Source organism: Protopterus annectens, chromosome 5.part0 (genome assembly GCF_019279795.1).
Source record: "Protopterus annectens isolate FY-2018-M chromosome 5.part0, PAN1.0, whole genome shotgun sequence".
Classification (NCBI taxonomy): domain Eukaryota; kingdom Metazoa; phylum Chordata; order Ceratodontiformes; family Protopteridae; genus Protopterus; species Protopterus annectens.
Window position 1 is genome coordinate 307,466,015 of NC_056735.1, and position 144,179 is coordinate 307,610,193.

Consider the following 144,179-nt stretch of genomic DNA (forward strand, 5'->3'; position numbering starts at 1 on the left):
ACAACCCATTGTCCATCCCAAGAGTGGTACTACAGGGATATGCATCTAATGCGCATTCCATAGGCATAGTAGGGTGATGCATTGTCATGCCTCTCCTATGGGCAGCAACATCACTATCTGTAATACTGTGTGGCAATGCATATTGTAATAGGAGTATGTGGCCTGAGAATGCTGTATCCTACAGATATACACACATACACACACTTGCCAGAACTCAGTGGGTATCCCATGCCTATCAACCCATTTGTACAACAGTATTGTGCTGGTACTGCAAGGCTCAGGTAGCCTTTAGGGAAAGGAGCATAACAATGTACATGTAATGTCTGGAACAGCAGCAGCCACATCTAACTATGGCAATGGGTGTTGCAGAGGGTGTGAAGGGCCTCAGGTATTCCCAACTACAGGTGTACTAACACACAGACACTGATATTCTCAGTAATGCACACGTACACATTTGTTAGTACTGGGGTGCATCACTGAAGGTGGTCATAGGTGTGTACCTGGCTATTGTCCATGGAGAGATGGGAAGTGTAGTGGATGTGTGTACAGTGGTATCATGCCACCTGCCATGTGCCAGCAGGCAGTCTTTCTACAGACACCACTGGGGTGACCATCAGGGTGAGAGTGACATGCATCAGCCAATCCTATGGGTACCTCCTGCAAATGGATGATGAGGTGCTCCAGTTGACATGTATGCAACATGTATTACAAAATATAATGTCTGTGCTGGAGACCTGTACCCAAGCATATTCTATTGACTGTGGTAGTGTAGTGGAGGTACCCATGGCATGTGGTATGTACAGTGTGTTGTGTCCTATCTGTGCCAGTTATAACACAACTGGGCAGACCTGTCAGTGTCAGTCAGGCATAGGTTGCCTGTACATATCCAAGCTGGATACCTGACATCTGCATATCTGTACAGGGACTGACATACATCAGCTTGTCAACTAGCTATGCAGTAGGATGAATGTGTTGACAGACAGATGTCTGACTCCAATAGGTAAGCCATTACTACATGTTGGCAGCCCTCACTGACATGTGCTATACAGACAGTAGTCTACAGTTAATTTCCACATGTTAGAGCATTATCAAGTAGAAAATATATAATGTGACACAGATCACACACCAGGAACATGACAGTGAGGACCCAGAGTCTATATATGCATGCAGTGGTGTTTGTTGCTGGTACTACAATTAGCAATCTACTCTTACATGGGAAAGCACTGTCAACAGTAGTAACGTCATGATACACTACATGCCAGTGTGACTACACATAACCTGGGATACTACCCTTGTATTTAACACATTCACATAGATAAGTGTGTTGTACAGGTCATATATACTCAAGTGTCCCAGACATGAGACTCTCACCCCTTGCTACTGTACTGAGAGCACATAGGCACATGTTATGTACATGGCATTACATACACCTATTACAGATGTCATTACCCTGCTATGTTATCAGACTGGGATGTGAGCACAGGTTACCAGAGCTGAGCCATGCTTAGCAGGTGTCAGCATTGCTGCAATATAACAAATAAGCAGATTTGCACACTGGTAAGCGAAGCCTACACAGTGTATGAGCCCATCCATTTAACCATACATTAGTACCGCTTAGCTTCACGCAAACTCATGCAAACATGCTTAAAGCTGCACAAAACTACCTTAACCACTCTGTATCCAACAGCCCTTGTTCTGCCCAGCAACAAACTATACAGCACATGCAAGACTTGAACCCAGGAACCTGCACACTATAGTCACAGCAGTTAACCACTACACCATGACAGCTGTGAAGACAGGTGTTGTATTTCCAATACATCTGTCAGTAGACATATTGAATAGTATTGAACAATTGCTGTAACTTCTACAATTGTATAGTATATGTTAGTGATATTACTGTTGCATCACATATGTTGTTATATCTAAATATACACATATCAGATATGTACGGTGTGATACATCTGGGAAGGTATACACAACAGTAACATTTACACATGACAAGGAACTGGATATATACACATACATAAGTAGATATATGTTTACATGTACATACACATATATATTCATATATATGTATTTATACACATCTGTATACACAGAGATCTATAAATGGCCATATATATGATGCACTATACAGATGTGTATAAATACATATATATATATATATTCATATATATGTATTTATACCCATCTGTATAGTGCATCATATATATGGCCATTTATAGATCTCTGTGTATAAATATATATATATATATATATATATATATATATATATATATATATATATTATATATGCACAGATATATCTATGTCGATATATATGCAGATATCTGTAACTATATGTGCATATATATCTATATCGCTGTATATGTGTAGACATATATAGATGTGTATATATATATATATATATATATATATATATATATATATATATATGTGTGTGTGTGTGTGTGTGTGTGTGTGTGTGTGTGTGTGTGTTTGTATATGTATATATATATATATATATATATATATATATATATATATATCCGTATATATGTCTATATATCTATATAGATATATGTATATACATATATATGCACATATATGTTTACCATATGTCCAGAACATGGAGTGGAGTCCTACCTCAGCACCAATAGTCTCAACCTCTTAGTGCAAGGGGATGTTATGTATGTATTGCAGGTATATATGTAGACTGTTGCTACTGTAACAGGGGTTGTCTTAACAGACATGCTGTGTGTGGGAGGTCACATCTGCTATTGACATGTACGCTATCGGTTATTAACAGACATCCTAAGGACATCATAGTACAGTACCCCTGATAGCACAGTAATGATCTTGTGGAATCCAGCAGAGATATGACCAATATATGTGGACAGTCTGGCACTCTCTGGTCAGTCCAGAGGTATACACAGAACCCCTTAGTGTGAGACATGTGGAGCAACCCTGACAATGTGGATGGTAACAGCCATGTACATGGGTATATCACGTAAATACTGGACTACATATGCCCACACATGTTATGCATTCACACACTCCTGTCTGCCCTGAAACATAACTGCTGGTGCAGAGGTCACATGGCCACATACTACCCAGTAGTTAGTGACATACATATGTACAGAATCCCACTGCTTTGTCAGAAATACACAACAGTTATGGTGGCCCCGCAGCAGTACTTCTTGTAAATATCTGGACATAAAATCACACTGGGCAATTACACTAAGCTGCTAGGCATGTAACAAAGCACTGTGAAAACTATAGGCAGACTGGCCTACATTTGATATGGGGGAATACACATGTACCTGCAAATATAGCAGGCTCTACAAGTATGTCACAGCACAGAGTAACAGACACCTGTGTGAAAGTGCTTACCTACAAACAATGTGAACACAGCTACATATGGTACACAAGCTTAATATTACACTATATGGACTGTCTGATCAACACCATCCTCATATGTGCCACTCACACACTAACCCAATATATATTGGGTCACGACACAGTGTGGTCCAATGCCTGTCTGTGGTATGGGACACATGTGTGTTTGGCCCTACAAACATGTGAGCCAATAGGGTACCATACACTGGAGCAGCATGTAACATCAGATGGAACAGGACCAAGAACAATGACATCTACCACAGTCTGTACACAGGCCAACGTATGTATTTGCAATACACATATTGTCGACAATCACCATACATACATGGACCCCACTATTGTACACACAACCATAGAATGCCCAGGTTATGTCCTTAGAAATAACCCTTACTATACATAACATGTATATCAGTCTGATATCTGACTGTCTTGTTATCAGGTATGATGTCAATAAATAATGGTGTACAGAACATATGCATCTCTTACTGCATGACATATGTACAAAGGTTGACAGACTTGTGGCTGGAGCCACAAACACTGGGCCAATATTAGCATGTTGCTGTGATACCCTCATGCATTGGGGTTTGTTGTGACATATGTCCTATGAGGGATATGAAGTCAGTAACTCTCATGGCTTTCACCATGTACTGACTGCAATCCTCAGACTATGCTACTGCAGTTCGAAGATAGGTGATCTGTGAGTTACACAAGAAACATAAGACTCCAAACCCTGCCCAGTCTGCAGATAACCCTACAGGTGGGAGTTTGCTCAAACACATGACACTGTCATGACAGGTATTAAATCATGTAGACACAAACCCTGTTAAACCAACATTACTCTAAATGCAGAAGAGCAATGCTTACATTCTGTAGTCATGTCTGGAACATTCCCCTCTTGTTTGTTGGCCTGTCTCCACAGTGTATGTTGCTAGAGGTATATCCCACTACCAACTGTGATGCTGTTTGCCAAACACCGACATGAGGTCCTGCTCACAGTGAATGAAAAGGCCCAACATCCACATGATGTTCCTAGGTATAGGAGTGTGTTTCCATGCAATTGGCTATGGGAATGTTAACACAGCTGTTCCACATGCAATCAGCTAGTGGGGGACTGCAATTTGTGCAGAGGCCATCAGCTGATCATGAGCATCATTTAAAAAACACAAGCTGCTGCCTAGGCAAAGCATGTGTACTTCTCCACATCCACCAGAGACAAAGTAAGACATAGAGGGAGTAGGAGAGTAAAACCTATGCATGTTTGCATCACACACTTACCAGTGTTTCAAACCCCTGTCAGACTATGTATTATTATCACATGTCTATTCAGTCATTGCATGCACCACAGAGCTTACATGTTAGGGAGTTGTTCAAAGGCATATTTGGTAGTGAGTGACATCTGCAACAGTGATAAAGGAGGGATAAGGTAGGTGTAGTACATGTGCCTGTCCACATGAGCAGGTGTCAACATCGACACAGCCACACTCTCTCAGGGACTCACACACATTATTACAGTTGGCAGGCTCAGGATTACACTTTCTAACTAGCTAGTTTGATACAAATACAGTAATATGAAGGTATCACATGCACCACAGGGGTTATCAGGATTATATATGGACAAAGGGTATGTGAAGGTGTCTGACATCAGAAGGCATGCTTTAGTAGGCCAATGGGAGGTGTAGTGAATGAGAATGGTGTTCAAATCATTATACTCCACATACACACAGACACAGGTTGCCAGTACTGGCATGCGTGGGTGCATTGCTTCACAGGTGTGTAGTGGTTGACTGTGCCAGAAGGCTGTACAAGGCTAGGTAAAGAGTATACCTTGGCATCAGGCCACATGAAAATGGTCTTCAGTGTGGCTTAGGGGTGCAGTGTCTGGATTGCCCACACAGGTGGGTATTGTAGTCACCATCCAGTCATCTGGGTTATTATTGTAGGTGGCCAGTGCTGTGCAGTGCTTGCCATGTATGTGTTCTATATTCCATGACATGGACGGTGTCTAGGATATGTGCACATCCCACATGCATGTTCTGTGACATGTGGAAGTATAGCTGGGGTGTCTGGGGCATGTTTTGTACACAGATTTTTATCATCAGATGTGCCATTCCTGGCGTCATGTGGTGAGAATTGGCAATGGACACCAGGTTGACCCTGCACTTACATTGACAGCATGATACAGGTATTCCCTGGTGTCAGTGGCATCTGTCCATACAGGGCATGTGTATAAGGCATGGTATGTCCTTTATGGGTTACATTTGCTGGCACTACAGTTGTTGTAGGTGTCCAGTGGGGAACATAGTGAAGGAGCACTGTATGCAATTATATGCCTATTGTAGTGATGGGACAGCGTGCCGTGCCCTCTGTAGTCCACTGCAATCACACCATGGTTACTATCTGTGGGCAATATGCAGAGGACTACCAACATAGTGGTTGTTGCTTAGTCAAGTGTGTTTGTGTATGCGACATGGGTAGAGAGTGTTCTCTGGGTAATACAAGGGTTGCCTAAATTGTCCGCCAGGCCTTGATGTCACATGTAGGGGTATGAACTGTCAACCCCAGCCTCTCTGTTGTTTGACATCTGTTATCCTTGTAAGATGGACATTGTGACATATAATAGACCCACCATATAAGAAATTTGCAAAACCCACTCCACAATGAGTCCAGTTGTTACACACTCACAGCCACCTCCACACAGGATATGAATGACAAACACACACAGCAAGTCTCACAGTTGCCAGTTGCCATGTCTGGAATTGGAATTCCTACCTAACTAGTACATCGCACTACATCATTATACAGTTATAGCATGCACCACGGAGATTACTGGGATATTCTTTCCCCAAAGGTGTATTTCAAAGTGAATAACATCAGCAAGCTTGCCAAAGAGGGGCAATGGTGGTTGTAGTGACTGTGAATGGCCTCAAAAGCATTGCTCCCTACACAGACAAACAAACACACACACAAACATCCACACTTGTCATGTCTGGGAATACAACTCCTACCTAACTAATATATTACACTACAGCATTACGCAGTTATAGCACACACCATGGAGATTACTGGGCTATCCTTTCCCCAAAGGTGTATTTCAAAGTGACTGACATCAGCAGGATTGCCAAAGAAGGGCAATGGAGGTTGTAGTGACTCTGAATGGCCTCAAAAGCATTACTCCCTACACAGACAAACAAACATACACACTTGTCATGTCTGGGAATACAACTCTGACCTAACAAAGATATTACACTACAGCATTACACAGTTATAGGATTCACCACAGAGATTACTGGATTACATCCTACCCAAAGGTGTATTTCAAAGTGAATGACATCAGCAGGCTTGCCAAAGAAGGGCAAATGCAGTGACTGTGAATGGTCTCAAAAGTATTGCTCCCTACACAGACAAACATCCACACCTGCTATAGCTGGCAATATAACTCCTTCCTAACTCATATATCATACTACAGCATTATGCAGTTATAGGATGCACCACATAGATCACTGGGCTACTCTTTCCCCGAAGGTGTATTTCAAAGTGGATGACATCAGCAACCTTGCCCAGTTTGGGCAATGGAAAGTGTAGTTCATAGGTTCATAGGGTCATACATTGATATTAGGCTATCGACCCTAGGGACTATACATGCCTAGACATGACAATTCCCTGGCTATGATTTCCCACAATATTTACTTCTCTGCACCCCTGTCTATCAGGGCAGTTGGCATGATCCCGGGGTACATTTCCTATCTCCCATCCAATTGTCCAGGTTCCTTTTGATGAAGGCCAAAGTGGCATTCTGCTTGACATATATGGGCAGTCTATTCCAGAGTCTGGGGAGTCTCTGTGTTAGGAACACATCCCTCCTGCATGTATTGTTCATTGTGATGACAGGATTTGGATCCCTGGAGTATGTGGCTGTGAGGGTTTGGAATTTTCTAAGTGTATCATGTCCAACAGCTGTGAGTTCGACATGGCATGATATTTTAAGCAGAGATCGCCTCTGAGATCACAATATGTGACAGAGTATAGCTGGATGATTTTCAGATGGTCAGCATAGGGCATCTGGTTTAGGCCTGTGGTCATTTCGTGATGTATGTCTGCAGCCTCCCTACTTGTTGCAGATGTCTTGTGAGGTACATACATAATGGGCCATTGTAGTCTGTTCTGGATCTACTGAGAGATGACTACAGTGGGACTGGATCTACTGAGAGATAACTACAGTGGGACAATGGCCTCCTTTTCTTGGATGCAAAGCCCTTAGTGGGAGGTGTGCCACATAGGTGGGTTTCCTGACTGTTGTGGTGATGTGGTTATTATAGGTGAGACCACTGTCCACCTGTGTCCCTAAGTCTGTTATCACACTTTAGATATTTAGTGTATTGCCACCTATGTGGTACCTCACAGGTACATGTCCCTTCTCAATGGGAATAGCTATATATGTCTTGGCATTGATCTTGAGGTCATGGCTCAGACACCAAGCATGTCTTTCTTTAAGGCCCTTCTGTAGAATATCCACATCATGTGGGGATTCAGTATTGGCTCCCGGTGTGCAGTCATCTGCGACCTTTGTTTGCAGGTGTCCCTTAATATTGGACTGTACTTCAGAGCAGTAGCTGCCAAACAAGGGAGGTGCCAGGACTGAACCTTAAGGTACTCCAACTGTCACTTCTCTGGGGCTCGGGTTGGTGTCGCCTACATTTACAGTGTGGGTTCTGTCAGTACAGCAGTTGGCAGCCCATCAAGTGACATTGGGATTAATGGCCAGCTTGATACATTTGTATATGTTTCCAGACTGGGGGATGGTGTCGAAGGGCTTGGTGAGGTCCAGATAGGTGGTGTGAACCACCTTACCCTCATCCACAGCTCTGGAGATGGATTCACAGTTGTCATTCTGGTTGAGGTGACATGAGCACCCCTTCACAAACCCAACCTGGTTAGGGTCCAGTATTGCAGGTTGCCAATGCCTTTGTTTTAATTTCCATGATAATAAATTCCATAGTCTTACAGATCAGGCATGTCATACTGCTGGAGCTGTAATTGACAGGATCCAAGTTGGATCCCCCTTGTGGACTGGGATAACTGTAGCTGTGAGCCACACAGTGGGCATGAAGCCTGAAGTATGGCTATGATTAGACATGGCACGTAGGTGAGGTGCCAGTTCAGTTTGTAGCTCATGTTGTACACAGCCCGGGATGTTGACTGGTCCCAAGGCTGCTGTTGTCATAGTTCTGTATAATGTGATTTTTACCTATGTGGCCGTTATTACCATAATATGGCAATCTATTCATGTTGAGATGGGCCCTTTGGTGGTTGGGAGGGGGTGCAGTTGGCACTGAATCGATCTGCCAGGATATTGGCAATATCCCTGGGAGCAGTAAATTTAATACCATCCTGTTGTAGCTCACAGCAGTTGTGAGCATTGCCATTTAGATTCCTCACATAGCTATGGAATGGCTTGCATTGTCTTTGGCATCTTTTGCTATATTATGTTCATAACTAGCTTTGGTGGATGTTATGAGGAATCTCTGCCTCTTACTGTAGCTGGTAATGGAGTATTTTGCATCCTGGAAATTCCCCCATTTCTGCAACAGTTTCCTCCTTTTGTTGTACAGTATGCTTATGGCAGGGGGCCACCACATTGGCTTCTTGGTGGGGAGAGTCTTGGTTCAACATTGGATGGCACAATTCATGCATGAGTGGATGTGCTCATACAGTGCCTTCATGTATGATTCAGCAGTCATCCTCTCAGTTCCCATCTGCATGGGTGTCATGATGATAGTCACATCTGACATGTGCAGCATGACATTGGCTTTGGAGATGTGTGTTACAGAGGTTTCCTTACTGGGGTGTAGGGGAGGTATGTTGATGTTAAGGATGATTAGCTCATGGGCATATCTGACCACCGACGGGATGACCATAGGTGTGGAACATTGATTTTCCATGTTGGTAATGACCAGGTCTAGGATATTTGAGCTCCTGGTGGGACTATGGGTTACTTGATTCAGGGCATTGGGAATTATGACTTCCAAGAACCGTTGGGCACACATGTTGGTACACAAGTACTTTTCCCAGTTGATGGCAGGGTAGTGTAAGTCACCCAATATTAGGGTGTTTGCTTGTATCATAATATTTCACAGTATGTTTCAAAAGCTGCAATGGGTATCATGGGGCATGGTAGGGGATCTGTAGCAAGCTATACAATTTGGAATGCAGTGTAACCTACTGTTAGTTGCACCAGGGGTATTTCAGACACATTCTGTTGGGCAAGAAGCTGGGTGGTGTGAATATCCATGGTGAATATGGACACTCCTCCACCTTTATTATTTTGGTCCTGATTTGGTGGCCAAGATGTGTGGTAAGAGCTGTACCTGGTATTGCAGGGGTGCTCTCTGAAGGCTTGGATCAGGTCTCTGTTATTGCATAGTTATCAATGTTCTTCATTTGTAGGTGTGCGTAGTGTCTGTGAATGGCCAAAAAACATTGATCTCTACACACAAAGGGTTTCACAGTTGCTATGGCTGGGAATAGAACTCCTACCTAACTAGTATATCACACTACAGCATTACACAGCTATAGGACAAGCAACAGTGATTACTGGGTTACTCCTTCCCCAAAGGTGTATTTCAAAGTGAATGACATCAGCAGGCTTGCCAAAGAAGGGCAGTGGAGGTTATAGTGACTGTGAATGGCCTCAAAGGCATTGCTCCCTACACAGACAAACAAGCACACAAACTTGCCATGTCTGGGAATAGAACTCCTACCTAATTAGTATATCACATTACAACATTACGCAGTTATATGACACACCACAGAAATTACCAGGTTACTTTTTCCCCAAAGGTGTATTTCAAAGTGAATTACATCAGCAGGCTTTCCAAAGAAGGGCAATGGAGGTTGTAGTGACTGTGAATGGCCTCAAAAGCATTGCTACCTACACAGGCAAACAAACACACATCCACATTTGCCATGTCTGGGAATAGAACTCCTACCTAACTAGTTTATCACACTACAGCATTATGCAATGACAGAACATGCCACAGAGATTATTGGGCTACTCTTTCCCCAAAGGTGTATTTAAACGTGAATTACATCAGCAGCCCTGCCAAAGTAGGGCATTTGAAATTGTAGTGAGTGAGACTGTCCTAAAAAGCATTGATCCCTACACACACAAACACACACACAGTTACCATGTCTGGGATTAGAACTCCTATCTAACTAGTACATCACACTGCATTACACAGTTATAGGACGCACCATGGAGATTACTGGGCTACTATTTCCCCAAAGGTGTATTTCAAGGTGAAGACATCAGCAGGCTTGCCACAGTAGGACAATGGGGAGTGTAGTGTGTGTGCATGGGCCATCACCCATTCATCTAGAGGCAGACACAACATTCAGGCACACACAGGTTTATATTCCACAGTTACGTGTATACAACTGCTAGATGACTACAGTCATGTTGAACAGTTAGCACAAGCACCACAGAACTATAATGCTGAGGGATACCAGAGGCAAATGTCTATGGTGATTGATATTTGCACATCATGTGATTTTACTCAGTTGGATGTGTGCTGGGTGGGACAGGCCTCATGATGGGAGGCTCTTTGTCACTGTCACTCTCTTCCACACATCTATGTATGTATGTGTATTTTTGGCCTATTATAGTGTGTTGTTCTTGGATATATGTGTGTATTCCTATCCAATGTGTGTGCAAAGCATGACTGGTGTGTACTGAGGAGTGTATGCACTAACATCTGCAACTGTCAGATATGTATGGTCCACTGTTGTTGCCAGACATGGGCTTCATTTCATTAAGTGTGTGAGCATGCCCAGTATGACCTTTCAGTATTTTGTTGTCTGACATGGCCTTCATTTCTCTAAGTGTGGGAGCATGCCCAGTATGACCTTCTGTATTGAATGTGTGAATCCATTCCAGGTAGATTGTACTCCAGTGCAGACTTTTGTGTTCTACACCTACAGCCAGCAAACGGTTTCTGCAGGATATCTGTAGATCGGTTGACAATATGGGGTCAAAATGGGCAAAGGATAGTGGGTTACTGTAGGTAATTGTGTCTATGCTGCTTCTGCTACATGGTCCTGGTGTTAGCAGAGATATTCAGACATATGTACTGTTATACACTGTGAGGATCCCATGCTTGTACATCCATTGACGTGGCAGTATGGCTATATGCTGCTGTGGCCAGACCTCACAGCTATACAGATTCACACAGGTTACCCAGAGGCAAGGGTCATAATTCTGGACATTACTTATTCACATTGTAGTTTATGAGCAGGTTTGTATCCACCCATTCTTGTGTTTGCAGCCAGGGATAGTATGTGCACACGGCTGAGATTCAGACCTCACACACTCCATGCCGCCCATGCTCCCACCCCCCCCTATTATTCTATCCTCTTCCATATATTATGCAAACATTATCTGATATGTTCCCTATAGTTGTCACCTTATCCCAGCAGTAATTTGGTGTTGGTCCACAGTTCATGCAGTAGGACATGGTGGACATGTTACTGTGATTTGTCCACATGGCCTTGCATTTGGTTCTGTGGACTGTGTCATGTTGTTATTTGGGAGTCCATGACATAACATACATTGGCAGTACGGGTGAGACACAGGCCTTAGGCAGAGGACTGTAGGCCATTTGGTAGTGATGCATGCCAGCTGTAGCAGGCCATTGCATTCTGTCACTCCTACAGTCCCAGACTGCAATACACTATATTTTCCTGGGGTGACAGGGTAGGTGTGCAAGGTGTTCATGCCAATGCTTTCTGTCATTATTGATCCAGTTGTGTGGATGCTGGCATTATGCTACTTACAGCTAGGGACACACCTGCATGAGACACCTGTTCTGCATGCTGCATTCTTTTGCTATTGTCATACAGAGGTGGGGGTCATAAAGTACTCATTCCCAACAGCAGGGATAAGACTGGAGAGGTACCTGTGGGTGGTGGTGGGGTGAGCTGGGTGCATGAGTGCTATGGACACTACTTGCATCTGACTCACAGATATACATGGGGCATTCTACTTATGTTGGCTTGTGCAGGGACATCAGCTGTTTCTCAATACTTCATTCCTATGACCTTTGAGGTCTGCCAGTGTTTGGGCAGACGACATTGGTATTCCCTACTACAAGCCCAAATAATGTGCTGCAAACCTGTATGTACAATTCCAAAGGTGTGTCAATTTGACAGTTACATATTATACACTGTCTGTCGTTGGTACTTCCCCCTGTGTATTGCTTGTATATCTGGGCTGACATTCATGCCATGTCCATCTTTCAGATGGTGACACATATTACTTCCAAACATTTAGTATGGCTTTCTGCTGGAATGTGTCTTGCTGGGAAGCATTATGTCTGGCACTGCAGTTGTGAGAACTTGGCTCTGTCATCAGCAGTACTGGGCAATGGCCACCAGGACAAACCTCACCATGCATACATACAGACCACTCTCACACAATATACAACACACAAAACCTAAAATACACAGACCTGCATATTGTACACATGCTACAATCTATCCTGCTACCTTGGCCACTTCAGATAATCTGTGCTCCACTGTTATTATACCTACACATAGATGTTACTACATTTCTACATAGGCTCGGGGGGGCACACCTGACTGTTACTACATTTCTACATAAGACTGGGGGGGGCACACCTGACTGTTACTACATTTCTGCATATGATTGGGGGGGCACACCTGATTGTTACTACATTTCTACATAGGATTGGGGGGCACACCTGACTGTTACTACATTTCTACATAGGATTGGGGGGGGGCACACCTGACTGTTACTACATTTCTACATAGGATTGGGGGGGTGCACCTGACACTTGTACACCTTTACTATGACTGTACTGGTATTTCAGGTACTCCATTTCATGCTGAGTAAAGGCATATCAGTGTACTACAGGTCTTAGGTTTGATTGACATACATTTCAGTTTCTGACTTCTTACCCTTCAGAACTTACATCCCACTGCCTGACCTGTTGTACTCTGTCTGTGTAGGTTGGGGGGGTGTTCTCCATAGCCATCAATCAGAGGCCTTAGCACAGCCTTTGTTTCTGTTTGTCTACACCTGTCCTGCTGGCTGAGACTGTTGTTGGGTATGTGAGCCTCCCTGACTGGCATGTGTGTGTCCTATGGACACACATGTGGCCCAGCACATTTCCTGCTGTGAGTTTTGTCATCTAGTACTAGCTACTATGGTGACCCCAGTATTTGTTACAGATCTCATGCTGCCACTATAGGTGTCTACTATCTGCTGGCATCCCATTCAGCCACCCGATTCCCTTGCATGCTCACATCCATACCATAGATACAGGTAACAACACATACTACACCATTCGGCAATTGGTAGGAAAAGTGACTTGCCTTGTGGCTGTGCTAGTATTGAGGATGGTGCTTGAGGGCTGACTATTTTGGATGCACATAGTACACTCCTTATACATGGTTAAGCACAGGTAGTGTCATGTTTGCCATCCCTTTCACTGTATGTGCGAGTCAGAGAGAGGTGTCATTCCCTGGGTCCCTACCATGTCAATGTATGTGCTATGTGTTGCCTCTTTGCCAAGGCATGGGCATACTGGGCATGCCTCCTTCTGCCTACTGGGGCAGGCTCAGGTTGTTCCTCCTTCAAGTCATTCTGCGCCTGTGCCGGCCTTGGCAATGGTGGGGGGCTGTGTGGCTCTGCCTCATGCTGTTCCTACTGCAGCTGTTTCTGCAGTATCATATTGTGTAGCATGGCACATACAATGACAATTTGGGTACATGTAGCTGGTGAGTACTGCAAGGGTCCACCAAATGTGTCCAGGCACCAGAACCATGACTTGAGCATCCCAAACACACACTCTATTATGATTCTGGTCTGTGTGTGTGTGTGTGCCTCATTTTGGAGTTTTTGTTCGGGTGTGTGTGCATTTCTGATGGGTGTCATCAGACACAGCTCCAGTGTGTAACCAGTATCCACCACTAGGTGACCATAAGGGATGCCCCCATTGGCAAATCTCTGGTACAGCTATAACAGATGCCAGATGTGGGAGTCATGATAGCTTTCAGGGCAGCCAGCACACACATTCATTATAATGCCCTGGGCATTGCACACAACCTGGCAGTTGGAGGGGAAGCCCTTGCAGTTGATGTAGACCCTACCCCGCTCACCAGATGGTGCTTTGATGTGTATGTGTGTGCAGTCTATAGCATCCACTAACTCAGGGTATTCTGCTACTTGGTGGAAGAGATGCATATTGCTGGCCAATGCCTCACAGGTGTTGGGGAAAGATACGTGCTCACCGGCATGTGCTGACATGGCATCCAGGAACTGGTGGAGTACCCTGGATGCTGATGCCTGTGAGATCACCATGATATCCCCAGTTGGCCTTTGGAAGGTACCTGTGGCTAGTATTCTTAGGCCTACACATACCTTGGTGTCCACTGGGGTGGGTTCCCCTCGGTTAGTTCTCTGTGTAAGGTGTGGCCAGCACAGCTCAACAATTTGCTGTAGGAGGTCTCTGTCCACCCTATAGCTTTCCACTCTCTCCAGCTCATGTAGCCCCTGGTAGGTTACCCTGGGTCTGTACACTCTTCTCCTTCTCCTCACTGTGGGTTGATTGACAGCATTCTCATCCTCACCCCCTTCAGCCTCTTCCACATGTTGATTTATGATAGCTGCTGCAGCCCCTATCATTTTGTTGCTTTTGTTAGGTAAACTTTCCCTGTTTGTTTACACCGGTGGTGTAGAGTTTGTGGGAAAAAACAGAGGGAAAGGTGTTTGCATAGTTTATAGTACTGTGCTGGACTGGGCTGGGCTGCTGCCTGTGTAATTGGCTGATTCTGATACATTTCACCTGCCAGCTATGCTAGCGCTCCTTGATTACTTTCCTACTGCTGTTTTCCCTTCCAATTGCCATCCTGCTGAAGGCCAGGGGCGTGTATTTCCTGGTTTACTTTTTTTTTTCCTTTAAAACCCAGTGTGTGGCATGCACACCTGCTTAGGCAATGTAAAGAGTGTTAGAGAGCCTCAGACACACCCCCTTACTTAGCTCTGCTAAGCTAAGGGCAAACCCGAGCCACAGGGCTCCAATAAGCTTACAGTATGCCTGACACACACCCTTATTATGTCGACTAACTCTTAGGCTTGCACCATGGTATTCCCTCACTTACACGGTTGGGTGCTGGCTAGCAATGAGGGGAAATCTGGGCTTCAGTATTATTCCCCTCATTTGCATAGGATTGCCTGCTAATGCATAGTTACAAGTCCTACATTGAGCCTTCCCCATTAGTAACCACTATTCACTGGTCATGTTGTCTTCTGCCTGCCATTGAGTATAATGGCAAAATAGTGATTTTGGATATAATGCTTATTTCAGTTTTTTTTTTTTTTATTTTCAGCCCGATCCTGTTTGCACGCACCCGGTACCTTATGCTTAAACAGCCGAAATCGGCTAAAAAAATAAAAGTTATTTTTTTATTTTGGCAATTGTTTTCCATGCCAGTGGCCATATATTTGGCCATTGGCATGCTTTACACATAATATACACCCTTTATTTGTAGCTGTCATGGCTCCGTTTTGTAGTTTGCAGAAATGCAATCGTTACTAGCTGAGTACATTTCTGCACACTACACTAGTCCTGCACGGCTGGCTGATAGCTTCCTGGATCACAAATTCACCTCATTTGCATGGTTTTCTCCTGCAAATGGGGTAATTTGCATACAGGAGCTGTGTCCATGCAGGAATAGTGCAGGAGCGCTCGTGCATGTCCCTAGAGCTTATTCCTGGATCGCATGGTGGCCATGTTGCCTCCAGCAGCTCCTGCACTATTCCTGCATGCTGTGCAGAGCTTGCTGAATCCGGGGGTATATTTTCAGAGTAAGCCATGTTCCACAAATGCTCGCATTAAGCCACAATTCACAAATGGCTACAATATCCAAGTTATGTTGCAGTTCCAATGTATGAACATGGTCCTATTTGTCATTTATATGTAAAACATGTAAGTATCCAAATTTACAGTAATATTGATTATGCTGAGAGAGTTTGAGTCTGTAATAATGGAATATATTGTGTTTGGGAATTTCATTATTAGGTTTGGGTTATATTTAATATCATCACAGATTAGCAGAAGTAATCTGAAAGCTGTAATAAGGTATTTTTGCAATATGAGTTTACCAGTCATCAATAACATACAAATTGTTTTGCCTTACATTAGCTGAGGTGAATGTATGTGGAATATTTGAAGGAAAAATAATAAAGAGTGGGTGTGCTATAATTGCAGGAAGAAATGCCAGATTGTTAAATTAACAGTGAGTGACTGGTTAGGTGGTGCAGGATATAATCAGGACAGATAGATCATTAAGTAGCAAGGAAATGCCTAGTGTAAATGAGAGTGTTTACTTAGTTGTCTGCATGAGTATATTCTCTTTTCCTTTTTTTCTGCTTTTCCCTTTTCTTCTCTATCTTTTTTATCTTTTTTCTTGCTTCTTCCTTTTATGTTGAATTAGTTGAGAAATCAGTTTATGAGGTTGGATTTGTGTTACTGCTTCATTCAAAAAAATAAAACAACCCTGCAGGATCAACCCCAAAGGTTCAATGCACAAAAATCTAAAAAGCATAAAAAAAATCCTTCTAACAATATTTAGGGGGAGGCTCCCCACTATTAATTATATACACCAATTCTGAAACCATACTATAGTGGGGAAGGGGCTAAAACCCATTCACTGTTGCAGTGTGGTCTTGGACAAAAAGCTACACGCATTTGTCCAAATTCTGAGATTTTCAACTAAACTTGCCGGGAATGCATGCAATTTACATTCTGAGTAGTAGATGCAATGAATATCACCAATAAGGCTTTAGTTTTAGTCTCGAACAGAATAAAATCTGAAAATATATTCAATGATTCAAATGACCTGAATAGTGATGCTGGTGCTAGTTTTCTAATTATAAATAATGTTACTTTATAATCCATATTGCTTGCATATTTAGAATAATGGGAACTAAAGTGCATGTAAATAATAAAGAATTAAAGTAATTAAATGAAATGGAGGATGAGGTATTTAAATGCGTGATGACATATTGATGGCATTGGTGTGGGTACTGTTAAGTGCCCCACCTTTGTGCATAGCAAAAATAGTCAGTGGACATATATGCATGTCCAGTAGGATACAATGAAAACAGGTCCTAAGATTAAGGTCAATAGCTGTGAGAAGAAGCCAAAGTATAACGTTCATCTGCTTTATGCATTCAAACCTTCTGTCCATTAGCAGTGAGAGGAAGAGTGATAGGCAAGAAGATGTGGGCTGACCCTTGACAGTCTAAATGTTAGTGACATCCCTACAAAGAGTAATGATACTGGGTTGTGTGACAGGATGCTTTTTAGTTTTTTTGTAGGGTTGGTGTCCCAGCAATATAACTGGCTTAAAAAGGCTTGCAAAATATGTGCAATTTTAAAGCATTTTATATAGATCAGGCCAGTCTGTACAAACAAGCAAACTGGTTACAAGTAAATAAACAAGTGAAATTTTAAAATGAAATTAACATGGAAGTAAAATGTCACAGAAAATGGAATAAAGGGACAGATCCTAGATAGCCAACTGAAAGCAGCAACTTTTCAGAGCTCTGCAGTCTTCTTTAAATTGCACAGGAAACAAATAATTTTGGAAAAAAAATTCCTTAACGCATGTCTTCATATACCTTCAATTCAAGAAATTATAAAAATTCATGAAATTACCTCAACATTTTCCTGTCAAAATTCTCTGGAGATTTATCACCATATGGTTAAGAATAAACAACTCAAAGAATTCCCATGCAGACTCCTCACTAAAGAAAGACCTGCAACAAGTCATGACTATACTTCAAGAATTATCTCTGGAAATGGATGGATTTCAAGAGAATTGGGGAAAAAAGAGAAAACAGTCTAAAACAAACTGATGTTTTTAAAGAAATGATTCAGTAGTAACAAGTGAAAATTACAGATATAGATACTGCCTTAATTGACATGGAGGAAAGGTTTAAAGAAGAAGAAACACACAGACCTATTATTGAAATAATGACTAAAAATTAGATGCCTTGTAGAATATAAAAAAAAAGGTGTAACATAAGGATTTTTGGATTAAGGGAAAAAACAAAAGGAGGAGATATTCTCTCCTTTCTTTCCACATGAATCCCTAAATTCTTAAGTTTACAAGAAGGACTTTCATACGGTATTGAGAGAGCTCATGCAGCTATAGGCAAACCCATACCCAATAATTCATTAGCTCCACTAAGATCAATAGTAATAAAAATCCCTTTCATTTTTTGACAAAGAATTGGTTTTAAAATCTGCATGGGAATAAGAACCTTTAAAATATGGCCAGCATATTATACAATTTGACAATGACTATTCAACAAAAAACATGGAAATGAGAAGAAAATGTTGCCCTCTAGTTAAGTTTCTCAAACAAAACAATGTAAACACTCAAATAATATTTCCTGCAAAAATCAAGATTTATCTTGCCAATGATCCGGAATTTTTTAAGAACCTTGATGAAGCATCTTCCTCTGTAAAGCACAATAATGTGGTCTTCTTCACTAAAGTCATGGACTGGTCTTCTCCTTCCTTTAACAGAACTTCAGGAAAAAGTAATTGGACAATATAAAGAAGAAAAAAAAACAGAAAATAGAGCAGCCTTCAAAGTCTACATAAAAATCTTTTAAATTTTAAACAGTCCTTTTAAAGATTAACTGTAACTTGGAGTAAGAGTCTAAACATAATCACTTTACTCAAATTCCCAGGTAGAATTCTGTTAAACTTCATTAAGTATATAATATTCAGCTTATTTTACTATTAAACATTCATTAAACAATGTTTAGATGCTAGTGCAAACTTTGTTTTAATACTGAAAAGTGAAGGAGAAGAGAGAGGGGAGTTTTAGCTTTGTAATTATATACACTAGTTCCTAGACTTTGAAACCTCTTTCAATATGTGATTTTTACAAGGGGAGTTATTACAGTGTTTATTTTTTAATATAATGTCCAAGGTAGGATTCACTAGCAGTGACTTAATGATTCAGCTGCCTGATTAAGATTATATTGTTATATGGTTTATATGTAACTGTTGTGTTTTCCTATTTTTAACTTTTGAAAGGAGAGACACTGCTGCACGGCTTCATGTGCGCTACACAAACATTTGAACCACTTATTGGACCAATTTGTTAATGCATGAATTGGCTGAGATATGGTTTATATGCATGCTTCTTGTTGTCTGATGAGAGGCTTGGTGAGGTACAAAAGAAAAAGTGATTTCTATTTAGTTAACACTTGACCACTGAATGTTTATCTTTTCTTTTAGCATTGACAATATACTAAGCAGCTCACAGATTCATTGAAGACATGTTTCTCCCACTCTCATTTTCTGTGAGTGTCTTAAATAATGCTGAAGTTGCTTTGACTTCAGACACCATCATAGATTTATGACATTGAATCATTATCACAGAGAATTGCTATGATTTTCTGAATGAAACCTTAAAGTATACTGAAGACCCAGGTACCTTTATATTAACTTTCACTAAATACTTACACATTCAACATACTCTATACTTAAGGCCTTGTTATGTAAAGTTTACTTACTAAGTGCTATCATTGTCATAGTGATATGATGGGGAAAGTAGAGAAAGTTTGTTTTTGTGACTGTCTTCATTGTTTTGTTTTGTTTTTGTTTTTTTAACAAGAAACATAGCCACTATTTGATTCTATTTGGAGAGTTATTGTGATATTTTGTCTTGGTGGTAATATTTGGTAGTGGAAGCTTGTGGTGGTGATTTCTTGTTGCAAGTGTATTCTCTGTGAGACCCTTGCTTTTCTTATGTGCATTGTGAACATTTGAGCTGTTTGTCAGGCTCTCTTGCCGGTATACTGTTTAGTTGAGATTGGTCCTTTGAGCATGGATCCTATTGTGTGTTGTAAGACTTCATGAACTTGGTGGAGATGATTTGGAGACATTGTGATCTCACTGAGAGAATGTTTCCCTCTTCTTTACTTTCCTGATAATGATATGTTCACAACAGTAGACGTGTTTTTTTGGGAAAAGCGTTACTCTCTCTTTAGATTTATGGGAATTTTACAGACCTTGTTATAATTGTAGAGAATCATTCTAATTTTTGTGTGCTTATCTGAATATTTCATGTATGTAACTTGAAAGGTATAACTCCACTAAGAATGATCATGTTATATTAAAGAAACTTTTAGATACTGTAGGGATCTTGCATGTAACCCTTGTCATCTATGTTTACTTAATATCAAACCATGTGTTTTTGTTATGTTAAATGTGCATGTTGGCAGAGTAGAGGCAAGTTACTATCATCTGACCCAGTGTCTACGTACTTACTATATAACTATATACTAATAACATAAGTCTCATAATAAAATGACTGGCACAATCTTCATCAAATTATAAAGGTGATAGCTATAACTTTTGTACAGGATAGTAAACAGATAGACGTATGTGGGCTATTTACTATATACAGGATGTTTTCATTTCATATTACAGTGAATGTTGTATTTTATTGCAAATGTTAATGCTCATGTTTCATAGTGATTATTTTACAATGTCTTCATATAAACACTTACAGATTCTTAAGAAAATGGGTATAATTATCAGTGTAGAACCATAACTTTTTTTGTTAAAATTCATTTTCTTGGATGTATTACTCCAAGCTATTTGAGGAAAGTTAGAATTCCTACATTAAAATATCACATAAAAAATTCCCCTGAATATCTATAACATATCAAGATCTTATTTATAATAAACTGTGCTATGGTATCATATGTGTTAAAGTAACAGAATTTGAGAAATTCCTTTCTTCAATTCCAGGATTTTATTATTTCTTAGAGTACTTAACATGAACTTCTGTATGTTTGTTATTCACAATTTACAAGACTGGAATTCTAAACATACGTAATGCTGCAGACATACACATTTTAACTCTCAATCTCTATATGACTTTGTTACGAGATTATCAAAGTTGAATTTACTTGTTCAGACAATGCTGATCATATTATTAGTAATGAATCACAAAATAAGCTATTTAATTAATATAAGCAGTTCATCTGCAACAAATTACTCTCATCAAATTAATTTATCCATATAATTTGTGAAGAATATGTTTGATTATGCACTTTTCTTATGTACAATAGTGTACCTATTATTACATTTAATAATGTATTAATGATACATTTATAAGTATTGCCTTACACATATTGCTTAGATTTCAAATTGAAATAGTATTAAACAAGATAATGAGTTTAGTTAATTTAAATGTAATAAGAATAAATTCAGTCAATGCTTACATGTTATAAATAAATTAGATGTAATGTTTGTTACAATAAAATAACATATGTACGCTGTTATTTCTAAAAAGTAAAACTATAGAATAGACAATAAAGACAATAAGGGATAGTGGGAAGGGAAAGTAAAAAAGAAAGAAGGACAGAGAGAATAGGAAAAAGAAAAGAGAAGAAAAACAGTAATAAAAAGTGGAAAACAGGGAAGGGAAATGAATAAGAAGAAAGAAAAAAATAAAGACAAATACAAGAAACACAGAGAGAGAGAGAAAGAAGAAAAAATTAAAGAAACAGGAAGAAAAAGCAAAAAAGAAATTAAAGTTGTGAAATAATAATTATGAAATAAGATACAGAGAATAAAAATAACGGACATCTCCAGATAAGAAATTACTGACTGCATAACTTTGATATCTTTACATGTTAACCTGTATATTTAGCTGTAGGTCAGTTAGGTACAGAAGGATAGTCTAGTAAGTTCTCTTTACCTCTAGACTAGAAGTTTGTACAATTCCATGTTTTAGTTCTATTACAATTAATTAGTAAGATTCTTTGTTTTAGTTTATTAGTCATGCCTGGATTGATTTTCTATATATTGTCAAAAATCTTGAGGTGTCATATATTATTAAACTTATATACATATATATATATATATATATATATATATATATATATATATATATATATATATAGATAGATAGATATAGATAGATATGCCATGTAATTACCTATCATTAAATGATAATGAAATAGTGGAATAAAGAATCCAAAAAAGGGCAAACCTGCTAGAATATCTAATAAATCAAAAGCTATATTTCTTCAAGTAACACATTTTAAAAACTCAGATGAACCATCTAGAATCCAAATAACTATACGTTAGCTCAATCTACTTTTAAAATTAGATGAAGTGGAGTCATGATACTTTGGAAAAATAGTATTCTAGTACCTCAAGTTATATGTAAATTTGAAGAACTGGATGGTTTCCTTTCACTGGGATGGATGTTAATTAAATATGTTAATTAAATTAGTAAAAACCACATATATATCATTACTAGCAATGCTAGTGGTATTCTAATAATAGGAGGTGACTTCAGTTGCATACTGAAAAAGTTCAGTTCTAGTGCCAACAGTAACCTGAGGCTAACCTCTACAGCTAAAGTGCTAAAAACTGGATAAAATCCTTAAACCTAAAAGACACATTTAATATTTGAAGCAATAATTCATTATCTTACTCTCACTATTTGTTTGATTATGGCACTCAAACTAGAATTAATTGAGTACTAATTTCCATTGATACAGTTTCAAAAACACTAAATTTTAACATTATCCCTTGTCCTATCTCAGATCACAATGCCCTTATTATGAAAATAAAAACAGATTTAAAAAAAAATCTTTTATAAATAGGAGCCACACTCATATAGTCAGTCTAAAAGAATTTAAATATTGGCTACTTTTAGAAGTCAATCTTTCTATGATTATTAATAACACAGTGAATACCAATAAAATGATGGTTTGAAATTCTTTAAAAGGATATATTTACAGGAAATTCTTATCCTGGTATAAAAAACTATGATATTATGATAAAGAATTATTAAATATCTAACTTGAGCTTGAATCTATGCAAGAACTAATTAAAAAAAAACTCTGATCCCCTTGCACATAAGAAGTCAATGGGTCTAGAAAAATCAAAAATTTCCTCTTATGCTATATCATCAAAACACATGTACAACAATTAAAAGAGAGAGATTGCAATTTAGATCCAATCATATTTTACAAATAAAAAATAAAAACAATATAACACATACTGATATTGAAGAAATCTTTGATATATTTAAAGAGGAATATTCAAAGTTAAATCAAGGATCAAAACAGGTTTACAATCAAATTGTTGAAAGTCAGTTACATGACAGCCACGAAAAGAAGACTTCGTGACAGGATCTACAACCATTGCTATGACATCAAGAAAGGCAATGATAGTAGTGCCTTGGCCAAACATGTTTTGGAGTTTAACACACACAGGTTTAAATTTATGGTCCTGGAACTGATGGCAATCAATTTTAGGGAAGGAGACAACATGAACCAGTTGGCCCTTAGGGAGCTTAAGTGGATTTTCACTTTGAAAGCACACTTATATCCAGGTATCAACCAATATGTTTCTGTTAAACCTGTTCTGAATATGAGGAAGTGAAGGCACGAGTTCATTAGTTCTGTTGTTTGGCCTTTTGGTTAGTGCGTCTCAATTTTGTTTCACACCTCTAGAGAGCTTTCCATGCTTTTTATAGGCCTACCCTTCTCAGATAAGTTTCTATGCTCTATATGCTATATAATTTTTTCATATACTATTTCCTTTGCCAGGTTGTCTTAGGTTCCTCCACAACTTCACATATTGGTTTGTTGGTCATCCAGAATGTGTATTCTGTTAAGGCCTTTAAGTGGCATGAGTGAATAATGGGCAGATTTCTTATAATACTTTTATAACATTTTCATTTCATCCTTCATTACATTCCTTGCAGTTGTGGTTTTTGTTTAGTCTATGAATGTTACATTGGAATGCATTTGTTCATGATTTAGCCCCATTTTTCGTTAAGTCAAGTTATGTAGTTATACCTATTCAATATTCCCTGACTTCGTATCCTGCAGCAAAGTGCCTATGGCGTACTGTTGCTTGATATACATGTGACTTTTGGTACAATGAATAATTGGGTAATATTATGGTTATTATTAACCTACAGCTGGCTTTGAACTTTATTGCAAAAAAATTTTTTTGAGTTCTCCTTCGTTGGTTTTCAGTTTATTATGTTCAATTTGTTTCATTGTTAATATTTGCATTCTACTTTAGTTTTATACAAATATGCTTTGGTTAGATCTTTTTGGTCTTTTTAATTTTTTATTTGGGTGTTTATGTTGTCACAGTTTGTGTCTGCAACCATACAAGTGTTAACCCTCCAACCAGTATTTCGGCAGATTTCTGGAAGTCAGATGTTATTTTTATTTTTATTTTTACTAAGCAACCTATCTGTATGATATCAACAGTTGGTTGTTGTTGCCAGCATTTCCAGTTCTTAATAGTTTTGGCAATGTTCGCTACTCAGACATTCAGGTTCATATCTTTTGAAGGTGAGTTCTTCACTCTTTAGTTTGACAGTTGTTGTTGTCAGTGGGATGGTTTTCATTGTCGGACCAGTCCTTGATGTTCTGACTGTTCCTATATCATCTTTTTTGTATAGAACACAAAAGCGATCCTGATCTGATTGTGACCGCTAGCGATGGGTATCATTTTGATTATCTGAATGGTAACGCTGTTTATGTTAGTTGAGGATATTTTGCAGTCGCGGTTTAGGCTAGCATTCTTTGATGTTTTGCCGCTGTGATGGTTGCACTAATTTGTTTGTGATAATCGCTATGTCATGTACTCTTTAATAGTTACAATATATTGCTGTTGTTCTGATGTACAGTCATTGTATTGGACATTCTGTTTGATAGTGATGCCTGGCATTATCATCTGTTTTCATACAACACCACACTATATACATATGGTGTTGTTTGATGCATTTGTTTTGTTTATCAACTACATGCCTCATGGCTAGTAGCACAGTATGATCTCAGCTTAGCGACTCTAATAATAAAGTAATTATGCACATTTCACCTCTATCAGTGATATCGCTGTGTTATACACTTTTGCTCTGAAAATATTCTGGCTCGTGGGTTAAAGTCTGTATCTTGATCACGGGCACTCATTGCTCTGCTTTACAGCAACCTTGGATTGCCAGCAGGCGTTTACTGTCAGCTTTGCAGTTGAGGCTGCCGTTTTTCTGTTGTTGTACAATTTATTTAAGGCGCTTTATGCGCGTTTTATGCCAATTGTGTCAATTCATATCATTTTAAACATTTTAAATGTCTTCAATGACTTTTTATTTGTTTTGCTTGAATTTGTTAATGTTGTTCCTTTAAACCAGCCTAGTATGAATGTTTTAATTATTCAATTAGGGTTTCAATTAGATAGTTTTGAGCGCCAAAAGTTTTTGTATAAATGGGTGTTTAAATTTATGTCTTATTACACCTGAAGAAGCGTAGTGTAACTACGTGAAAGCGCTTGTGTGTTCCTGTTTCCAATAAAGAAGCTTCCTACAACAGTGGTCATCTCTGTGTGGTGTATCCAGTGGATTTGGTGTGTTCCACATTTAATAATGTATTAATGATACATTTATAAGTATTGCCTTACACATATTGCTTAGATTTCAAATCGAAATAGTATTAAACAAGATAACGAGTTTAGTTAATTTAAATGTAATAAGAATAAATTCAGTCAATGCTTACATGTTATAAATAAATTAGATGTAATGTTTGTTACAATAAAATAACATATGTACGCTGTTATTTCTAAAAAGTAAAACTATAGAATAGACAATAAAGACAATAAGGGATAGTGGGAAGGGAAAGTAAAAAAGAAAGAAGGACAGAGAGAATAGGAAAAAGAAAAGAGAAGAAAAACAGTAATAAAAAGTGGAAAACAGGGAAGGGAAATGAATAAGAAGAAAGAAAAAAATAAAGACAAATACAAGAAACACAGAGAGAGAGAGAAAGAAGAAAAAATTAAAGAAACAGGAAGAAAAAGCAAAAAAGAAATTAAAGTTGTGAAATAATAATTATGAAATAAGATACAGAGAATAAAAATAACGGACATCTCCAGATAAGAAATTACTGACTGCATAACTTTGATATCTTTACATGTTAACCTGTATATTTAGCTGTAGGTCAGTTAGGTACAGAAGGATAGTCTAGTAAGTTCTCTTTACCTCTAGACTAGAAGTTTGTACAATTCCATGTTTTAGTTCTATTACAATTAATTAGTAAGATTCTTTGTTTTAGTTTATTAGTCATGCCTGGATTGATTTTCTATATATTGTCAAAAATCTTGAGGTGTCATATATTATTAAACTTATATACATATATATATATATATATATATATATATATATATATATATATATATAGATATAGATAGATATGCCATGTAATTACCTATCATTAAATGATAATGAAATAGTGGAATAAAGAATCCAAAAAAGGGCAAACCTGCTAGAATATCTAATAAATCAAAAGCTATATTTCTTCAAGTAACACATTTTAAAAACTCAGATGAACCATCTAGAATCCAAATAACTATACGTTAGCTCAATCTACTTTTAAAATTAGATGAAGTGGAGTCATGATACTTTGGAAAAATAGTATTCTAGTACCTCAAGTTATATGTAAATTTGAAGAACTGGATGGTTTCCTTTCACTGGGATGGATGTTAATTAAATATGTTAATTAAATTAGTAAAAACCACATATATATCATTACTAGCAATGCTAGTGGTATTCTAATAATAGGAGGTGACTTCAATTGCATACTGAAAAAGTTCAGTTCTAGTGCCAACAGTAACCTGAGGCTAACCTCTACAGCTAAAGTGCTAAAAACTGGATAAAATCCTTAAACCTAAAAGACACATTTAATATTTGAAGCAATAATTCATTATCTTACTCTCACTATTTGTTTGATTATGGTACTCAAACTAGAATTAATTGAGTACTAATTTCCATTGATACAGTTTCAAAAACACTAAATTTTAACATTATCCCTTGTCCTATCTCAGATCACAATGCCCTTATTATGAAAATAAAAACAGATTTAAAAAAAATCTTTTATAAATAGGAGCCACACTCATATAGTCAGTCTAAAAGAATTTAAATATTGGCTACTTTTAGAAGTCAATCTTTCTATGATTATTAATAACACAGTGAATACCAATAAAATGATGGTTTGAAATTCTTTAAAAGGATATATTTACAGGAAATTCTTATCCTGGTATAAAAAACTATGATATTATGATAAAGAATTATTAAATATCTAACTTGAGCTTGAATCTATGCAAGAACTAATTAAAAAAAAACTCTGATCCCCTTGCACATAAGAAGTCAATGGGTCTAGAAAAATCAAAAATTTCCTCTTATGCTATATCATCAAAACACATGTACAACAATTAAAAGAGAGAGATTGCAATTTAGATCCAATCATATTTTACAAATAAAAAATAAAAACAATATAACACATACTGATATTGAAGAAATCTTTGATATATTTAAAGAGGAATATTCAAAGTTAAATCAAGGATCAAAACAGGTTTACAATCAAATTGTTGAAAGTCAGTTACATGACAGCCACCTCCTCGAAGATGGTAGGAGTGACTGTCAGAATATCGAGGTTCACGTGCCCGTCAGTTAATAATGATGTGCACAAGGCAGGGACGTGAAGCATGGTTGGCAATGGCAGTTGTCAACATTAATATTGACAGAACGTTGCTAATGTTGCTGCATTGACTTTTGGACGTACTTAGTATTTATGAATCAAGCATATGCGGGTCTATATTATATGTCTGACACTTTCTAACTTCGAACACCATATGATCAACACCATATGGTCGAAGTTAGAAAACTTTGAGCATACATAAAAAAAAAAAAAAAAAACTAACTGTTTAGGCAGCAACCCCCACACCCCCCACTTTTTAAATCTACCAACTCCGAGATTGCACTACAGTGTGGTAAAGAGAAATGTCCCTTTACCACACTGTAGTGCAGTTTCAGAGTTGCTAGATTTAAAGAGTGGGGGTGTGGGGCTGCAGGGGGCTGCAGGGGGCTTGCCCCCCTGATTTAACCCATTACTTTTTTTTTTTATGTTTTATTTTTTTTTATATGTTCGAAGTTTTCTAACTTCGACCATATGGTGTTGATCATATGGTGTTCGAAGTTAGAAATCTTCAGACATATAATATAGACTCGCATATGTGTCATGTAAACCAATGCTCGAGGTTATAAGTCTTAAGCTTTTGATAGTAATCCATCCAAGCAATCAATAAATGTTAATACTTTATATCTTAGTTATCCATCCTTAAAAAATTCTCATCCGAACTTAAAAAAAAATACTTAAACCTATCACTTTTACAGAAGTAACTAACACAATTAAGCAACTTAAATCTAACCAATCCCCTCGTATAGGTAGAATAATAGCTGAAATCTTTAAGATTCTTCCACAAACTACAATTCATTTATTTCATAAAATTCTTATAGAAATTAAAAAAATGAATAAATCCCCCTTTGTGGAAGTATTCATTAATTTCCTCAGTAGTTAAGTAGAATAAAAAATGTTCCTCTTATAGACCAATTTTGCTTTTGAACACTTATTATAAAATATAGAAGAATAATCATACTTGTAGGGATTTTAAACATTAAAAAGAAGTTTTGTTTATTACCTTAGACATTGAATAAAACTTTGATTCTCTTAATGGGGATAATCTATTCAAAACCTTAGAATTATCTGATTTTCTTTCACTGTTTGTTTCGGTCATTAAAACATTTATTAATAATGAAGTATATGTTAAATTAGTCTCATTTCCTTCAGAAACTATTCTCATTTCCAGGGGAATTAAGCAAGGAATCCTTTATCCCAAACTTATTTGCCTTAGCTATAGAAACTCTGGCAATATCAATCAGAACTGACTCTAAAATAAAAAGGCATAGAAACTGACAAAATTATAATTCTAAAACCATGTTATGTAGATGACTATCCATAAAAAAAATTCTCAAGAGTCACTAGCATATATAACCCATATAATTCAGCAATATCAAAAATACTGGGTCTAAATTTAACATGCAGTCAAATTACATATGTTGAAATAAAAAAGAAAGTTATAACAAAACAATAATATTATTGGTAAAGAAACTTTTTTAAAATATCTAGGTATCGATATAGCAAAGTCACTAGAAGATGCAACATTTTTTAATCTATGAGAAAATTCTAGAAGCCATAATAAACTTAATTCTCAAATACTAATGACAATAACATGTATCATTTCTTATTGTTCTTCTTATGTAGTTATGCTCAGATTGGAATTCCTACTCCTTTTCAATCTAATTATATCAAGGCAATTAAAAACTTAAAAATGTAATACTAAGTAACTTAAATATGAGACTTTTGTTTGACACACTTATTCCTTTTAAAATAACAAAAGATTTTTTGGGAAAAAAATAACTCCTTTCTAGAAGTATGGAAAACTAAAAACTTTATCTGTTGGAATCATTGCCTTCATTATTTAAACGTAAGAAAAGTTCAGACACATTTCAGAATATGATCTAAACACAGAGGATTGGATCTTTATATAAAACATCAGATTACATGCACAAGATAAAGTTTTTCATCTTGCTCATTCCCAATACAAAGAAATTCCAAAAACAATTCAACTTATACATGAAATTCTATATAATAAAACTGAGATTAATAACATAGTTTCAAATACCCACTAATCTCTTATTAAAAATCGTAATAATTTAAATGACAAATTTTGCAATCATATTACTCTAGGCATAGCTCACCAATAACTAAATTAATCCCAAAGATTGAAATCTATAAGAAATACATCATGGAGTCATTACAGGCATATTTTCACATGGAAATTCTTGCTTAGAGCATTCTTAAAACCCAATAAGCTAATACAGTTTAACAAAAATAAAAGTAAAACTATTGAGTGCTGGCGATGTAATCAAATATGTATATTAGATTAGGCACACATATTTTATGATTGTTCATCTAATAAATAGCACTGGAGCAATATTCAAGATTTCCTAAAAGCCATATACTTTGATTCTTTCTCAGTTACAAAAATGTTGGTGTTATTCAACATAATAGAGAATTATAGTTTCAGCAAAGAAAATTATTTGTTATGGACAATCTTAGCTGTGGCAAGGAAGACTATAAAAAGAAAATGAAAAAAAGTCAACACCACCTCAATTCAAAGAATTTCTGTCATCTCTCCAAGAAGCAGCTATAAGAGAAATCAAAATAAAGTAAAGCAGGATACACCCTAAACCATTCATCAAAAATCCAAGGAGAAAAGTTTTATCTTTAATTGAAAATTTATAGCACAATCACACCTTTATAGGATGATTGAACCTTTATATGATAAAACAATATAAAGTTTTATGGTCTATAAATCATATTTGCAATTAGAACATTTACCATGTATGTTCTAATAACCACATCTTTATTCCAGGTACAATGTACATAGATTATGTTGATGCAGTTACTATTTGTTTACTTAAAACATGTTTGTTTTAAAATTGTGCTTTTTGCTAAGATATATGTAATTCTTTAAATAATTTCAATAACATTTTGAGGAAAAAGAAAATGGAATAAAACCAACTTAAAAGGATAAAAGCATCCCTACATAAATGGATAAACAAAGAAAGGTATCATAAATTATGACAAAATGAAAAGTATAAAATTGAATTTAAGAGATAAATGAAAAATATTTTAGTAGAAGTGCAACACAGCAGCAAGTACTAGCAGGGACCAGTAAACTGCTACACCAACTAACAGCCACAAGCTGTTAATTAAAGGTAGTTTACAAATCCCCAGTTTAGAATAACAGTCATCAGTTAACAGACCTGCCCTGTTAACTGACAAAATGTTAAGCCAACCAGAGCATGGACAGAAATCCATTTTTAATATATTTGTAAAAGAATGGAATGACCTTTTGTGTAGCATATACTTTTAAGTAACACTGATATAGCCCTTATGGATTAGCTCCTTTATCAGATGTTTCTGGATACATGTTCTTGCCTCTTTTTAAAAATTATCACAACCAGTGACTTATTTTTTAACTCTTAAAAGTTCATTATCTTGCAAGGAGTAAAGTAAGGTTTTAGAATGAAGGGCTAAATTCTTGTATGAAATTATTACGTCTAGTAAGTTTATTATACAGTTTGGTATGATTTGCACATCCACAATACAAGTCAGAGAAACAGCTTAGAAAACTATTGTTTATTTGTGATTGTTTAATGAGAATTCTAAACTACATCTGATGCCTTGTAGCTTTTTCAAATAATGTTCTGTATCACCTTGGCAAATTAATAAAAGGCTGTCAATAGAATGTGTACAGCATCCTACATATTTATGAAAGTTAGTTCCAGATATATATACTTATTCTCACATGGCTGCATGATGATGCTAGCATATGAGGGAACCCAAATGCTGCCTCCCAACTACAGCATTGAGTGAAGATCCCTTTGCTGTACTATAGCATTGGATGAAGAATATTAAATATTAATGATAAATGTATAAATATTTATACTTTAACTATTAATACCAAAGGGTTCTGGCTGACTATATTTGCAGATGACTGCAAGTTAGGAGCAGTCATTAAATCCCCAAATGACTTAGCCATCCTGCAGGAAGGTTTGCCCCAATTAAATAACTGGTGCACAAATCCTGGATTGAAATGAATTCCGAAAAAATGCATTATTGTCTCTTTTGGAAAGTCAGGTACCCCAAGAAACTACCACAGTCACAAAACACCCCTAAGAGTTGAACCAGTTGTTCAGGATTTGGGAACTCGTGTACAGTGACCTAACTTTTGACCAACACGTGTCTATTGTTGTAAGAAAGTCCATCTATATTGCACACTTTATTAACAAAGGGATTCTGTCTACATCTAGGATACCATTCTCCCCTTTAGGCCAGTCATTGAATATAATGGCCCCTTCAGCATATATCTGTCTAGCCACATGCAACAACTGGAACATCTGCAGAGATAACTTTCTAAAAGGATACAAGGCCTAAACAATATGCCCTACATGGACCAACACAAAGCCCTGCCACTATAATCAGTATCCTATAGACTGCTAAGAGGTGTCCTGTGTCTGAAATACAAGACATTCTCCAACCCATTACTGATGGACTTACCACTTATCAGCAAGTCAAATGGCATCAGAAATATTCAGTCAATGTATCTAAACCTCTTCTACAGCATCAATAGAATCGATTGGATGGACTAATCTTGCAGTGGATACTACTGCTGGGAACATGCTCCCAATTCACACAAAAAAAAGTTCAACCCTGTCCATATTCAACCACAACTTGGATCTGTGGATGAAGAAACAGGAAATTTACTCCAGGGCTGCCTCATATGCTATTAATGGACAGAGGAGAGGTAGCTCCTAAATGTTTTATCCCAAGCATGAGTCTCCTCAAACTATGTTATGATCCCAATTATTTTCATTAGGGTTAATATATAATTATTGACCATAGGATGGATAAGGTTATTTTGAGCACAAAAGGGAAATTGGCTAGGCTTAAAATGAACCAGAAGGACAGCTAACTTTTTATGAAGCTATGAACTATTAAAAAAATAATAATGTACATACTGATTCTGGAGACTGCTTGAGAATAGTATGTACTATGCCAGAAAGTTATAAAGTTTTTTAGACAAAACTGATATATTGTAGTACAAGATCATTTTTTAAGGATCTCAGTATTTGTGAGTGGTCTTTTCTGTGAGAAAAACTTGGAAACTGCATTACACAAGTTATTAACCACCCCAAAAAAGCATGAAGACACAACTTTCTGGACCCTTTTAAGTAAATGTCCCTATACGTCTTACTCATGCAAAATTTTCAAGAATATTGAAACTCGGTACTGTTGTTCATTTGAAGAGCAAAACATTTTATGCCACAATCTGCAACCTGTGTAACTGAAAGAGTCATTTATAATAAATGTTACTCATTCCATTTGTATTACATAGGAAATATTTAATTTAATTTAAATTCTACATTCAAAAGCAGTTGAGGAATGATTATGACAAAGAATTACTAAATGCAGTAGCAAAGTGCTTTAATGAAATGCATAAAATTAACATTACTGGATTAAAATGTAGCTCACATTTACAGCAAACAAGAAAAGGTAAAGCACAAACCAAAATAAAAGTACTGGGAAAACTTTAGAAACACTTTTTATTGCACTTTTTATTACTAAATAAAATACATTGTACTCACAAGGATGAAGTCATATTTCCTTTAAAGACAATGCTTTAAAATAACTGAAGATTAATGTGTGTCATTAACAATTATTAAGCACTTTCATGTCACATAATTTTAAGCAACCTGTGTGTAAATAAAGTAACTGCATATTGTTATTGATTTCCTTGAAGGCATGTCAGCCAAGGCACCAAAATATCAAAATGAAGATAAGTACAAGATGGCTTACTAAGCACACAGACTTGTTAAAGTAAAATGCTTAGAACTACTTTTAAACCTAAAAAAGGATATTCTCCCCTGTTTTGTTAAGGAACATTGCCACTGTCATTTGCCCTGACCTTCCATTTGTTATTTGCTTAAGCTTCCATACCAATGAGAATTCTCAATTTGCACTGCACAGGTATGTACTCTGTACCATTCCCAGTACCATTGATTTTACATCCTATTTTTGTATAAGTTTACAGAAAATACAATGCAAAATCTTTTAACGATCTATTTGTAAATATTTGTATGTATATATATATATATATATATATATATATATATATATATATATATATATATATATATATATATATATATATGTGTGTGTGTGTGTGCCTGCATATTTGGGCTTGTGTACTTATCTCTCCCTCTCTCTCTCTCTCTCTATATATATATATATATATATATATATATATATATATATATATATATATATATATATATATATATATATATATATATGTATGGGATCCGTACAGATCCCTGAAAACATTTTTCACCAAATGATTATCAGTGGGGCATATTTACGCGAAAGTGCTTTTCACCGAAAAAGCACTTTCACGTAAGTATGCCTGTTCTGGAGATCATACTACGGTGCATGGGTAAAGGAAAATTCCCTTTTCCCCACTGTAGTGTGATCTCGGAGTGAGAATATTAAAGTAAGGGGGTGTGGGGGGCACAGTGGAGCTTGCCCCCTGCATAAACGTAGATTCGTTTTTTTTTGTTTGTTTTTTAACGCACTTTAACAAAAGCGCTTTTTTAGTGAAAAGCGCTTTCATTAAAGTGTGTTCGATGATAACGGATTCAAGCTTTTGCACTTTCATGCAGAAGTCCTAGATCCATATATATATATATATATATATATATATATATATATATATATATGTATATATATATGTCTATGGTTTGAAAACCTGGAAACTGCATCAGTTGACCAGCATGTGGTCGAAGTGCAGTTTTCAAGTCGGTTGAACCAAAGTGTATCGACTACACTACAACGAACGGGTAGTGTGGTTCAAGTATTTGGGTTTTCCTCACTGTAGTGCGATCTTGGAGTTGGTATATTTAATGTGCAGGGGATGTGGGGGGCTCAGGGCGGTGTAGCCTCCCTGCAAAATAATAGAATGAATGCACTGTTGACTTTAGAGTGTAATGGTACGCTAATTTGCATAGCAGGAGGTGAGTGATGTCACCTCCTGCTATGTTGAATATATCAAACCAGGGTTGTCGATGTATTCATTTTCACCTTGGTTTACTTTTCATCATTCCAGATTCAGAATTTTGGATTGACATTCTAAATGGTTGACCGAAGCGGATTTGAAATGCCGAAAGTAAATATATATATATATATATATATATATATATATATATATATATATATATATATATATATGTGTGTGTGTGTGTGTGTGTGTGTGTGTGTGTGTGTGTGTGTGTGTGTGTGTGTGTGTGTATATGTGCATATAAATAAATACACTCACACACAAGCATGAACATACACTCATATATGCATATTATCTGGAATATATACTTTCTTATGCAATTGAACTAATTCTGCATGCTCTCCAAACATTTCAGAACTGGTTAATAGTTGTACCTCTCTTTCAATAGTACTAGAGTCTGTAAGTGATAATCTGCTAGATAGCCTTTTTGAATTTGTACTCTGAGGTGGACTATGAAATAATTTCCTTGATAATCCTTTTGCTGCTATTTTACATAAATTTATGGTCTGGGTCTATATTAGAACATCGAAGTTTCTGGTCTCCGAATGTTCTAATATCAGCACCTAGTAACCGAAAACTGGTAAGACTGAAAATTTAGAACATCAAATTTTTTCCTAGGGAAAAAATTTGCTGTTCAAAAGCACATACACACAACACAAACACACCAAACTGCAATCCACACACATACACCTAAAATCTTACATCTAAACCTACACTAAACTGTACATGCACCACTATCTACCCACCTACCTTAACCCAAACCCTAACCCTAAGTTCCGTCACTATCGCACACACACCTCACCCGTGCCCTAACCCTAACTCACCTATCCCACCCTAACCCTCACATCCAAACATTCGCACACTTACCTGACCCGCGCCCTAACCCTAACTCACCTATCCCACCCTAACCCTCACGTCCACACAATCGCACACTTACCTGAACACCCGACTGTAACTTTCCACTGCAGAGCTGAAAATAGCGAAGCGACAATAACAGATAACCAAATTCTTTCCCTAGGAAAGAATTTGGTTATCTAAAAATTTGTTATTTTCAGCATTTGGTTACTAGGTGTCGATATTAGAACATTCGAAGACCTGACACTTCGATGTTCTAATATAGACCCTTTATGGTCCTAATACATATACAAAGGTAGCTATTTTTGTTATCCCTGTTTAATGGATTGCATTAATAAAAATGGGCACATTCTAATGAAATTTACAAGAAACAATATGAAATTGCCAAGATATAACATTCCCTAAGCTTGTATTCATAACATCATATAAAGGAAGTAGCTGCATTTGTATTTTTAATTGAAAAACATCATTTGTATGTCATATCCAGACCGTAAAGATTATCAGTTCACTTAAATACATAATGAATTAAGTCAGTATTTGTAATAGTACAATGTAATTGTATTTTAGATTTTGGTTTGGTTACCACAGATAAAACAGACAGCTACTTTTTTTTAATTTAATGTTTGAGAAATGTTGAACTTTGGATCATAGGATCATAGGATCATAGGAAGTTACTAGGCTAATGGTCCTAGGGCCCTTACAAGCCTAGCCAAGTTCTTACCCTTACTTTCATGATCAGCACCTATTGGCCCTGTCCAAGTGAAACACAGGTGGAACTCCCAGGGTGAATTTATGGTCATCCAGCCAATCGTCCAGATTGCATTTGAAGAGGGCCAAAGAAGTGTTCTGTTTGACATGAAGTGGGAGTCTGTTCCAAAGGTGTGGTAACCTCTGGGAGACAATTCTGTCCCTCCAGCAGGTTTTGTTAATGTCACATACCAGGTTAAGGTCTTTAGAGCAACTAACTTGTGTACCATTTGACTTACGGATATGCAGCACTTCCAATAAAGCAGGGTCAGATATTGCCGTGTATGCAAGGCAGAGATCACCTCTGAGTAGTCTGTATGAAAGACATTAAAGTGACATTGATTTCAGATGATCTCCATAGGACAGATGCTGAAGACATTGTATTTTTCCTTGTGACCAACCGTTGTGGTTTCTCCAGTTGCTGTGAGGGCTTGGATAGGTACATAATAAAAGGGGCATTGTACTCAATTATTGGCCTAGTGAGAGAAGAGTACAGGGAGGTTATAACTTCCTTTTTACTGGAGGCAATGCACTTACATCTGAACACCCCACTTTGTCAGTTCCAGATGTCCATTTAGACTTGGATTGCAGGTATGTACACAAAGCTATGCTTTATTTTTTAAATTTTCAGGACAAGGCACTGGAATATCAAGCCATTTATTATAAAACAGAATTCATAAGTACAGCAAATGCAAGGATGATATATCTAGAACGTCTAGAAGTCCAGCTGCAGTTGTTGTAATTTCTAGTAAAGTAAAAAAAAAAAAAAAAAAAAAAACAATATATGTTCTTATGGGTCTGCATCTAATGACTGAAATACCACAAATCTGACTTTCTTAACACCAAGGTGACATCACTGAAACTGCATTACTGAAGAGTAAGGTGATCCATTGGGTAAGTGGCATTTTGATCATTAGAAGTAGACACATATATATATATATATATATATATATATATATATATATATATATATATATATATATATATATATATTTATTTATTTATTTTTTCCATGGGTTAGTACTAGGCTAACTGCCCTTGCGAGCCATTTTAAGCCTAGGTGTGTATATATATATATATATATATATATATATATATATATATATATGTGTGTGTGTATATATATATGTATATATAAAGATGATTATTTAAAAAGATTTGTACATTAAATCAATATTTTATAAATATATATATATATATATATATATATATATAAAAGACTCCCCCTTTGTAGAGTGGGATAACTGTTGCTGTGCGCCATTCTGTGGGCACAAAGCCTGATGCAAGGCTGTTATTGAACATGGTGCATAAGTGGGGAGCCAGTTCATTCTGACGTTCGTGTAAAATGCAGCCTGGGATGTTGTCCAGTCCCATGGATGCTGTGTTTTTGGCTTTAGAGAGTGCAGCTTTTACCTGTGTAGTTGGGATTACAGGGGCTCTGCATTCTTCTTGTTTAGATATGGGCCCTTTAGGGGGTGAGAGGGGGGTAAAGTTAGCACCGAACCTATCTGCAAGGATGTTGGCAATATCAGTTGGTTCTGTAAGTTTCTTGCCTTTGTGCTGTAACTCAGAGCAGATCTGGGTGTTGCCACTGAGATTCTTGACATAGCTATAGAATGCTTTGTGGTTGTCCTTGGAATTAGTGGCGATTTTGTTTTTGTAGCTAGCTTTGGAGGATCTTATAAGGGATCTCAGCTTCTTACTGAGGCTGACCAGGGAGCTCCTCAGTTTCTTCCTTCTGTTGTACAGTTTGTTTATGGAGGGGGAACACCAGATTGGCTTCCTTTTTTTGGAGGATAGTGTCTTGATTCTGTTTGGGATAGCACAATCCATGCACTCGTGTAAGTGCTTATAGAGTGCATTTGTGTAGGATTCAGCAGTTGAAACTGTATTGTCAATCTGCATGGATGTCATGAAGTTCACCACTTCTGTCTTAAGAAGCATAAAGTTGGCTTTGGAGAAATTCTTTACTGTGGTTTCCTTAATGAGGGGTGGGGCAGGATGTGGATATCAAGGGTGATTAGCTTATGGTCGGATCGGACCAACAAGGAGTTGACTTCAGGTGTGGAACACCGGTCACTCATGCTGGTAATGACTAGGTCTAGGATATTGTTGCCCCTGATGGGGGTGTAGATAAGTTGATCCAGGGCATTGGAGGTTATGAATTCCAGAAAGCGTTGAGCTAAGGAGTTGGTACATGAGTAGTTTTCCCAGTTAATGATGGGGTAGTTGAAGTCGCCCATTATTAGGGTGTTTGGTTGAACCCTAATATTTTCCAGTACATCAAGAAAAGAGAACTGGGAATCCTGGGGCATGGTGGGGGATCTGTAGCAAGCTACAATTTGGATTGCAGTTTTGCCCAGAGTTAGTTGCACTTGGATAACCTTGGATGCATTATGCTGAGAAACTAGGCTGGCGGTGTGGATATCCTTAATGAATATGGACACACCTCCGCCTTTGGTGTTTCAGTCCAGGTTACATGGCCGAAAAGTGTGGTATGAGTTATAGCCTGGTAGTGCAGGGGTGCTCTCTGGAGCCTTGAATCAGGTCTCAGTCACTGCACAGATATCAATGTTCTCCATTTTAAGGAGTGCCTCAAATTAGTGCATTTTTTGATTTAGACTTCTAGCATTGAGTAGCATTACCCTCAGTTTTTGCTTGCCTGTTCCTGTTATTGTGGTGAATTTGTTATTTGAACCTTGCCTAAAAAAGGCACTATAGGGCCAGCAAGAGCCTTAGCCAGTATCCGGAATCCCAGGGGCAGCAGGTGCAGGCCATCTGTGGCAAAGCATCTTGGTCTGTCGACCATGTCATCCCAAGCAGACAGATACTGGATCCCCTTAGAATGACACCAGAAGCTTCGCCAATTGTTGAAGTCAATCATCTTGTCCTTGTACTGCGGTATCATTTGGGGCGATGGCAGAATGCTATATTATATAGGAACTATAATTCTATCTTTCAGCCTCTTGTAGATTTCCCAACATATAAACTGGAATATGACCTACAGGTTGCAAGATATATAACATTTGTTGAATTACAAGTTACAAAGTATTTAAAAGTATAAATTCTATTAGTTGCTGGATATATAAAATGTAAATATTTACTAATGAGACTACAGCAGCAACAATTGTGACAAGGAAAATTGCCAATCTTATGAAAATGCCTAGCTGTAGGGGTAAAACACATGTCATTTTAATATAAATGTTGCTTAAGATTAGCACAATTACAATAGGTAAACTTAGGTTGAGTTCCAACAATCTTCTATAGTTCAGCCATTGTTCTTAAGATGCCCCAATTGTCAAATAAAATTTTTCTTTCACCATTACTACAGCTGCTATATGTAGTCACATAGTGTACAATATTATCATCACGAAGACTATTGGAAGGACTATGTGCCTTGTATCATTACTAAAATATGGTTTAGCTGTAGTATCTCGAAATGAGATAGCATCCTGACTAGTATTAACTAATTCTAGTATCACCTCATCCATTTGTTGTAAACTTTTATCATAGTCGGTGTTCAGTCTATTCACACAGATCATCTGTGCTTTAGCAATCCCTTTAAAAATAAATGGTGCATGCATAATCTTTTTATGTAGCTATGTTGGCTGCAGTGGTTTGTGCTGTTACCTTACAGCAAAAGGTTCTCTGTTTTGATTCTTAGCTGGAGCACCTTTTGTGTGGATTCTGCATGTCTTCCCTGCAGTTAAATGAGTTTTAAAGATATACAGTAGGTGAGTGTGTGTGTGTGCCTTCTGTGAAGATTGGGTGCAGGGCTGGCAACTCTACACTGTAAAAACTCCACTGCAAATCAATCTGCAGACTGGTGATCCATGGCTGTGAATCCTAATGGGAGAAGCCTACAGACTTGTTTCTAGGTACAGACTTTCTATATGCAGACATGTGCATGTCATTCCCATAACATTTTATGGCAACATCTAGAAATACAATATTACTCGAAGAGGCAGCCATAGAGGATTTTAAGAAATCTGTGCTATTGTTCAAAAAAATCAATAAACTGACTAAGTGCATCACTTTCACCCTCCCAAATAAGAGAAATGTCACCCATGAAATGTACATTCATCACAGCTATCTGCACAGGAGATCTAGAACTATGCTCATTGCTACAAGCAGAACCTCTAAGGACACATCTTGAGGCATCTGAAAATGCATTTTTCTTGTCTGGACAATTCCAGTAGCTCACTTCATACACACCCATTAAAGGCTGTCATGTGTTTGTAATCTACTACATCTTACACATCATGATGCTGGAGACTCAACCAGAATATAAGAGTGAATAGAAGGAGGATGGAAAATGATAGTACATATGCAATAAGGCATGATGCAGTTTAACGAGTTAACATGTACAATACTGCAACTGTCAAGAAGGGTCAAAGTAAAGTGTCACCATTACAAAGCTATGCACACATGGTGCATCATGTAACAGGAACCATGAGCACAGTGGGCAGTATCTCATGTACTTCCTACAGTTAGACCTCTGCCATGGCTTCCATGATACATAGCTTGTTGTGCCAGAGTTGCCTGCACCATAACGTGCACACACACACACACACACACACACACACACACACACACACACACACACACACACACACACACACACACAAGCACACACACAGATACAGTAATACTTTGTATTGGTGATGAACCCACATCTGCCTTTTCTGTATGGACTAACTGAGAGATGTTCTCTAGAGGGATTGCTCAGTTATTAGGTATGGCCACCCATGCATGAGGTGAAGGCACTGCCATGTATCACTGCATTACCAGAAGCACACCACAAGTATGGGGTATATGTGCAACCTCTCATATCTAGATGGTGCATACATGGCACTTTTCTGGTCAGACAGCTCTAGACAACAGCCACAAGACAGCATGTGGTGACAGGTTAAAGACATAAATCTTATCATCCTGCCTGTCCAGGCTGGAAGCACAATAACACAACTACTGCCACCCAAGCCCTGGCCCTACTCTGTATGGGCAGCACTGTTGTGAGGCTGTAAAAGCTGATCTGTCCCTATAGTGCTGAGGTGCTGAAACATCATCTATTAGACTAACACTATCATCGTCAGGCATAGACACACCATTACTGGACAGTGGTGCTTGTTCTGATGAGGTTGTCCTACCCTCTCTCTCTCTCTCTTTATATATATATATCTATATATCTATATATATATATATATATATATATATATATATATATTTGTATATTTATTTATTTATTATTTTATTTATTTTATTTTATTTTACATTTGTTGACCAGGCTAGTCTAACTGGATATATGTCCATTTTCAGTAGAGGCCCGGGGAGAAAAACTCCACATAAAACAGATAAAGAAACAGAACATTAAAACTTCAGTTACAGAACATTAGAGTTACAAATAGCTAGACAGACAAAAAAAAAACAGGTGTTACAAGGCAATTTAGGATACATGGAATATAGTAGAACATGTAGAACAAACATGAGTTGAGATAATCTTTTTTGATTCCCAGCTGAAGGTTAAGAGAGAATAACATGAGAACAGACTAGTTAAAAACAGGACTGGAGAGTTAGTGGGGGGACAGAAAGTCATAAAAGAGACAGAGAGATGTCAATTCTGACTTTCCTGTGCACAATAAGTACAACTAGAAGGTAGAAGGCTTAAAGTGGCAATAAAGTGAGTAATAGCATAGGAAAAACTGATAAAGATGAAAATAGACAGATAAAGTCTTAGTCAGGGTTAGTACAGGAACATAGCAAGTGGCTGGTAAGGTGTGATTTGAGTTTTTTTTTTTAAAAGTCTAGTAGAGGACAGAGATGTAAGTAGATTCCAACTTTCCCCACAGTGTTAGAGAAAAGGGAATATCTTGCTTTATTGCTGGGTTTAAGTCCTGATACAAGAAGTTTATTAGCTGAGCATAGGCTTGAAATATTTTTATATGGGATGATTAGACTTGTGAGAATTGGTGTTTTATCTGGGTGATAATGGGTTTTATGGGCAATAATCAGTTGATGGAATAAGATTTGATTATGCAATTCAAGCCAACCCAGTTGATTCAGATTTTGGCAGTGGTGGGTTCTAAAAGGGGAGCTGGTGGCAAATCTAGCAATATTATTGTAGGAAATTGACAGCTTGTGGAGGTTGGTTTTGGATAAATTTGTATATATAGGAAAAGCATAAAAGAGAGTTGAGATAAGGTGGGTGTGAGCAATAGTAGTTCTAGCTATGGGAGTAAGGAAAGGCTTAATTTTATAGAGGGAGCCTAGTTTTCGGTTTACTGATTTTATTGTGGTGTTGATATGAGCATCATAATTAAGGCTGTGGTCAATAGTTACTCCTAAGAGTTTGGTGGTAGTGTCAGGAGATATGACTGTACTATTTATCGATTTGATAGAGAAGTGAAGTGAGGTGGACTTTTGTGTAGGTGTAAATAGCAATAGTTTTGTCTGTTTAGGGTTAAGGAGGAGACACCACTGGAGAAACCATTCTTCTACAAGTTCAAAGGTATTTTGGGGGAGGGACTGCAGTTCAGAAGGCCTGTGGCTGAGGATATTAAAGTGGAGTCATCAGCACATTGTATTGTTACAGCTTAGGGGATACTAATAGATAGATCATTTATAAAGATAGAGAATAGAAGGGGGCCCAAAATGGATCCTTGAGGTACACCAAGGGTGACAGGTAAGTTGGAGGAAAGAGTGTTTTCCCAAAGCACTGCCTGTTGCCTGTTGTCTAGATTGGACTTGAACCACTGGAGTGCTTGAGTATCAAATGAGAGGGTTTTAAGAATATTCAACAGTAGCTGATGGTTAACCATGTCAAATGCTTTTGAAAGATCAATAAAGATAGCAGAGGACAGGGTGTTGTTGTTGTGATTTTTGTTAACGTGGTCACAGAAGGAAAGGAGGGCAGTAGTGGTGCTATGGAAAGGTTGAAAGCCATGCTGAGAGCTGGCTAATAGGCTATTTTGGAGAAGGCGGTCTAATAGTTGACGGTGGATGCTTTTTTCCATTATTTTAGCAATAGGAGAGAGAAGGGCAATTGGGCGAAAGTTGGAAAGTTCTGTGGAGTTGCCACCTTTATGTAGTGGAATGATATGAGCGACTTTCCAGATGGCTGGGATCATACCTTCATTAATGGTTCTATTTATTAGGATAGAGATAGGGTAAGCAATAACTTTAGCTGCTATTTGAAGATATTTTGAAGGTAAGAGGTCAGCTGAGGGGTAGAGGGTTTGAGTTTTTGAAGTAGGGTACAGATAAGGGATTTGGGGACAGGGTGGAGTTTGAAGGTGGGTGGTGAGGTGTATGAGGAGGAGGGCAGATTAGAGGATGAATGAGGTAGAGAGATAGCAAGTGACTGAATGGCTTCAGTAAAGAAGTTATTGAAGGAGTCAGCAATTTGTTTGGGGGTGTCAAGGGTAATTCCAGATGGGCTTGGTGTTTTTGAGTTGCCTGGATGCAGGAGTCTATTGATACCTGACCAGAAGTTTTTTTTGTCTGATAGTACTGATGCTTTATTACAGTTTCTTAGTTGTTTAAATTGTGAGTGATCAGCTGGGTCTTTAGTGATACGCCATTTGGCCCAGAATTAGTTTCTTAGCAAAATGTTTTGCTTGGTTTCCTTAGTAAGCCATGGTGCTGTTTGGCACTGTTTCTGAGAGTGCAAGAAGGGGCATGGTAGTCTAGGACTTCAAGGAATTCAGAACTGAAGTATGCCACTGCTTCCTCAAGTTGGAGGTGCTTTAGTGGTGACCAGTTACATGCACTCAAGTTCACTTGGGAAGTGTTCAGCACCAAATAAAAAAAATATTTTAATAGTCAAAGAACAAAGCTTTTGAGCTTTCACAAACCCTTTCTCAGTGTTAAAAGCATCCAAACAATAATGCTGTACTATAATCTAAATCACACAACCAATAAGAATTCAACATCAATAATTCAATTAAATCAAGAACATTTTAGAGAACAAAAACATTAAAAGAACATAGCAGCAAATTCCTACTGGGAAAAAACAACATAAAACAATCTCAAACAAGACTGTTTAAACTTAAGTACTGATTTGAGTGTAACAGTTTGATTAATACCAGGTGGGCAGTCATCTTGTAATTCTAGTATCTGGTCATATTATTTGATCTCAAGTTTATTTTTAAAATCTCTCCTTCTCATACTTTAGTAATTATATCTATAACCCTGAAAGTAAAAGTATGAGATGAGCTAGTATCACTAACATATTTAGTCAATGAGTTAGTTAATACATTTCTTCTTATAGGTTCATAGGTTCATAGGTAGGTACTAGGCTATTGGCCCAAGAGCCTACGTAAGCCTACCCAACAAGATTCCCTGGCTTACGCCACCCAAGAAAGTTATTTTCCTTTGCCACTGTTGAGCAAAGACACAGTAGTGATCCCCGGGGTGTATTTCCTATTTCCCATCCACTCATCAAGATTTTTATTGAAGAGTGTTAATGAAGAACTTTGCTTGACATAGATGGGTAGCCTGTTCCAGAGTATGGAAAGTCTCTGGGACAGGAATTTATCCCTCCAGCATGTCCTGTTTATTGTGGCGACAAGGTTTAGGTCCCTAGAGCATGTAGCTCGGAGGGATTGGGATTTCTTTAGGTGTAGCATGTCCAATAGCTCTGGGTTTGACATAGCTTTATATGTTAGGCAGAGATCACCTCAGAGTAGGCGATATGCTACGGAGTAAAGCTTGAGTTTTATGAGGCGGTCAGTGTAGGGCATTTGTTTGAGGCCAGTAATCCTCTTTGTGAGGTACTTCTGTGGCCTTTCTAGTTGTTGTAGATGTCTTGTGAGGTACATACCAAAAGGGGCATTGTACTCTATAATGGGTCTAATGAGTGATGAGTAGAGGGGAACAATGACCTCTTTTTTCCCTGTATGAGAAACCTTTTGTGATGAGGTGTGCTACATAGAAGGATTTCATGACTACAGTGGCGATGTGATTATCAAAGGAGAGGCTACTGTCCACCTGTGTCCCAACATATCTTATCACACTTTCAGTGTTAAGTAGACTACCACCTATGTGGTAGCTCATGCGTACAGAGTTTTTACCAAAGAGGATGACAATTCACTTTTTGGCATTGAGCTTGAGGCCATGGCTTTGACACCAGGCATCTGTCTCAGTGAAGCTTTTTTGTAGGATGTCCACATTGTTAGGAGTTTCAGTTATGGCTCCTAGTTTGTAGTCATCTGTAAACTTCATTAGCCAAAGACCTTCTGTGTTAGCCTGTACTTCAGAAAAGTAGATACCAATCAGAAGAGGACCCAGGACTGAACCCCGGGGCACTCCACTTGTCACTGGTCTGAAGTCAGATTTGGAGTCTGTTACTTTCACAGTGTGGGTTCTGTCAGTGAGCCAGTTGGCAACCCATCTTGTGACATAGTAATTTATACTTAGTTTAGTGAGTTTATCTATAATTCCAGAGTGGGGGATGGTGTCAAAAGCCTTGGCGCGATCTAGATAGGCTGTGTGAACCACCTTACCCTTGTCTATGGCTTTGGTGACTGCTTCAAAGAAGTCTATCATGTTTAGGAGGCATGATCTGCCTTTTACAAACCCAAACTGAATGGGGTCCTGAGTTTGGAGGTTACCAATGTCTTTGTTTATAAGTTCCATGATGATATGTTTCATGGCCTTGCAGACCAGGCTCGTTAGGCTAATGGGGCGGTACTTCCCAGAATCCGGGTCCCTCCACCTTTGTGGAGTGGGATAACCATCGCTGTGCACCATTCAATGGGCACAAAACCTGAGGTGAGGCTATGATTGAACATGGTGCTTAGGTGGGGTGCCAGTTCATTCTGCGGTTCATGTAGAACGCAGCCTGGGATGTTGTTAGGTCCCATGGATGCTGTGTTCTTGGCTTTGGAGAGTGTGTTTTTACCTGTGCAGCCATGATTACAGGAACTTTGCATTCCTCCGGTATACAGATGGTCCCTTTAGGGGGTGAGAGGGGGGTGAAGTTAGCACTGAACCTATCTGCCAGGATGTTGGCAATATCAGTTGGTTCTGTATATTTAGTGCCATTGTACTGTAATCTGAGCAGATCTAAGTGTTGCCCTTGAGATTTTTGACATAGCTATAGAATGCTTTGTGGTTGTCTTTAGAATCAGTGGTAATTTTGTTTTTCATAACTAGCTTTGGAGGATTTTATGAGGGATCTCAGCTTCTTAATGAGACTGACCAGGGAGTTCCTCCAATCATGGGATTTTACTCTTTTTTGCAACAGTTTCTTTCTTCTGTTGTAGAGTTTGTTTATGGCAGTGGACCACCAGATTGGCTTCCTTTTTTTTGGAGGATAGCATCTTGGTTCTGTTAGGGATAGCACGATCCATGCACTCGTGTAAGTGCTTATAAAGTGCATTTGTGTAGGATTCAGCAGTCGTACCTCTATTGTCCATCTACATGGCTGCCGTAAAGTTTTCCACTTCTGTTTTAAGAAGCGTGAAGTTGGCTTTGGAGAATTTTTTACGGTGGTTTCCGTAATGGGGGCTGGGGGTGGGATGTGGATATCTAGGCTGATTAGCTTGCGGTTGGATCTGAACAATGAGGAATTGACCTCCGGTGTGGAACACCGGTCACCCATGTTGGTGATGACAAGGTCTAGGATATTGCTGCCCCTGGTGGGGGTGTGGATAAGTTGATCCAAGGCACTGGAATTTATGAATTCCCAAAAACATTGAGCAAAAGAGTTGGTGCATGAGTAGTTTTCCCAGTTAATGGTGGGTTAGTTGAAATTGCCCATTATTAGGGTGTTGAGTTGTACCCTAATATTGTCCAGTGTATCAAGAAATAAAGAGTGGGAATCCTGGGGCATGGTGGGGGATCTGTAGCAAGTTAAAATTTGGATTGCGGTCTTGCCCAGAGTTAGTTGCACTTGGATAATCTCGGATGCCTTATGTTGAGCAACTAGCCTGTTGGTGTGGACATCCTTAATGAATATGGACACGCCTCTGCCTTTAGTGTTTCAGTCCAGGTTAGGTGGCCAAAAGGTGTCGTATGAATTATAGCCTGGTAATGCAGGCATGCTCTCTGGAGCCTTGAACCAGGTCTCTGTTACTGCCCAGATGTTGATGTTCTCCATTTTAAGGAGTGCCTTGAGTGAATGCATTTTGAGGTTTAGACTTCTAGCATTGAGTAGCATTACCCTCAGATTTTGCTTGCTTGTATCCAGTTATAATGTGTTGATCTTAAGCAATTTGTAATAGAATTCACCCAGGCACTGTACAATATTCATGCTGTATTGCTGTGTATCACCCAAATGAAAATCACCATGAAGCCATTCTTGTAAAACAGGATAATTGTGACTTATAAGAAATTCACCACTACTGGCAAAATTTGAGTTGTTGTCATTACCATTTGTTGTAACCATATTCATGATCTTGTTAGATGCAATTTCTTCTGTTTGCTGGGATAGGAATTGAAAAAGTAGAGTAAGATTCCCAAGAGACTGTAGTAAATTTGGAATATCGTTGGTACCCATATCAGGAAACAAAATTTGAGAGCCAGTCAGTCCTCCTGCAGCTATACAGAAAGCCACAAACTAACAACTGGTAGCAGAACACAAACCAAGCCAAAACAAAGAAAAAAACAAACCGCAGGTCTGCAGAGACTCCAACTGTAAGCTCCTATATTAAGCAAATGTACTTTGAAACAAAATAAAGTACTCCAAAAATCTTTTATGATAAGTACTTTTTGTTTTATTAGTTAAAACGTCTTCAGAAAAGTTCATCAACATTTACAAGCTGCTTATATGACCTGGTCTTGTCATGTGGCCTAAAGCCTCCTGACCTCACACAACAGATTTAAATTGTCAACACCTTAGTTACATTCAAAAATGACAAACATACTTAAAAACATTTTTAAAAACTTTTTTTGTGTAAAATGATCTTAAATCTTAAAATATCCCTTGTATAAAATTCCCCCAGCGTAACAGAGATTTTATAACACATCCACAATGTTTATCTTTGCTGTGTCATGCTGGGGGTGTTTATATAAGGAATATTTTAAGATTTAAGATCATTTTACACAGAAAAAGTTTTTTAAATGCTTTTAAGTATGTTTTCTGTTAAATATTGTTTTTGTATGTAACTAAGGTGTTGTCACTTTAAATCTGTTGTGTGAGGTCAGGAGACTTAAGGTCATGTGACAAGACCAGTATATGTAAGCAGCTTATAAATGTTGATGAACTTACCTGAAGAAGTTTTTACTAATAAAATGAAGGTGCTCATCATAAAACATTTTTTAAGTACGTTATTTTGTTTCAAAGTACATTTGGTTGATACAGGACCTTACAGCCAGAGCCTCTGCAGACCTGTGGTTTGTTTTTATTTTGTTTTGGCTTGGTTTGTGATCTCCTAATAAATGTTCATATGATATTAGCTTTGAATCTAGCACATAGTAAATGGAGCTGGAATATCATATTCTGGCATAATGTTTGCCCCTAGATTGCATTGATTGATTTGACCTCTGTAGTCATATACCACATATAAATTTATTAAGTAGTTTGTATGCCTATTGGGGTATGCATGTGTTTTATCGATGTCTAGTTTACATGTACTTGCTAGCCACTGCACCAAGGATGCTTTGTAGCCAAAAAACTGCCTGTAATTTTCCTTAGTGAGGGTTAGTTCTTCTTGTGTTCACATGTGCCAGAAGGTAACCAAGGAATTGATGCAGAATATGACTGGTAGATGTCCAAGATATGCCTGTCATGTTCCCTCATGTCTTAGTAAGGTGCCCATGGTTAGGATGACACAGCAGTTATGACTGATTTGTTGAGGCATGGGTCAATTTCTCCTACTTGTCAGCTTCATCACCTTGCAATGTTAGCATAGGTCATACTTTGTGTGTTATCTATATGAAAACTGTCCCTTTGTTCCTGTGTAGTAAGAGGAGGGTACAAGTTTTGTGGTTGAAAGCACCTCTTGACATGGCCAAGGCATGATATAGTATGTCTGGATACCACTGCAGTGATGAGTATATGAATTATAATAAATGACAAATTGCCGAAGTTGATATCACATATATAGTGATGTCTTCAGTTATTCCCTCATACAGTTATAACATATTTGCTTCCAGTTATGTCTTCGAGAATGTTTTTTGCACTTCACAACTCACAATGATATGGGCAATTAGTGTTGCATTCTGTTTTCATTCACATTTTGTTAATTGCGTACTGGTGGTATGTACTTTTTTGTCTGTGGATCACTTTTATCTCATTATATGATATTAGGCTTATACTATCACAGCACCATCATGATATTGCTTATGAACAGAGCATTGAGAGTGGAAATTTTGACATTTTAACTCTTACGTTATAGCTTCAAATATGCCATTTAGGTATTATAGACTAAATACTGCAAAAAATGTCAAACTTTATAAATATTATTGTTATTTTTGGATTTAACTCTCAGAAAGAATGTAAATGGACAACTCTGAACGCAACATTCACTGGTGTCCTCTTTGCATTCACCATATTTTGAGCAATGGAATGAGTGAAAATTAAACTTATTTTAAAATGTTGTCATCTGAAATAAACTCAGAACAAAATATATTAACTAAAGATAACTGCAAAAAGTCACTTGTACAAAAGAAACCCATTCCATTATTTTGAAGGAAACATTCCCCGAAAAAAAGTCATTTGTGTTTTGCTCACACAGTTCACGGTTCATCACTTTATTGTCAGTGTTATATAGCATTGTCTGAAGCAGCCAGCTTACTGTCTTCATAAATAATACAATTGTTTAGAAAAAAGGTAGAAGCTGAAACTGTAAAATCTACAGCTTAAGACCTCACAAACATTTAAGGTAATTTCAGTGTTTTCCACCTCATGACCAGCTCCAACATTCTCAAATTCCTCTGATGCTGCAGTGATCATAAAATGTTTCCAAAGAAAACTGCCTGATTATTTATTTATTTATTTATTTTTTTGTGGTGATATATAATTCTTATTTAAGAATGACAGTGGGTTTCTGGTTGTTCTCTGCTGCAGTTATATGCAATTATATGTGATTTAGTGCCTAGCTCATTCAATCAGAGTGACAGCTCTGAGCTTAGACATAACCATCTGATGCATTGTTAATTCAACCTGCATAGCTTTTGTTTGCTGTCACTAAAACCATTTGGAAAGCATTAGTGCCGTTGTTCTTACAACTGGCCATGACATTTCTGTCCATGTATTTATCATTGGCTTTGTTCATAAAAAATATAGGTGAACTGTAACCTACCTAGCCAGAGATAACTTTGATAGAAAATCATTCTTATGGCCCAAAGCACCTACTTGTACAAAAATATAGATGCAGTCTTTTGTGTTAATGTCTGCAATGTTTGTACAGAGGTTTCACCATTCACACACAATAAATAAACTAAAGAGCACGACTCCAAAACAGAAATCAGATATTAAATATATTTTCATGGCAGCACTTACACAAAGCAAATATGTAGGCATATCCTTTGCAAAAAAAATGCATGCTGGAAGCAGACAGTAAACAATTTTCTGACTATTTGAGAGAGCTTTAAGCGCTCATATCTAGCTGGTTTTGATTAAATCATATAGGCATATCATCTGTGAACATTGAAAAGATGTGTGTGCATGATGATTCTGGTCAAAGCATACTCATAGCCATTTAAATTATAAGCAGTGGAAACAAAATAGGTCTCAGTCTTTTATATGAAGGGAGTGCAGAAAAGCTTTTTATTAAGGAGTTCCCAACACTTCCTTTTATTTTGAAGACCATATTCTGTCAGTCAGCATAAGTATTACAGGTCAAGTGTAACTCAAACCAACTTGCAATAGAACAATGTCAGTTGTTTTCTACTCCATTTTGTTTTCCATTAAAATCTGTACCGTCATATAAGTATATAGACAGTTATTCATTGTCTGGTCATTACTATAGCAGTTCTACACTAAAATTTATACCAGAACTGTAGAAAATAAAATATGCAGGATTCTGATAGAAAATGTAAACATTTAGGAAGGAAGCATGGTATTATTGTTTTATCCTTCATGAGTATAAGTAAAGCCTTTTAGACACAGGAATTTGACTTCACATGAGACTTTATGGCAGAAGTGCTGCCAAGCTGCTGGCTTTGAGGCCCACAATGTATAAAAGGAGGAGGATGGGAAAACCTGTATAAACTTATAGTATGATACATTAATTATTGTAATCGCAATTCCTTTTCATGTATCATAACATTCAAAGGAATCCTGTACAGTTTAAGGAAGACAAATAGTTTGCTACTAGACCTCTATGAGTATTAAAAATAGATGACTTGTCTATCTTCAGCATGCAACTTTTATTAAATTATCACATAAGGCATCAGCAGGCATATATTAATAGAAAAGAAAAAAAAACACATTTTTTTTTTAATTTATACAGATTATACATTGCATATGTTGTCTTTCTTTATAACAACTGTCATTCCATCTAACACTACATAAATGTTTCAATTCCTTCCTACCCTAAAACTTCACTCCTCCTCTCCTCTTGAACATTATTCTGCATGTATTTTTCTCACAAATTCCATTATTTCTTTGTAATTTACTCATTTCCTTTTCTAAAGATTTCACTTCCAGTTCTTTTATTTCTTTTACAATATTCAATTTATCAAACACAGTTGGTTTAGATTTTGACTTCCATTTTGTAGTAATTGCTTTTTGGCAGCCAATAGAATGAAGCTTAATGAGGTCTCTTACTATGTCTATGCAATTCATATACTATGTCCAGCTCAAAAGAATCATTTCCTTAGTTACAGCTATTTCTTCCTGCAATAATACTGACAGAGTATTCTATAGGGAATTGTTAAAAATTGCCAACTCATTACACTCCCAATAAACATACTCCTGGTTATCTCTTTCTGCTCCTTCATGCATGCTATCTACTTGGAAAAACATTATTTGGTGTCTACTTGGGGTATACAAATGTCTATGCAAACACTTCCAAGCACATAACATTTTGCAGTGGGATCAGTAAGGCCAAATACTGAGTAATGGCACATAGCATCTTGTTCAGGACCAAATCCAGTACAAAGCAACATAGGCAGCTGCCTAGGGCCAAATGCAGTTGGGGGGCCTGGCCATTCATGTAACATTACTTTTTAAAATAATTTGTTTATATTTCCTTCCATGTTGTTCTTTTTGATTTCCTGCTAGGTGTGTGTGCAAAAGAGTGTATACACACACAGACCAGACTACCTGTGCATGTGAGATTTGAAAATCCACCTGGAGACCTCCACTATTATGCCCCAAGTGATAAGACATAGGTTAGTTTTTAGAATTTCTGTCTTGCAGCTTTGTTAATTTGCCTGAATGCACAAATGAGATGTAGTTTAGTTGTGTGTGTGTGTGTGTGTGTGTGTGTGTGTGTGTGTGTGTGTGTGTGTGTGTGTGTGTGTGTGTGTGTGTCTGTAAATGCAGGCAATGTCTACATAACTGATTTGCTCAAGGTCACACAGACTCAGACCCTTACCTTAGCTATGACAGGCAGAAATCTTAATCCTCCACACCGACTGTGTAAATCACTGAGGATTACAGTTTAATGTCAGTTACAGAGTTTCATAGTTAAGTGGTTCATAAAATTTATGTTGATGCAAAACCAAATATTCTGTTAACATTTTAAGTGACTTAGCATTGTATAATCTTATCTGTCTCCAGTTTTTCAGAACATCCCCGATTTTGCCTCTTATTTATACTCAGTCCTGTGCTTGAGCAAGTCACTTAACCAGACAGTGCTTTGGGGCAACTGAAAATTTGGGCTAGACTCCTAAGTGTTTCTCTGGACTGCAAGCCTAGTAACTACCCATAAGCCAGAGCACTTATGGCCTAAAGAAAGGAAACAGAGTCTCGTAAACAGTAGCATCATCCTTGGTTTCATTGTTTTGTCAAATGTTGACAGTGCATTTATTATTTACCTGTTAATAAAACTGACAGCATGAAATCTATGAGGTTAATATTTATATTGTAACTGTGAATACATTTTTATTTAGCTTGTTTTTACAGGAACGTGAGTGAAATGCAATGTATTCAGGCTACAAATGTTTTTCTATCACAATGCAGAGCAGTAAAGCTATGATCTCTTAAAGAGTTGCTTTTTGCAGTACATGGTTTGGTTTCCTCAGCCTTCATTTGTTACTATCTGACACTTCCAAGTTACTTAACCTGACAGTGCTCCTAGGGTGGTCTTGAAAAAGGACTCTTGTGTCCAGTGGTCTGTCCCAGGCTATGTTATATGTTTGCCTTTTGAATTCCTGCACCCTTCACACAGACACTAATTAATACTTCAGTATGTGCTATGAATCTCAGCATGTCACTTGTAGATTAATGCGTTACTAGATGCTTTTTCACAGACATGTGAGTTTCAAGTGAAGAGAAGTTTACTGCCCTCATACTGACTGTTTTCAATGTGAGGATGTTTTGTTTTGTTTAGAAAATGACTGTCAGTGTTTTTGCTGTAAATTTGAAATTAGAGTTTTAAACGAAATCCAAATCTCTGTGATAATTGTAAAAATAAAGACGAAAGCAGTATGTACACTGACAGGTCTTAACATTATTTATGGCAATTGGGGAAATACAGCAAAGTAATGGGATATTAGTATGGCTAGTAGAGACCTAATTCTTTAGCCGGTATAGGGCCCCATTTGTCCATGACTCAGCTCTGTTGATGTTGGAGGTGTATACTGCAGCAGAACATCATTATTTGCCATTCTTTAAGCAGGTCAGACCTGTACTGAGTGATGTTATATGGAATACGTTTTCATGATGATGGAGAAGACATAGGGATATCAAAATTCAATGTAGGTGTCCTGTAAGCATGTAAGCCCCCCATTACAGTAATATTTCTTATTTCTGTCTGGCTTGTGGGTTGTTGAAAAAAAGCTGCTGCAGGACTTCTATTGTCTTTAATTGTTTTGTTTTATTCAGTGCACAAAATAAATTGGGGGGGGGGTTAGCCTAAGGTTCAAGTTGGTTACTTCACAGACCCAAGGTACAGGGCTTGATTCTCACCTTTGGCCACTGTCTGGTTATTGCCTCTATATGTAGTAGTCTGCAAACTGATTGCCTAGCATTTACCAATGAACCTAATTCATTAATAAGCATGTATTATGTCATATCAGCTAAAGTTGTTGCAGTTTAGTAATATATTTTTGCAGTAATTTCTTTATAGTTTCTAGCAACTGTAAAGGAGTTGACATTTGTCAGGTCATATAGTTTGCATTATTTGGAGTAATGATCAGAACTGTCTGATCTTCAGCATCCATTATGCAGTCATTGTTGCATATTACTCTAATAGTTTTCTCTACAATATTTGATTATAAAGGATATCTACATTTAGTTAAACGCTGTTACTCTGTCAATTAGCACAGAAGACTAAAGCTCTAAGTTGTTAATAAGCAGGGTTTGAATTTCTCTATCTTCATTTACTTACTGTATAACACTAAGGAAATCACTTGACCAGACAGTGCTTTGGAGCAACTGGGAATTTGTGCTAGGTTCATTAATGGTCTCCAAGACTTCATGCCTACTAACTATGAACAAATTGTTGTTTGTCAGCCATTTCTTATTACATGGTTTATCTAGTTCAGGAAATATGTATTATCTTACCATTCAGCAAAAACATGGCACCTACTGATGACCATATCAACGGCAACCCCCTAAGCACACATCCTGTGGTGAGAGACCTGGGTACTCAGGCTGACAACAATCTCACATTTGACCATCATGTAGCGGAAGTGGTCAGAAAAGCCTTTTACTTGGTTCATCTCATTACTTGTTTCATCTTATAAGTAAAGGGATTGCTCATACAAGAACCCTCCAGAATAGATAAAACCTCAAACAGGCACTCAATTCTAGACTGGACCCTCACTAACAAATCTCCCACATCCCTCCAAACAGGGTGTCTCCCCAATAGCATCAGTGACCACTTGCCCACTTATTTGCTCAAACATAATTTTAGTCCACCCAGGCAATGTCTACTGACTAATCTGTAATAAAAAGAAATTCAATACCCAAATATTTCATTCACTACTCCAGCAAATAAATTGGTCCCCCCTAAAATCCCTTCTACTAGATGCTGCTGTATAAGACTTTAACACCACCTTCCTAGACATCTTAAACAGCCTAGTCCCTTATAGATCTGCTAGAATAAAAAAACACCATTCATCATGGCTAACAAACAACACCAAAGATTTCCTAAAACAAAGGGACAAGGCATGGTTCACTGGTTAACTAACAGAAGCCAAAACAGCCTACTACTCTATAAGCAGCTTAGAAATAAAGCTAAGTCCTAAATAAAAGCAGATAAAAAAACATACTACACCACTGCACAACAAAAGCACCCAAACAACCCCCCAAAATCCTAGTCCACCATAAATAGACTCCTTCAACCTGGCAGCACCACCTCACCCACACCCACCTTCTCCCTCTCAGATGACAGAATTGCAACACAGTTCAATTCCTTCTTCATAAACTCCATACACTGAAATACAACCAAATACCACACCAAAGATTCCAGCCATCAGTAGTAATATCACAAACACCTTCTCCTTAAAACCTGTTCCAACTCTCACTATAAACAAACTTCTTAAAAAACTCAAACCCACCAGCCTAGCTGCTGCAATTTGTCATCAGAATTCCTTAAAATTGCCACAGAATCCATCGCATACCCCATATCCATACTCATCAACTGCTCTATCACTGAAAACTACATCCCCCTAATCTGGAAAATATCCTACATCACCTCACCACCTACATAAAGGTGTAAACTCTACAGAATTCACTAACTACAGGCCCTTCACCATCTTTTCACCCCTCTCCAAAATACTTAAAAAATGCATCCACACTCAACTCCTAAATCACCTTCTATCCAACAACCTTCTCTGTGACACACACAACATGGCTTTCCCCCCACCATAGCACTGCAACCACCCTCCTCAGTTTCACCAACACTGTTAATTATCACAGAAACCAAAACAGACAAGTCTCTGCCATTTGTCTAGACCTCCACAAGGCCTATGGCACTGTTTCATACCAGAAACTACTGTCAAAGCTAGCCACCTTAAACCTCAGCCATTCCACCCAAGCATGGTTCCACAGCTACCTAACCAAATGTCAAGAAGCTATTAGGTGGGAACAAGAGTTATCATCTCTACTCCATTAACATACGAGTCCCACAAGGTTCAATACTAGGCCCCCTACTCTTCAAAACGTTCACTAACCATCTGCACAAATCCACCTCATTCACCTCAGTTATCCAATATGCAGATGACTCTACCCTTATATGTAATGCATCCTCCCTCACAAACCTACAGGACATCACACAACAGTCATTCTCTGAAGTAGAATCTTGGCTAAATAAAGCTAACCTTATACTGAACCCAGACAAGACCAAGCCAATGTTTTTTCTTCCCACCAAATCAACCATACCCTCAACCTCTTTTTACATACATTCCTCAAATAACACTATCATAACTGCCACCTCCCAAACCAAGCTACTAGGTGTTACTATCAATAACAAACTGAAATTTAACATTTACCTATCTCAATCCATCAAAAAACTCACATCAAACTAGGCTGTCTCTACCACATTAAGCCATTCCTTACAAGCCAGTCCAGAATAGATATTGCCAGAACTCACCTCCTATCCACTCTACTCTATGCCTCCCCCATCCTCACCAACCTTAGCAAAACTGAACTTACCAAACTCGAATCTTGCTACAACAAAATAGCTAAGTTTGTCACAAACTATCTACACAGGTCCCACCACTGCTCCTCCCTACAACAATTAAAATGGTTAGAACTCCCCCAACACCTAACCTACACCCAACTCATCATCACACACCACTTAGTATACCAATCAGACAGAAACCCAGCCTTACAACAAATACTCCAACCATATACTAACTCTCGACAACTCCAGTCATCACAGAAGTCCCTCCTACAAGTCTCTAAAAGCAGCAACAAGGCTGAGGATGCCCTCTACTCCTACCATATTTCCAAAACCTGGAACACACTTCCCCAGCATATTTTAAACATTATAAATCCAATCCAATTCAAGAAACGGTTAAAAGGCCACCTATATATGAATTGGAGCTGCTCATGTAGCACCCCTGGATAACCCTTCCAGTACGCCTTTTTCCCTAACCCGCATATTTCTTCCCCCTTGAACTCTCTCTCCATCTGAGAACCCATATCACTATACCAGACACTTCTCCCACTTCAATCCCCCCAACCAAGACTAACAAAACTAAACCTGTAACAGACTTTAATATCATCAAAATGTTATCTAGTAAACATAAGCTACTTATGATTCTATGTACATCAATATATACTGTTACATGATCCTGTGATACTAATGAGAATACAGTGTCGTCAATGCTCATTTGTACTTGTCTTGCTATATCGATATACTTGTTTCTTGTTATATCAATGCCTATGTTTAGTTTATTTATGGAGCCTTAGGCCTCTGCTGAAATGTATTTGCACCCAGACAGACTATCCCAGTAAACAAATGTAAAACAAATAAAAATAAATTAAAAATTGCTTACAGAAAAAGGTTATTACCTCTCTGTACTCCTCCCTCATTAGGCCAATAATTGAGTATAACACCCTGTTTGGTATGTAATTCTCCAAACACCTGCACCAACTGAAAAGGCCTTTTCATATATAGGTGGCCTTTTAACTGTTTCTTGAATTGGATTGGATTTGTAATGTTTAAAATATGCTGGGGAAGTGTGTTCCAGGTTTTGGCTCCATTCTAGGCCCACTTCTTTTTTCTCTTTTTATTAACGACCTGCATGTAACAATCCCGCATGCCACCTGCATTCAATATGCAGATGATTCAGCATTAATATGCTCAGCTAGCTCACCATCTGCACTACACTCCCTCACTCAGAATGTATTCAACACAGTTGAAACATGGTTCACTAAACGCTGTCTCCTTCTCACTGCTAAAAAAAACAAGCTCCTTGTCTTTACACCCACCAGTAAGTCCACCCCAACATATTTCCAACAATCAGACTATCATTCACCCCGACTCTACAACCAAACTATTAGGAACTACTATTGATAACAATCTTACATTTGATAGTCACATAAATAATACTATTAAAACTGTCAACAGGAAAATAGGCTCATTGTATTGAATCAAAACATTCTTAACTCCAACAGCCAAAACCAAAATTGCACACTCACATTTAATTTCTACTCTTCTATACACTTCTCCCATATACACTAACCTCAAAAAGAACAACCTTGTCAAACTGGAACATGCTTATAACAGCATAGCCAGATTTGCCACTGATAATCCCTTTCAAACTCACCACTGTCAAAATCTAAAGCAGCTAGGCTGGCTTGAACTTCAAAACCTTCTGAAACTCTCCCAACTTACCATGACCCACAAGATATTTTACCAAACTAACAGTACTCCTATACTATCAAATCTCATAATTCCCTATAAAAACCTAAATTCACTATGCTCTTCTAACAAGCTTCTAGCTACCATAACCAAAATTAACAACAAGGCTGGCAATTCCCTCTTTTCTAACACAGTGGGAAAAGACTGGAACCTACTTCCCGTTGAACTAACATCACTCTCTTCCCTACCTCTCTTTAATCAAAAACTCAAAATACACCTTAAAACTCACTGGTTATGTCCATTCTGTAAACCTAACTAACCTTTGCTTACATTAATTTATTTCTTCACCTTACTAATTCTCTCATATTTTTCCTAAAAATCTCAAGGAAAACTGAACTGGTAATAACAATTTAATATATTGGCACATCCTTTCCTGCTAATTGTCTGTAAAATCTACTCCATAACTTATACTAAAGTCATGTCATTTTTATTACAGTAATTTAATTCATCACATGACCATTATGATTTTCTATTCTAGTGTAAATACCAACTTTTCCTCTATTTTTATTATTGTTTCATATATATTTTTATTGAACTACCTTCATTTACTATGTTAGAACAATGATTTCTATGTTTATCGCATAGTTCTAGTGATTATCTAATTCTGCTAGTGGAGCTTTTCTCCCCGGGCCTCTACTGAAAATGGAAATGTATCCAGCTAGACTAGCCCGGTCAACAAATGTAAAATAAATAAAATAAAATAAATAACTCACAAAGAGAATCCATGGCTCCAACACCTGTTCTATGCAGACAGGCTCAAATCACTATCACTCTACTCAGTATCATACAGATTGCTCAGAGGTGATCTGTGTCTCACCTACAATGCAATTTCGGACCCTGCCCTAGTAGAAATGTACCATATCCATAAGTCCAACTCCTCGCACATCACCCGCTCGAAAGGCCTAAATCTAATATGCAACAATAACAAATCCTGCTGGAGATGCAGGTTTGTCTCCCAGAGGCTGCCTTGTCTCTGGAATAGACTTCTTATACACGTCAAACAGAGTACCTCACTGACCCTCTTCAAGCGCAACCTTGATGAGTGGATGGGAAACCATAAATTTGTCCCAGGCGTACCACCTGCGTCTCTCATTGACAGAGATGACAGGTGCTCACTGAGGTTTCTTTTTTTGGGCATAAACTCTTGGCTAGGCTTGTAAGGGCTTCAGGGCCATTATTCTAGTAACCTCCTATGATCCTATAAATATTATGTCAATATCATCAGCACACCATTTTTTAAATGTAATATAGGCAATTTATTCTTGAAGGGCATCAGTCACTGCATTGTCGATGGAACATTTAAATGCAAAGTTGTTTGTCAGCTGCAACATCTGCGCTTCTAATAGTTCTCATTAATGTGGAATTATTCAGATGACTTTTATTTCTGCAGATATTGTGCATATTGACTTATCCGTTATCAGGTTGTTAATAGTTGCTATGCACAGTTTACCTTTACATCGTCAATCCCAATATGGATGAAACGGCTTCTGCGAATACCAAAGTGCGAACGTCTCCAATGTCGAATTCCGAATAAGCAAATGAAAAAACCTCACCCCTTTTTGACCCATGGTAGCAATGATGTGGGGGTGTGGCCCGGCCGGAAATGTCGAATGTCAAACTATTTTCAACATTTAAAATTTTTTGAGGTTTTGGTTCGCTTAAATGAGTCGATTAAGTGGCCGGTCGACGAAGTGTGATTGACGATATAAAGGTAAACCACTATGCACACATAAATACTCTTCTCCTTAAACTATACTACACATGGCTGGAACTTATCGTATAATGCTAGTGATCTTTATAGAATTTTATGTAGTTTATCCAAAGCCACCAATAAAGTATATGTAATTTATTTTTTCATAAACATAATAGGTGTATAAAGTTACTATAACTGCTGGGCTGTCTGCTGATGAAAGCACCTTATGCTGTTAACACCTGTCACTTTTAAAAAGTCTTTAATCTGGCTTTCCAGGACTAGTGTACATCTGTGTGTGTGAGTGAATTAAGTTTGAATACTTTGGATAGTATATATTTTATGAAACAAATTTGATATATGTGACTTTATTCATTAATATTGTTATTCATTTTTTGACACAAACATTTAAGAAAGATGCAATCAATCATGTTTGAGGGATGTCTTTGGATATACATGTTCATGTAATCCAACATTACCATATGCATTTTCAATTAATCTGAGTTTCAAGGGAAGAGAGTTTTACTGTTGTTCATGCTAGGTCTGTTTTCAATGTGAGACAGTTTTGCTTTGTTTAGCAAATGGACTTCGGTGATTTTGCTATAAAATCTGAAATAAAGGTTTTGAATCAAATCTCTGTAATCGTTGTAAAAGTAAAGAAGAAAATAGTGTGTCCACTGAAAAATGTTTATTGTAGTTAGGAGACACAGCTAAGTAGTGTGACATTGAAATGGCTGTTGGGGGAGGGGCCCTGGTCCACTACTCTGCCTAGGACCCCATTTGACCATAATCCAGATCAGTTCTTAGGTCTGCTTGTCATAAACAAAGGTAAGATGAAGGTAATTTGTTTGTGTGTTTATTTAGTGGTGGTGGTGGGAGTCTCATAACTACTTGGCATGGAGAGTTTTGAATTACAGGACCTTCCGCTACTAGGTATAGTCTGTGAAATATGATGATGAGCTTTCCTGACTGCTATTATCTCTTCAGGCCCTGGAGGAATGACTTTATTAACTGAAATGAAACTGGTAACATTTCAAAACTAAAGAATGCTTTTACTAATAACTCTTAACCAAATCATTATTATGGTTCTGATAACTGCTTTTATTAGCAAAAACTCATCATGTTCTTTGTAGAAGAAGCAATAGATAAGTACATTTGTTTTGCCTTTTGATGACTTTACAAATATTGGTTCAAGCGTTCACTTTTCTGGGCTGTAAATTAATTGTTCTATGTGCCCAAATGTCAGATTTCCATACGCTATAACTCTGCTATTGATCCATGAGAAGTGTTTAGAAATAAAGTGTTTTGTCTTTTGTTAACTATGAACACTCCCAGTCTGAAAGTGTCTTATTTCTTGGTTGTTCTTTGAGCCATCTAACCTCTTATTTTAGTTAATTAGGGCTTGCACTGGAAGGGGGGGGGGCATTTGCAATGTTTTCTGAAATAGAAATGCAGTGCTTATCCACACAGCCATCACATTCTGCATTCCAAATTAAACAGAGCCTTAGAAGATTTATTTAAGCTGTGTTATATTGTAGTTTGTTGGTGTGAAAGTGTATAAGCATACTATCATATGTTAAAAACTGTTCACATTATACATTTATATAAAATACCAATAAAATCTAAAAATATGGATTTTAACAAATTAAGTTTCAAAATCTTGTTATTAATAAAATACCTTAATGAAAAGTCAGTAATAAACTGAAAATAAAACTATATGAAACCTCCTAAAACCTGGCAGACCATGAAGATGTATATATGCAAAATAAATAAAGTTTTAAATGTTCATAGATCTAAGCTGCAATAACCCATTCAAATTAATTCCATCATGAAACCAATTAAATTTGTGCTAGCATTACCTGTGGCTTTGTTGTTTCTTACCACTGTTGTTTACAGGGTTGGTTTTGTTAGTTTTGATTTCTGCGTATTCTCATTTGTGATGTATTCACAGGATTTATTTAAGGGGGATCAGCTGTTTCCCATATCAACAACCTTTCCACAAATGTGCATGATTGCCAGGAAGGGATCCTTACTCTGTTTGTTGGCTTCTTTTCTCAACTTACACAGGATTTGCATGACATTGTTTCTACTGGAGCTTGTATGACACAATATTCAGTTCCAATGAGCCACTCTAAGTTGCAGAACCAAAATTTGCTGTCTGTTTTTAAGAACAGGCTGTATCAGGTGATGGGTCACAGCGTTGAATTGCAGTAATCTGCCTAGTGGACTGGCTCACTCTCCTTGCACTGGTCTTTGTGAGCCAAATGGAGATTGTTTGTACAGAAATATTGTTCAAAATGGTAGAAATGGACTGATAATGTTGGTTAATAATGAAACTTCTAACCGTGGTATGGATTTTTTAACTAATGGTTATACAAAACCATAGCGTTAGAATGATATGCAGGATGCTCCCATTAAAACTAATACTTTGTATTGACCTTTAAATTATAAAATTAAGCATTTTGAAAAACTGTGCAGGTTAGAAGTCAAAAATTGGACAATTTGTTTTTGACAGACTCTAATCAACATAGAAGGGTGACAAATGGTTTAAGGATCTGGAAATACCTTAATGGTGTTGAGAATGGCTCCATATTTTATTCTGAACATTTGGAGTTTTTGATCACATGGAACTGGCGTTTGTGGACTTGATTATTAAGGATAATAAAAGGACATTGAATAAATTAGATGTTGAAATTACTAAGTTTGATGGTACTGGTAGATCTTCTTTTTGATCAATATTTAGCACAGTTTTATTATACTTTTGAGTGGGTAGATGAAAAATCTGGAATAATACAGTCTAGGAAAAAAAGAAGCTAAAGGGATAGAGTTGCATGTTAGAAAAAAAGAAGTTTATCATATTCCTATATTTAAAAGTAAAAATAAATCAAATAATGTTGTTTTTATTCCTCAGGTATAGGATTTTGATATTAATCCTGGTGCCGAGATTTATGCTAGTAATATAGAACAATATTGTCAAATTTTTGGAGACCTGCCAATTAGAGATCAGAATCCCCCACCCAAACTTGTTAACCCAAAAAGGTCTCCATGGTTACAGAAACAGACTTTAAATGGGGAGGGAATGTTCAACTTATCTTACAGACCAAATTCCCTAAGCCAGTACCAGAATTGACAGAAAGAAGGATGCAGAGGGAAGGGGGGATGGGAAGGGGAAGGTGAAGGGTCCACTCTAGTTCTGAGTACCACAGCTAGTGATGGCAATCTTATAGCAGACATTTGTTTCTAAGGATGACACATTAACCAATACCTTATAAAATACTGGGATATTATTTAATGATACCCTTGACAATGTTTCTTATGATTCTGCAGAGGGAATCCAAAATAATTATGAACCCATTGACCATATGGGACTGACTGGCAGTTGCATCAGTACTTTGGACAAGGTTGTCCGTTATATAGATATATTTAAAATTTACAACTATAGTGATTAACAAATTACTAAAGACTTGGCTAATGTTTTCAAAAATGTTTGACTTTTTTGACAGCTAAGAACTTTGACTTGGTTGATACCTTTCTAAATATTAAGTTGTTTTCTATGAAAATGAACTTTTGTCTTTTAATAGGGGATACAGAGTTTGATGGCACCACATTACATAGGAGAAGTACATATAATCCCCAACTCCAAACAGCGTTATTGTTATTTTAAAAAGTGTGTGATTATGATGTAAGGTGTCTGGAAGAAAAGAAAAATAAGGGGAGATACTACATCCTTAACAAGCAGAAATATTTACTTTTGAATATGTGATCACATGATTCCAGTATTAGAATTATGAAACATGACAAAGGTGGAGGTGTGGTCATTATGAATACTATTTTATATATGTCTAAAATGCATCAGTACCTCCACGATGATAAATTTTTGAACTTACTACTAAAATCCAGTTCAATATAACATATGGCAATATAATTTTGTGGCTGGAGGGTACGTTTTGGATTACTTTTTTAAACCAGATTTTATTAGGTATTTAACAGTACAACATCCACTGACCACAGCTATTTCTGGTATCCCTAAACCCCACATAAATTAATTAAATCCTCCCCATAGACCTACTGATTCTGTTGGAAGGTCTAAAACCAAATCACTCACAAAATGGGGTAGAAAGTAAATTGAAAACTTTTTTGATGACAAAGTTCATGTTTTAAAAGATTCTTGGCACTGTTTGTGGAAAATACCAGCTATAGAGTTTATTGATACTGTTGTATTTGTGATGTAGAGAATTTATTTCTAGTTATACCTTACCTACAGGCCTTTTATGGTTTTGGGAGGCTCTGGTCACAAATCAGTGTATTAATGTTTCTGTAAAATTTATGGACGTATTTCTTTCTAATAATTTTGCATATTTTAACAATGAATACTTCAAACAGACAAGGTTTGGCTATGGGTCTGCATTATCACTTATTTTTGCTAATGTTATTCTATGGCTCTGGGAGCAACAGTTTATAGCTCAATCAAGATTTTGGAAACATACACTAATGTATCTTAGGTTTTTGGATGACATTGTGACATTTTGGAAAAGAGGTGTTGAGGTTTTTAATGAATTGATCACACATTTTTTGTGTAATAAGGATTATGAGATTGTAAATTACTTGGATATTAAGATTTATAAGAAATATGTGGACCATACCTATGAATCAACTATATATTGCAAATTTTCCTTCTCCGAGCCCAACTTACACCTTACTAGTTACCATCTTTATTGGCAAAAAAAGGAATTTGGTCAAAGACCAGGTCATAAGCTTGGCCGGATAATTTTCTGAGGACTCTATCTATGTAGAAGAGGTTGACAGGTTAATAAAATGTTTTTGGAAAGGAGTTACCTGGACCAGTTAGTTTCTGAGGTTAAGAACATTGTTTTGGATGGGAGAACTATTAAGTATATTCCTATCTTGAAGGAGTCTAATTTGGTTGTTGATATGACCAATCACACTGTGGTGAGAAATTTCAATCAAGCAATGGTCTTGCCTTTTCCAATTATAGTGAACAAGTTAAACAGCATATTATTAAGAACTAGAATAAAGTGATGGAATCCTGTGGTGTTACAAGGAGAAATTTATAGTTCCTAAGTTTGTTTACATGAGGGGTAGAAATTTGATGAAGCACATTGTGGAAAGACCAGTTTCTAATAATTATCAATATGGCATGGTAAAATGTGGATCCTGCCCTCAGTATAGATACATCTATGACACTAAAAGTTATTATAGTTCAATCCTACACAATGGAAGTTAAGAATAATGCCAGATGTAATTGTAAAACTCAGGATGTTGTTTACATAGCATTATGTATGTCTTGTGATTGTTTTTATATGGGAAAGACTGAGAGCCAGTTAAGGGTTAGAAGCTATGAACATTATTATGCCATTAAAACTAATGATGACAGTAATGCTCTGTATAAGCATTCAATGGTATGTGACACGATTAAAAAATTGTTTCATGTATTGGAATGAGTACCTATCCCTGACAGGGGATGGTGCTGTGGAGCAACTACTGAGACTAAGGAACTTTACTGGCAATTTAAATTAAATGCAGTACAACCTTTAGATTTAGATGACAGCATTAATTGGAATGGGTTATTGCAACTTAGCTCTATGAATGTTTAAGACTATTTATTTTACATATGTGCATTTTCATGGTCTACAGATTTTTGGAGCTTTTAAGTAGTTTATTACTGATTTTTCATTAAGCTATTTTATTAATAACAATGTTTTTGAAAATTAATTTGTTAAAATATGTATTTTTAGATTTTAATGACGTTTTATATGAATTTAAAATGTGAACAGTTTTTAACATATGATAGTATGGTTATTCATTGATGTAACATATTGGAATGTTTGATTGGTTCTTTTAAGACATGTGATTAAGACTGGTTTTGAATAAATGCAATTCTTGTTTGGTTGTTGTGCTATCTGAGGAAGTCCCAGCACAATATTTGTGATTAAAATTCTACTCAATTAAAATGTTGCATTGGCTTTACCTCTCACTTTGTTGTTTAGTACTTATGCTCTTATGCCTGCATAACATATACATTTTGGGGTCACCCAATATTATTTTTAGGTGTACTAAGTGTAATACTTGGGGCTGTGAAGTTGTAAGTGCAGTTATGGGAGAATACACACTTTGTTAAAAAAATACTATAGGAACACAGGACTCCAGTAACATATGCACAATACTAGTGAAGCAGTTACTGGGACCATATCTAGCCTTATAAACCTTTACGTTTACATCTTTTTGAACACTTAATGGTACTCAGCTCACAAAATATGGAGTTACTTACATGATAACCTGGATGTGAATTTGTGTCTATCCATCTAATCATCAAGATTTGCTTTAAATGTAAATGAAGTAGCACTTTGTTTGACCTGTAGTGGTAATGTATTCCAATGTCTGGGAGCACACTGAGTTAGGAGCCTATCCCTTCATTGATTCTTGCTTATTTGTTGGTGAAGATGTAAGTCCCTGGTGTAGGGGTTTACAAAGCCATTGAAGTTGTGAAGAAACAGGAAGTAAAAAAGGATTTAGTCTTCTTGAGCTTGAAGAGCATGGCAAAGTTAACCTCAGAAGAGCTAATAAACTACTGAGTATCAGAAAAGTAATTCCCATCTGTTAAGATGGTCAAAGGATTTAAGGTCATTAATTTTCTTTGTTAGAAATCTCTGGTGCCTTTCTATTTGAGTGATATGCTTGAATTTGTACATACAAAATGAGGCATTGAATTCAGTAAGGGAAGAGTACAGTAGCAGTATGGCATATTTGCTTTCTGAGGACATTCTCTTAAAAAATAACTGGGCCAGATAGAAGGATTTCCTGATTATGATGAAAACATGCTAACTGGATGACAGACAATTGTTCACATAAGTATCCAGGTCTGTCATGACCATGTCTGTCTGAAGAACAGTAGCATTTAAAACATATGAGGTAGGTGCAACTTTTTGTGGGAATGTTACTATGCTGAACTTTTAGGCATGTAACTTGAGACCATTTTGGTACACTAGGTATGTATATATTCCAGCCCTTGCTGAAGCTGTTTAGTATTAGTAGATGAGTGAATGAAAGTACCCAGCTTATAGTCATCAGCAGCCATGGTCAACTCCATTTCTAGGATATTGGCTTGGATGTCTGCAAAATAAAGTCTAACAAAAGAGAACGCACACTGATCCATTTGGTAATCTACTAATTATAGTTCTGTGTTCAAACAGGCTACAAATAATTTTCAAATCTTAAGATTGGTTGGATGGCCAGTTTGCAACCCAATGGACAACATACATGTTTACATTGGCTGTATGTTCTATAATAATAATATTATGGGGATAATATGAAAATTCTTGGCCAGATCAAGCTAAGAGTGAGTACCAAGTGATCACTGTTGACTGTCTCTGTAACCTTTTCAAAAAAGCTTGTTTGACTCAGAAGACAGGACCTACTCATCAGAAAATCAAACCAATGGGTATAGATCACTTAAGTTGCATGTGTCTGCATAAACAAGTTCTGCTATGATATCTTTCATAGCTTTGCAATACAGAGCTGGTGAGATTTATGAGACTTTAATTACCTGGGTACATAGAGGGCCAACACTAAGGGACTGGCTAATAAAGTTTGCAAATGACTGCAAACTAGGAGCCATTATTGAATCCCCAAATGATGTGGATATTCTACAAAAGGGCCTTACACAAACAGATACTTGGTGCCAGAGCAATGGGCTCAAGCTTAATTCCAAGAAATGTATAGTTATCCCCTTTGGGAAAAACCATGTACCCATGAATTACCACATAGGTGGTAGTATACTAAATACCAAAAGTGTGATGAGAGACTTAGGGACACAGGTGGACAGTGGTCTCACCTTTGATAACCACATTGCTACAACAGTCAGGAAATCCTTCTATGTGGCATACCTCATCACTAAGGGTTTTTCATCCAGAAAAAGGAGGTCATTGTCCCAATGTACTCATCTCTCAAGAGACCCGAATCATAGATCATAGAATGCAATGCCCCGTTTGGTATGTACCTCACAAAACATCTGCAACAGCTGGAAAGGCCACAGAAATATCTCACTAAAAGAATCACAGGCCTAAAGCAGATTCCCTATGCTGGCCATCTAAAAAAACTCCAGCTATACTCTGTGGCATATCGTCTACTCAGAGGCGATCTCTGCTTAACATACAAGGCCATATCAAACCATGAGCTGTTGGACATGCTCCACTTAAAGAAATCCCAATCCCTCAGAGCCACACGCTCCAGGGAACTAAACCTTGTCATCACAATGAACAAAACATGCTGGAGGGATAGGTTTCTGACCCAGAGACTCCCCATACTTTGGAATAGACTGCCCATACATGTCAAGCAGAGCGCCTCCTTCACTCTCTTCAAAAGCAATGTTGACGTTTGGATGGGAGATAGGAAATTCACCCTGGGGATCACGTCAGTCGCCCTACTGGACAGGGGTCCAAGAAAGTAAATATTGTGGGAAGAAATATCCTGGGAATTGTTTGGCTAGGCTTGTATAGGCCCTAGGGCCGATAGCCTAGTACCAGCCTAAAAACCTATGAACCTATATGGGAGTATCTGTGCTTGTTTATTTAATTATTTATTTATTGATTGTTGTCCAGGTGAGTGGACTGGTCTATTAACCATTTTCAGCTATGACCTGGGTTCAGTTAGCAACTTGGATAAAACAGTGCATATAAGGCATGCTTTTTCCCCATGCTCATACCTCTGCAGAGTAATATAAACAAAATGTAAGCTAGACTTTACATAGAATTCATGGGAAATTAACAGCATCATTTATTATACACATTATATACGGCTCATTCGTAACATTGAGTGCTGACGCGCATAAATAAGCATGGAAAATGCAGGAGAATAGTGAATATTGAACACTGCTCTTCTCCTTTAAATTTCTTTTTTGTAAGGAGGTGCCCCCATAGCCCAAACTTACATATACTAACACCAAGCTCACCATATCTTGGAGAAAAGGGAATGTTCAGAGAAATAGCTATCTCAGACTTAATATATCTCTATCTATATATATCTATCTCTTTCTCTCTCTCTCTCTCTCTATACATATATATATATATATATATATATATATATATATATATATATATATGGGTACATGTCAGTCCACCGACAAGTCGGAAGACCGACATTCACTCAACCGACACATGAAAAGATCGACAGCGCAAACACGGACATTTAACAGGTAAGACTTTTAATTTTGCTAATCATGCCTACCATGTTTTAATAAGTGTGGCAGTGTTATGCATGTGTGGTAGGCATGATTAGCGAAATTAAAAGTCTTACCTGTTAAATGTCTGTGTTTGCACTGTCGATCTTTTCATGTGTCGGTGGAGTGAATGTCGGTCTTCCGACTTGTCGGTGGACTGACATGTACCCATATATATATATATATATATATATATATATATATATATATATATATATATATATATATATATATATATATATATATATATATATATATATACACACACACACACACACACACACACACACACACACACACACACACACACAGATATCTATCTATATATATATATATATATATATATATATATATATATATATATATATACACACACACACACACACACACACACACACACACACACACACACACACACACACACACACACACACACATATACACACACACACACACACACACACACACACACACACACACACACACACACACATACATTGATACATATCAGTCCATTTTTTTGGCCATTCCATCTCAGTATTATAGGACTCACTAAAGTGGATCCTGAAATTTCAGGCAGTTATTTTATATACAAATGTATTGAGCTATACAATTTTAGGGCTGCCTATTGAAATGTCGGCACTTGAAATGCCAAGTGCTGAAAAGCCGAAAATAAGGAAACCTGGAGAAAAGCAAATCTTAAAAATTGCAATTCTCCTTAAAACATTTTTTTGCAGGGGGCGGAGCCCTCCCTGAATGCACTCCGTGTAGAAGGCAAGCTCTCCACACTCCCTTATATATACCAACTCTGAGATCGTCATACCTCGGAGAAAAAGGAATATTCTTAGAAATGGCATCTTGGACTTAGTATATGTAAGACTGTTCTTTCAGCCATTCAGTCTCTGTGTTTTGGGGTTCGCTCTACCGGGTCCCGACATTTCAAATGGTTACCAATTTTAATCTTAGCTATTAGTTGGAAAGCTAAAATAGATACTAAGTGATATAATGAATACTGGAATTGATGTTTCTGGTCATTGTATCTAAGCCATTTGCACATGCTTTCTTGTTAGGTGTTTTCTCAAAGCTGTTGTGAATTATGTTAATGATGCTAAGGATCTAATCTCAACAAGTAGTCAATTTTATGTAGCAGGACCTACTTCTGAGAAACAATTTTCAACTAGTTTAGTTTTAAATCATAGGCATGAAAGGGTAAGGATGTCTTGTTGGGAATCCCTCAGAGCAAGTATTTATTCTCTTTTAGTGGCAGTTTTCTTTTAAGAAGGGGACATTAGCTGATTGACATAGTTTTGAATAAAAGCCTGCTTAAAAGTAAAGTGGCAATGTAAATTACAGGGAACCATTTATCTTTCGTAATAGGATAACTATGATGATAGACTGAGTGAACAGTTTACTTCGAGGCTGCTGATGAGAATGCATATTGGTATGTCTTCTGGTCCCATTGATTTCCTCTCCTGTAAGATTCAACGATATTGAAGCTAGTATGTATAATTAACAATGGAACCAATGTTAATTTCACATATAATTAACAATGGAACCAATGTTAATTTCACATATAATTAACAATGGAACCAATGTTAATTTCACATATAATTAACAATGGAACCAATGTTAATTTCACATATAATTAACAATGGAACCAATGTTAATTTCACATATAATTAACAATGGAACCATTTGCAGCTCCTGATATGGGGGTGGGGTGCAGGTTTTTTTTATTATATGCAATTGCAACTTTCACACGTCATTCTTACTTCTTCTGACTTGCATTTAATTATTTTTTGGGGATGCACACTATCAAATTTCAAACTCTAATACAGTATGATATTTTGGGAAACTGTATAGTTTCTGTGAAAAAGACTAGCTCTATACTAATCAGCATATAATTCACTGTTATGTATCTTTAAGACTGGAGAAACTTGTATGAAAAATAAATACTTTAATAACTTTCTTTTTCTGCATATTTTACAGCCAGAGATTAGCTATGTTCACCTGTCAGGTTCACAAATAAATTTCTTCATGACCAATGTTCAGCTGCCGATTAATAAGTTTACAAAATATATGTCAGTAATTGCTTGCATGCACACAAACACTGTACTTATGCATTACAGTATAGGCTAATTATACTGTGATGAATCTGTTATGGAGACAGCATTACCTAACACTAATCATACAGTCACATGCCAAAGTTTTTTTTTATTCACATATTAAATAAATTGCTTGGACATAATAGTTTTTCTGCTAGGTTTTATCAAACAGTAGTTTTCGTTATAACTGCAAAGCAGTACACTTTATTGGCAAGTGTCATATTCATCAGGGTGACCCAAGCCTCCCAACTATACTTATACCCTACATGAGATATCCAACAAGTGAATCCTGGAAGATTTGAAACAATGGCTGCAAAGGAATGGATATATATTAGGCTGGTTAAAGGTTTGAATTTAAGACATTAAACTCTACAGAATGTTAATTGTTATTGTGCCCAAAACAATGATAATAATATTAACAACAACAATAATAATTTAAGTCTTAGAGTTGGTGATAAACAAAGGGTATGTGGAATAGTCAAAAAGACAATGGTAGTGTGTTTACATCAGAATGTGAGGTTAGTAATTAGGGCAAAGATAGGGCCTAGAGTAGGTGGAAGGTAAGGGTTGGGGTGGAGGAGACATAATCTAAGGAGGCGAACAAGACAGTACCAATGATGGTAATGGTATCAAGGGAAAGTTGAAAGAGAGTTAACAGAAGAGATCAGGAAGTGTTGCAAAAGTGCATAGCAGAAGAAAGAAAATGAAGGACAGCATTGTCTACATTGTGCAAAAGTGGGAGAAGGACCACAGGACTATGAAAAATAGGTACTGAGTGAATACTTTCATTCTTCACAAAGAGAGGGGAACAGAACAGAAAGTGGAGAAGAGCAGACAGACCCATGGATGCGGAAGAAGAAACATAAGTCAGAAATGGACAGCCTTATAGAAAGTAAAGCAGAAAAACATGGGATACTTCATATAGTCCTTTGACATCTGGAAAGTTTATTATTAGATCCCCTTCCCATGTTGGATGTTTTCCAACTTTCAATGGCTAGTGCAGAAGTGCCAGTGAAATGGAAGACTCTAAACATGGTACCCTTGTATGGGGTTGGAGGGATAGAAATAAATCTGGGGAGCTACAGGCTTGTTAGCTTACCAGCAGTGGCAGGGAAAGTCCTGAGAAAGTACTTGGGGGAAGGCACTGTATTCAATAAAGACTTCCATTCTCAACAACCCCCCTCAGATACTTGAAGGTGTTAACCTGTTACTCTATTTCCCTGTCTATCTCATTCTTTAGCTTTTTTGATCCCCATATTTGCTGCCATGACCATTATAGATTCATAGATTCATTGTTACTGGGCTGTCGACCTGGGGTGGCCTTTCTAAGTCTAGACAAGTCTTCCTGAAAGATTAATGACATCCTACACCCAAACAGGACATCGAAGGCCAGTCATTTATAAGTTATTACTGTCCATAAGGAATGACATGGATGCCAGGCCCTATGTAACTTTCATACTCCTCATCCACAGGTATAGGTTGCACTTAAACTGGCTAATAGATGAATTCAGCATCACACGAAAAGGAAGCCTGTTCCATAGGAAGTGCAGTCTCTTGGACAAATATCTGCCTCTCCTGCATGTTTTGTTTAAGTCACTGAAAAAAATTCATGTCTTTAGACCTTGCATTTCTGGTACTTTTTTACTTAAGAATATGCAGGTGATTCATAAGTGTGGGATTTGCAGATGTCTTGTAAGCCAAGCATAGATTACCTCTCAGCAATTTATAGAAGACTGAATAGAGGGAAAAGACTTTAAGGCACTCTGTATAAGGCAGGTTTGTTACACCTTGCACTCTTTTTGTAATGAACCTCTGATATTGGTTTAGTTGCTGCATATGCCTGATCAGGTACACACTGAAGAGAACATTGTAGTCTATGACTGGTCTGAGAAGGGTAGAGTACATTGGGATAATGACCTCTGTGGAATCGCATACCATGCCCTTACTTATAGGTTGTGCAACAGGAAAGGATTTCCTCACCACTATTGCCACAAGGTGGTTGAAGGTAAGGCTACTGCCTACATGCATACCCAGATCCCCGACCACTTGGTTGATTCTTTGGGGTATATTATCAATGGGTCTATATTAGAAGACCAAAGATGCATTCTTTCGAATGTGTCTTGGTCAAAATTAAAAAGCTGAAAACGCAAAATATCGAAGCGGCTGTTAAGCAAATTCTTTCCCTGGAAAAGAATTTGCTTGACTGCTTTGGTACTTTGCTGTTTTCGGCACTGTAGTGCAGTCTCGGAGTTGGTATATTTAAGTAGGGGGTGTGGGGGGTGCAGTCCCCCACTTAATGTAATATTTGAAATTGATTTTTTTTTTTATTTGTTGGAACAGTGATTTTTTTTTTCCCTTGGAAAAAATTGCTGTTCTGACACTTCAACATTGTAAGCTTTCCCTTACATAGGGTCGATTAATCACCGTTCACTTTTTTAAGAGTTCAGTGATTTAATATAGACCCTATTATCAACATGGTAATTATCTGGGATGGTTGACTTCCCAAAGGGTACAGTTATGCATTTCTTAGCACTGAGTTTATGACCATGGCTTTGCATAGCTTTCAACCTCTGAGCACAAAAAATCTGGACAATGCAAAAAATAATGGGGGAGAAAGCCCCAAAAATAGGGACAGATTTTAAATATTGCTCTTATCAACTTAGAAAGTTGCTAGTATAAAAGGTCTCATGTTACCATACATTTTCTGAAGGATACAAAGTCGGAAATTCAAATGCTTGTCATTACTTAGTGAATTCAATCCTCACTGATTTTTCATGAAAATCCAGAAAACCACAACTTTTATGAGGAGCAGACCTAACATATGAGGTAAAATCTGGGCATTCTGTGAAAATCTGGACAGCTGAGAGGTATGTGGCTCTGGCATCATTTGTTAGTCAGAGATACGCCTTCTTGAAGAATGCTTGTGTTTGCAGGGGAATTGATGATAACCTCTAACTTGCAATCATCTGCCAATTTAGTCAGTCATAAACTTTCAGCGTTTGCTTCCACTTTAGAGAAATAGATGCCAAAAAGTGTGGGTCCAGTACCAATCCTTGAGGGGACTCCACTAGTGACTGGTCTCTTGGTGGAGGTGGCCTCACATATTTTGACCTCCTGGGTCCTATCATGAGCCAGTTGGCTATCCAGTGGATAGTAAAAGGGTTTATACCTAATTTAGTGGGCTTGCCTGTAATGCCCAAGTGGAGTATTGTATCAAAAGCCTTGGCCAGGTTGAGGTAAGCTGTGTACATAACCTTACCCTCATTCATTGCTCTGGTGATCCTCTAAAATAAGTCTCTACCAGATTAAATAGGCATGACCTTCTTTGAACAAAGCTGAACTGTGATGGGTCCAGTGTTTGCATGTGCCCTATGTCCTCGTTTGTCATATCCATAATGATTCTTTTCATGGTCTTATATATGAGGCTGATCAATTTTATGTGTCTGTAGTTACCCAGGTCAGTGGTTGGACCTCCTTTGTGCAGGGGAATGAATGTAGTGATTTTCCATTTGTTGTGTACAAAACTTGACTGCAGGCTGCAGTTGAAAATTGACTGAAGTGGACCAGAGAGGTCATGTATCATGCTATTTAATAAGCATCCTGGGATGCTATTGGGGCCCATTGATGCAGTGTTTTGGGTATTAGAAAGTGCATTGAAGACCTGTATACAGTATTTCCTTTGGACTACCGGGGGGGGGGGGGGGTCTTAGAAAGTTCACTGAAGACCTGTTCCTTAATAATGGTTGGTGGGATTGTGGTATGCAGTATTTCCTTTGGGCTACTGGTGGGGGGGGGGGGGATTTGAGCTGATTCTTTCAGCCAAAACATTGGCAGTGGCTTCTGGGTCAGTCTGGGTGATGCAATTTACATTAAGTGCTGCACATTGTTGCATATTTCCCTTGTGGACATGTTTCAACATAGCTGTAGAAAGCTTTGTGGTTGTCCTTTGCTTGATAAACTTTTTTTTTTCAAATTTAGCTTTTAAAGTATTAACTAACCTTCTTAGCTGCCTGTTTAGATTGGCTGAGGGGGTTAATATGTTGGGCCTAGTTCCTCCTATGCTTGGCCAGGATTTGTTTTCTTTTGTTATATAACCAGTTGATACTGTGATTTCACCAGGGTGGCTTGTCTTTTGAGTTTGTCTTACTCTTAATACAAGTAGGCAGAGCTCACTCTATACAGCTATCAATGTAGCTGTACAGAGATTTTGTAAATAGCTCAGCATGTGCTATGGGATTTACTGGGTTTGAGGGTGCTTGGAATTTAGCCTAAGTGTCACTTAGTAGAGACAGGTTAGCTTTGGAATAGTTCCGAAAGGTTTTCTTTTTCTCTTGGTACCCTGATTTAATTTTTATTTCAAGCAATATTGCCTTATGGTCAGATCTGATGAGCAAGGACATTACCTTGTATAAGGAACTTCACTCCCCCATGTTTGTGAGTACAAGGTCAAGGATGTTTGTACCCCTGGTAAGACAATGGACTAACTGTTCCAAGATGTTGGTATTAACAAAGTTTATGAATCTTTGGTCTTCTGCATTAAAAGTGGTGTGGTATTCCCAATCTGTAGAGGAGGTAATTGGGATTCCCCGTGAAGACTGGATTGTGATGAACAATGAGGGCCTCTAGTACATTGAGATAGGTAACATGGAATTCCTGGGACATGGAGAGTGACCTGCAGGTTGGTGAGTTGCACACATATGAGTCCTGATGGATCACACACCTTTAACTAGTCTGGATTTGAGGTTGTTTTTAATATACACTGAGACTCCTCTGCACTTAGTTCCCTCCTGTGCAGTAGCTGGTCTAAAGGTGTGAAATGCATTATATCCTTGTATTGGTGAGATACTCTCTGTGACTTTAAACCATGTTTACATTACTACACAGCTATCTATACTCTCCACAGAGAAGATGGCTTGCTGGCAGTGAAGTTTCTTGTTAAGACTTCTAGTATTTAGCAGTACCACTTTCAGATATTCATAGGTTCATAGGTTCATAGGTTCATAGGTAGGTACTAGGCTATTGGCCCTGGGGCCTATACAAGCCCAACCAAAAAGGTACCCTGGCTTTTACTACCCAAAAAAATTATTTTCCTGTGCAACTGTCGAGCAGAGCCACAGAGGTGATCCCCAGGGTGAATTTCCTATTTCCCATCCAATCATCAAGATTTTTCTTGAAGAGTGCTAATGAGGAGCTTTGTTTGATATAGATAGGCAGTTTATTCCAGAGTATGGGAAGTCTCTGGGACAGGAATCTATCCCTCTGGCATGTTCGGTTTAATGTGGTGACAAGGTTTAGGTCCCTAGATTGTGTAGCTCGGAGGGACTGGGATTTCTTTAAGTGGAGCATGTCCAACAGCTCTGGGTTTGACATAGCTTTGTATGTTAGGCAGAGATCACCTCTGAGTAGGCGATATGCAACGGAGTAAAGCTGGAGTGTTTTGAGACGGTCTGCGTAGGGCATCTGTTTGAGGCCGGTAATCTTCTTTGTGAGGTATTTCTGCGGCCTTTCCAGTTCCTTCATAGTTTCTGTTAAGTTGGAAGGTTTATCAGTGTGGCATTGCCTAACAAAGGCATTATGCGGGTGGGAAATATTTTTGACAATATCTGAAAGCCTAGAGGGGATAAGTGCATACCATTCCTAGCAAAGCAGTGTAGTCTGTTAACCATGTCCTCACAGGCTGTCAAATATTGTACACCTTTGGACTGACATTAGAAGCTAAGCCATTTGTTAAACATAAATCATTTTCTGTTGGCAATGTGACATCATCCTTTTTCAAAGGTAGTATGCTGATGAATGCTAGGCTTATACCTGCCTGAGACACATAATCATCGAGCTTGATCATGTTTGGCTTCATATAATCTAGGGTGGTACATCTCAGGTCATTAACACCAACGTGAGCTATGACAGAGTTATACTGGTACCTGTGGTTCAATGACCTGAGTGCCTGTGTGACTTGATGGATCCTAGTCCCAGAAAAGCAGCTAACCATGACTCCCTCCTTACTCAGTCTGGTGAAGAGGACTTCAATGTTCCTCACTGTAGAATGATCAATGACTAGGAAATGTGGTTGTGTGGTGGTTTGCCTTAAGGGCTTAGCAGTAGAGGAATTGAGTACAGTGTTACTATGTATACCTCAGGGTGGTATTTTAATGGATTGCTTAGATGATGGCTGAGGACCCTTTTTTGACTGTGCTGTACAGGAGGTATTAATGTTTTAGGAAGGTTACCTATAAGTGCCTGACCATAAGTAGTTTTATGTGTAAGATCTTTAAGCTGTGCAATAGGCATGGTGCAAGTGTCACTGACAACCTGTATAGGATTAGTTTTGTTGTATGAGAGAGAGTTTTGCCTCCAGCATTAAAGTGTATTTACATCTCTTACATACTTTATATGTTTTATTGAGAACATGTATGTTGCAATTGCTACAGTGCTTCAAAATACCCATCTCAACCAGATTGGCCATGGAGAGAGTTAGGAAGTGCTGATCTATTAGGGATGAGTGAGGAAAATTTAAATATTGAATAGGTCAATAACACAAGGAATGTGATGAGCAATGCTTAGCTTTGTACAAACTAGATGATCTAGTAGTAAAAAAAAATCTGTATAACAGTAAGGGTATTTTAAAGGAAATTTACACTGAGAGAGATCAGCATCTACACAGATTATAAGGGGGAATTATACTACAAGATATTGGCATCTGTACAGATCACTGCTAGGTGCTGCTGCTCAGAGAGCAGCAGTTCTAACTAAATACTGTAAAAAAGGTCAAAAAGTTCAGCTATTCAATGCAGAATCACTCAATTAATGCAGCTGTGATAAAAGCAATGTGAAAAAGTGCCGAAAACTGGATATGATAATGTAAGTCGTACCTTGCTTGTTGGTTATGAGCCAAGAATTGTGCAACTGTGATGCTTAAATAGCAGAGGAGATTTGATAAGAAAACAAACAAACAAACAAAAAAGACATAAACAACATCCTGTGGCCAATCAAAAAAAATGACACCCTCTTCTTTCCTTTACACAATCCCAGGCCAGAAAATGACCCAGGTCCCCTCTACTCTCACTAAAGTGGAACCAAGGTAGTTCTAACTACAGCCTGAAAAAGTTCAAAAAGTACAGATATTTAATTCAGAAACACTAAATTAATGCAACTGTGACAAAAACAATGTGAAAAACAAGTGCAGAAATAGTGGCTATGGTAATGTAAGTCTTAGTTTCGTAGTGTTTAGCAGAAACCATCAACACTGTTCTTCTTAAATAGTGTGGTTGCCAAATGTCCCCAAATGCCTCAGGCATAGAGATTCAAATTTTAAACAAGCTAACCATCTAGCTAATCAAATAAAGGCACAATAAGAGTTATATCAGCAGTTCCCATCTCAGAAGGGTGTAGGCTATCATGTCCTGCCACAAGAGTGTAGACCACAAACCTTCTTAATGTAAAATAAATGTTTTGAACCCAAGTTCTTAAACCAGAATAAAGACACTTTTAGAATAACAGACACAATAAGCCTTCAACCAGCAATTCTCAACTGAAGGATGTAAACTACCTCTGCTGTTACAACAGGGTAGACCATAAACCTTCTTAATTTAAGATAACTAGTCTGGAACCTAAGTGCTTAAATCAGAGCTAAGAGACTTAGAATAACAGTTACAATGTAACCAGGCTACTAACAAGCAGTAATAAATGCAGCAGATTAAATTCAACTGAACACTTTATGAACATGCAGCAAAAAGCTAAATAAAGTAGGAATAAGCACAAATACAGTAAGCGTAGCTGAAGAGAGCATAATTTTGTTAGTACGTGGGAAGATAGGAAATAGAATGCATTCAAGTGTAAGTACCTGGGGGTGGGGCTTTCCAGTTGATCTTTTAGTGCTCAGTAGAATGAGCTATTGAGATGAGACTGGGAGGAGTTTTCAAAGTCAGATTTATACCAGGGCTAGGCAACTCAAAAGCAACCAAGTTTAAAAGAACTACAGGAGTAGGGTGGGTGGGTAGAAAAAAATGATATGCAAACAGTGATCAGCAATACTTAGGCAGTAAACAGCAAGTCATACAGCACTACAGCTAAAGATTCTAATAAATACTTGCAGTTAAATGAGGAATGCTGTTTCTCAGCTTCTCCCACTAATTAGCTGGATTTTATTCACTGTCTGCAAAATAATTATTTTCTAAGTGACTGTAGCAAGACCACGTAAAACTCCAAAAATAACAAAAAAGAAACTAAAACAAAACAAAATGCAATTTAAGACTAAAGATAAAAAATGGAATTAACCAAACCATAAATGAATAACTCTAAGCTAAAATCAAATGCATTCAGAGATCAGCAATACTAAGGTACAGAACATCAAGTCCCACAGCTCTACACCTAAAGACCCTACTAAATACTTGTAGTTAAATGAAGAATCCTATTTCTCAGCACCTCCCATTAATTAGTTGTATTTTATACAGTCTGCAAAATAATTCCTTTCTAACTGATCCTAGTACAAACCTCTTAAAATGCCAAAAAGAACAAAAAACTAAAACAAAAAAATGCAGTATAAGAGTAAAGATAAAAATGGAAGTAACCAAACCTTAAATGAATACATCTAATGCAAAATCAAATGCAGACAGAGATCAGCAATACTTAGGCAGAGAACAGCAAGTCACCTATCCTTTCTGTACTCAGTTTCATTCCATGTGACTTAAGTTTTGCATTCCATTCTATATCCTGTTCATAATCTGCTTGTTATCCCACATCCTCTGCATACAGCAGCTTTGTTGCTTTGTCCCCATCAGCATGTTTGCTAATGTAGTTCATTGCTAGTATGAACTGCTGTAGGTTCAGAGCTGAAACTGGATGAACTGCCTGCTCCCACTGGAAACCCTTCTGTACGTCTGAACATAGATCGTACTTGTCACTGGGTACTTGAACATAGCCTTCACTAACTGTTCCAATGTTTTTCTGGTACTTTGAAGCATTGCATGGCTGTTCAAGTTAGCTTTCTTGGGACCATGTCATGTTCTTCCTCCAAGTCTAGGAATGTCCATTTGGAGTGTTTACTCATCTCTAGCTTCTTCTCCACTATCTGTCTTACTGCAAATATCAAGTCAGTTGTTTTAATCCTGATCTGAATCCAAACTGATCATTTATCATCTTACTTTTTACTACTTCGTGTATTCATTTATCAATCACCCTCTCCAGAACCTTCATGCAGGGTGATAGGAGTTTGATACCGCTATACTGCTAACAGTTGTAAATGTCCCATTTGTTCTTGCACACTGGCACTAGCATATTTCTGTCCATACTGCTATATCTTCAAGAGCCATTTGTCCCCTCATTCATCCAACATCTTGATCACATGTGCTGTGACCTCATCTGAGCCTTTCCCTGACTTCATTTTCCTTAGCGATGATATAACTTTTTCTCAGGTTAGCTCTTCTTCCTCTTTCCTTCTAGACTGTATATGGGGCAGTACAGCTTTTATGGGACTGGCTTCATTCAGAAGAAGCTGGAAGTATTACTTGTAGCTGGCTTTATGTCCTGTAACATGGAAAGCAGGTTGTTGTTGACCTCTCTTATCAATGTTTCTGATGAGTATCTTCTTTATCTTTCTGTCTTTGCCTTGCAACCTGAAAACGTTCTGGCAGATTATGAGTATAACAGAAAGAGAAAAAGCACATATAACTACAAAATTACAAATTATCGAGAAAATTGCTAACATGGAAAACAAAAATTGATGGTGTAGAGAAAGATAGAAAATTGTGGCATAATAATGTGATAAAACAATATTATTATGTAAATCCATGGGACAAATTTACCAGAAGAAGCAACTAAAGCCATTAAAATAAGGACAAAGTGGTCTTTCAAGACAGTAGCATGTCAGGATTTCCTAAGGAGACTGGCAATAAATAAGTTACCAGTAAATGAAATATGCCATATAAAAAGTCGAAACAGTGTACTTATTTTGTGGGGAGGAAGAAACAAGAGAACATTTTTTTTTTTAAAGTAAGAGTGGTGAAATTCTGGAAAAAGTGTGAAGAAAAAATTTTGAGAATATTAATGACATAAACAATATAAATATGAATATGATTATATATGTATGTTATAAGAACAAGAAGAAAGAATATGTAAGAATGATAGGCAATCATTTATTTTATGTAGTATGTAATATGTGTTATTTGGAATGAACGACTGAAAGAATTTTGTTTAAGGGGAAATGGATTTTGGCTGATACATTGCAAAAAATTAGATGGATGGGTATAACTGTGGAATAAGTAGTGGGGATCAGTTTTGGAAGAACAACAATGAGGATGTTAGAAAATGATAAATGGTTAAACAAACAAAAAATGCAAATATGTACATTTTGTAAATATGTAAATAATGTTTTTATTTGGTGTTAAGTAAAGGATCCCTAGTCTTTTAAATAGATACTGTGAGATATTTTACATCCACCTGAGCTTCTACCAGCTCAAGCAGATTAGACCTTGGTTTAATGTCTTATCCAAGGGATGACACACTCAGGAGTGTGCACTTATGCTACACTACAATGTCAGCACTCTATCTGCCTGGTGTGGGAAGAGAACCAACATCCTTCTGCAACAGCATTCTGCATCAAAAGCAAATACACTTCTTCTTGCACCATTGCCATGGCCAACAAATAATCTGTACCTTATTGGTAGCTTTGGATAAATTGCATGAAATTCTACATGTTTTTACTATATTACACATTCCATATCTACTGAAGAATTAATTCATTGTTTGGTACAACGGATAAAGAAAGTTTTTGTTCAACAAGCTCAAGTCATACAAAATTCAGAAATATTACTACATTCTGTTTTTTTGGGGGGGGTCTTACATGCTTGCAGGACACCAATATCTCATATTTGACCTCTCTGTGTCTTCTCTTGTCATCCAGAATAGCTAACTCCTCTGACATCACTCAGTACAGGTCTGACCTACTTGAATAGCTAATAATGTTGTATTGTGACTGCATACATTTCCAGAGTCAACAGATCAGGATTATGGACAAACAGGGCCCTATGCAGGTTAATAAGTCAGGCTCCCATCAGTCATACTAATGTTCTACTACTTTGTTGTTCTTTCTCCAGTTACCATAATAACTGTTCATATCTGTATACATATTATTTCTTATTTACTTTTAAAATTATCACAAAGATTTTGATTTAATTTAAAAATTATTTTAAATGTTACAGAAAAATAACACTTAGAGCCATTTTATAATCAAAAAATAATACTGAAAACAGACTTGACACAAGAAATGCTTCATCATCCCTTGAAACTCACATTTAGTGAAAATGTATCTGGCAACTTATTAAACTACAAGAGCCATGATGGGATTCATACTCAAATCGCATATAGTGAAGTGCTAAAGATTGAGTTAATTCATTATTAAGACTGGATTGTATAATATTGTATAAACATGTTGCATTTTAGTAATATGTTTTGCAGTACTTTTTTTACAGCCTCCAGCAATTACAAAGGAGTTGACATTTGTTAGGACAAAAACTCTGTATTATTTGAAATGATGATCAGAACTGTCTAATCTTCAAAATTCAGTATGTAGTCATTGCCTATTACTGTGATACAGTCTTCTTAAAGGATTTCTGCATTTAGTCAACAGCTGCTACTCTTGTAGTTAGTCCCAAGGACTAAAGCTATGGCTTGTTACGGAGCTGTGTCCTGTGGCAAGGGGGTAGGGTTTGAAACTTTCCATCTTCATTTACCTTGTGTGTGACACTGAGCAAGTCACTTAACCAGAAAGTGGTCTGGACTAATCAGGAATTTGGGTTAGGCTCCTTAAAGGTCTCCAGGATTGCATGCATAGTAATTTTGAACCTGTTGTCATTGTTTACAAGCCATTCCCTATTGCATAGCCGATCTAGTTCAATAAATACTATGGCAATATCAATATATTTTAATGCAACACAGGCAATTTATTCTTCAAGGGCACTGGGTACTGCATTTGTAGATGAAACACTGAAGTGCAAAGCCGTTTGCCAACAGCAACATTTGCATTAGTAATGGTTCTCTTTAATGTGTAATTTATCAGATGACTTTTACTTCTGAGTTATTGTGCATATTCACTTAACATATGTTATCAGGTGGTTAGTATTTCTTATGCTCTCAAACACTCTTCTATTTAAACTGTGCTACACATACAATTTCATATAGTTTATCCAAAGCTAATAGTAAGGTACATGCAAGTTGTCTGCAGTGTGAGTAGTGTAACAGGTAGTATCCTTACTTTTGATGTAGAAGGCTGTAAGTTCTATTCACCCACAAAGCAGATGGAGTGTTAACATTGTAATGCAGTAAAAGGGGGTGCAACACTCGTGGGAGAGTCATCTTTTAGATGAGACATTAAACCAAGTTCTCATATGTTTGAGTTGGTGGTAGCTCAGCTGGATGCAAATGATCCCACGGCACCTCTGAAAAAGAGTAGAGAAAATTCCCTGATGCTCTGGCCGTAGTCATATAAATACCACCTCAGGTTTCTCTTGAAAAGAGGCCACGTGCCTAGTTGGATTAACGTGGCCAACAAAGAATAAATAAAAATAAATAAAAGTTTATTCATAACAATAAGGAGTGTACACCATTAACAAAGTGGCTATAACTGCTGCTAGGGCTGGGGGTCTCCCTCTGTGGTTGACAGTACCTTTATGGTCTTATCATCTGGTCATTTTTACAGTCTTTAATTTGTCTTTGTAGGATTAGTGTATATGTATGTGAATTAAATTAGAATATTTTGGCTACTGTACATTTGTGTGAAATAAGTATGTATGTGACATTGGGTTCATTATTTATTTTTTTGACATTGATACTGACATTTGAGAAGGATGCAGCCAACAATATAGCTATAATTGTTGGGTTTGGGGATGTCTGTGGACAAAAATTATCCTAATGAGATGATAACTTTTATTAGTGAGTCTTTGCAGGAGTAGTGTGCATTTGTGTTAATCAAATTGGAGTATTTACTGTGAATATTTATATCACAAACAGATGTGATGTGTATACAGTCAATATTGATGGGTTATAATGAAGTTCACTTGAGTGGCCTTTTTTAGCTGAAATGTTCTGGATGGCTATGCCACGCTGCCAGCCCAGCTATCTGGGATTTTGTAAATAATTCAATGTAATTTGTGAATATTGGGAACTGTATGTTATATACTGAGCTAAAAGTAACCACAACATGCCCTGCTGACTTACAACAGAAATGCATATAAACTATATACCTGTGCAAATATATGTTTTAACAGTAGAAACTAGAACATAAAAGGGTTAACTTGCGAAACCTAACTTAAGAATAGTTGAGGCTAAGTTACTTTATAGCTGGGCCATAAACAAAAGAAGTTATCTCTCAGTTTCAGTGCAGACATGTCTAGAGCTAGAAGTGTTTTGTATTGTCTTGGAGAGAAGTAATTACAAGTTTAAAATGTAAAAGTGTTTATAGTTTTATGACTTTCAAGATCTGAGCAAACATCTGCGAGATATGTATTTTTAACACAGAGATGTTAAATTCTGTTAGTTTCTGTTTTAGTCTGGGAACTGAAGTCAGGTGACAAAAAGTGATGTCATCCAAGCTAACCCAGCAGTAATATTTGATACTGATTTAAGAACTCTCTCAGAGGGAGATGGTGCATTTTGTATTTTGTCTTGGACCTAGCAAGAACATCCACTCATCATCATCCTCTGTACTTGCCTTGCTGTAAGTACAATTTAGGGCATAGTATCTCTTATATATAGATAGGAATATAGTAAATATTAGTCTAGATGTTTTCTGTATGTATTTGAGACTGTCCTGCAATGTTGTTTTAAAACATTTCCTGTAAATTTGGAACACTGAAGTTACTGTGTTGATTGACTGAGTATTGTCTTGCTCTTTTATTATTTATTATTAAATATATTTGTTTCCCGCCTTTCCTGTAACTAGTTTAGTCCAGATACAGATTTGCTGTATCCAGGACTGTTTGTAAGCTTCTGAGTGGTGCCAAAGTCTGTTCTTCAATTTTGCCCTTAGATCTGCTAGTTCTCTCCTCTTCTGCACTTTTACTAGCTTATTAGGCTAGCACTTTACCAGACTTCTTGTAGCAATTATTGTAGCACACAAAAGTGCTACCAGCACTAAACATTCTACAAGGAAACAGCTCCAGTACTTATTATTAATGCATACCCCTCCAGGCATGTCTAAAGGACAGTTCCCTGTGCTTTTCCCTATTAACCTAGTGAACTTGGGCATCCTGAGGCAATGTAGAAACTGCCTGATGTACACCGACAACCCTCTCCACTTACCGCCCAACACTCAGACTTGTGAGAGATGCACTTATATCTCCAAACTGGAAGCCACACACTCTCCAGCCAAGACCAGAATAGCTGGTCAAAACGAGAAGGTCAGCACTTGCATCACACTACATGGAACATATAGCCCTCGAGAACACACACCAGCACCATAAAAACACAAACCACACACCCACCTTTGTGAAGGCTCTCAATAAAAATGTATCCAAACAGCAGAGACCTCTAAGGCCGAAACACACTCAACCACCACAACACAACACTAATCACAAGACACATAACTCTCCTAAACAGTGTGCCACTCAACTAAAGCCCCTAAGGCAAAACAGCATGCCCAACACACTAGTCATAGGTAACTCAACAGTGAGACACACTGATGTCCCACTTACTAGGGTGAATAAGAAGAAAGTAACAGTCAGCTGCCTGTCATGTACCAGGATCCACCACATAACGCATGCACTCAGGTCCCTCAACAACAGGTACAAATATGACTCTGTCATTGTACATGTGGGTGTGGATGACCTGAGATGTATCTCCCTGGACTACATGAAAAGCGACATGGAGGAGCTCTCAGATTATGTAGCCCAGGCGGTTATGACCCTAGTCCTGAGCAGCATCCTACCATCACCCAGAATGATACCACAGTACAAGCAGAAAATTATTGATTTCAATAACTGGCTAGGTTTTTGGTGTCATTCTAAGGGGATCAAGTATCTGTCTGCCTGGGATGACATGACTGATAGACCTCGATGCTTTGCCAGAGATGGCCTGCATCTGTCACCCCTGGGCTTCTGAATACTGATCAAGGCTTTTGCTACCCTTATAGTGCCTTTTTTATGCGGTGTTCCAAAGACCAAATTACCACTGTAACAGCTACAAACAAATGCAATCTGAGGGTATGCTGCTCAACACTAGAAGCCTAAATCTCAAAATGCACTCGCTTGAAGCACTCCTTAAAATGGAGAACATCGACATTTGTGCTGTAACAGAGACCTGGTTCAAGGCAGCAGAAAGCACCACTGCACTACTAAGCTATAACTCATTCCACACCTTTTGGCCCCAGAACTTGGACCGAAGCACCAAAGGTGGTGGTGTTTCCATATTCATAAAGGATGCACACACCTCCAGACTGGTAGCCCAATATAATGCATCAGAGATACTTCAGGTGCAGCTAACATTGGGTAAGAGAGCGATTCAGGTCATAGCCTGCTATAGGTCCCCAACCATGTCCCATGACTCACACTCCATGTTTCACTCATACTGGGTGACTTCAACTACCCTCTCCATTAACTGGGAAAACTACTCATGTAGCAATACACTTGCCCAACGTTTTCTAGAATTCATTAATTCCATGCCCTGGACCAGCTCGTTCTTATCCCCACTAGAGGTAGCAACATCCTTGACCTGGTCATTTCTAACATGGGTGATCATTGCTCTATACCAGTAGTCAACTCTTCCTTGGTTAGATCCAACCACAAACTAATCACCTTGGAAATCCTCATCCCCCCACAAAGGTAACCACCATGAAAAACTTCTCCAAAGCTAATTTTTGGCTCCTAAAAACAGAGGTGGCTAACTTCACAGCACCCATGCAAATGGGGAATAGTTGCATGACCTCTGAATCATACACCAATGCACTGTATGAACATGTACACAAATGCATGGATCTTGCCATACCCGATAGAGCCAAGATGCTCTCCTCCAGAAAAAGAAAGCCAATCTGGTGGTCCCCTGCCATAAACAAACTCTACACCTATCCCTTTCATTTTTCTGTTTAAAAAAATGTGCTTGAGTGTTTTTTTTTGCTTGTTTAACCTCAGCAAAATCCTGACTGGGCATCCTGCAGAGTTCTACAGCAGCAGAAAGAGAGAGGAGAGACTTTCAATGATTTAAGTTCTTCCGTTTTGCTTCTTTTGCTTGTTTTTTGCTTACCACACTTTATTCTAGCTGCTTATTAAGTCATGCTACTCATTCCAACTGTATTGTGTTAAGTTTTATTGTTTGCACTTTATTTGCTTGTTTTAAGTTAAATTCAACTGTTTTATTGTTGTAGGCTACACACTCAAGTGCGCTAGCTGTTTTCTGTTTTAAAATAGTGTTTTTGCAGTTCTAATTGTATTTTTGAAAAAAAAACAACAAAAAAATACTATCGCCTTGCTCATTTCCCACCTTTCTGTTACTAGAATAGTCCGGATTTCAGATTTGCTGATCTCAGCACTGTATTGAGGTTTCTGCATTGCCCAGACCTTACTGAGATAGAGGGAAGCTTCTTTACTTATGAGTGGGAGTGGTAAGCTCTGAACAGCCTATCTGTCACTAAAGGAATGGTTTCAGCTCAGACATTGTATTTTTATAGGCAATTTTGGGCTATTTCTATCTCTTTCATCTTTCTGTTTAAAAAAAAACATGTTTGCCCAGGTTTGTGTGATGTGCAATGATGCTTAGCTAAGGCAAAACCAAAGTCTGGTCTTCAAATCTTCCCTTAGACCTTGTAAACCTTTACCTCTGAGCACTCAAATTAGATCTTAAATTCAGCACTTGCTCAGAACATCTTGTAGCATTTATTTCAAGTTCACCCAACGCCACTAGCACTAACTTTCCATAAAGGAAACAAAAAGCTTCAGTACTTAATCTAAGCATAAATAACTCAGTACTTAAAAAGCTGATGACTTTTCCAGGCATGACCAAAGGTCAGTTTCCAATGCTTTCTCCCATTAACCCGGTGAACCTGGTCATCCTAAGGCAATGCAGCAATTGCCTCATGTACACAGACAATCCTCTCATCCTACCTCCAAACACATCCACTTATGAGAGATGCAAGTACATAGCCAAACTTGAGGCTTCACTCTCTCAATCCAAGACTGAGTCAGCCAGTCAAGATGAGAAGGTCAACTCACAAATCACATCACAGACAACACATAGCCCTCCTGTTAGCACACCGCCGCTATCTCATAGCAACACAAAACACACAACCACTTTCGCAGAGGCTCTGTTAAAAAATCTGCCCAAATAACAGAGATCTTCGAGGCACAAACGCAAGCAACCATCACATCCAAGCATAACTCACAAGACACATAGCCCTCGCAACCAGTGTGCCACTCAAGCTAAGCCCCTAAGGCAGAACAATGTACCAAACACATTAGTCATAGGTGACTAAATTGTAAGGCACACTGGCGTCCCACTCAATAGGCTGAATAAGGATAAAGTCGTGTTCAGCTGCCTGTCAGGTGCCAGGATTTACCAGATAATGCATGCACTTGGGTATCTCAACAGCAAGTACAAATATGACTCCATCATCGTACATGTTGGTGTGAATGACCTAAGATGTACCTCCCTGGACTACATGAAAAGACACATGGAGGAGCTCTCTGATCTTGTAGACCAGGCAGGTATGACCCAAGCCTTGAGTAGCATCCTATCATCACCAAGAATGATACCACAGTACAAGCAGAAAATGATTGACTTCAAAAATTGACTATGTTTCTGATGTCATTCAAAGGGGATCCAGTATCTGTCTGCTTGGGATGACATGATAGACAGACCTTGATGCTTTGCCAGAGATGGCCTGCATATGTCACCCCTGGGATTCTGGATACTGGCCAAGGCCCTTGCCACCCCTATAGTGCCTTTTTTTAGGCAATACCCTGAAGACAAATTTAGTACAATAACATCTGCTCGTAAATGCATTCTAAGGGTTATGCTACTCAGCGCTAGAAGTCTAAATCTCAGAATGCACTTGCTCGAGTCACTTCTCAAACTGGAGAACATCGACATATGTGCACCCCTGCACTACCAGGTTACAATGCATATCACACCTTTTGGCCCCCAAATCTGAACCATAGCCCTAAGGGATGTGATGACCAAACCCCCAAAGCCAGAGGTATATCCATCTTCATAAAAGATACACATACACACATCTCCAGACTTGTTGCCCAACATAATGCATCAGAAATACTTCAAGTACAGTTATCACTGGGCAAAACTGCAGTCCATGTTGTAGCCTGCTACAGGTACCCCACAATGTCCCAGGACACCCACTCTGCATTCCTGGACACTCTAGAAAACATTAAGGTTCAGCCTAATACCCTTATTCTGGGTGACTTTAACTACTCCACCAGTAGTTGGAACATCTACTCCTGCTTCAACTCTTATCCAATGTTTCCTGGAATTCATCAACTCCAATGCCTTGGACCAACTCATCCTCACCCCTGCTAGGGGAAACAATATTCTTGATCTAGTCATTACAAACATTGGGGATCACTGTTCTGTTCCTTTGATAAACCCCTCCCTGGACAGATCCAATCACCATTGATATCCAAATTCCGCCCCCACCTCCAAAAAAGGAAACCACAGTGAAAAACTTCTCCAAAGTTTATTTCAAGCTTCTAAGGACAGAAGTGGCAAGCTTCACGTCACCCATAGAAATGAGGTGACAGCTGAATCATACACCAAGGCACTGTATTAGCACTTACACAGTTGCATAGACACAACCAAGACACTCTTCTCTAAAAAAAGGAAGCCAATCTGGTGGACCCCTGCCATTAACAAACTCTACAACGAAGGAAAAAACTGTTGCAAAAAAGGGTAAAGTCCGATGACTGGAAAAATTCCCTTAGAAAACTCAGTAAGAAACTGAGATCCCTCATCAAATCCACCAAAGCAAGTTACTAAAGCAAAATAGCTACAGATACTAAGGACAACCACAAGGGATTCTTTAGTTATATCAAGAATCTGCATAATAATACACATATTTGGTCTGAGCTACAGCATAACGGCACCACTTATACTCAACCAGCTGATATTGCCAATATCTTGGCAGACAGGTTTAGTGCGAACTTTACTCCCCCCTCACCCCCCAAAGGGCCCATCCACATACCCGAGGAATATCATCTCCCTATTATCACAACTGCACAAGTAGAAACCGCACTGACCAAAGCTAAGAATACAGCTTCCATGGGACCAGATAATATACCGGGTTGTGTCCTACACAATCTACAAAAAGAACTGGCACCACACCTGAGTGCCTTGTTCAGCTACAGCCTCAGTTCTGGCTTTGTCCCCACTGAATGGCGCACTGCTACAGTCATCCCTCTCCACAAAGAAGGTGCAACTACTGACCCTGGGAACTACCACCCCAATCAGCTTGATGAGCCTGATCTGTAAGGCTATGGAATGTAATATTATGGATCTTATAAATAAGGATATAGGGAAGCTTCAAACCCTGGACCCCACACAGTTTGGGTTTGTGAAAGGCAGATCATGTCTGCTCAATCTTATAGACTTCTTTGAAGCTGTCACCAGAGTGGTGGATGAAGGCAAGGCTGTCCACATAGCCTACTTTGATCTAGCCAAAGCCTTTGGCACCGTCCCGCACTCTGGAATCATTGATAGGAATACTAATCTGGGCATTAACCTGTACATCACTAGATGGATTGCCAACTGGCTCACTGACAGAACCCACACAGTGAAAGTAGCTGACTCCAAATCTGACTATCAGGCAGTTAGAAGTGGACTCCCACAGGGATCGGTTCTGGGTCCTCTCCTGTTTGGTATCTAATTCTCTGAAGTTCAAGTCAACACCAAGGGACTCTGGTTAACCAAATTCATGGATGACTGCAAACTGGGAGGTATTATTGATTCTCAAGCTGATGTGGGCATCCTACAGAAAGGCCTAATGGAAACCAATGACTGGTGCCAAAACCATGGCCTTAGGCTCAACATCATAAAATGTATCATCATTCCCTTCGGGAAAAACACGGTGCCCACAAACTACCATATCGAAGGGAACCTACTCGACTCTGAAGGTGTTATAAGGGATCTATGGACACAGGTAGATAGCAATCTCTCCTTTGACAACCACATTGCCACTGTAGTTAGGAAGTCCTTCTATGTAGCACATCTCATCACAAAAGGTTTCTCATCCAGGAAAAAATAAATCATTATCTCTCTCTACTTGGGCCTCATCAGTCCCATTATAGAGTACAATGCCCTATTTGGCATGTACCTCACTAGACACCTCCAACAACTGGAAAGGCCACAGAAGTTCCTCAGTAAGAGGATATTAGGACACAAATGTGCCTTATGCAGGCAGACTTAAAAAACTTAAACTTTATTCCATCTCATATCACCTACTTAGAGGCAATCTCTGCTTGACATACAGAGCCATGTCTGACTCAGTTTTGCTAGACATAATTCATCTGAAAAAATCTCAGTCCCTCCATACTACTTGTTCCAAAGACCTCAACCATATCACCACATTAAACAGAACCTGCTGGAGGGATAGGTTCCTAACCCAGAGACTTCCAATACTCTGGAATAAACTCCCTGTTCACGTCAAGCAGAGCACCTCAATGGCCCTCTTCAAGAGAAATGGGAAATAAGAAAATTCACCCCGGGGATCACTTCAATCAGATTGCTAGATAGGGACACAGGGAACTAACGTCTGGTAAGTCAGATGACTGGGAACACTATTCGGCTAGGCTTGCAGTGGCTCCAGGGCCATTAGCCTAGTACTTGCCTATGAACCTGTGAACTTATGAGCAACAGAAGAAGGAAACTGATGTAGAATAAGGTGAAGTTCCAAGACTGGAAAAACTCCCTTATCAGCCTCAGCAAAAAGTTGATATCCATCATCAAATCCTCTAAGGCTAGCTATGAAAACAGAATTGCAGCAGATAGTAAAGACAACTGCAAGGCCTTCTATAGTTATGTAAAGAATCTCCATGGCAATACCCAAATTTGCTCTGAGTTACTGCACAATGGTACCTTCTATACCGAGCCAACAGATATTGCCAATATACAGGCCAACAGATTCAGTGCCAACTTTACCCCTCCCCCAAAAGACCAGTAACAATACCAATAGTTTGCCGGACACCCAGTATTACTGCTGCACAGGTTAAAACAGCACTATTCAAGGCCAAGAATACAGCTTCTATGGGACATGCCAATATCCCTGGCTGTGTTCTACATGAACTGCAGAGTGAACTGGCACCTCACCTGTGTGCCCTGTTCAATCACAGCCTCACCTCAGGCTTTGTCCCTGCAAAATGGTGGAATGCTACAGTCACCCTCTCCACAAAGAAGGAGTGACTACAGACCCTGGGAACAATCACCCCATTAGCCTGATGAGTCTGATATGCAAAGCTATGGCATGCATCATATGGACCTAATAAACAAGGATATAGGGAATTTCCAAACTCTTGATCCCACACAGTTTGGTTTTGTGAAGGGTAGATCATGCCTGCTCAACTTGGTCGACTTTTCTGAGTCAGTCACCAGAGCTGTGGATGAAGGCAAGGTGGTTCATACAGCCTACCTTGACAGCCAAGGCCTTTGATACTATTTCCCACTCAGGAATCATAGAAAAACTCACTAAGCTAGGCATCAACCCTTATATCACTAGGTGAGTTGCAAACTGGCTCACAAATAGAACCCACAATGTGAAAGTAGCTGACTCCAAGTCAGATTGCCGACCAGTCACAAGTGGAGTCCCACAGGGTTCGGTCCTGGGTCCTCTCCTGTTTGGTATCTACTTCTCTGAAGTCCAGGCCAACATGAAGGGACTCTGGTTGACAAAGTTCACAGATGATTGCAAGTGGGAGCTATTATTAACACCCCAAGTGATGTTAACATCCTGCAGAAAGGCCTCACTGAGACCAGCAACTGGTGTCAGAATTATGGCCTTAAGCTCAATGCCAAAAAATGTGTCGTCATCCCCTTTGGGAAAAACACAGTTCCCATGAATTGCCACATTGATGGAAGTCCACTGAACACAGAAGGTGCTATAAGAGATCTGGGAACACAGGTTGACAGAAACCTCTCTTTTCACCACCACATTGCCACTGTGGTCAGAAAGTCCTTCTATGTAGCACATCTCATTAGCAAAGGGTTTTGCATCTAGAAAGAAAGAGGTCATTGTCTCCCTCTACTCTTCCCTCATTAGGCCAATCATCGAGTGCAATACCCCATTTGGTATGAACCTCACTAGACACCTGCAACAACTGGAGAGACCACAAAAGTACCTCACAAAGAGGATCCTAGGCCTTAAACATGTGTCCTATATGGACAGACTCAAAAAACTCCAACTATTCTCTGTCTCATATCGCCTACATAGAGGCGATCTCTGCTTGACTTACAAAACCATGTCTGACCCAGCTCTGTTAGAAATGCTACATCTAAGGTAATCCCAATCCATACACACGACATGCTCCAGAGACCTCAACCTCATTACCACAATCAACAGAACGTGCTGGAGGGACAGGTTCATAACCCAGAGACAGCCCATGCTATGGAATAGACTTCCCATACATGTCAAACAGAGCACCTCACTGACCCTCTTTAAGCAAAATCTTGATAAGTGGATGGGAAACAGAAAATTCACCCGGGGATCACTCCAGTGGCTCTACTCGACAGAGGCACTGGGAACTCAGGTTGGGTGGCATGATGCCGGGGTAATCCTATAGGCTAAGCTTGTAAAGGCTCCAGGGCCATTAGCCTAGTACACACCTATGAACCTATGAACCTATAAACCTATCTTTGTGACTGATATTTATGAGACATATTTAAGCTTCTAGAGTACTTGCATACCTATTTGGTGACACTGTACAGACAACTCCAATAGCCTTGATTGGTCAGACTACCATTTGGTTTAATAGTAACATTACACAGTAGGAATGGACACCCTTTGTTAAGGGCCTTAATGTAGCTGACAATGAGCTGGCTGGTAGCAGTGATAACTACCTTTTAGTCTGGGCAAAAAGGAGCATAGCTAGTAAACCTATGCCAGCCTTTCCCAGGTGTGTGTGTGTGTGTGTGTGTGTGTGTGTGTGTGTGTGTGTGTGTGTGTGTATAAATCAAACCTCAAAGACTGTGTATGTCAGCTACTTGGGCAGGGACACAAAGCACTAGTTCAGCTACTTGGGCAGGGACACGAAGCACTAGTTGGTCAGAGAGGGTGCCGGAGGTCTTGGCCTGGCCACCCAGATGAGATCTCAACTCTATAGCTGTGCCACTGGGGAGTCTTATTGGGGATCTGGAGAAAGAGGGAGAAACCAGACCCAGACTGATTGTGATCTCTGTGTGCTTTTAAGAGAAATTGCACAAGATGCAGAGAACTGCATCTGGAAATACTGTTTTTGTACCTTGTCATCCTCCCAGTGCATGTCTCTCACTGGTGCCAGTGGTGAGGATTGAGACTCTTTGATTACTGGTCCAGTGGTGGGGAGGCACATTTATTGGCTAGCAGTGTGTGTGTCTGTCTATGTGCAGGAGCCACTTTTGCCAACATAGTGCATGGGCTACTAGGAAGAGCACAGACATTTTCAGGTCTGGCGGCACTGGTGTAGGCTAATATGTGATTCAGAGACATGTTGATGAGCTGATAATAAGAATTTCCTCACTGCAGCCATAGTTGTCTTTGAATTGTATTTTTTACCATTGTGGTACTTTATCAAACTGCAGTGGGCAGTTGGCATGAACAGTTAGCTTTTTTCAGATTCCTAGGGAATGTTGTTAAATTTGATTCATAGATTACAGCAATGAATGAATTTTGCTTGGTTACATGTCATTAAAGCACTTTTTGTAATATATGTGGAAGTCATACAGTTATGGGGGATGCAGTGTGCTTTACACCCTACAAAAACATTCTAACTAACTATATGACCAGTTTGTTTCTTTTTTATGTTTGTGTGTTCATGAATTTTGGATGAATTTGAGTACTACGAAATTCAATTTTGTTGGTTATTGTCTGTATAGATTGTGTTATGTGTACTCTGATTGATTTGTCTTTAATGAAATTCATTGAGCTTAAAGTCACATACCCAGGGCTCATATGGCCCAAAATGGACTGGGAATACATAGCATGATTTGTTCTTCAAAGTTCAAATTTAAGCTTTCTTAATGAAACAGACTTTATTATAAATCACAATTAACAACCAATAAAATATAAATAAATAAATAAATAATCAAAATTAAAAGCAAAGCATAAAACAATGAAACCCAACAACTAAAGAGAGCACTAGGCAAAAAGATATTAACATAGGTTCATAGGTTCATAGGTTCATACTAGGCTATCTGCCCTAGGGCATTTATAAGCCTAACCAGAATGTGTTTGGCTTTTGCCACCCATTTTAAATTTATTTTGCTATGCCCTTTTTTGAGGTTAGTATACTGTGCCTCTGTCTAACAGTGACACAGAAGTGATACCCGGGGTAAACCTACGATCTCCCATCCACTCATCAAGATTCCTCTTGAAGAGAGTCAATGAGGGACTCTGCCTAACCTGGACTGGGATTTTATTCCAGAGTGAAGGGAGCCTCTGGGTTATGAATCTGTCCCTCCAGCATGTCCTATTTATTTCAGTGCTGAGGTTCAAGTCTCTCGAGCATGTAGCTCGATGGGATTTGGATTTTCTGAGGTGCAGCATGTCCATTAATTCCGGGTTGGACATGGCTTTATACGTCAGGCACAGATCACCTCTGAACAGGCGGTATGCCACTGAGTAGAGCTGGAGTTTCTTTAACCGGGCAGCATAAGGCATCTGTTTGAGCCCTTTGATCCTCTTGGTGAGGTACTTTTGGGGTCTTTCCAGTTGCTGCAGGTGTCTGGTAAGGTACATCCCAAAAGGGGCATTGTACTCAATTATGGGCCTGATGAGGGATGAGTAAAGAGGCACGATGACCTCCCTGATCTAGATGTGAATCCCTTCATGATTAGGTGGGCTATATAAAATGTTTTTCTAACCACTTTGGCCACGTGGTTGTCAAATGAGAGATTGCTATCAACTTGGGTCCCCAGGTCCCTAATTACTTCTTCTGTACTTAATGGATTACCACCTATGTGATAATTTGTGGGCACTTTGTTTTTGCCAAAGGGGATGACTATACACTTTTTGGCATTTAGCTTGAGGCCATGGCTCTGGCACCAGTTGTCTGTTTCTATGAGGCCCTTTTGGAGGATGCTTGTGTTGGCTGGAGAGTCGATTATGGTGCCCAGTTTGCAGTCATCTGCGAACTTGGTCAGCCACAGTCCTTCCATGTTGGCCTGTACCTCCGAGAAATATATACCGAACAAGAGAGGTCGCAGGACTGAGCCTTGTGGAACACCACTTGTAACTGGTTTGGAATGTGACATGGCTCCAGCAATTCTAACCATGTGGGTTCTGTCCTTGAGCCAGTTTGCAATCCATCTAGTGATACAGGGGTTTATATTTAAGCTGGTGAGCTTATCTATAATGCCCAAGTGGGGTATTGTATCGAAGGCTTTTGCGAGGTCCAGGTAGGCTGTGTGGACCACCTTCCCCTCGTCAAAGGCCTTGGTGACTGTTTCAAAGAAATCAACCAGGTTTAAGAGGCAGGATCTTCCCTTAACAAAGCCAAACTGGGTAAGATCCAGTGTCTGTAGGTCCCCAATATCTTCATTTATGAGGTCCATGATGATTCTTTCCATAGCTTTGCAGACCAAGCTAGTCAGGCTTATGGGGCGATAGTTTTCGGGATCCGTTGAGGCACCACCTTTATGGAGAGGGACCACTGTTGCTGTACGCCACTGTTTGGGCACATATCCTGTAGTAAGGCTGAGATTGAACAGTAGTTTTATGTTTGGGTTTAGCTCTTCTTGGAGTTCATGTAGGAAGCAGCCCGGGACACCGTCTGGTCCCATTGATGCTGTGTTTTTTGCTTTGGAGAGGGCGGCTCTTACCTGAGCATCTGAGATGTCAGGGGGGCAGCACTCTGCTGGGATAGATATTTGCCCTTTTGGTGGGGAGGGTGGGAGAAGTTTGCACTGAACCTGTCAGCTAGGATGTTGGCAATGTCTGTGGGTTCAGTGTATTTTTTGTCATTTTGGACTAATTCTGAGCATATCTGGGAATTACCACCCAGGTTCCTAACATAACTAAAGAAAGCCTTGTGATTATCCTTACTGCCCTGTGCAATTTTTCTCTCGAAGCTGGCCTTAGACAATTTTATGAGTGCCCGTAGTTTTTTGCTAATACTGATCAGTGATGCCTTCCCTTTTGGGATTTTGCTCTATCATTTAGTAGCTTCCTCCTTCTATTGTATAGTTTGTTTATGGCTGGGGTCCACCAGACAGGACGTCTGCCTTTGGAGGATTGGGTCTTGGTTTTATTTGGGATCGCATGATCCATGCATTCCTGAAGGTGTTCATAGAATGCATTTATAAAGGATTCTGCGGTCTGGGCCGTATTTTCCACAGGCCCAGGGGCTTTGAAGGATTCCACCTCAGTTTTGAGGAGTGTGAAATGTGCTTTAGAGAAGTTTTCACTGTGGTTTTCTGGGCAGGGGGTGGGGTCGGGATGTGAATATCCAGTGAGATTAGTTTATGGTCTGATCTTACCAGTGAGGGATACACTTCTGGTCTGGAGCATAGAGTCCCCATGTTGGTGATGATCAGGTCCAGTATGTTTTCCCCTCTTGTGGGAGTGGTAACAAGTTGTTACATAGCATTTGAGTTTATAAATTCTACTAACCTTTGGGCTAGGGTGTTGGAGCTAGAGTAATGCTCCCAGTCTATGTTTGGGTAGTTGAAGTCGCCCAATATAATGGTGTTTGGAGAGACCTTCATATTTTCCAGTGTTCTCAGAAAGGCCGAGTGGGGTTCCTGGGTTTGGGAGGGTGGCCTGTAGCAGGCTATAAACTGGAAGGCAGTTTTACCCACTGTTAGTTGCACATGGATAGTCTCTGATGCTTCGTGCTTTGCCACCAACCTGGAGGTGTGGGTATCTTTGATGAATATCGATACTCCCCCTCCTTTTGTGGTTCAGTCCAAGTTTTGGGGCCGAAAAGCATGGAATGAGGTATAACCTGGTAGTGCTGGGGTGCTCTCAGGAGCCCTGAACCAGGTTTCTGTTACTGCACAGATATCGATGTTCTCCATGCTAAGGAGAGTTTCAAGTGAGTGCATCTTGAGGTTTAGACTTCTGGCATTGAGTAGCATTACTCTTAGTTTCTTATCCCTTGTGATACCTATGGAGGTGGGTTTGTCTTTTGAGCCTTGCCTAAAAAAGGCACTATGGGGGTAGCAAGAGCATTTGCCAATATCTGAAAGCCCAGGGGTGACAGGTGCAAGCCGTCCCTAGCGAAGCATCGTGGCTTGTCGAGCATATCATCCCAAGCTGACAGGCATTGGATCCCCTTTGAATGACACCAGTACTTAAGCCAATTGTTGAAATTGATCATCTTGTCTTCATATTGTGGCATCATTCTTGGTGAAGGTAAGATGCTACTCAAGGTCAGGGTCATACCTGCCTGTGCTACATGCTCAGAGAGCTCCTTTATGTCTCTTTTCATGTAGTCCAGGGAGGTACATCTCAGGTCATTCACACCAGCATGGACAATGACTGAGTCATATTTGTACTTGCCTTGGAGTGACCTGAGTGCTTGTGTTATGTGGCGGATCCTAGCGCCCGACAGGCTGCTCACCGTGACCCTCTCCTTGTTCAGCCTGGTGAGCGGGATGTCAGTGTGCCTGATGATAGAGTCACCTATTACAAGTGTATCAGGTGTGTTGTTTAGTCTTAAGGGCTGTGACTGTTTGGCACACTGGCTTTGTGAGATATGTGTTGCACGTGTTTTGTTTTGGGGTAGCGGTTGCTTGGGTGTCTGCTTTGGAGGTCTCTGCTGCTTAGGCAGATCTTTATTTAAAGCCTCCGAGTATGTTTTTGTGTGATTATGTGTTTGGTTTGCTGTCGTGGTAGGTCTATGTGAGACTGGAATTGTAGTGAGTGTGGTTTCCTTCTCCTCCTGACTGGTTATGCCAGTACTGAGTTGAGAGAGCTTAGCCTCCAGTTTGGCTATATGGTTGCATCTCTCACATGTGTTGGAATTTGTTGGGAGGAGGAGAGGGTTGTCTGTGTACATGAGGCAGTTGTAACATTGCCTCAAGATTCCCAGATTCACCAGCTGGACCAGAGAGGAGATTGACAACTGACCTTTGGACATGCTAGAATAATATTGGGAATTCCTTAAGAAAACTAGGGCCAGTGGGGAGTGAGGGTGTAGTGCTTTTAATTTTTAGTGCTGACTTATATAATTGCTTTAGCAAGCAAGTGCCAGGTAACTTAAGTGCAATGTGTTACAGGTAACTTAAATGCAAAAATGACAAACAGTAACTTTCTTTCAAGTGAAACAAGGAAATAAGTACAGTAAGCAATGCAGATATCACTAGTGATCCACAGAAGCGCTGACAAGCCATGTATTAGGTGGAATTAGTGTTCCAGGGAAATAACAAGCAAACAAACAACAAGCATATAAACAAAGCTAGATTCAGCAGGCCTGGATCTAGTCTATGCTACAGCAAACAAGGTGTACCAATTTCAGTAAGATACAGTTCAAATATTCAGGCACTATAAACCTTTAACCAGAAATTCCCAGCTCAGAAGGGCAGAGTCCAGCCTCTTCTCCCACAAGAGTGCAGACCACAAACCTTCTTAATGTAAAATAACTGGCCTGAAGCCCAAGTGCTTAAACCAGAACTAATACACTTTAAGAATAACAGACACTGGGCTCTCAGTCAGCAGTTCCCAACTTAGAAGGATGAAAGCTACCTGTCCTGCCACCACAGTGCATGCCACAAACCTTCCTAATGTAAAACAACTGGTCTGAAGCCCAAGTGCTTAATCCAAAAGACTTAGAATGATAGCTACACTTTAATCAAGTTACTACCAAGCAGTAATAAATACAATTGAATACTTTAGAGAATGCCTGGATTAGTGCTCAAGTTACACAAACAAAGCTAGATCCAGCAGGCCCGAATCCAGTCTATGCCACAGCAAACAAGGTGCACCAACTTCAGTAAGAATCAGTTCAGATATGCATGCACTATAAGCCTTTAACCAGAAATTCCCAGCTCAGAAGGGCAGAGTCCAGCCTCTCCTCCCACAAGAGTGCAGACCACGAACCCTCTTAATGTAAAATAACTGGCCTGAAAGCCCAAGTGCTTAAACCATAATTAATACACTTTTAGAATAACAGACACTGAGCCCTCAATCAGCAGTTCCCAAACTAGAAAGATGTAAGCTACCTGTTTTGCCACTACAGTGCAGACCACAAACCCTCTCAGTGCAAAACAACTGGTCTGAAGCCCAAGTGTTTAAACCAAAAGGCTTAGAATGAGTTACACCAAGCAGTAATAAATACAATTGAGTACTTTTAAGATGATGCAAAAGTAAAATAAAGTAGGTAGAAACACAAGTACAGTAAAAGCAGATTATTTATTTATTTATTTATTTTTTCTGAACAAGTGCTGAGATCAAAGAAACAGATTTGAGTGCTGAAACTAGAAAACTGGCTAGTTATAAGAAAAAAACTAAGCTAGAAGGCTTCCCTCCAACACAGAAGGGCTTGGGGGCTCAGAAGCCTACAAATAATCTATACCACTTAACAGGAAAAGCAGGAATCAAGCTTAAATGTTTTTTTTCTGTTTCCCAGATGCTCTCTTTGTACACAGTAGGAGTGCCTGAAATCAGAATATGATCTCACTACACTCAGTTGAGTGAGCAAATGAGATGGGCCCAGAAGGAGTATCCAAACACAAATTTACAAGAGGGGCGGGCAGTTTCAAGGCCACTAAGATTAACACCAAAACAAAAACAGGGAGTGTGGGTGGGACTAACTGAAGAGCAGAGTCAAAACTTCCAGTTCAGTTAATATTCCTGCAACACACAGTTAAAATTAATTTAAATACTGTATTTTTGGAAAAAAAGTGCAGATAAAGGTACTTAAATTCTCTTATACGTCCAGTTGAATACAGAAAGTTCTTAGCCAGCCAAAGCTGAGGTTTTTAAGCAGAAAATATTTCACACTGTACCACTTAAATAGGCAAGGACAGGAAATCAAAGAATGTGGCTACCCCCACACCTGTAATTACTAGCAAATAACAAAATTCAGCAAACACTGACTAACTTCCAGTTCAGTTAATATTCCTGCAACACACAGTTAAAATCAATTTAAATACTGTATTTTTTGAAAAAAAGTGCAGATAAAGGTACTTAAATTCTCTTATACGTCCAGTTGAATACAGCAAGTTCTTAGCCGGCCAAAGCTGAGGATTTTAAGCAGAAAATATTTCACACTGTACCACTTAAATAGGCAAGGACAGGAAATCAAAGAATGTGGCTACCCCCACACCTGTAATTACTAGCAAATAACAAAATTCAGCAAACACTGACTAACTTCCAGTTCAGTTAATATTCCTGCAACACACAGTTAAAATCAATTTAAATACTGTATTTTTTTGAAAAAAAGTGCAGATAAAGGTACTTAAATTCTCTTATACATCCAGTTGAATACAGCAAGTTCTTAGCCGGCCAAAGCTGAGGTTTGTAAGCAGAAAATATTTCACACTGTACCACTTAAATAGGCAAGGACAGGAAATCAAAGAATGTGGCTACCCCCACACCTATAATTACTAGCAAATAACAAAATTCAGCAAACACTGACTAACTTGCAGTTCAGTTAACATTCCTGCAACACACAGTTAAAATCAATTTAAATACTGTATTTTTTGAAAAAAAGTGCAGATAAAGGTACTTAAATTCTCTTATACGTCCAGTTGAATACAGCAAGTTCTTAGCCAGCCAAAGCTGAGGTTTTTAAGCAGAAAATATTTCACACTGTACCACTTAAATAGGCAAGGACAGGAAATCAAAGAATGTGGCTACCCCCACACCTGTAATTACTAGCAAATAACAAAATTCAGCAAACACTGACTAACTTCCAGTTCAGTTAATATTCATGATTTCAGAACCTTGTTATGAAACTCAGTAAGTTAATTTGGGCAGACTATACCACACTCCCTAAAATCCTGTCTGAATTAAAAAAAAATATGGAATATAGATTATGATACAAGGATAAAATAAATAACAGTATTACATGTATTACAAATATTGTGCAAAGCAATAAATAAAATATTATAAGTTTTCACAAAGACTGTGCAACACATAGGCTTGAACATTTCATAAGAAAGCAATTCACATAAACCAGGCAATCAGAAATTTTGTCAGGGATATGTGTTAATACTTCAAAAGGAATGTTGTCAACTTTAGACTTAAGTGTCTTGAAGATGTATTAGTTATACTTCTAAATGTGCATTTTGTGTGCATATGTGATATGCACTTTTCATTTTAGTGCATCATAATTTCACTAGTTATACTGCCCTATGAAAAGCTAGATAAAATTTTCTAGAAACATTTCACTAGAGAGGTTTTCATAACCAAATGCTGCTGGTGATTTTTTATTTGTGACACATTTTTTATCTCATCCAAGGTATACTGCCCCATCAGGAACAACATAGTACCATCAGGGAGGCACTCAGTAATTTTACTGTCATATTGTTCACCATTCTTTTGTATGGCAGCAGTTCATTTTAAAGGCCCTGTTCAACTATTCTGCTTATAAAAAGGCATAATGCATCCTCACAGAACATAATTCATTATGACCATGCTTCAATATGAATTTCATACTGCATTGCTAAAGTGATATACTTTTGTACAAGCTTGATTTGCAAATCCTACCATATCTGTTGGATACCTCATTTCTGCATTCACACTAGTAATCCTGTTGCTACCTCCTTCATCTATCATTGTCTATTAAATTTTTATTAGAAGAAGATTAATTTAAAAATGATTCTGTAAAAGTACTATTTACAGATGGATATTTTTTGAAGAGAAATACAGAATGACATTTAAACTTTATATTTATATAACCTTTTCTGTCAGTGCCACATTTTTCACAAAATATGCAGAGTGCAATTTATAATGTATGTGCACCATGGTATAAGGCCTATATACTATACTGTGGTATACAGTATCCATTTATAATTCATGAGACAGTGGTAGGCAATGGAGCAAGATCATGGGCATGGTCTTATGCTACTGCCATTGTTTACCAGAAGTTCCCAGTCATGGGAGTGGTCTTGTGCCATTGTTATAGTTTACCAGAAGTTCCCAAACAGCTAAGCAGATATGCAGATAAACCCACTGCCAGCTATATGCAATTCACAAAACCCACACCAGGACTCTACAAACTGGGAATACAGTGGCATTTTAACAGCTAATGTAATGCTTGTGACCCCAACAATCCCCTTCTTCTGCTAGTATGCTGCTCGCAGACAGTGAAAACAACATACTAACACTGACAAAATGTAGAACATCAGCTATATAATCATTGCACTGCAAGACAATCCATACAGGCAATTAAGTCCTATAAAATGCAGGCAAACCTGCTACCACACATTATCTTGTGTCCTTCCCCAACAAATGATGTAAGAGTGCTCCCACCAATAAGAGCTTACACAGCACTAGACTGACCCATTATCATAAGATGTGAATAAACCCAGTACTGCCATCATCTAGAGTGGATGTGATTTATTCATGAATCTCAAATCATTTATGCTGATGGTAACCAGCACTATTGTGCACGCTACCTGCATACTCTACAGCATAACTTACCAATCAACTAATGTACTTATATAGTAAGCAGCAGCCTTTCACAGGGCTACACAGGTCTACCTGTGTTCTCACGCACTGGAGAACCAAGTATGCAACAGTGTAGCAGAACTCAAGTACATCATTTTACTAAAGAGGAGAGTAACTGTGCAACCCATGGGAGGATAGTAATTGAGCTCTTTGAATCATGGTTGCCCCAGATGCTGTGTTAAAGATATTTTTCGGAATGCACATGCAGTTCTGTGTACCACCTCTGTGAATACTAGGACCTGTTTTTTTATGAATATCTCAGATCAAGCCATTTTACTAAAATGCTCATTTCTCATACTTCAGTCAAAAGTGGTAAAGTAAATTGAAGTTCATTCATTCATTTCATTCATTCAGTCATTAAATCACTCATTCATTCTTGGGTTCTCCTGTTATCCGTGTTAGTGTCATGTGGAGCCATATGTTATCTCAGCTTCAATGGGTGTGACATGAAATAAATAATCCTTAGTAGCACTCTAGTCTATCACATAATACAGGCACATAACTCACACATGACATGTACAACTATGTGCTTTTTGGAGGATTGATAGCTTCACTTATGGCATGTCATTCATATGTGGATAGGGGACCATGGCACCCAGATATAACCCACCTTGATTTAGGGAGAGCATGCATATTTCACACAGAAGGGACCTGAGGCAAGAACCAAACTGGTAAAAACAATCAGTGTGAGGTAACATCTCTAGCAGCTGATTGATATGAAGACTCAGTAGAAGCACTGGGTTTGTGTTCACCGACTATGTTGTATGCAGTGTGCACTGACTGCAGGAACATATTTGGGGGTATGAATAAATTAAAAAATAAGTTCAGTATTTACAAAAAATGATTTTGAAGACAGCCAATGCTTTCATATTGCAGATTTGATATATTACAAAATCCTGAAAAGCTGAAAATGGAACAGTATGGGTTCTTGCACATACTTTTCTGCTAAGCACTGCTCTCAAAAGGCATCTAAAGCCTTTACATTCATAACCTTGTCATGAAATAGATATTTAACCTTTGGCATCAGCCTGCAGTACACACTAACCCTATATGGCTGTCAGCATCACTCTTAATTCTGTCAGCGCCTTCATACATAACTGTAAAGATAAATCAGTTGACTGCACGTTTACAGTTTAATTTCTGCTGTTGTCGTACAGGGTTAACATTATTTAATATATTTTATAGCACACAATTTGGATACTTTAGTAAGAGAGATAGTGATGTTTTTGATAAAATTGAGGTGTTGATTTCTGTCTGCTTTAGATAATTAAATTTGTGTATAATGTTTGGTAAAATGAGTAGCAGTAAAAACTGAAAATATGGCATCTGTGCATAGTGTGTGCACGCGTGTGTGTGTATGTGTGTGTGTGTGTGTGTGTGTGTGTGTGTGTGTGTGTGTGTGTGTGTGTGTGTGTGTGGGTAGGTATGCACATTCATGTGCACATGCATGTGTCTGTGTGTGAGATTAACAGAAATAGTGACGAGTATCATTGTACAATTAATTAGAACTGAGAAATTTCTGCACTACATGTCTTGAGGCTACAGAAGCTTCAACATTATTTTTAATGTTCTCAGTATTAATTTTGAGAACATTATTTCTTAATGTTCTCAAAATTAATACTGTTTAAGAAAGGAAATAATTTCCTGTTAAGACTGCCTTCTTGAGACCAGTTCCTTTAGCACTGAGGCCTTCAGCTCAGAACACGTTTAAAATGCGAATCATGGATTTTATGCCTCAGTATATTGGTGGTATATTATTTCATCTTTAATGACATAGACCATTGACTCGCTCACTTATTGTGCCATCACTTAGACAGTTTATGCTCAAGTTAGTTATCCATAACCATGCTCTGCTATTAACATGCCTATAATTTATTACACTAGTTGGAGCCGGACAGAGGAATAGGTTTCCATCAATTGTAGACTTCAAGTCTGCTTTGCCTCATTAGATGGCTATGCATTATAGTCATGCAGCCTTGTAGTTATGGCTCAGAATGAAATTCAGAGTCTGGATGCTGTCTCCAGTTTCTTTCTGCTGTGGCATGTTTTCTTCTACAGTAATGAAATCAAGTATTGACACAGACAAGGAATTTAGCATCTTTGGCATTTTTCATGACATTTTCATTATATAAGGTTGCCCAAAAGTACCCGTGACAAATTTCAGAAGAAAAATAAAGCAAAGGAAAATTAACAAATCATTGGGTTTAATAAAAAAAAAGTGTTGCATGGAATACAAGCAATATTCAAAGCTTTTCTGAGTAATTCTGTTGTATAACTAAAATTAATATTATTGTAGATAACACACACACACACACACACACACACACACACACACACACACACACACACACACACACACACACACACACAAAAATATGCCTACATATTTCTCCTATAAAGACAAAATGATAACATGCAGTAGTGTTTGCTTTTCCCAGTATAACTATCAGTTGTTGTATAACAAGTTGTTGTTGTTTGTCTTTTGTTTTTTCCCGGTAAGGGGTCACCACAGCGGAACTCTGGTCCGCTAGTGATTGGCAGTAGATTTTTACGAAATGCCGAGGTGCCAGCTTGACACTCAACCTTCAACGAAGGCATACCCATTTACGCATGCATGTCTTTTGAATGCTACCCAACCACGGGCAGGACATGCAGACTCCACACAGAAGGCACTCCCAAGCCCAGCCGAGAATCAAACGGGAGAACCTCTTGCTGTGAGGTAACAATGCTACCGCCGTACCACCGTGGCATCTAACATCACAAAATATAACAGACACCCATCATTGTGGATATACAGATTTCAACAATATTTCTGCCTAACACACACACACACACACACACACACACACACACACACACACACACACACACACACACACACACACACACACATTAATATGGCATTGGACCTAAAGGATTACAAATGTTTAAGATATGTTTTTTTTCTAACATACATCTGAATGCTTTCATCTAATTATTATATCAGTGAATGACACTGAACCCCTTTACTCCCAAGTCATTGGTTCAGTCCTGCCATCCAGATGCATGCTGTCTTTTTTCTGTTTTTCTTCTTTTTTGCCCTTACACATCCAGGTATCATGTTGTCTAGTTTTAATGACTATTATAAAACTGTCTCTAGGTCTGTTTTATGGCAACTGTCATCAGGTTGCTTCTGTAAATGAATGTTTAGATCAGATGGAATTACTAAAGAAAAAAATAAACTAAATAGTCGCATGTGGCTCCTTTTAGACAATGCCAAGATAGTGACTGATTAGAGATATAGGGTTAATGTAGAAGACTGCAGAGTTACCTTTGATTTTGAAAAGTCTTTATCAAGCTGCTTCCTTTACTTTGTAGGATTCAGTGCTTCACATAGGGGAGGATACCCTCCTGTATGTCAAGTTAGGAAAACCAAGTATGCTTTGTTTTCATTAAGGTGACCACATTTTACAGAAGTAGGGATTCTGCACTTCTTGTCTTGATTTCATCAGTATTTATTCTATTATACAGTTTCTATATTCAGTAACTGAGGGGTACAACTGATGTATATGCAATGGCTTTGGGAATGGAATAAGTATCCTATCATCCAAAGCTGTGCACCTTTCAGATGATCATTTTTATCCCGAGTTCTTAAAACTTTGCATGAGGTTTGCAATTTACCCTGAGTCAACTCACCATGAATGCCCCTGGGTAAATTGCAAGACTGCTTCTCGACCTCTGCTTCTGTCTTATTGTTTTTCATATCTGTTTACATGATCTGTTGAATACACTGATGCCTGTTTAGAAATTTTGAAACAGTGGTGCTTTTCACTGTTTTCACTGAACATTTAAAAAGAAGATGTTAAACAAACACACCCTACTTATCCGCATGATTATGTGTTTTTATACTACATTTGTAACTACTCAGGCAATAAATTTGCTGCCAAACTTCATACAAGTAAAATGCAGATAAATGTGAAATTTTAGTTTTTGCTTACATTTTCTATAATATTTTCTGGAAAATAACTTTTTTTTGTTGTTATTAGGGATATATAATTAATTTCAGAAGAAGAGCTTTATTGATAAATCAGATAGAAGAGAAATGCAGGCAGACTATTCTAAAATGAAGTTTTTTTTTTTTTTTTTTTTTGTAAATGTACTTAAAATGCTCATTATCAGGCAGGATATGTACTACCTCATCCTTGCCCTGAATGCTTTAAATATATTTTTTTAAGAAAGGGTTAGGTGGGATTGCATTTAACCTATTCTGCAGTTTTATTACTGAAAGATATGCCTGTACTGATTGCAGTTTATTTGGATGTACTAAGTAATAAGCATTTCAGAACAGTAGGCTTATTATTTCAGACCCTGATACTTCTTCATGTTGAGGTCTACAACACTAGGATGGCAAATGGTGTCATTGCTTCACAGCTGTGTACTGTGTTAAGTGATGGGAGAAAGTTGCATTTGCTTCTGTAGGTATTAAGGATTTGTGTTCATAGGTAGTAGATATGCAGACAGGAGACCATTAATGAGGCTATCTAAGACTGTCAATTGTCTCTTACTATTGTCTGGTTAAGTAACTTGCTCAAAGTGACATAGTAGCAAATGAAAGTTGAGGGAATCAAACCCTATACCACAGGAAGTAACTCATAAACAGATCATAGCTTTAATCCTTTATGTCAATTGACAGATTAAAATCCTTTTTGAAATTCCCTGACTGGGAATCAGACCCAAACTGTGGTGTTAATAGTGCCAAATCCTAACTGCTAGATCACTAAGGACTCCCCTGGTGGTAAGGTGATGACTGTGATGTGCATGATGTCAGTAATTTGTTCAGTTAGAATTCAGTTAGAACATTCAAAAATAGCCTAGCACACAGGACAGTGCATGTGATGCTGTTAGCTGCTCTGTTCTAATCCCTTTCCTCTTCCCAAACTGCCACCTGAGGGGTTTTAGCATTGAGAGCTGGTATAGAGGACACTAACATAAGAACCATTGAAAGAGGACCAGAAGAGGTTAATAGTTAGCTGGCTGGCATACAGTGTGGGCAAAAAAAAATAATAATAATAATTTGGTGGTAAACAATAAACAATTATACATTTCAGTTTTATGATGTCAGAATGTCAGATGATGTCATGGTATGTAGGCAGTATTATTTAAAAAAAATCTCAAGATTTTAAGACTTATCAAGATATTAAGACAGCTGCAAAAGTAAAACAAAAACTACTTTATAAAACTAAAAAGTCTTTTTTTCTGTTGAGAACAACACCCCACACTACATGACTTCTAAGCAACTCTTGAATAATGTCACTTACTTACATACCCCTGGTAAGACAAACATTTCCCATCCAGAACCACTATATACAACATATAAGACTATAAATCCTTTCTACAAATTCTTTGTTGATTCTACATCCTCTGACATTCATGCTTCCACACAGCAGTCATGAACTGCATCTTCATTTTTATTTCTTTGCAGGATATTAATATCTTCTTAGATGTACAGTGGTTACAGTCTCGTGATCTGTACATGTCTTTTCAATTTATATATGATGATGTGGGCTCTTAAACTACACAGCTAACATCAAATAATATATAAGCTGTAAATGATCTTAGGTACATTAGGTAAATCTGCACTACTGCCTCATTTAATAGTCAAAACCTGCTTTACACTGTACAGCTGCAAATTATAGTTAAACATTTTAGCTCATCATGATTTAACCAACCTCACACTAATCTAAATGTTTTCCAGTGGAAATGTTCCAATAGCAACTGAAGCTTAATCAATATTATTTTACACAGAAATGCATAAGAACTATTTTCCAATAGATTTTATCTCCAATGTACCAGCACCTACTTCCTTGTCTTTAAGGCAATGCAGCCACAAGCTAGACAACTAGTATATTAAAACTCATTTGCAGTTTACCCTTAAAATAAGCTAGACATTAAATATTTGCATGGAAGCAACAGCTTAAACAATAATTTCTTGAAATGCAAGAACCAACAGTTATTAACAATCAAATGCAAACACCCTTAAACTAATATTAAATAAATCTTCAGCAAAAAACATTTAAACTTGAATAATGAAATTTCTGACTTGAAATAAATACAGTTTAAGCAAAGCACCTTGTAAAATCAGATATATGAATATGTTTTAGTACTTTTTATTGAAATATGTTTCCTGGAAAGAACAATAATCATCAAGAAAAACATACATAACTTTACCTCATTTTACAATGCAACAGCACTTCTCTTCTAACATTTATAAATAATTATATACATGTTTACATGTGACCAAGATATTTGCATTCTTATTGACACATCTAACATTACAAAAATGTTGGAAGAACATCATATTAACATTTCTTATAATTCCCAGGACCTATTCAGGTTCCAGTAGTAATCTACTACTAAAATTCAGCTAGCCAAGCTAGAGGCTTCATAATTTTATATCTTAAAAATCCTGTAGCAGAGGCTCATAGGATATATTCAAATTAGCCCGTAAGGACATACTAGTGTTTGCACTTAATTTTAAATCGTTTTTTCTTAAAACTTGCATATTTTCTGTCCTTGACCTAGCACTCTTGTGTGGGGTCATTTACTGCACTGTTATAACTTGATATTACTTGTGAACCTCTGCTATCTCTGTAAAAACAAAACAAAAAAAAATCTTGCTTTTTCCCACTTTTCTGAGAGTTAAAAAAGTTCAGTTACAGGCTTGCTGTTCCTGAACTGTTTGAAAGTTTCTGTGAGGCCATTTTTGCTTGGGCTGAAGGAGGGTCTCTCTGTTGATCAGTGGCAGTGAATAACATTGAGCAGCTTCCCTGCCCCCTGCAGAGATGGTTACTGACTTGAAACTGTAGTTTTATTGTCCGTTTTGGGTCTATTCCTGCTTCTTTCCAGCCCCTGCTATCAAGCAAGCTTTAACGCTTTTAGCGCAATTTAGCGCAGAGTTGCCACTAGAGCAGCATCGGGCAGCGCCGGTTAAACAAGGTTAAACTCTTTCTGGCTCCAGACAGTCTGTTCTTCAATTTTTCCCTTAGAACTGCTCTGTTAGGAACCTAAACAGTTTACACCTTCACTAAAAAGTGCAGCACTTGTTCCAAATAGCTTTTTCTTCTCAAAAGCTCAGCACTTGTCTTATAAGCATATCCCTTGTCTTATAAGCATTCTCTTTGCAGGTCAAGCACTCCTATATTATACAAATCTCTCACTAGCAAAACCCCCAGGAGTGCCCACTTCCCTGCTAAGCCCACTACTTTTCTGTCTCATACCAACTCATAATTCTTTCTAGCATGTCAAGGGTCAGATGCTGGCGTCCTCTCCTGCCCAGTTGGTGAATCTGGGAATTCTGAGACAATGTTACAATTGCCTCATGTACACAGACTACCTCTCCTCCCACGTAACACTAACACTTGTGAGAGATGCAGCTATTTAGCCAGACTGGAGGCTGAGCTCTCTCAACTCAGGACTGGCAAGACCAGGCAGGAGGAGAAGGCAACTACACACACCACAATACCAGTCTCACATAACTCAACCACACCACTGAATCAAACACATAAACACACTAAGACATACTCGGAGGCTCTGAGTAAAATTTACCTAAACAACAGAGGCCTCCAAAGCAGACACCCAAGCAACTGCAAACTCAATACACCACACAAACAACACATAAACAACAAAATCAGTGTGCAAAGCAGTTACTGTCCTTAAGGCCAAATACAACACCAAACATACTTGTCATAGGTGACTCCATAGTCAGACACACTGACGTCCCGCTCACCAGACTGAGTAAGGAGAAGGTCACAGTAAGCTGCCTGTCAGGCGCTAGAATCCGCCACATAATGCAAGCACTCAGGTCTCTCAACAGCAGGTACAAGTATGACTCTGTCATTGTCCACGCTGGTGTCAACGACCTGAGACGTACCTCCTTAGACTACATGAAAAGAGACATTGAGGAGCTCTCTGATTATGTAGCCCAGGCAGGTATGATCCTGACCTTGAGCAGTATCCTACCTTCACCTAGAATGATGCCACAATACAGTGATAAGATGATCAGCTTTAATAATTGGCTTAAATTCTGGTGTCATTCAAAGGGGATCCAATGTCTGTCTGCCTGGGATGACATGCTGGACAAGCCACGCTGCTTCGCAAGGGACAGCATGCACCTGTCACCCCTAGGCTTCCAGATATTGGCAAAGGCTTTTGCCACCCCCATAGTGCCTTTTTTAGGCAAGGCTCAAATTCTAAACCTACCACCCTAGAACACAAAAAAGGAAAAAAACTAAGGGTAATGCTGCACAATGCCAGAAGTCTCAATCTCAAGATGCACGCACTCGAGGCCCTTCCCAGTATGGAGAACATCGATGTCTGTGCTGTGACAGAAACCTGGTTCAAGGCTCCTGAGAGCACCCCAGCACTATCAGGTTTCACCTCATATCATGCCCGCCCCAAAATCCGGACAACACCAAGAAAGGAGGGTGTCCATATTCATAAAGGACACCCACACCTCAAGGTTGGTGGCAACGCACGATGCATCGGAGACCATCCAGGTGCAATTAACCATAGGCAAGACTGCTCTGCAATTTGTAGCATGTTACAGGCCACCCTCTCAAACTCAGGAACCTCACATGGCCTTCCTGAAAACATTGGAGGATAAATGTATCTCCAAACACCATCATACTAGGTGACTTCAACTACCCTAATATAGACTGGGAACACTACTCAAGCCCAAACACTCTAGCCCAAAGGTTCCTGGAGTTCATAAACTCAAATGCCATTGAACAACTAGTCACCATCCCCACAAGAGGAGAAAACATACTTGATCTCATCATCACGAACATGGGATCACAATGTTCAACACCAGAAGTATACCCCTCACTGGTGAGATCAGATCATAAGCTAATCTCGCTGGAGGTCCTCATCCCGCCCCCACCTGAAATAAAAAAGACCACAGTGAAAAACTTCTCAAAAGCCAACTTCACACTTCTAAAAACTAGTGTGGTCTCCTTTAAGGCCCCTGAGCCAGTGGTAAACATTACTCAAACCGCTGAATCACTTACAAATGCCTTCTACCAGCACCTACAGGACTGCATGGATCAGGCAATCCCAAACAAAACTAAGAGTCTTTGTACCAAAGGCAAGTGTCCAGTCTGGTGGACCCCAGCCATAAACAAGCTCTACAACAAAAGGAGGAAGCTACTACAAGATAGAGCAAAATCCTTGAAAGGTAAGACACCTTTGATCATTATAAGTAAAAAACTTTTCAGGCTTGTTGGCTGTTGGTGAAGCACCCTCCAAGAGGAAAAAACGCTGAGAGAACAAGGGAGCCACTTTTGAGATTTTAAGTATTTCTTCTCTGTTTATTTGCTAAGTTTTTCTGCATAGCTGCCTAGCTTGAGCATTTTCTGGCTTGTTAAACTTGATTTCTGTATTAGTAGCTGTATTTAGAGCACAACCAAAAGCTGTTTGCTGAATTTCCTGTTTGCACTTAATTTTAAATCGTTTTTTTCTTAAAACTTGCATATTTTCTGTCCTTGACCTAGCACTCTTGTGTGGGGTCATTTACTGCACTGTTATAACTTGATATTACTTGTGAACCTCTGCTATCTCTGTAAAAACAAAAAAAATCTTGCTTTTTTCCCACTTTTCTGAGAGTTAAAAAAGTTCAGTTACAGGCTTGCTGTTCCTGAACTGTTTGAAAGTTTCTGTGAGGCCATTTTTGCTTGGGCTGAAGGAGGGTCTCTCTGTTGATCAGTGGCAGTGAATAACATTGAGCAGCTTCCCTGCCCCCCGTAGAGATGGTTACTGACTTGAAACTGTAGTTTTATTGGCCACTAGGGGTCATTTCCAAAACTCCTTCATCTTCCTCTCTTAAAACCTAGTTGCCTCGTGGTTTGGGCGTCTTTTCAGGCGTGTTGGCTGTTGGTGAAGCACCCTCCAAGAGGAAAAAATGCTGAGAGAAGAAGGGAGCCACTTTTGAGATTTTAAGTATTTTTCCTTTGTTTATTTGTTAAGTTTTTCTGCATAGCTGCCTAGCTTGAGCATTTTCTGGCTTGTTAAACTTGATTTCTGTATTAGTAGCTGTATTTAGAGCACAACCAAAAGCTGTTTGCTGAATTTCCTGTTTGCACTTAATTTTAAATCGTTTTTTTCTTAAAACTTGCATATTTTCTGTCCTTGACCTAGCACTCTTGTGTGGGGTCATTTACTGCACTGTTATAACTTGATATTACTTGTGAACCTCTGCTATCTCTGTAAAAAACAAAACAAAAAAAAAAATCTTGCTTTTTTCCCACTTTTCTGAGAGTTAAAAAAGTTCAGTTACAGGCTTGCTGTTCCTGAACTGTTTGAAAGTTTCTGTGAGGCCATTTTTGCTTGGGCTGAAGGAGGGTCTCTCTGTTGATCAGTGGCAGTGAATAACATTGAGCAGCTTCCCTGCCCCCCGCAGTGGGGGTTACTGACTTGAAACTGTAGTTTTATTGTCCGTTTTGGGTCTATTCCTGCTTCTTTCCAGCCCCTGCTATCAAGCACGCTTTAACGTGCTTTAGCCTTTGAAGCGGAGTTGCCACTAGAGCAGCATCGGGCAGCCGGTTAAACAAGGTTAAACTCTTTCTGGCTCCAGAAAGTCTGTTCTTCAATTTTTCCCTTAGAACTGCTCTTTTAGGAACTTAAACAGTTTACACCTTCACTAAAAAGTGCAGCACTTGTTCCAAATAGCTTTTTCTTCTCAAAAAGCTCAGCACTTGTCTTATAATCATATCCCTTGTCTTATAAGCATTCTCTTTGCAGGTCAAGTACTCCTATATTATACAAATCTCTCACTAGCAAAACCCCCCAGGAGTGCCCACTTCCCTGCTAAGCCCACTACTTTTCTGTCTCATACCAACTCATAATTCTTTCTAGCATGTCGAAGGGTCAGATGCTGGCGTCCTCTCCTGCCCAGTTGGTGAATCTGGGAATTCTGAGACAATGTTACAATTGCCTCATGTACACATACTACCCTCTCCTCCTCCCACGTAACACTAACACTTGTGAGAGATGCAGCTATTTAGCCAGACTGGAGGCTGAGCTCTCTCAACTCAGGACTGGCAAGACCAGGCAGGAGGAGAAGGCAACTACACACACCACAATACCAGTCTCACATAACTCAACCACACCACTGAATCAAACACATAAACACACTAAGACATACTCGGAGGCTCTGAGTAAAAATTTACCTAAACAACAGAGGCCTCCAAAGCAGACACCCAAGCAACTGCAAACTCAATACACCACACAAACAACACATAAACAACAAAATCAGTGTGCAAAGCAGTCACTGCCCTTAAGGCCAAATACAACACCAAACATACTTGTCATAGGTGACTCCATAGTCAGACACACTGACGTCCCGCTCACCAGACTGAGTAAGGAGAAGGTCACAGTAAGCTGCCTGTCAGGCACTAGAATCCGCCACATAACGCAAGCACTCAGGTCTCTCAGCAGCAGGTACAAGTATGACTCAGTCATTGTCCACGCTGGTGTCAACGACCTGAGACGTACCTCCTTAGACTACATGAAAAGAGACATTGAGGAGCTCTCTGATTATGTAGCCCAGGCAGGTATGACCCTGACCTTGAGCAGTATCCTACCTTCACCTAGAATGATGCCACAATACAGTGATAAGATGATCAGCTTTAATAATTGGCTTAAATTCTGGTGTCATTCAAAGGGGATCCAATGTCTGTCTGCCTGGGATGACATGCTGGACAAGCCACGCTGCTTCGCAAGGGACGGCTTGCACCTGTCACCCCTAGGCTTCCAGATATTGGCAAAGGCTTTTGCCACCCCCATAGTGCCTTTTTTAGGCAAGGCTCAAATTCTAAACCTACCACCCTAGAACACAAAAAAGAAAAAAAACTAAGGGTAATGCTGCTCAATGCCAGAAGTCTCAATCTCAAGATGCACGCACTCGAGGCCCTTCCCAGTATGGAGAACATCGATGTCTGTGCTGTGACAGAAACCTGGTTCAAGGCTCCTGAGAGCACCCCAGCACTATCAGGTTTCACCTCATATCATGCGTTCCGGCCCTAAAATCCGGACAACACCAAGAAAGGAGGGGTGTCCATATTCATAAGGACACCCACACCTCAAGGTTGGTGGCAACGCACGATGCATCGGAGACCATCCAGGTGCAATTAACTATAGGCAAGACTGCTCTGCAATTTGTAGCATGTTACAGGCCACCCTCTCAAACTCAGGAACCTCACATGGCCTTCCTGAAAACATTGGAGGGGATAAATGTATCTCCAAACACCATCATACTAGGTGACTTCAACTACCCTAATATAGACTGGGAACACTACTCAAGCCCAAACACTCTAGCCCAAAGGTTCCTGGAGCTCATAAACTCAAATGCCATGGAACAACTAGTCACCATCCCCACAAGAGGAGAAAACATACTTGATCTCATCATCACGAACATGGGATCACAATGTTCAACACCAGAAGTATACCTCTCACTGGTGAGATCAGATCATAAGCTAATCTCGCTGGAGGTCCTCATCCCGCCTCCACCTGAAATAAAAAAGACCACAGTGAAAAACTTCTCAAAAGCCGACTTCACACTTCTAAAAACTAGTGTGGTCTCCTTTAAGGCCCCTGAGCCACTGGTAAACATTACTCAAACTGCTGAATCACTTACAAATGCCTTCTACCAGCACCTACAGGACTGCATGGATCAGGCAATCCCAAACGAAACTAAGACTCTTTGTACCAAAGGCAAGCGTCCAGTCTGGTGGACCCCAGCCATAAACAAGCTCTACAACAAAAGGAGGAAGCTACTACAAGATAGAGCAAAATCCTTGAAAGGTAAGACACCTTTGATCATTATAAGTAAAAAACTAAGAGCTCTCATAAAATCATCCAAGGCAAATTTTGAGAGAAAAATCACCACGGACTCAAAAGACAATCATAAGGCCTTCTTTAGCTATGTTAGAAACCTAGGAGGAAACTCCCAGATATGCTCAGAATTAGTTCAAAATGATGTGAAGATTACTGAACCTACACACATTGCCAACATACTGGCTGACAGGTTCAGTGCAAACTACCCCCCCCAAGAGAAGAGATATCTATACCAGAGGATTGTAGCGCCCCAAACATCTCCAACGCCCAGGTGAGAACTGCTCTCTCCAAGGCAAAAACACAGCATCCATGGGACCGGATGGTGTCCCCGGCTGTGTGCTCCACGAACTCAATGAGGAATTAAACCCGCAGTTAGGACAGCTGTTTAATCTTAGCATCACCTCAGGATACGTACCCAAGGAGTAGGGCACGGCGCCTGTGGTCCGACTTGACAAGGGCGGTGCCTCCACCGACCCTGGAAATTACCGTCCCATTAGCTTGACAAGCCTTATCTGCAAAGCCATGGAGAGGATCATAATGGAACTCATAAATAAAGACATAGGGAACTTGCAGACTTTGGATCCAACCCAGTTTGGCTTTGTCAAAGGCAGATCATGCCTTTTAAACTTGGTTGACTTTTTCGAGACAGTCACCAAGGCCATTGATGAGGGAAAGGCAGTCCATACAGCTTACCTCGACCTGGCAAAGGCCTTCGACACAATACCCCACTCAGGTATCATCGAAAAACTCATCAGCTTGAAAGTAAACCCATACATCACAAGATGGGTTGCAAACTGGCTAAGTGACAGAACCCACAGGGTCAGAGTTGCTGGAGCCATGTCAGACTCAAAGCCTGTCACAAGTGGTGTCCCACAGGGCTCAGTCCTGGGTCCACTCTTGTTCGGCATCTACTTTTCTGAAGTACAAGCAAACACAGGAGGTTTATGGCTGACAAAGTTTGCAGATAACTGCAAACTGGGCGCCATAGTCGAAAACACATCTGACACAGATATCCTTCAGAAGGGCCTCACAGAAACGGATAACTGGTGCCAGAACCATGGCCTAAAGTTAAACGCCAAGAAATGCATAGTCATACCCTTCAGGAAAAACAAGGTTACCCCTAGCTACCATATAGGTGGCAATCCACTGAGCACAGAAGAAGTCATCAGGGATCTGGGGACCCAGGTTGACAGTAGCCTTTCGTTTGACACTCATGTTGCTAAAGTAGTTAGGAAAACCTTCTACATTGCCCACCTGATCATGAAGGGATTCACATCTAGATCAAGGGAGGTCATCATCCCCCTGCACTCATCACTCATTAGACCTATGATTGAGTACAATGCCCCATTCGGAATGTATCTGACCCGACACCTGCAGCAGCTGGAAAGGCCCCAAAAGTTCCTCACCAAAAGGATAAAGGGTCTCAAAAATATGTCTTATGCTGCCCGACTGAAAGAACTCCAGCTCTTTTCAGTCTCATACTGCTTGCTCAGAGGTGACCTGTGCCTGACATATAAGGCCATGTCAAACCCAGATTTGATGGATATGCTTCACCTCAAAAAATCTAGATCCCTCAGAACCACAAGGGCGGGAGACTTAAACCTTGACATGGTTATTAATAGAACGTGCTGAAGGGACAGATTCATCACCCAGAGACTCCCTATGCTGTGGAACAAAATCCCGGTACATGTGAGGCAGAGCACCTCGCTGGCTTTGTTCAAGAGGAATCTTGACCAATGGATGGGAGATCGCAGATATACCCCAGGGATTACTTCAGTGTCACTGCTTGACAGAGGCACAGCAAAATAATAGGCATAGTTTTATTCAAACTAAAGGGGTGGCGAAAGCCACATAACTATGGGCTAGGCTTATAAATGCCCTTGGGCAGATAGCCTAGTATGAACCTATGAACCTATTATACAGTTTCTATATTCAGTAACTGAGGGGTACAACTGATGTATATGCAATGGCTTTGGGAATGGAATGAGTATCCTATCATCCAAAGCTGTGCACCTTTCAGATGATTATTTTTATCTCGAGTTCTTAAAACTTTGCATGAGGTTTGCAATTTACCCTGAGTCAACTCACCATGAATGCCCCTAGGTAAATTGCAAGACTGCTTCTCGACCTCTGCTTCTGTCTTATTGTTTTTCATATCTGTTCACATGATCTGTTGAATACACTGATGCCTGTTTAGAAATTTTGAAACAGTGGTGCTTTTCACTGTTTTCACTGAACAGTTAAAAAGAAGGTGTTAAACAAACACACCCTACTTATCCGCATGATTATGTGTTTTTATACTACATTTGTAACTACTCAGGCAATAAATTTGCTGCCAAACTTCATACAAGTAAAATGTAGATAAATGCGAAATTTTAGTTTTTGCTTACATTTTCTATAATATTTTCTGGAAAATAACTTTTTTTGTTGTTATTAGGGATATATAATTAATTTCAGAAGAAGAGCTTTATTGATAAATCAGATAGAAGAGAAATGCAGGCAGACTATCCTAAAATGAAGTTTTTTTTTTTTTTTTGTAAATGTACTTAAAATGCTCATTATCAGGCAGGATATGTACTACCTCATCCTTGCCCTGAATGTTTTAAATATTTTTTTTTAAAAAAGGGTTAGGTGGGATTACATTTAACCTATTCTGCAGTTTTATTACTGAAAGATATGCCTTTACTGATTGCAGTTTATTTGGATGTACTAAGTAATAAGCATTTCAGAACAGTAGGCTTATTATTTCAGACCCTGATACTTCTTCATGTTGAGGTCTACAACACTAGGATGGCAAATGGTGTCATTGCTTCACAGCTGTGTACTGTGTTAAGTGATGGGAGAAATTTGTATTTGCTTCTGTAGGTATTAAGGATTTGTGTTCATAGGTAGTAGATATGCAGACAGGAGACCATTAATGAGGCTATATAAGACTGTCAATTATCTCTTACTATTGTCTGGTTAAGTAACTTGCTCAAAGTGACATAGTAGCAAATGAAAGTTGAGGGAATCAAACCCTATACCACAGGAAGTAACTCATAAACAGATCATAGCTTTAATCCTTTATGTCAATTGACAGATTAAAATCCTTTTTGAAATTCCCTGACTGGGAATCAGACCCAAACTGTGGTGTTAATAGTGCCAAATCCTAACTGCTAGATCACTAAGGACTCCCCTGGTGGTGAGGTGATGACTGTGATGTGCATGATGTCAGTAATTTGTTCAGTTAGAATTCAGTTAGAACATCCAAAAATAGCCTAGCACACAGGACAGTGCATGTGATGCTGTTAGCTGCTCTGTTCTAATCCCTTTCCTCTTCCCAAACTGCCACCTGAGGGGTTTTAGCATTGAGAGCTGGTATAGAGGACACTAACATAAGAACCATTGAAAGAGGACCAGAAGAGGCTAATAGTTAGCTGGCTGGCATACAGTGTGGGCAAAAAATAATAATAATAATAATAATTTGGTGGTAAACAGTAAACAATTATACATTTCAGTTTTATGATGTCAGAATGTCAGATGATGTCATGGTATGTAGGCAGTATTATTTAAAAAAAATCTCAAGATTTTAAGACTTATCAAGATATTAAGACAGCTGCAAAAGTAAAACAAAAACTACTTTATAAAACTAAAAAGTCTTTTTTTCTGTTGAGAACAACACCCCACACTACATGACTTCTAAGCAACTCTTGAATAATGTCACTTACTTACATACCCCTGGTAAGACAAACATTTCCCATCCAGAACCACTATATACAACATATAAGACTATAAATCCTTTCTACAAATTCTTTGTTGATTCTACATCCTCTGACATTCATGCTTCCACACAGCAGTCATGAACTGCATCTTCATTTTTATTTCTTTGCAGGATATTAATATCTTCTTAGATGTACAGTGGTTACAGTCTCATGATCTGTACATGTCTTTTCAATTTATATATGATGATGTGGGCTCTTAAACTGCACAGCTGACATCAAATAATATATAAGCTGTAAATGATCTTAGGTACATTAGGTAAATCTGCACTACTGCCTCATTTAATAGTCAAAACCTGCTTTACACTGTACAGCTGCAAATTATAGTTAAACATTTTAGCTCATCATGATTTAACCAACCTCACACTAATCTAAATGTTTTCCAGTGGAAATGTTCCAATAGCAACTGAAGCTTAATCAATATTATTTTACACAGAAATGCATAAGAACTATTTTCCAATAGATTTTATCTCCATTGTACCAGCACCTACTTCCTTGTCTTTAAGGCAATGCAGCCACCAGCTAGACAACTAGTATATTAAAACTCATTTGCAGTTTACCCTTAAAATAAGCTAGACATGAAATATTTGCATGGAAGCAACAGCTTAAACAATAATTTCTTGAAATGCAAGAACCAACAGTTATTAACAATCAAATGCAAACACCCTTAAACTAATATTAAATAAATCTTCAGCAAAAAACATTTAAACTTGAATAATGAAATTTCTGACTTGAAATAAATACAATTTAAGCAAAGCACCTTGTAAAATCAGATATATGAATATGTTTTAGTACTTTTTATTGAAATATGTTTCCTGGAAAGAACAATAATCATCAAGAAAAACATACATAACTTTACCTCATTTTACAATGCAACAGCACTTCTCTTCTAACATTTATAAACAATTATATACATGTTTACATGTGACCAAGATATTTGCATTCTTATTGACACATCTAACATTACAAAAATGTTGGAAGAACATCATATTAACATTTCTTATAATTCCCAGGACCTATTCAGGTTCCAGTAGTAATCTACTACTAAAATTCAGCTAGCAAGCTAGAGGCTTCATAATTTTATATCTTAAAAATCCTGTAGCAGAGGCTCATAGGATATATTCAAATTAGCCCTTAAGGACATACTAGTGTTTCAGCTACATTGCTTCTGAATTCCCATGATTTTTTACTTTTTAAGTCTTTATGGGTATACGTGGGCCAATAAATACATTTTAAGCCTTTATAGGTACATGGAGGCCAATAACGCCTTTTGCTTGGCTAAAACTTTTTTTGCAGTTTTTACTGAATATTTTGTCTGTAGAACCTTTTGCCCTTTATTGGATATTGTTTGGGAGTTTTTTTCAGGCATCTTAGTGCTTATTAGTATCAGTCTGGGTTTTTTAAGCCCTGTGTTTCTAAAGTATAGACAAATAAACCACTTATTCTGCACTGATGAAATTACAAAAAGAGCAAAACATGACATGTCTGCAGTTAGTGGAATTTCCCTCTTGAACACTGCCAACTGCCCCTCTACCTTTTCTTTCTCCAACCTTAACCAACACTGATTTGCTTCTATTTAAATCAAACCCTGAGACCTTTGAAAACCATTCAAAGCTCTCTAACAATATGGAAAGGACTTTGACATTATTTTTATTCATGGGAATACAATCATCTGCATACTGTATGAAAGAACCCCTGACTCTTAGGTTCTGGCAATGTTGCAGATTGCTATCAATCCATATCACCAGTTCTTTAATAAGTAACATAACCCAGGTAAAAAGGGATATCCTTGTGGGTACCTCTGTGAATTTGTCCCCTTAGCTGATATTCCTTCCTTTATTAGAATATCAAAAATGAGTTATCATATAACACTTGAATCAAGTGTAAAAATTCTATACCCATCTCTCTTTTCTACAAAGTTTCAAATACTGTATCAAAAGCCTTTTTGACATCAAATAATACTATACTTATATGTTTATACCCAACCTGGTAGCAATCAAGAAAGTGTACCAGTTTCCACCAGTTATTCATGTTTTGCTTCTGTTAAGGAACACGCTGTTTCCAATCTCAATAATTTTAGGCAAAATCTCAACTAATCTTCTGGCCAAAACATTTGCTAGAATGTTTTTGTCCCTATTCAATAAATAGATCAATCTGTCAAATAACTTTATTTTATTCCATTTTTTTTTCTTAGGTACAAGTACAATCTTTGTATGCTTCATATTATCTGGCATTGATCCCTGCTCTCTAATTCAGTGACACTGCTCTTAGACTATTTGTAATGTTTCCTTTCTGCTCCATTTGAAAGATAAAGCTGGAACCTCATCTTTTCCTGGGACTTTACCTTTCTTTAAACTCTAGATAACTATTTTATTTTTCTGCATTGTTTTAGGGTCAATTTTTTTTCTTTTCAACTGCTTATGAAATCAGGGTCCTGTCTGTACCTTTTAATGTTTACCATAAATATTTCTTGGAATATTGCCCATATTGGGTCTGGTGAATTGACCGGTTTTCCTTCCCATCCTCTATCTTGTCCACATAAAATACTCTGCATCTATCCTTAAATGCCCAAGCAGCTACACATGTCTCTTTCCTTGCAACCATCAAAAATCATTCCTACTCATACATTAAGCTTCTGCCTGGGAAATTGTAATTTGTTCCAGCTCACCTTTAATAACATGCAGCTCCAGTAATGGGCAGAATCTGATTGTTACTTTCTGCAACTGCCTGTATCTGTATTAACTTATTCACTCCAATGGAGCTCAGGAAGTTTGCACTGTAACTTCCAATGGGCAGAGCCTAAGCCTTTACACAGAATCAAATTATGTGCTCACATTTCAAACAAATGTTCATATCTGTGGAACCAAAAGGATTATTAAATAAATATAAATGGCAAACTCATCAGCACAAACTATTTTTATACTGGTAGTATTCTTTAGGTTCTAGATCTTAAACTGAATTTTGTAAGTCACAGTAAACATAGTAACTATTACAGTTGTAATATTTTGCAAACAACTTACAATATCTCAGAAACCACTCAAGTTAACACACATGCTGTCAGCAGCATTTTATTCGTCTAGCTGAGAACTTTCATATGAGGCTAAGAAGTTTTGCCTGTGTTACTTGGTTGTTGAGATATTTAGAAAAAATGTAAAAATTATATCTATATAAATTAATATAATAAAAACAGCAGTTAATATCTATTTACCTGCACTAGACAGAGTTCAAATATTAATGCAATTGAGTTTGCTATTGAGTAAGCTTTAAGATGAAATATTTTAAAACATTGTACATAGCATGGTTTTGGAATTATTCATGCAAATACGAACAAGCAATATTGGATACCTACAGGCATCAGTAGGAGTTAAATGCAGATGTACCTGGAGGTGTCACTCAAATGTAATTGTTTAACCTAGCCTCCTTTACCCTCTCTTTTCTATCCAATACTGTGTTGTTAATGCCCTCTACTGACTTGAGGTAACCCACCAGTGGAGAAACTGTTTTAAACTTCACAAAGAAAATGCAAACTAAACAGACAGATGGTGTAAAAAATAATAATAACAGTTTAGCTAGACCTGTCTCTTCCAGTAGCTGAAGAAGTATACTAAATGTGTATCTTCATCTAAACTAGAAGTCCAAAAATAGTTGCATAATTCCACAGGCCAAATGGAATCCAACTTTAGCTCAGTCCATAAATGCAGTCGATCTGCACACTCCACAGGTATTGTAAGATCTCAAATAGCAGTCACTTTCTGTCATTAGTAAACTCTGTCCCATTTGGAATCAAAACAGTATGTTGATTTTCCTGTTCTGAGACTTTTATTTCAGAGAGAGCTTGAGTCTAACTAGCTAGTTCCCAAATAAGGTAATGCATCTATACACTGCAAATGTTTGCACATTTGAAAAATACCTTTAGTTTCATTAGAAAAAATCCTGACTTTCCACTGAAATAAATCACATTCAGTAAACTTAAATTTTCCAGCATATACTGGGATGCCCGTATACTGGTTCAGCAATCAAGGAGCATCAATCCTCACCACTAACACCAGTGAGGGGAGTCCACATTGAGAAGGATAACAAATACACACACAGTAAAGTACAATTTCCCTTAAGAGCACACAGAGATCACAGTCAGTCTGGGGCTGGTTTCTCCCTTTCTCTCCAGATCCCCAATAAAACTCCCCACTGGCACAGCTATAGGGTCCAGATCTCAGCCTAGTGGTTAAGCTAAAACCTCCAGCACTCTCTCTGTCCAACCAGTACTTCATGTCCCTGCCCAAGTAGGTGACACACACACACACACTAGAGCTTAAATTATCTCTACTTAAAACAGCCACAGTTGAAAAGTTTAAAATATTTAATAATAATAAATAAAAATACAAGACAATACTTCTTACTACACAGTGGTAGTCAAGAGTTCAGAGATCACAAGAAAATGCTTAAAATAATACAGTAGAATAGTTCTGACATCAGTACAGAAAACAACTAGTCTAATCTTCCTATTTCCTAGCTATTTCTAAGAGAGACACTAAAGTCTAAGATCCTACTTACATACAGAACACTGGCAGAGTGGTGGTGAGTTGGATGTTCTTAAGACAAATGGAAAATGCTCTGATTCTCTCTCTCTCTCTGTCCTTAAATAGAAAACACAGTACCACTGACTCATTTCAAATTACATCATCATCATTATTTAACAATTCTCTGGTTTCCCAGGCTAACAGAAACTCTACATTAACATTTCTTAGTAAGCTTGCACCTGGTCAGGAAACTACAGCAATTAAAGACATTATATATGTAAAATCTAGTGTGGCGGCCATGGTGGTGCAGCAGTTAGCATGGCCACCTCACAGCAAGAGGTTCTCTGGTTCAATCCTCGGCTGGGGTGCCTTCTGTGCAGAGTCTGCCCTATGGTCACGTGGGTTTCCTCTGGGTGCTCCGGTTTCCTCCCACATCCCAAAGACATGCTGTAGGTTGAATGGACACTCCAAATTGGCCCTAGGTGTGAGTGTGTGTGTGTGTGTGTGTGTGTGTGTGTGTGTGTGTGTGTGTGTGTGTGTGTGTGCCTTCTGTGGAAGGTTGGGTGCCGGGCTGGCAACTCAACACCGTACAACTCCACTGCCAATCATGAGCAGACAGGTGAGACACTGTGGTGACCCCTAACCAGGAAAAGCTGAAAGAAGAAGAAGATATATGCAAAATCTAGCAATTAACTCTAGTCTCAAAACAAAAGAAAGAATCTGCTGCTTCAGACACCATAGCTCCGAGCCCTGAGATCAAAAACAGTCATAAAATGCTTGACTTATCATCTTTCTTACAGCAGAGTGCACTGTTGTTACATTTTTGCAGCTCAACATCCAATACAGTCTTTTCACATTTGAGAGAACAAGCCTGTGGCTTTACGTTAATATTTACAAATGACAGAATTGCCTACAAAATTCTGTCTAGCTAGGCTGGCAGCCTTCACATATCTTCAAATAGACATTTTATACATTTACCTGCTGCAATATTTACATTATCCACAGTTTCCATGAAATAGTATATTTACTTTAGGTTAATACTTCTTTATACATTCCTAATTTGAAAACTCCCCAGTAAAATAAATCCCCTTCTTTACTGCAGATGTCTTGTTTCGTGAATCCATGGAGAAGGTATGGCTTTCTCAGACTTTGACCTTGTTAATTGTCTTGTAGAATAATCTTATTTCTTCAAGTTTTGAAAAATTATGCTTATTGTCTTGCTACATAAGGGTGGTCTTTCTTGTGATTTCAGTAACTTCTGTCCTATTCCAGTTCTGCTGCTAGATTCTAAGGCTTTTGCTATATACTCACTGTTTCTTCTCAGAAGCTCAAAATAGCTTTTATCATGGTCATAGTACAGATAATGCATTGTTAACATTTACCCAGTTCCATCCAGAGAACCATGACAAAGATCATCCCAGTGGTGACCTATTCATTGACCTATCTGCAATATTTTGTATAATATATTGATCAGACCTCCTCCTCCTACACCTTGCAAGATGTGTGCTGATTACAGCTGTAAAGCAATCATTCTCATACAATTTGTCAGATAGAATTTGGGTTGTAAGATGGTTAAGTACCGCAGCATCTCCACTCACAGTTTTGATAGATATTCTGCTGGTCTCCATACTTGATTCCTTACCTTTTGCCATTTTTGTAAATGATATGGCACAGATTTGTGGACCAGTCATATCCAGTATGCTAACAGTTCTGCAATTTTCTACTCAGCTACACTGACATTTTTGCTCCGGACCCCCATGACCAAGAAGACATCCTTCTATTTGTTTCCCATAGGTGAGATCCCTGTTGACCTTTAGAGGTGAGGGCATCTGATGGGAGTGGAATCATGAGCCTCGGTGAAAAAGAGTTTCTGCTTAGCCCGGTTTTTCTCCTTCTGTACATGCCCATTACATCAAAAGGGGCTGCTATGCCCTGGGCATCCACAAGAGCATGTATTTTACTTCTAAAAGTGATGCCCTCTCAATAGCCCTGTGTGGCCTTGATGACAAGCAGCTCTGTTCGTACCTCTCAACCTCTTAGCCCAAGAAATCTGGACAAAGCCTGACCTTATGGAGGACAAAGGCCAAAAATAAGGACAAATTTTAAATATTGCTCTTATAAACTTAGAAAATAGCTACAATAACAGGGATTGCATTAAAATGCATTTTCTAAAGTATATGAAGTCTGAAACCCAAATGCATGTCATTATTTAATGATTTTATTCCTCACATCATCCCAGTGATTTGCCTGAAAGCCATACATTTTATGAGGAACAGGCAGAAATTTTGAGGCAAAAATCTGGATATTCTGTGAAAGTCTGAACATTTGGGAGGTATGGCTTTGTTGATATCCAGTCTTCACTAGAGGTTTTAAATGATTCTGCACTATAGACATGTACTGACAAACCTTGCCCCCATATGGATGCCAGCAGGTTATTTCTCTTTATTCATGTCTCACTAATCAACTCCTCCAGTACCTGGTTCAGTAACTGTATCCAGATCATGCAGGTCATACTCAATGCTTTATTTTTCTGTGCCATCTAACCTGCAGTGAGTTACACAAACAGACAGATTCTGATTCCTTGAACTAGCTTCAGTCAGATAGCTCAATGACTCAGTGAATTTAACTTTATTTAAATATAGTTGAACATCTGTGATTTTATTTCAACAAAAAAACAATGATGAATGCAGTAACTTACAATATAAAATAAAATAAAATCAGGTTTAAAGGGTGTTTTTTCTGCCAAGCTTGTTGGTGTTACTTTTCACCAATATGCAAAATCAGTCTCCCAGAAAGTTAATAAGGTGTACTTTAACAACATCAGACAATTGAAAGGAAAAATTGTGAATTCAATGCAAGATGTCATCCATAAACAAAGAACTAATCCCCAGGAACAGGATGTAATATAGATGCTTACAGAAACATTTTCCCAGAGATTCATTTACATGTGTGTACACATTGCACTAAGCCTACATGCTTCATTCATGTTAGCTCAATGAGCAGCAGTGCTCATTGAATATGCAAGCTGCTAAACAAGCCTACATGCTCAGCAGTACCTGTTCATGGCCAGGACACCGGCTAATGGCAACAAAAAGGTGCATGGAGGCTCGAGCACCCAGAATAAATAACAGGTTGTATATACAATTTACCCTTTAGTTGGTCAAGTAACATGAATGGAGACATCCCAAAGGTAAACCACTCAATGTCAAAAATGTAAACATTGACATCCTACTACATATACGTTGAGGAAGAACTTTGGTGCATGCAACTTTAAAACATTATTTTTGCAGGGGTTCATGCCCCCTCTGCTCCTCAAATGTAGGGGACTGTCCTCGCCACACATCCTGCTAATTATTTATACTAACTAGACTGCACAATCTCCAAGGAAAGGGAATATTTCCCCACCTTGGGATTGTTGATCTCACACACCCGTTGAATATCTGTATAGTTGGCCAGATGTGGTCAATTAAACTTGATGTTGACCAAATCAATATATATATATATATATATATATATATATATATATATATATATATATATATATATATATATATATATATATACTGCGATGGTGGTGCTGCGGTAGAGTTGTTGCCTCACAGTTAGATGTTGCCCATTTGATTCTCAGTTAGAGTGCCTTCTGTGTGGCGACATTCGTGAATGGGCATTCCTTCGTTGAAGGTTGTGCATTAGGCCCAGCAAGCCAGCACATAAAATTCTACTGCCAATCAGTAGCAGACCGGAGTTCCGCTGTGGCGACCCCTAACTGGGAAAAGCTGAAAGACGCAAAAAAAATATATATATACACACACACATATATATATATATATATATATATATATATATATATATATATATATATATATATATATATATCTATATACACACACACACACACACACACACACACACACACACACACACACACACACACACACACACACACAACTCCAGTAAGCAAGCATGAGTGGATGGCACAATAAAAGGCAAAGGTAACTTGAATGACCTAATTAAGATATAGGGGAAGCTTAATGAGGATCGTGTAGTTAGATATAATTAGACTAGTGTGCAAACAACAGTAACTGAATATATTTCTATCTGTACATGTAATCCTGTACACTTTGGGACATGTACATGATAAAAAGGAAATTCTGAGAAAGGCTCTGAGAGGGGCACAGCTATGATATAACAAAGGAGAGTAAATGTGATACATGTAAAATGTATTGAAAGTGCAGAGTTGAGAACAGCAAGGAAAGTAGATTAACTGCAGTTAATGCATATCAGATGTGTAACCAGGAAGTTGTATAGTGTAACCAATATTATGCTGTAGTCCTTTCTTCTTTCAGCTTTTCCCGGTTAGGGGTCGCCACAGCAGATCACCTTGTCCGCTCATGATTGGCAGTGGAGTTTTGCAGTGTCGAGTTGCCAGCCCGGTGCCCAACCTTCCACAGAAGGCACAACCATGCACACATTCACACCTAGGGCCAATTTAGAGTGTTCAGTCCACCTGCAGCATGTCTTTGGGGTGTGGGAGGAAACCCACGCGACCACAGGGGGGACATGCAGACTCCGCACAGAAGGCACCCCAGCTGAGAATTGAACCGAGAACCTCTTGCTGTGAGGCAGCAATGCTAACCACTGCACCACCATAGCAGCCCTTCATATCATGTAAAATGATTTAAATAGACTTTAAAACCATTGCTCTATACATTTCAGAAAGGGACTTTAATGTAATTTCTTGTCTCTTGTAACCATAGAAAGGCTATTGTAAAATTAAAAGTATGTTGGCAAAACAAGTGTTGTATATTAATGTATAATACAGAATAGCTTTTACAGTTATAAAATCTAACTGTATGTTTTCCACTATACATTTCCTGAGGCATACTCAGTAGATTGTGGTGCTCACATGATTATATTGAAAATGCCTAGCTACATCTGTGTTGCACATGTATGGAATTACTCTGCCATTGTAATGTATATTGTGGGAGTAATCAAAGGTAATAAGTTATATCCATGTGATTGATGTCAGCACATGCATACAGATTTTTAAATAATTGTAAGGCTTTAAGTGCCTTATGTATATCGATGAAAAAATACTGGTGTTCTTATGGCAGTGTACCCACCTGAGAAAATGTGGAAATACTGAGCAGAATCATTGACATCTATGCAGTCATTGCAATAATATTATTAATTGATGAAAAAAGCTTTTGTACAGCAACCCACATGCTGTGAATGGTAGAAACATTGTGACTATTCATGCATGCTGTGTACGTATGTAGTGAAATACTAAGAACATATACACGGATGTGTTGCATTGACTAGGATATAAACAGAATAATAATCTGATATATATATATATATATATATATATATATATATATATATATATATAATAGTTCTCTAACTATAACAGATGTGACAAGCATATATGCAAAATGAGGATTATGGACATGTGACATATGCAAACCTGTACATAAATTAAGGTAAAACTCATGTGTAGTCAGTCGCCTGACAAATGAGTTGTGTGTGTTTGAATGCCATTTTGTATATCACTATGCAACAAGATGTATTATGTACATAACACAAATGGATAGGTAGCCCAGAAAAGACTTAGGCAAAGCAAAATTTCAAGCCAACATTATGTTATTACATTAGCTACTGGGGAAATATAGTACATGTCAGGCTACAATTATTTTAGTATGATGTGCTGGTGGTACTGTGATTAATGATTTGATGTGTGTCCTTCCTGGTGCAAGTGTCGCACCATACATGTTGACATAAAAAAGCATCAAAGTACACATGATATTGTAACTGATATTTAGCTCTGAAGTGAGCCTTGTTGAACACATTAATTATACCTGTATAACAATACTGTAACATACATACATCACACCCAGGTGAGACATCAATGTGTATTACTAACTGGCCTGTTGACAGTTTACATTACACATACACCAGGTCTATATCATGTTATTGAACTTTTAAAATTTCAAATGTCATATGGCCGACACCATATGACTGAACTTTTAAAAGTTCAAACGTTTCAACAGAGATCTCCGTACAGTGCGGAATGGGAAGATTTCCCTCTCCTGCACTGTAGTGCGATCTTAGAGTTGGTATATTTAAAGAGCGTGGGGTGTGAGGGGTGCAGGGGGGCTTACCCCCTGCTTACAATGCTCAGGTAGGTTTTTTCTGTTTATGTTTTTTTTATTAGATTTTCAAACTTTTAAAAGTTCGATCATATGGTGTCGACCATATGATGTTAGAACTTTTAAAAGTTCTATCATCTAATATAGACACCATACACCAACTACAAACTGGTCTATGACAAATGACAAATGTCGTCCTCTGCATGTAGGTCAGTAAGTCCATTACATGGATACTGGAAAAGCCAACCTTTCATAGGCTAATTATATTTCTTTTTGACAAGAAAGAACAAATGACAAAAACTATCTGAGGACATTTATTATTTAACATGCTTTATGCTAAACAGCAAAACTCTAATACAGCATTATACAGGGCATTCTCATAAGGAAGTACAGCAATGACTACAATAACAGTAGCTACCCAATACAAAAACACAAGAAGGTATCACAACACAGGCCCACTCACACTTCATGATGATTTTGCACACATTATGAAATGATTTATAAGACTTTATTTCTTTTAAAGCCCTATAGTGTGATCAAAATGATAAAATGATAAAATGGATACATAAATGGTTGTATGAAGCCATGCAATTAAGCTCATTATTTTGGAGGAAATAAAAAATACCTGTGAGCAGTCACTGACATACTCATTAGTTATACCTTACCAAACTTGAACACATGCCAGGGTCAGACTTCAGAGATAGGTGCATCAACTACAGATGCCACAGAAAAAAGTATATCTGATTTGTCGTGAAGAACACACTAGAGGAGATTACATCAGTATCCTACTGTAATGGCTATGGCTCCCCAAACATGAAGTATAAGATCTAAAAAAGTGGTCCTCGGACTGTGTCAATTCTCCAGTCATTGGCTAAGCCACTCCTATATGTCACAGTTGACAGATAAACCTTACCAGGTTCAAACTCCTACCAATCATGGTCCACACTCTACAAAGCTGTGCAGTAACTGCATCTACCACAGGAGAGAGCAGTAGAGGATTTCACAAAGAACACACTTGAATGTGTGAAGTAAGAAAGGCTTTTGATATTCATTTATCCAATGCAAATTATTTATTTATTTTATTTATTTATTTATTGTCATTTGTTCAGTGGGTTGGTCCAACTGAGCCAAAGCCTCATATTTAGTGGAGACCCGAAGAAAACACTCCAATTACAATTACAGACATGTCCAAAAGCAGTACTTAATACAAAGACTAAACATTACAACAGTAATATTGATGAGAAACTTTTACCTAAAATAAAATCAACAAAGACAATATATTTATATATAAATTTAAAAAAATCCAATACAATAGCTGTAGGATAATCCCCGAGTAGGAATATTTACAAAAACCTGATTGTAGATATACTGTAAGAAGAGCAAGAAAAAAGGCAGACAAAAAGATAGAAAAACTTACAATAATCAAAAGTAGTATTTAGGAAGAAATCAGTTAGAGATCAGGTCTTCTGAGGATCAAAAGGATGTATTAATTTTACTGCTTATACAAGTGTAATTTAGCCATATCGCTCTTGGTTGTGTCTGCCATTCGTGTCTATTATTGCCTATTATTATTGCTTTGCACATATACATTTCCAGATTTGGGCCACTGCTGATATGGGTATAGATGCTATACAAGTCAGTATTAGGTACATGTGCCACAGAATACCTCTCTGATTGTCATGAAATCACCAATGTGTTGAAAGGGCTTTGTTAGAAATACATTGTTACAATGTTGTATGTGTCACCATGACCGTGTCACATCAGTACATTCATATTATGTTGTCCCTTAGTAAACTTAAGTAGTTACCTATGTAAATTCATAATTGTATGCAGCACAGTCAAAGTCTTATCCCAACAGTGAAATAGAACAGGTCTACCTAAGAATATCGAAAGCCGACATCGTCAAAGATGGATTTATCAAGACAATATCCACTAAAACCCACTTCATTGACAGACCAGATGAACAAAATCCTTCCCAGGGTAAGTAACCTGTTGGCCATGAAGGTGAACTTTGCCCCTTCCCAAACTGTAGTGTGATCTTGGAGTTGGTATATTTAATTGGGGGGGTGTGGGGGCATAGACCCCCACCTGGATGGGTTTTGAGAGTTCCAGTTATGGTTTTGTGTGTGTTTAGGTGACATAGTACTTACTCTGGGAAGGATTTCATTCATCCGGTCTGTCGATGAAGTGGGTTTTTGTGGATGTCATCTTGCTCAATCCGTCTTCGACTATGCTGACTTTTGAGATTATCAGGTAGACCTGATAGCACATATTTGAAGGCTTAGCTTCATCATTGTGGTGTAAACTAGTTTCTTGAGATAGAAGTAATGGAGTAACCCTCTTTCATTGTAATTGTACACATTAAAACTATGGTGGGTGTCATTTGTGCATAGCAGTATACTGACACACACTCATACTATTAAATCGCTGAGGGTTCTGAAAACCTACCTATACAAGTACACAAGCTACAAGATGTTGCTTCAACTGAATGTGCCACAGGAGAAGTCTAATCACAAATGTGTGTTTGAAGGCATTACATCATCTTGCTGTTTGTCATTAAATTTACTGAAACTGTGGCTGCTTTGTCTCAAATTATTTAATGGCATTGAAAGTACAAGACCACACGTTGCATAAAGAACTGATCCCTGTCACTGTAGAAACACATGCTGTAGGTAATGCGGGATTCAAACTCCTGACTTACTAAGTCAACAAACTACAGAACATCGCTTCATATCCTCATGCCACAGGCAAATGCTTAATACAAGCTTACGATAAAGCACATTTCAACAAATGGCACCATCAATGTTTAACAAAGCAATTGTCTGTACTAAACTGGACAGAAAGTAGTGAAAGAGGCCTCACTGGCTATGCAGGTACACATTAGAAAAGTGGGTAACACCATTCATATCTACACATATATTCACACACAAACTGACATGACTGAGGCTGTAGAATAATGCTTGGGTTTGAACACGCTATCTAAGATCACAAGCTAGAGAACACTGCATGAATTTCAAACCCTGCACAACGCATTTGTTTACAAATGTGACACTGCACATTTGAAAGGATGACATTACCATTCATTTCATACAGTGATGTTTGTGCTAAAAGAGACTGAAAGTAGTGGGAGAGACTACTGGCTCAGTAAACTTACACATCATATCTGTGAGTGAAGCCAGTCCGACCTAGCATGACAGAGACATACACAGTCACAACAGTCACTCACTGCTTCATTCAAACCAGCTGCCTATCTAGTTACACAATCTAGAGAGCACAGTATTAATATCAAGCAACACAGGAAAAGTCTGATTATAGCACTGACACAGTGGACATATGGAAGGATGCCATCAGCAGTGTGTTGCACAGAATTTGTTTTGGCTAAAAATACAACAACAATTCATGAGAGAGCCATATCCTGACCTAAATATTGCTCCTCAGTGGAACTGTCCACATCACATTTGTGATTGAAACCTGTCCTACATAGTAACACACACACACACACACACACACACACACACACACACACACACACACACACACACACACACACACACACACTCATACCAGGTCCACAGTGTTGGATTTAAACCACCTACCTATCTAGATGCACAATCTAGAGTACACATTATAAACTGCAACTGCCACAGGAATAGTCTGATAACTACACAGACAGTGCACAATTGAAAGGATTACCTTATCAGAGTGTTACACAGAATGTGTTTTGGCTAAAAATGCAATGGATTGATGGGGGAGCCCTCTCCCAATTGAGCATGTCTTATAAGTGGAAGTGTATGCAAGGGATCTTTTCAGGAAGCCATTTCTACCTGACAGTACAGACACATGCATGCCAGATCTGATGCACCTACCTAACTACAACATCTAGAGCACACATTACCAAGCAGAAGCACCACCAAGAAGTCTGACTGCAACAGTGTAAAACTGAACTTTTGAAAAAATTACCTCATCATTGTTACAGAAGTGTTGGGGGTATAAATGGAAGAAACTGATGGGAAGCCCACTTTCACTTTAAATGCATCTCCTGGGTGAAAATGTACACATCAGATCTGTTGCTTACTCTGTATTCACTTGACACACACACACTAGTTCAACAATGTTGGATTCAAACCACGCAATCTAGAGTGCACAGTGTCCACCACAAGCACCACAGGAGATGTCTAAATGTAAGTGTGAGGTAGAGCACATTTGAAAGGATGAGCTCATCAGTGTTTTGCAAGAGATGATGTTTGTGATAAAGTAGAAAAAAAATGTTGCACCTGGCTGGAAGTGTACACATGAGATGCATGGGTGATGGTCATTGCTGTATTCAAACACCTACCTATTAGAGTACACTGTATCAGCTGCAAGCTTCACAAGAGAAATCTCACTTTAAATGTGAGATAATGCTCACTTATAAAGATTATCATATCAGTGAGAGAGGCTAGTGTGCAAAGGCATTTGTCTTGACAAGCAGAAGTATCAGCAATGTGTTGATCTCAAGTAATTTAAATACTGCTGAGAGAACGTATCTATCCTGTCATCCACGTACATTCCAGCAGTTGAGTGACATTTAGCTGTTTCTCAGTATGGTGTATTGATGGCATTGCAAATACAGACAGGTCAAAAATATGACAGAGCACTGCTTAATACCACTGAGAAAGCATGTGTCCAAAAGTCCCAAACTATTGTACATCATTTGTTAAGTGTAAATGTGTTGTAATGCAGACATAACTCTACATAATGAAGTGTTTAGACAGTATTACAGTTAACGCCTCATACCTTGTGTACAACAGTACACTACAAAATATAAAAGTTATACAAGCCACTTATATATTTCTTTCTTTTGTCATAATTGGTCACTGGAGTGCACCAATGACAAGCTCATCTGTGCGACTGATGGTAAAGTATTAGCACATGCAGAATTTTATTTTGATGTTTTGAACTTAGAACAGGAATTAATAGTAATCTATGGTGCTCCATGCCAAACTTCATACAAACAAGGCGTTCAGACATAAAACAGTTCTGTTGTTGATCCAATTCAGAAAATATATGTGTTAAGTTAATGTTTTGTGTTTTATTGTATAAGTGAATTTAAGTACACTTTTATCTGCTCTTTTGCATAGAGTACTGTGTTTAATTAATTTATTTGTGTTTTTTTCACTGAAAATTAACTCAACTGAAGTTGTGGCTGTCTCTCTACAGAGTACTTTTTAAAATTTATGTGTAGCCATTGATAACAGTGGGGGTAGTTTCAGCTCATCACTGACATTCTGTCTTGCCTTATATAAGTGGTACATTTTGAGTTATCTCTGCTTAATATCAGAGCTTTGGCCGGCTAACATCTACCTGAAATCAACTGGATGTATCAGTGAATTTAAGTACACTTTTATCTGCTCTTTTTCATATAGTACTGTATTTAATTTATTTATTTGTGTTTTTCACTGAATATTAACTCAACTGAAGTTGTGGCTGTCTCTCTACAGTTAGTTCCCCACCCACCCTCTCTGTTCTTGTTTCGGTGTTAATGTTGGTGGCTTTGAAATTGCCGGCCCCTCTTGTAGATTTGTATTTGGATACTCCTTCTGGGCCCATCTCATTTTCTCACTCAACTGAGTGCAGTGAGATCATATTCTGATTTCAGGCACTCCTACTGTGTACAAAGAGAGCATTTGGGAAGGACAACCCCTGTAGCCTCTTAATCTTGCTCTGTTCCCTCCCTCAAAAAAAAAAAAAAAAATATATATATATATATATATATATATATATATATATATATATATATATATATATTTTTTAGCCATACGAAACGAACAAACTGGTAATCATGAATAAAACTAATCACAAAAGAAAGGCGGCAAGCCTCTGGTCTCTGGAGGCTTGCCGCCTTTCTTTTGTGATTATTATTTTTTTTAATTCAGCTGCTCTTACTGTAACTATCTTAGTTGTTCTTCTGCGTGCTGTTATCTATTCAGTCGCTCTTACTCTGCACTTATTACTGCTTGTTAGTAGCCATCTAATTTACTGCCTTCTGCACTTGTTTTTTCAATCATTTGTTAATTTAATTGCATTTATTTGAACTGTATTTGCCGTAGTGTTGCTACACACTCTGGTGTGCTGGCCTGCACTACAATTTGAATTGCACTTACTGCTGTTTTAGCTGCTTTTCTGTAACAAAAAAAAATTCTAAGCTTGTTTCCTGCCTTTCCTGTAACTAGTCAAGTTCAGATACAGACTTGCTGTATCCAGGACTATTGGTAAGCTTCTGAGCCCCCCATGCCTTTCTGTGTTGGAGGAAAGCCTTCTAGCTTATCAGTGAGAGTGGTAAGCACTAGGTAGCCTATCTACCATGGGAAGAGTGGGTTTTGGCCCTAAAATTGTAGTTCATTGGGCATTTGGGCAGTTTTTCCATCTCTTTCTACTTTCTGGTCAAAAGCCCGTTTTGCGTTTGGTATGTGCCTTTCCTATAACTAGTGTAGTCCAGATACAGATTTGCTGTATCCAGGACTGTTGGTAAGCTTCTGAGCCACCCCCCCAGCCCTTGTGTTGGAGAGAAACCTTCTAGCTTATCAGTGGGAGTGGTAAGCACTAGGTCACCTATCTTTCACAGGAGGAGTGGTTTCTGCCCCAGAAATTATAGTTTATTGGCCATTTGGGAAGCTTTTCCATCTCTTTCAACCTTCTGATTTAAAAGTCTGTGTTTGCGCTTGTTTCCTGCCTTTCCTGTTACTAGTCTAGTCCAGGTACAGATATGCTGAATCCAGGACTCTTTGTAAGCTTCTGAGCCCCCAAGCCTTTCTGTGTTGGAGGGAAGCCTTCTAGCTTATCAGTGGGAGTGGTAAGCACTAGGTAGCCTACCCTCCACAGGAAGAGTGAGTTTTGGCCCAGAAATTGTAGTTTATTTGGCCATTTGGACAGTTTTCCATCTCTTTCAACTTGCTGGCTTAAAAGCCTACGTTTGTACTTGTTCCCTGCCTTTCCTGTAACTAGTCAAGTCCAGGTAAAGATTTGCTGTATCCAAGACTCTTTGTAAGCTTCTGAGTCCCCCAAGCCTTTATGTGTTGGAGGGAAGTCTTCTAGCTTATCAGTGGGAGTGGTAAGCATTAGGTAGCCTATCTACCACAAGAGGAGTGGTTCCTGGCCCAGAAATTGTAGCTGTTGGCTGTTTGGGCAGTTTTTTTTTCCATCTCTTTAAACATTCTGGTTTAAAAGCTGCACTTGCGCTTGTTTCCCACCTTTTCTATAACTAGCCTAGTCCAGATACAGAGTTGCTGTATCCAAGAAGTTTCTGAGTCCCGCAAGTCTTTCTGTGTTGGAAGAAAGCCTTCTAGCTTATCAGTGGGCATGCTAAGCACTAGGTAGCCTGTCTACCATGAGATGAGAGGTTCTTGGCCCAGAAATTGTAGTTTATTGACCATTTGGACAGTTTGTCCGTCTCTTTCAACTTTCTGGTTTAAAAGACCACATCTGCGCTTGTTTCCCATCTTTCCTGTAACTAAACTACTGGGTAGCACTAGAAAGCCTTAAACTGATACAAGCCTGCTCTGTACTTTCTTGCTGTACTTAACTGTTTTCTGCCTAAAAGCAGATTTTCCAGCGTTTATTATGATTTAAAAGCTTGTTTTCTTCACATATTGTACTTATTTGACTGCCTGCACTTTTAAAAAGTTGTTTTTTGGTTAAATAATTTGTTTAGCTGTTGTAGGCTACACATTAAAGTGTGATAGCCTTTTCTGATTGTTTGTAATCATTTAAAGCTGTTTTAAGTGTATTTTCTACTTTTTTGCCTTATCTTTTCAAAAAAACAACAAAAAAAATAAATTCCTTGTTTCCCACCTTTCTAAGCTAGTATAGTTCAGTTTTCAGTCTAGTGCTAAATTCAGGGCTGTGATACTAGTTTCTGAGTTGCCCATACCTTACTTGAATAGAAGGAAGTTTCTCTGTTCACCTGTGAGAGAGGGGAGCTTTGAGCAACCTATCTGTCCCTGGAGGAGTGGCTCCAGCCCAGAAGTTTGTAGTTTATTGGCCATTTTGGGCTAATTTCTATCTCTTTCATTTCCCTACTATAAAAACCGCGTTTGCACAGTTTTGCACACCGGGCAATGCTGGTTAGCTATGGTTAAATTATTCCCGGCTCCACTAAGTCTCCTCTTCAGTTTTTTCCTTGAAACTAGTCTAACTCTCAACCTAAGCACTCAAAAAGCATCTTACAGCACAGCACTTGCTCAGACCTAATAGCAAACACTAATATACCCTGACACTGATTGCCCAGCAGGGCAAGGCTCTTTATTCACCCCTCACCAACCAAGCGACTAAGCAGCTCACCCTACTATTCAGGCATGACCAAAGGGCAACTTCAGGTGCACTCTCCAGTCCAGCTGGTGAATCTGGGTATCGTGATGCAATGTTACAACTGCCTCATGTACACAGACATCCCTCTCCTCCTACCACAAAACACTAACATATGCGAGAGATGCAATTATACAGCCAAACTGGAAGCTAAGCTGTCTCCACCCAAGACTGGAACAGACAGTAAGAAGAGAAGGTTAACACTTGCACCACAGCTCCAGCCACACACAGACCTACTAAAACAGCACTGGTAAAAAATACACATAAATACACAAAATCATACTCGGAGGCTCTAAATAAAAACCTGCAAAAGCATCAGAGATCTCCAAAGCAGACACACAAACAACCTGCACTTCCCGTCACAAACCAGACAACACACAAAACACAAAATCAGTGTGCTGCACAATCAGAGCCCTTAAGGCGAAATAACATACCTAACACACTAGTAATAGGTATAGTCAGGCCCACTGATGTCCCACTCACTAGGCTGGACAAGCAGAAGGTTAATGTTAGCTGCCTGTCAGGAGCCAGACTCCGCAACATAACACAAGCACTCAGGTCACTCCAGAACAAGTACAAATATGACTCTGTCATTGTTCATGTTGGTGTGAATGACCTGAGACGTACCTCCCTGTACTACATGAAAAGAGACATGGAAAAGCTCTCTGATCATGCAGCCCAGGCTGGTATGACCCTGACCCTGAGTAGCATCCTGCCTTCACCAAGAATGATACCTCAGTATAAAAAAAAAAATGATCAATTTCAACAATTGGCTAAGCTTCTGGTGTCATTCAAAGGGGATCCAGTGTCTGTCAGTCTGGGACGACATGCTCGACACACCGCATTGCTTCACAAGAGATGGCTTGCACCTGTCACCCCTAGGTTTTTGAATACTGGCCAAGGCTGTTGCTGCCCCCATAGTGCCTTTTTTAGGCAAGGCTCAAAAGTCAAACTCACCTTCGTAAACAGCACAATTAACAAAAAACTGAGGGTTATGCTGCTCAATGCCAGAAGTTTAAATCTCAAAATGCACGCTCTCGAAGCACTCCTCAGTATGGAGAACGTCGACATCTGTGCAGTAACTGAAACCTGGTTCAAGGCTCCAGGGAGCACCCCAGCACTACTGGGCTACAACTCATACCACACGTTTTGGCAACAGAACACAGACCGAAACACAAAAGGAGGGGGTGGATCCACATTCATCAAGGATACCTACACCTCCAGGTTAGTGGTGCAGCATGATACTTCTGAGGTCATCCATGTGCAACTAACATCGGGCAAATCTGCACTGCAAATTGTGGCCTGCTACAGATCACCTTCCATGACCCAGGACCACCACTCCACCTTTCTGGAGACACTGGAAAACATGAAGGTCCTACCGAACACCCTGATATTGGGCGATTTCAATTACCCTACCATTCACTGGGAAAACTACTCAAGTACAAATTCCCAGGCCCAGCGCTTCCTGGAAATCATCAACTCAAATGCCCTGGATAAGCTGGTAAACTCCCCTATCAGAGGTGAAAACATATTGGACCTGGTCATCACCAACATGGGCGACACGTGTTCCACACCGGAGGTCAACCTGTCACTGGTTAAATCAGACCATAAACTAATCACTCTGGATGTCCACACCCCCCCACCACCCCCAACTAAGGAAACCACAGTAAAAAACTTTTCTAAAGCAAACTTCACCTTACTTAAGACAGAGGTGGTAAGTTTTATAGCCCCCACGCTAAAGGATAATGCTGCCCAAGATGCAGAAACCTTTGCAAATGCACTCTATGAGCACCTACAAGGATGCATGGATCATGCCATCCCTAGCAAAACCAAGACTCACTCCTCTAAGGGAAGGAAACCAGTTTGGTGAACCCCTGCAATAAACAGGCTATACAATAGAAGGAGGAAACTAGTTCAGAAAAAAAGCAAATTCCAAGAAGGAAAGACATCCCTGATCAGTATCAGTAAGAAAGTAAGGTCCCTCATGAAATCATCCAAGGCTAACTTTGAAAGAAAAATAGCCAAGGATTCAAAAGATAACCACAAAGCCTTCTTTAGCTATGTTAAGAATCTAAGTGGCAACTCGCAGATATGCACTGAACTAGTGCAAAATAGCACAAAATATACTGAACCTACTGATATTGCCAATATCCTTGCAGATAGATTCAGTGCAAACTTCAGCCCCCTCTCACCTCCAAAAGGGCCCACAACAATACCAAAAAAGTATAGTGTCCCAAAAATCACAGATGCACAGGTGAAAACAGCCCTTTCAAAAGCCAAAAACACAGCGTCAATGGGACCAGATGGTGTCCCAGGCTTCATCTTGCACGAACTACAGAACGAACTAACCTCCCCACCTAAACACGCCATTCAACCTCAGCCTCTCCACAAGCTACATGCCCATAGAATGGCCCACAGTAATGGTTATTCTTCTCCACAAAGGAGGGGCCACAACTGACACTGGTAACTATCACCCCATAAGCCTGACTAGTCTGGTCTGCAAGGCTATGGAGCACATCATCAAGGAACTCATTAACAAAGACATTGGGAACCTCCAAACACTTGACCCGACCCAGTTTGGCTTTGTTAAGGGCAGATCATGCCTACAAAACCTGGTTGACTTCTTCAACACAGTCACCAAGCCCATAGATGAGGGAAAGGTGGTTCAAACAGCCTACCTTGACCTCGCCAAGGCTTTTGACACCATTCCCCACTCAGGTATTACAGAAAAACTCACCAGCCTGAATATAAACCCCTATGTCATGAGATGGGTTGCCAACTGGCTTACAGAAAGAACTCACACGGTAAGAATAGCAGGCTCCAGGTCTGATTCTAAACCAGTCACAAGTGGTGTCCCACAAGGCTCGGTCCAGGGACCCCTACTGTTCAGCATATACTTCTCAGAAGTACAGGCAAACACAGGAGGACTATGGCTAACCAAGTTCACCAATGACTGCAAACTGGGAGCCATAATTGACTCTCCAGCTAACACAGACGTCCTCCAAAAGGGCCTTACTGAGAAAGACACCTGGTGTCAAAGTCATGGCCTCAAGCTAAAAGTCCAAAAAATGCGTAGTCATCCCATTTGGAAAAAACAAAACACCCACAAATTACCACATAGGTGGCAGCCCCCGTAATACAGAAGAGGTAGTAAGTGATCTGGCGACCCAGGTAGATAGTAATCTCTCCTTTGACAATCATACTGCCAAAGTAGTTGGGAAATCCTTCTATGTGGCCCATCTAATTACTAAAGGGTTCACATCTAGAAATAAAGAGGTTATAGTGCCCCTCTACTCGTCACTCATCAGACCCATCATAGAGTACAATGCCCCATTTGGGATGTACCTCACAAGACACTTCCAACAGCTGGGGAGACCACAAAAGTACCTCACCAAGAGGATTACTGGCCTCAAACATATGTCCTATACAGCCCAATTGAAACAACTCTGGCTGTATTCAGTGGCATATCACTTACTCAGAGGTAATCTCTGCCTGACTTACAAAGCCATGTCCAACTCAGAATTGATGGGCATGCTGCACCTAAAGAAATCTAAGTCACTGGGAGCCACGTGCTCTAGTGAGCTATACCTCACCACAACAATAAATAGAACATGCTGGAGGGATAGATTCCTGTCACAGAGACTCCCCATGCTTTGGAA